Source organism: Asterias rubens, chromosome 3, assembly GCF_902459465.1.
Source record: "Asterias rubens chromosome 3, eAstRub1.3, whole genome shotgun sequence".
Taxonomy (NCBI): Eukaryota; Metazoa; Echinodermata; class Asteroidea; order Forcipulatida; family Asteriidae; genus Asterias; species Asterias rubens.
The window spans coordinates 20,141,544-20,285,050 of record NC_047064.1 but is presented as its reverse complement, the minus strand read 5'-3'; the positions used below and the strand labels follow the sequence as shown (position 1 = coordinate 20,285,050).

The window sequence follows — 143,507 nt, the reverse complement described above, 5'->3', positions numbered from 1 at the left end:
GGCAGATTATCAGTCCATAGTGTTTACTGTTAAAAAGATAGTGTTTTTCTGTTTTTATATCATATAAAAGTTAAGTGCATGTTTTAATAATGTTTTTACTAGTATTTTTAAATAATGTCGCTGTTTATCTCCTTTGCTTTATTGTAATAGTTTTACTGACCATACTTTTTATAACGTTTACTTTTTGAACCAATCATCTTTACATGTATAGTTCCTGTGATAAATTTTGTAAGATTTAGTATTTTTATAATGAATCCAACCGTATGTGGTAAAATGAACCTTACCTTACCTTAAAAAAAAAAAAAATCAAAAGTGTCTGTCGGGCGACATTTAGGGCTCGGGCTACATTTAGGGGCCGCACAGTCGCACGATGTAGGCCCTACCCACAACTCTAAAATTCAAAACAAGTGTCACAGAAAACATCACATTCTTTTTATGAAACTATTATTATTATTTTTGTTTAATTCTCAATGCACATAATTATTTCAAATGAATTAAAAGTCAATTCTGTTTTTTTAGTTATTTCCAAATGATGCATTGTTGGATCGTCGTGTTGTTCAGGAAATGTGTGCATTTTATTCGCTAGTAAGATGTTCGTAGTTTTGTAACACAGTGACCTAAAATGGGGGGGGGGGGTCTCCTTTTCTTTTTGCTACAGAAAGACCAGTCTGGTTGAGACAAACGCGAGAACTCTATTTTCGGATTCTTATGGATATCCGTGAATAATCACCTACTTTGTATAATGATTAACTTATTTGCTTTTACGAATGGAGGACTAGGCTCTTTTATACGGACTGGAAAGTTAAATTGTGACGGCGAGCTAGAGAAGAAATTAAGAAAGAATGATCAATACCGTCCAACTCGTCACATAGCAATTCACACAACTGCTATTTGCATACTTTGGAGCTCCTGGTAAATGGGGTTCATTGATCAAGAGTGGTCCACAAAGAATTTTGTTTGGCTAGAAGAAACACTGTACATTTTCCAAGGAAACATTCATTTGTTTGTATTTTGATTAATTTGTTCAAATATTGATAACATTGACGTAATTTTGCCATTAGAACTACCTATAGTTCTGACTCAGACTAGCGAACTGATAATAATCATATCATGGTCATTGAACCATGATTGAATTTGAATATAACGGCTCCAGACAAGCAATGCGGAAGTTCAAGGTCTGTTGTTGTTGAAAGCTTGGCCAATAAAACTGCCCACTTTCTAATTCGATTTCCCATTCTTTCAACGCTGGCCTTGATTTCTAAGAAATCTAGTATTGACCGCGCGCTCAGGTTGTTTTCGTCCAAGCGCACAGTTTTTGGACCAGTCCATCTAGCAAAGTAAGAGGGATGTCATTTATCTAAAACACCCAAATTACAAAATAATATACAAACAAAAAGGATACAAGTTTATATTTTACAAGATTATTTACATAATTATTATATTTTGTCTAGTTCATAATTATGCTTACTTTCAAATGAAATAAAAGAAATCTTTGTTTGTTTTATTTAATTTCATTCACTCCCCTGTGTTAACATGGACTACGCTGTGTTTTGGCACTGGCCCAGGCACGAACACGTGTGATTGTGTTTACATACAATGAACATCGCGCGGCTACTGACCTGTGTGAGTTTTCAGCTTGATTTTGCACGTAGGCACTAGATTGTTCTACACTGTAGTGTTATTAAATTATAGATCACGGCTTGATGTAGTAGTAGAATAAGGTTCTTCGTCGGTTAGGAGATTATCAGAACTGTTCGGGGACTTGGTGGAAGCAGTTGCTGTCTCACTCGCTTCCATTATTGTCGTACATTTTCTGAGATATTTCTTGCATTTGCAGAATGTGCAAGCCAAAGTTTCTCCAGCCTTCCGAGGCAACTGGGGTGATTGTTGGGCCGAACGGCCAGCCCCTCAAAAACCTGCAACAGATCCGCAGATATTCTGTGGATGGAAGCCCACTCTCGCCGCCACCTCTGGACCCGAACCAGAAGATTCCCATCAACCGTAGCAGGAGTGATTCTCAAGCGGTTCCAGTAATCTCACCCCTGGTTGCCAAACGTGCGAGGAGCGTTTCGCCGTCTGTGCGGAGGAACGTCTCCCCGAGAAATGCTTCGCCGAGCCCCACGAGAAGCCTCCCAGTCGCACCCCAACGTCCCGTGCAACCAGAAGGCGGTGATGTGACTGCAGTTCAGAGAGGCATTGCATCGTGCGCTGGAACGGTGTTCATGTCAATTTTTAGTGAGTAAAAAATCCTAACTTCATGACTGAAGCATTCATTACTTATTCAGTTTCAGATTGATTTTTGTTCTATATAATAAGATTTACCTTTTCTTGCGTAAGTTGTTTTTTACAAAGTTACTCTGTTACATTTGTTTATTGTCTGTGTCAATTTCTCCTGAGCTGAAGATCATACAATAATACTGATTGAAACGTCGTGTTGTAACGCCACCAATTATGTTCACCTACATACGCACATATGCACAGTATAGCTCATGTTGTTGGAGAGAGATTTTGAATGTTAGGCCTACTGCCATGACTGCTGCACTAGTGTAGCTAAACAATAACATAAAAAACAAGATTGTATAAAATTTGTAAAACATAACTGAACATAATTTTGAACATAATTTAATCTTTGTTCTTTCTTTTTTGGTAATTGTTCTATATATTTTCCCCGCAGTGACTCCCTTGGATGTGGTGAAAGTGAGGCTGCAGGCTCAGCAACAACCATCAACAATCATAAGTAATTATGACAACTTGTCAAAAATTTAATTTAATTACCAGAAAAACAGTTTGAAAAACTTTTCAACTCAAAATTATTAAGATTTAGAAGTGTCATAAAACAACTGGAAAATAAATGTTACAAATTTTCACTCTGAAAAATATTGTGAATCACCGCATATTTTCACCAAAAGGAACTTTTCGTCCGATTCCCGAGAGATGTCTTCCATCGACCCTCAACCTGGTACCGTACAGACAGTTTACCAGCATCCAGATGACACATTCTCATTCCGCTATGCTATGCCAGAGTCCACCCTCCTACAAACTCAACGGTACTTTGGTAAGTCATTTCAAAATTATTTTCAACAGAACCCCTAAATTTAAAACAGAAATTTTGTCCCATGCTGTTCACTCAATTAATTGCGGTCCGATGTCACGAGAGTGCTCACTGCCGTTATTATGGCCCACGGAATCATGCACATATAATCAGGCACCATAAATGCAGAATTTGTTTATAAGCAGTAAGACCTCTTTGATGTCAGTTTTTTTATTTTATCTGCTGAACAATTAAAATTGTAATTCAAAGGTTGCAATTTTGAGAATAATATCAGACTTGTCTGTGGTTAAAACGTCCAAATGATAAAGTGTACCAAAATCACATTAAAAAAATAATTTGTCATTTATAAAGTGTGTTTTGTTTTGTAATAATTTACAAAAGAATTGTAATCTTTAAATTCTTAAAAGATTGTGTAAAGTGAATCACTCTTTTCCTCTACATTATTAGGACGCCTTTGCCAAGATTGCTCGCAATGAGAGTTGGTGCAGACTGTGGAGTGGATTTGCTCCTGCACTGTAAGTCAATCAAAATCGTTCCATACAAGCAAAGTCAAACAAAACTTTTGTGTACAAATTAACTTCTTTGTCAACCATTATGAAAAACATAAAAGAAGATAGGATGAATCAATGAAAAACTTTTAACAATCTGTAAATAAATTTCAGAGGATCTGATATAAACCCTTGCAGCCAGGGCAATTTTTGCTAGCGTGGCCTCAGATTTTCCTTATACTCGTCTCCTTTCTCACTCCACATTTTTAGATTCTGTAATTTTAGACTGACTTGAATGTCTGTATGAGGCCACAAACCTGTGATTTAAAACAATCATTATTTGAGATGTGGCCCTGTTTTTTACATCAATAGTTGATAAAAGTCATCATGCAATCTATACTTGAAAGGTTTTATGTTTTCTACCTTTGGACTGAGAAATCAGGCCTACAGGAAGTTTTTGTGGCTCTCTTGTAAACATGTGATGTCACAGGTGACCAAGGCTACTTAACTCACTCAGTACTTATTTCCAATAAGCTTTCAACTTTTCTCTCTGATAATTATTATAAACTCTACATTTTTTGTTTCCCCTCCCAGGTTGATGCGCATTCCGTCAAATGTCATCTATTTCTCTGTTTACGAGAAACTGAAATCAGCAATGGGCTTCCAGCGAGGCAAAACAGACAAGAAGAACAACTTCTTGATAACTTTGTCTGCAAGTGGCACTGCTAAAGGTAAGAGTCCATAGAAGTACATATGTCATCATCCATAGAGAAAATAGAAAATGTTTCCTTGGTTTTTGCTAAAACAAAAAAGTACAGGTGTTGTAATTTGAAGTTGGAATTCAAAGATGAAACTTGAAAAATGAAAAGGTGGAGCATCTTTGAAATTAATGACTTTCAAATAACTATCTTCAATTCTTTTGTATCAAACAATTGCAATTAAACGTTAGAATGCAAAGGTGAAACAGAAAAGAAGAAAACAACTTTTGAGTTTTGGTTTGATGAATTTTATGACTTAATAATTATCTTCATTTCTTCCATATCTTACAAGCATTGCAATTCAAAATTGGAATGCAAGCATTGCAATTCAAAATTGGAATGCAAAAATGAAATTAAAAAAAAAAAAGTTGAAGAATCTTTGAGTTTATGTTTTATGAATTTTATGACTTTCAAATAATTGTCTTCAATTATTCCATATCAAACATTGCAACTCAAAGTTGGAATCAAAAGTGAAACTAAAGGAACTTTGAGTTAATTTTTGATAACTTTCCAAAAAGTATTCTAACAAAGTACCTTTCTCTTTCTCTCTGCAGCTATTTCAGTGACGAGTATCAGTCCTCTTGAGATGATACGGACCAAGATGCAGTCAGAGCCCTTGTCCTACGCCCAGCTGTCAAACTGTCTCAAGCGTGCCGTCAAGACGGATGGTCTCACCTCACTGTGGAGGGGTCTTGGCCCCATGCTCAGCCGAGATGTCATGTATGCAGGTGAGTTACAACTCATGGTCTCCCAGGAGTAGTGAATATTTCTTAGAGTAGCCCTGGATCAAACTGTGGGCCAGCTGTGGTACAATTGCCCTGGTTGGACTTCAGTGCCACTGCATGGATGGTCTGGTGTTGAGTTTTACTGGGCCCAACACTAAAACAACTTCTTGCCCTTCCTTGAAAACTGCTGTCGTAAAATATAGAAATAGCCCAAAAGCAAACTGTAGGCCAGCTGTGGTACAAACCATGGAGGTAGAAATAGAACTAGCCCTGGTAGGACTTGAGTGCCACTGCATGGATGGTCTCAGGGTCTGGTGTTGAGTTTTACTGGGCCCAACACTAAAACAACTTCTTGCCCTTCTTTGAAAACTGCTGTCGTAAAATATAGAGATAGCCCAAAAGCAAACTGTGGGCCAGCTGTGGTACAATTGCCCTGGTTGGACTTCAGTACCACTGCATGGATGGTCTGGACTCTGGTCTTGAGTTTATCTGGCCCGACACTAAAACCACTGGCCTTGAGCCTGAAGTCCAGTGTGAAGTTTGAGCCCTGTCTAGGGCATGTCACTCATTTGGGCAAACTTCAAGCCCAAATGTCTCTGCTTTTTCTTCAGTGATGAACATTTTTAATCAAGTATTTGGGCAGGGGTCACTTGGGGTCACCAATTTGCATAGAGCCCGATTTAACTGCACTACTAGCACTAAAAAGCTGCACTAAAAAGCAAGTAACCCTATATATTATATCAGAAGTTGGAAGATGGAAGATAAAAGAGTGAATCAGACCAATCATTAATATTATAATATTTTAAAACTTCTTGCCCTTCTTTGAAAACTGCTGTATAAAATCCTCTTAATCATTGCTGAATTCTTCCTTGTTATCATTTTCAGTTTTGTACTGGACTCACTATGAGCTCCTGAAGGCTGAGATGTGTAAGGCGTTTCACACTGATGACCCAACAGTTGCCATGACATTCTGGACTGGTGTCATGTCGGGAGTGGTAAGTTTTCTGTTTTCTACAAAGTTTGTCTAGAGTAGATTTCATGGCTAAATCCCAGTGAAGCAAATATTGATGTACGTTTTTGCAGTGAGATTCAAAGCAGTTGACAAGCCTCAACAGTTGTGAATTATTTCCTTGCGAGTTTGTGACATCAAAAATCATATCGCATTCGCAGGAAGTATGAACTGGGCTTTATAATTAGTTGCTTTGAAAAACTGCTGGGGAAAACAAAATGGGTAATTATTAACCTTTTATTGACAGCAGATCAGTCTTTGAATTGGAAAGGTGGCAGTTGGAAAAGGTTTTTGTTTTGTTGTTTTTGTTTGTGAGGAAAGTTGAAATTTCTTCTAGAGCTTTTTACATGGAGCAAAAACAGGGAGATTGGTTAATCTAATGCCTGACTAATAAATCAGTTGCAGAAGCAAAGCTGAAGCCTCTTTAATGAAAGCTTTTTCGTTCTTGTTTTACTCCCCAGCTTGCTGCTGTTGTTTCTACACCATTTGATGTTGTGAAAACTCATAAACAAATCTCCATTGGGAAGGCCCCCACCGGTGAGTATTATTAGCCAACAAAAAAATGTGTCTGCAAAAATAATTTATTTAAATCTATCATGAGAAAAAAACCTAAATTGCTTTCAAATTTGATTGAAATTAGCCCATATCAAGTGATACATATCAAGGGAAACTGATAACTTAGTAATTTGGTTGAACAAAGACAAACTGATTGGAGTGGGACTTGGACCTTCGACCTCCAGTTTAACGTGCAGGCACAACCATTCAACCAGTGAGAAAAAACTATAGTTGTTTTGCTGATGAGCTAAACAACTAAATAATTTTCTGTATACTGTTTTTAAATTTGTTTTGATTCATTGTAAAAATATTAACTCAATAGTTACAAAACCCATTTTATAATGAGTTTCATTTTTTATTTGTTTTTTTCCTGGTAGGTGGTGATGGACCACGCAGTAGAGCAAGTAGTCTTTCCATCATGAAGGGAATCTTTGCTCAATCTGGTGTCAAGGGTCTCTTTGCTGGTAAGTTAAAAAAAAAAAAAAAATCCGCCTGAAATCCAGAGCTTCAACTAATGTTGATGACGTGTGACATCACATGTTTACAAAAGAGCCACAGAGCCTGGACTTCCTGCAGGCACGATTTGTACACAGCCTAATGGAAGAAAACAAAATCCTATATTTTCTGGAGGTTGCACTGTCCAATTTTTATAAACTTTTGATATGATGGAAGGGGGCACATCTCAAAACTTGTCCAGCTTTTACTTTCATGATTCTTGGATTTATGCGGAAATTAGGACACAAAATGTAAACCTTTCCATATGACCTGTGCAGTATCTTGCCTGCCAGACTGGCTAAAGAATGTACAAGGTCACACTGATTGTAAACATGGTTCACAAAGTTCACATGGTCTATACTCAAGAGGAGGTTTCTGCACAGTATAGGAAGATGATGATGGCTCCATCAGTTTACTTGACTACGTATACATTCAATACAGCCATATAACCAGGTGGGCAGAGCCTGAGTCAAGAGTCAAAGCCAAAATTGCGGTAACCATTTAGAAAACTTTATTTTCAAATCAACCCAACTCTTTCGATCTGACAATTTTTTTATAATTTTTTTTTTCAATTCATCAAAAGTTTCACACAAAGATTTGTTTCATGTGGCGTTTGCAACTTTAAAGTTTATACTATACTCATCGACTAGTAGTAAAATGGGTACCTATGAAGGTAGAACTTGTTCATGGGAATTATTGGCAACCTGCATGTTAGTCAATTAATTTGACTGCTGCTGTTGCATACTCCCAAGGGAGTAAGGACGATTTCACAAATGCTTATAGTGCCCATGAACAGCGGTATTAATGGTGTAAGACGCTTTGATACAATGTTTAAAGTTGCCAAGTAAATGCCCCATTTTATTATTGTTTCTAGGTACCGTGCCACGCATTTTCAAAGGGGCTCCCTCCAGTGCCATCCTCATCACAACCTACGAGGTCAGCATCTCTCTCTTTAAGAAGTACAACCTGGAGCATGGGTACTAGGAACCACACGCAGACTTAACGCACGTTTAGCGATGAAACATTAAGCCTATAATGAGTAAGGACCCCTGTGTCTTAACGATGAAGTTGCTCTTCAAGTCTAAGGAGTTGAGCCTGTGGGGAGATAAAGGATATATGGGAAAAGAGCCAGAAGAGTTTGGCAGGCATAAGAAATTTGTCATTAGTTTTTCCTGGTTTCAGGATTTCTTTCTTCAAAATCTCCTCGAGCCTTAAAATGTTCTTGCAAGAAGTAAAGCAGTCAGCCAGTCACCACAGGGAGAAAGATATAGTCCACATAGTGTACCAATCATACTTTGTATTTCTGGTGATGCACTTAGTATGTAAACCTCAGGACGTCTTGGAGGATTTGGGTCTAGAATAAGAAGGAACCCAGAAATTTCAGATTTGGCAAATCTCAACTCTGGTTAGTATTTAAGAGTTGGTGCCAGATTGTTATTCTTTGCAATCACGCATGATGGTACTCACTGTGATCGGATAGACCTCTTGAAACTGTTCTGTGGGCGAATGCACCTCAACCTATTAGTTGATCTTATTACAAGGTTTGTGCTTCTTTTTAAAGTAAACTTTTGAGCCAGTTTAGTCTCGATTTGATCTGACCATACTTTTAGATGTTCCATTTTACTTGGAGCATATTGGGCTCTGTGTGGCTGATGAAGCACAAGCAGATGTTGGGGTTCAAGGCTTTGCCAAAAAAAAAAAGTTTTTCTCACTTTTGACAATCTTATAGCTTTTTAGTCGGTCTTTCTACTGGGCAATCTCGGTAGTCTAGTTGGTAAGACACTGCTCTAGAATTGCAAGGGTCGTTGGTTCAAATCCCACTCAAGTAATATGTATGTGATACTTGTTCACAGGTCTCGGGAAAGTACTGAGTATGCAGTGCTAACACACATCGGTGTTTGGGTAAAAAAAAACAGAAATTAATAGTCGGATCTTTTAATAACTTGATGAATTTATTTAGAAATAAATAACAAATCTTGTTTAATAGAGGAGAAATGTTGTAACTCTTGAAAACAACTTGAGAACGCTATGATTCAATTGTACTTTTTTTCCAATCAATTAATTGATAGATGTTTTGTTGGTGTTCAAGAAAGGTTTGATGTATGTTCATGATTTGTCTTGGCTGATTTTGTTCAGTGTAAATATCGGCTGACTTTTGGCAGGCTGAAAATTTGTGTAATATTTCTTGAGTCTAAACAAATTTGTTTTAGTAAGTATTGGATCTAGTGTCTTGACTGAGAATTAAAGTAAAAACTTGTGTGTTTTCGACAAGCAGGAAGTGTGAAATCTCATTGAGTTCGTTAAACAAGAAATGGCATTATGTTTAGTGTAAAGTAAAATCAAGTCAACTTGTTTTATTTTATTGATTTCTACAGGGCATTATATTTTATTACAATTTTTTATTATTTACAATAATATGGCTATGATTGAGATGGTGTAATCAATTGCTGGCATTGGTAAAGTCATGTTTATTGGGATTTTCTTTCTTTTTTAGAAACAAGATGGAACCATGTTTTCTGTTCGTAAAACATATTTCATCATTATTTTGGTTGAGTTGGTGTAATCCATTTCTGGCATTGGTAAAGTCATGTTATTTTTATTTTATTTTTCTAACAGGTGGACAGTTTTTGTTTTTGGTAAAACATATTTCATATTTTGGTTTAGAACTTTTGTCAGTTTTAAGTGTAGTGTAGTTGCATTTAGAAGGTATCGAACTTAAACGGTTTTGTATGTGGTTTATGTGATTTTTCACCCTTTTCTTACATTTATAAAGTAATATTCAAACAAACTTTGAATTATTTGTAACTTGTTGAACTTTCATGAATAAATGTATTACATCCGGAGAAAATGACATGTTCATCAAAATATTTTTCGGTTCCAAATTGGTTCGTTCTTTAAATGTTGTGTCAACAAAATCTGGATATAACAATTGTTGGGAGAAAACCGAAACTGTATGGAATATAAGGCGGTTTAGAGACAATGAATTAGGGATGAAAAGTTTCAGACTTTTATCTGAACAAATTCTGTTATTTTTTCTTCAGACACAATCATAGCTCTTTGGTTATTTTTCTAGCACTAAGGATCCACTGCTCACAAAAGCTCCTGTGAAAAGTGTAAAATGCCATTTTCCAACTTCGGTCCTACTTCCTAAAATTTATATCCTAGTTTTTGACTTTATTTTGGTCGCCAACTTTTATAATGACTCTCTCGCCCCTGGAAAAGAGGCCGCTATTATTATTATTATTAAAAGAAAGTGGCGAGGCTAGCCTGGACATCTGACGTCACACTTCGCGGCTCGTGAATTACGCCAGAGATCTGCCATTGAGCCCGCCTTCATAATCACCTTTGACCCCGCATCATTTCACATGGACTTCATGGTTCTGGAGATTCGCAGTTTAATCCGACGTACATGATTGTGTGTATACATATATACCAATGATATCCTTGCTTGCGGAAAAGGACAGGATCCTTGCGGAAATACAGACATGCTATTCATGGCTACCATACCAAATTGGGTGCGTTCGTTTAGCTTCCCTTGGTCTACCCCGCGGTGCTCACTCGATCGGGTGAGACCCTGACAAGACCTAAACGAACGACCACTCACCGCTCTCGTAGTGACGTCGTTTACCTGGGGCCAGCCCCCAAGTGACCCACTCCACAAGCAGTGGGTGAGCCCCTGGAATGACGTCAAAAGCTATTCGAACGAACCGGGGCAGACCGGGGATGGTCCAGGGAAGCTAAACGAACGCACCCATTGTTATCCATCCAACGATGGCACATTTTACCGACAGTTTCTCGTTGACTAAAATTAATTGTTTGTGGAATTGTGGTATAATTACAATCCTATTGTCATTCATCCAATGGACAATATCCACATTAAGATGACCTGTATATCGTCAACTTGAGCGACTTGCATGGTGCGAGTCAAACCAACATTAATTTGTATTTGAAATAAGCCTAAACACCACGTGCTGCTGATTTAAAACCGTCATAACAATTTCATGGAGCGATGAAACTTTCATGGAGTTATGAAAATCTCAGTAGGCCTATAGCCTATTCATGCTTTCAGGACAAACGTTTTACAAACGGGGGAAATAATACTCCCACCAGATTACTGTCACAAGCATCTGCAGAATTGGTTCAAACTAAAGACGTGTACTTTGTACCTGACTAACTCCTCCGTTGACCCAAGTATCTTAATTAATTGGTTCGTCCTGATTGCCAAAAATATTGAACAAGATTTTGCAGAGTTATTAGTAACTGTTTTGACAAGCCCACCTAAAAAACCTTGACAGTTCAAAAAAAAGTGTGACATCGTGCCTGCGCCTACAAACAATGCACATTATCTTGCCCAGGCATCAAACAATTCACACTATTTGCCGAGTTCAATGAGTTTCGTTGAGGAAACCAGGTCTATTTTATTTGCTTTGCAATGGTTTACCTGACTTCAAAGTTCATGCAAGGTTCACGATTATAACTCGACCAGGTCGCGAGCAGGTTGAAGGGAACAAAGCTGAGTGTCCCTGGCCCGGGACTCCATCCTGACTGAGCCCCGGTGTGAGACTAAGTTCGATCTGGTTGCGTGCAGGTTGTTTTGGGGACATAGTACACGACATTATGGTATCTTAAACCCAATGGTGGTAATCTGTAAAATAACACCACCGCAACCCCCCCCCCCCCCAAAAAAAAAAAAAAAAACAACAACAACAACAACAACAATCTAACAAAAAGGTTGGTGTGGAAATTAATTTGAAGGCGTTCAGGAGCTCCCATTGCCATATATTCAAACTGTTCTTTTTCCCAAGATGTGTTTCTTTGATTTTGTTAAAGAAGGTTTCTTCAAGGCTTCTTCTAGACGGTCAATATACCATGTTTCATTCACAGCTATAGTAGACAAACTTCTTTGCACACTTGCTCCATCAGACGGCATCTCAGAAGGTGTGCCATAGTTCAAGAGGCTCAGTTCCACAGATACACATAAGGGTTGAATACATGCAAATAAAGACAACAAGTTATCCCCAGAAATATACGATTTGAGACAATCAATCAGTCGCAATTATTCAATCGGTGACGATATTTTTTCATAATTCATTTTACATGTGTGTTTAATTTTTTTTTTTTAATAGGTTGGGGTCAGATTTAGTTTAGAAAGTCTCACATTAAAGTACACCGACGTCTGTATGGCTGACCCGACCTTCGGCCACCCGGGGTAGCCGATCTGATCGGCTGGTCGGCTTCTTTTATTTTTCTTACTTTAAAGGTTGGTCTGGCCTGTTGGACTACATATCTCATGGTCGACTCCACTTGGGGTTTATTTCCGGTGGATATAAGTGAAAGGTCAGTCCAGCATCCTCGATTTATTTGCCACTCATTAAAATCTTCTACTTTGTCAAAGACCAGTATTCTCTGTATCCAAATATATGCATAAATAACACCTGTGATATCGTGGACTCTCAATTGGTTATCGAAGTTGCAAGAGAATAAAAAAAAAAACTATTTGCACAAAATAATTTGTGTGATTTCAGATGCCTAATAATGTAATAAAAGGCTTCAGGCCTAAAGTATTTCAATACTCACTTTTGTGAGAAATTACCTCTTTCTCAAAAACTACGTTTACTTCAGATGGAGCAGTTCCTCCAAGTGTTTTATTCTATTAACAGCTCGCCACTGCTCGTTACCAAGTAAGTTTTTATGTTAACAACTATTTTGAGTAATTACCAACAGTATACCAACATTTTGTACTTAACAATTATTTTAACTACCAACAATAGTGTCCAGTGCCTTTAAAACGCATTGTCTGTATAGCTAATTACAGTCACAACAGTAGGCCTACCATGCGGTTTGCAAGTCAACTGTTTGAGGTTGAAACAGGATGTGTTGTGAGATACGTGGGTTGACAATACGATTGTTTTATTGTTACAATGCAGAATAACTTTTGATCAGTTGGTATCTATGACCCATCTTGCACAGTACAAGTCATGGCCATTTCTTTCTAGTTTATGGATGGTGAAACCGAGCCGACTGGATTGTTCTAATCGGGCTTCGTCATTCAGACAATACTTGCTTGGTTTCGTTCTGCTGTCGACTGCTCTTTGATTTGGTGAACTGTATGAGTGAAAAGTAAAGTTTTTATACATTCTGGTGCATGACAATAACAGGTGAATCTCCACCCGATTCAGCTTTTACAGTGGGCCTGAATTATCACAAATGCAAGAATTGAAAAGTTTTTTGCTACGGACGAAACATTGTTTCATCTGCTCACCAGCCATCAATTTCGTCACAGTGCCGGCACAAGTTCTCTTCAGTGAGCCAGTCGATTGTATCTCAAAGCAACACAAACTCCTCGCACATTGCTTGAATTCAATGGTATACCTTCAATGTGATACGGATGAAACTTCGCTTTATTTGCTCACAGCCGCCAATTTCGTCACAGTGCCGGCACAGGTTTTATCTTCAGCCAGCTATAGTTATCTCGGAGAAACACAAACTCCTCGCTTATTTTTTCAAGTCAATGGTATACCTAGAGGCCTAGTAGCATTGTAATTTGTGTGGCCAATGCACCAAGCTTGAAGCTTATTGAAATATCACAAACCGAACGTCATCTCGAGTCGTAGAGGAGTGTCGTACACTTTGTTGCAGTTCTTGCCTACGGCCTGCTGACTCGTCTGCATCTTCAATTTGCTTGCCTCATCACAAGAAAACAAAGGATGGCAACGGTTCGTCAACTGACTTTGAACATTCACAGCATTGTTTTGTTAAGTTTTATGGTCTGCACAACTGCGATCGGCTCAATGATCTTCACTGAGCATCCGAGAGATGCCAGCGTGGTAGCAGGCAGCGATGCAACATTCCGCTGTGGTACTGACCTCACATGTAGCTACTTCTACTGGGGTCGCTACAAGGCGTCAACAGGCGCCTTTTCTTACATCTCCAAGTGTTTAACAAGCTATGAATCTCAGTATGATATCCAAGTGGATGAAAATGTGTACACTTTGCTGGTTCAGGATGTGAGCTTAGAGGACACGGGGACTGTGTTTGAATGCTGGCAGTACAACCAGAATATGGGAAAGTGGTTGAAGTCAATGAATGCTACGCTGACGGTCCTACCTGAACCGCCTAGCTGTCGGACGAGTCCATCTGGACCTCACGCCGTGGGAGATCGGATTTCACTGGAGTGTAGTGAGCCAACTGGCCAGAATTCGGCAGGTTTTTCTTGGAAGTCTGCGAGGGATGGAATTAAGTTGGATAACATGACGGAATTATCACCAGGCCTGCCGAGAGCAGTAGAGTTGACGCTAACGGAGCATGACAACTTCGAAGCATTTATCTGTACTGCTGGTGAAGATACAAACGGCACTAGTTGCTCTGTTACTCCCCTGGCGATGGAGACAAACGTCACCATCTCCCCGTCTGGAACACTGCTCCTGGCAGATGGTCAAGATGCGGAATTTTATTGCGAGGCCCAAGCCGTTCCTAGTGCAACATCGTTCAAGTGGTTAATAACAATGGGCGGTGAAACACACGCCGTAGATCATCTTCACAACAACACTGATCAAGCAGAACAGTTCGTCATTGATGATTCAGGAAGAACCCTTCGCGTACTTAATGCATCAACAGTGGGTGACGGTCTACAAGTCGCCTGCGAAGCTACAAACATATTGAATATAACTGGAATCAGTCTACCAACTACTCTACGTGTTGGGCAAGTTGGAGTCGAGGACCCTCGCACAACAAAATCGTCATTTTCTACATCAAACAAGGGGACAAATAATGATAGAGGAAAAGACACTCTGAGCGATTGGTCGCAGATGACGCTCGTGATTGGCATCATGCTTTGCGTTGTCGTCGTTTTCATAGCAGCGGGCTTGGGGCTGCTGTACGCCCGCTGGCAGCGACGAATGACGGGTGCAACTCAACCGTCGAGTCCCACCTCGCGCACCCACAACGATAACACACCGTTCTCGCTACACGACCCTGAAGCCGACTTCAGGCGTGGTTCAGTGGGGTGTGTGAAAGCTTGTGCCGTGATGGAGTGCTCCCAGTTACAGCAGTTTGGTAACGGGAATGATAATGAGTACATGGAGGTGTTGGGGACCCAGGCTAACACCCCTGCCCCCGCCCATGAGAAGGCAGTAGCCACGGAACCAATTTACGAAAGACATTTTTGATGGACACTAATTTGAAAGGTGAAATGCATTTCTAAAGGGTGTGGTTGATGAGGCTATGGTGAATGAACCACAATAGTGATTTTACGATCCGTACGGGAAACTAAGCCCGGTTTTTATTTCCTCCACATGGGAATCGAATTTGGTGACGCAATAATCGGTACGCTCCCTGATCAATGACGCAAGAAAATTCGCTTCGCATGAAGCATTCGCAGAAATTATGAACCGGGCTTTACTCTATACCTACCTCCCTTCGATGAGTCTTTTTGCGATAGAAGAAAAAACCCAAGAAAACAATCGGAAACATCCCAAGAGTGTAACGTCTGTACACGGTGTACTTTTGGGAAAGTTGCATTCCCACAAACAGTAACATATACGAGTTGTGTTGCAGTTCTCCATCTCGACAAATTAACAGCAATTATGCACCGTGAAACCGCTCAACCTAAAAGACATGATCTGCATCCACCCAAAACTGCTGTAAATCAAATGGCGTAATGGGAAGGGGGCACGTGCCCTAAATTGAAATCTGGATATTTCATATTAAAAGAGCCTAATGTGATAATTTCAATTTGTTTAGAACCATCTTTCCATAAGTTACACATACATACAATGATTACGTAATATCTTTAAAAATGGTAAATGGCATAAACAAGAGCGCCGAAGGGGGCTTTTTAAAGGAGAACTGCAAACAATGAAAACAACAGCGATTAGTCAGAAGTGCCCCTAGAAATTAAAAGAGTGCTGAAACTGTTTTTTTTTTTTTTGAGAAATGCAAAATCAAGCAAACAACGCTGTGTATACGTGCTGCCTGCAGATGTAAATAATACTATGACTTTATAAAGATGTGAATTATGCATGTTGCGGGTGCCTCTATTATGTCTATTTATCGGGTGAAAGTTTATAACAATTGCTGAAAAGGTAATTCAAACAAAAAAAGGCTCAAAATGATTAATCTCTTTTGCTCCATTATACACTGTATTAAAAATGTACATTCGCCGCATTCAAATTTGAAGCTTGTCTTCCACCGATTACAACTCTGTTCTCTCACAAACGTAGAATGTAATGATTGTACATTTTCAATTAAATTTCCACAAAACTATAGTTCTACGTTTGTGTTATACATGTTTATAACAAAAAACGTAAATCTGGCGTTGTGAAGTAGATTGATCGAATCTATTCTTAAAATTAACTGAAACCGCCAATATAGGGCTAGATTGCTAGATTGGTTCAGTTGGTAGAGCGCCGGCACGTCAATCTGGAGGTCATTGGTTCGTATCCCACTCTAGAAAATTTGTCTCTGTTCATTTAAAAATTTACCCAGTCAGTTTCCCTTGTGGTTTATAATGAATACACTTTGTACATACATAAGGCTACTGTTATTGTAGTCAGCATTTCCGGCACTTTTATCAGTGGTATGCCATCCGATATGCGCAGGCCTATCGGAAAAAACATGAACAGGAACTCGCGTGTTCGTGTTATCTATAAATTATTCGTATTGTAAAGAAAACATGTTTGTTTTTGTCTCAGAGCCTTCCTCAATAAAATAAGCATTAAATCAATTTTCTGTCCATTTATATTTTGGAGCTTATCGTGAATCGTGATCAAAGGAGACCCTAGTCTTGGTGCAAGACGTTTCTCGTTTCCTTTTCACGTACGCAATTCACCGACAGCGCGCGCGCCGACTCACCTGACTTAAGTTCACTCACTGACCCAGGACAGCCATATTTTGCCAATCATCTTCTCTATACTCCGGGCCAATTTAAACCGTGGGGTGGGGTGTAATTTCCAACAATGCAGTAACAGGGCCCACATTCACAAAGTCTGTAAGCTCAAAGACCTGCTAAGCACAGGAAATTCTTGCTTAGCAAAAAACGGGTTCGCCGGCAACATTCCATAAAGTTTACATTGTTGCAACTGGTGCCCCAATCATTTTTTTTTGCTTAGCTGTATTTTCTGCTAAACAGCTTTATGAAATTGGGCACAGGAGGCAATTCGGCCAAATGTTTAAAACTAATGGTTTAAAGGAACACGTTGCCTTGGATCGTTCGAGTTGGTCTTTGAAAAGCGTCTGTAACCGTTTGTTATAAAATGCATTGGTTAGAAAGTTGGTTTAAGAGTAGAATACAATGATCCACACACGTTTGCCTCGAAATTGCGTGGTTTTCATTTTACTTTGCGAACTAACACGGTCGGCCGTTTAATAATGCGAGTCAAACATTTGACTCGCATAAATGGCCGACCGTGTTTGTCGACGAGGTAAAAGAAAATTTCGAGTGATACTTGTGTGGATTATTATATTCTACTTTTAGAATATCTTTCTAATCATATGCATTTTATAACAAACGGTTACAAACGCTTTTCAAAGACCAACTCGACCGATCCAAGGCAACGTGTTCCTTTAAGGATGGAGTCTGCCATTGATAAACAAAATAATAATATTTGTGATGGTTTGCTTCTGTACGTAAGTGAAGTAAGGTTCCCGCTGAGCTGGAAAACTCCAGTGTTTATGTCACTTCAGCTGTACAGTACTTTCGATTCAAGCAGTCGTGTCCGTTAAAGCCATTGGACACTTTCGGTAAACAGTATTGTCCAAGGCCCACACTTCGTGTATCACAACTTATATAACAAATAACAAACCTGTGAAAATTTAGGCTGAATCGGTCATCGGAGTCGGGAGAAAGTAACGGGAAAACCCACCCTTGTTTCCGCACGTTTCGCCGTGTCATGACATGTGTTTAAAATAAATCCGTAATTCTCGAAATCAAGAATTGATATTGTTTTAATGTTTTCTCAAAAACCAAAGCATTTCATGGAATAATATTTCAAGAGAAGTCTTTCACCATTACCTTCTGTAAACCCTGTAAGTTATTTGTAAATCTGTGAACTTTTAATTTCTTTTCTGTACCGAAAGTGTATAATGGCTTTAAATCTCATAACTCAGTGGTGGCGCTCACTCAGTATATTTGTTGACGGTGTATCTTATGATGAAGGCAACATAACATCGGGTAGATTCAATGAAATATATTTTATTTCACGGCTGTTTCGGTTAATAAATAGCATTGAATAGGAAATATTATTACATTTAAAAATAAAACAGTACCCATGTTAGCGTCCCTTTTTAACTATATAGTATGAATAGTATTAAAAACTTCAGAATCAATATGAGCACCAGAAAATTAGTTTATACTTCATCTACGCTCTCTAAATTGTTTTGTTCCATTCAAAAACACCTTTACTTGTAAAACGGTTTTACAAATATTTGATTAATGACGTCTTATTCAGATTTAGTCTACCACAGTTGTTTAAAATTTCTTAATTACAAAAATAACAAGTACATTCATACTGATCAGATGTTGAATCAATTTGCAGCATTTTTTTTATTACTTTTTATAATTCCCATTACCAAGATTTCTCTCTTTTTTCAAGAACCCCAATCAAACCAAAGAACAAGTACATTGTATGGTTAAATGCACTGGACACCTTGTCAAAGATAATTGTCAAAGACCAGTATTCTCACTTGGTCTATCCCAACAATCATATGCATATGCATAAAATAACTAAACTGTGAAAAATTTGACTCAATTGGTCGTCAAAAAACACCCTTGTGGCACAATTTTGTGTGCTTTCTTATGCTTAAAAAAGCTTCAGGCCTGATGTCTTTTAATATCTTGAGTGAGAAATTACCTCTCTCTAAAATCTATGTTACATCAGAGGGAGCAGTTTCACACATTGTTGTGTACTATTGATAGTGCTTGTTTTTATGTTAACAATTAGTTTGAGTAATTACAATATTTGTTTTTATGTTAACAATTAGTTTGAGTAATTACCAATATATTAGTTTTGTCGTCAATCTAGCTATTACTCATGCATACCCCAAAACCAGAACCAACCTACTATAGATTACAATCCCCTCTTTCTTGTCAAAGCTTAATCTTTTGAAATTCATTGGCTATGTCAATGGCAGTTCTATACAGATTCACATTTTCAAGATTGACAATTATTGCAACGACCACTCCCTGAGGCAAAGTCATAACATCATTTTGTGACAGCTTATTGGATTCGTTTTGATCATCTGGTTGCCCATCCTCTTGAACACCGCCCTCTTGTGACCCATCATTCAGTTGAGTCTTGTCCAACGGATCTGATTTCCTGGGTACAAGGAGCAGTACGGAACTTGCCCCAACAGCGGCCCCAGTGTGAGACACAAGTTGGTGTTTGTCGGGGCAGAAGCCTTTCTGTTCCCCTTTGTCACGTACCCCCCAACCCATGGCGTAGAAACCGTCACGCTCCCAGCTGCACTTGGTGATGGGCACTGCGGCCCAGATTGCCCTCACAGTCTCTGGTTTGAGGTAGCCTGGTAGATGTCCAGCTTCTGAAAATAATAATATACATGTATTTTTAATTTTAGCCTTCAAGAAAAACTATAGTGCTAGGGTCGAAACGTCAGGTCATTACCTATTAAATTTTTTGCATTTATACCATAGGTCATTTGTTTGTTGATAAGCAGTTCGCAACAGCTAAATTTTTTTTCTTTCTCGTTTTTAAATATACTTAGTATTTCCAAACACTTTTAATGTACTGGGATATAATCTCTCATTCCTATAATTTGATTAAGTCTTCTAATAATGAATGCACCAGCTCCATTTCTTAGTAAACAAACAACGCCCTTCCACACCCTGAAATTGAAGCAGTGAGAACAAAATGAAAACAGAATTACACTTTCTTGGGTCTGCAGAGGTGGGGAAGTAAGGAAGTTGCAGAAGAAAAAGTTCAATACAACAGAGCTACCAATATTTGCATCTTTCAATCAGAGAGATCTTTGTACAACAATCAATGAGATATTTAGAATTACATTTAACATAACAGAATTTTTTTTTTTCATAATCAGGGAGTTTTTTTAACAAGGAAATATTGGTTGATTTTCAGGAAACTTCAACAGAATAAGAGTTGAAAGCTCTGTACATCGGTGGCCCCGCCACCCCTCTGCCTGTCCCTTCCCCCTCCCCACAAGAAAACAACTGAATATTTACCTCTATGCTTCTCTGTGTACTGATAACTATACACCATGGCGTTTCCAAACTGAACCAAGTCCCCAACATCAGATAAAAATCCGCCTCCCGCCCACTTATGCGATAAATTGACGGGTGGCGAGTTGAGCAATTTGCCTCTCTTATTGTATGAGTAACCCCTGGCCCTGTTGTAGATGAGAGGTTTGGCTTTGTCTGGGACGGTGTGGTACATTCCGAGATCCTTGAAGATCGTCTCCATGTAGGTGAGGTAGTCTTGGTCAGCGACGGCATCGACTATGGCACTAACTAAAGTCCAGCCGTGAGTGGTGTAGTAAAACTTACTTCCTAAAGCAGGGAAAGAGATTGTTCATGCAAGTTAACCTAAGGATTTAAAGGTAATGGTTTGAAGTTTGATAGTACTAACCTGGTATGTTAAACCAACAAACTGTCAATGTTTATCCAAACCTGTTCAAACTGATTTGGTTTATGTGTCAATGGCACTCAAACTTAACTTGGTTTAAGAGTCGAAGTTAATGACCATTTCAATTTCATCACTGTTCACCTGATTTAACTGGTTTATTAAAGCCAATCTGAGCTTAAATCTAGTTTATCAATGTCAGTTTTAGCTAATCTGGTTTCTGCATCACTCTTCACCCGACTTACAAATTTTATGAATGTTAATCTGAGCTAACCTGGATTATCAATGTCAATTTGATTTAACTTGGTTTATGCACCATAGTTCATCTGATTTAACTGGTTCATGAATGACATACTGAGTTAATCTGTTTTTTCAATGTAAATTTGAGTTACCCTGGTTTATACATCATTGCTCATCAGATTTAACTGGTTTATGAAAGTTCATCTCAGCTAACCTGGTTTATGCATCAACGGGTCCTCCTTAAACATCTCCAGAGCGTCTACAACTGAGGAGTAATCCTTCGTGACGTAAAACTCTTTCAGTTCAGAATCTTTCTCTTTCTTGTTGCATTTTTCCTTTCCATTGTCAGTCAGTTCTTTCATCTGATCATCTTTGGAAGAGTTTTTCCCATCATGCTCGTGGTCAGTGAATTTATTCTCAGTTCTATTGTCTTTCTTCGAGTCTTTCAGCTTCTTGATGTAGTCTTTACTGTAGTGTCGGATACCGGCTAGGTGGGACACCAGTTGTCTCATTGTGATGTCAACCTGTGAGTTCAAATGAAGGCATTTAAGGTTTTTAAAATGAAGTTTCTCTGACTGAATCACTACAAGCTGTGATGTTTTTGAAATGGCCAACACAGTGAAATTACAATAGTCAACGCAAGTCCAAAAAATGATCAGGGCACACAGGACTCTGGGTGAAATCAGAGTCTGCGCAACAACATTGACAACCAGTCAATCAATCAATCAATAAAAGCATTTCTAAGATACCAAAAGCAACAACAATTGTTCAAAGGTGCTCATAAAGTTAATTAAAATACGCTTGTTGAAAAAGATAACATTTGAGCAGTTTCTTGAAAATATGAATAGTCTGAGAATCCTTGATGTGATTTGGAAGAGTGTTCCATTCTTTAAGTCCATAGCAGGAGAGTGAGTGATCAACCATCATGGCGTGCTGATTTTGGAGCACAACTAGAAGTCCTGACACAAGCAGCATGGTTTAACTCTTGGCAGCTCGATTGAATTTTTAACTGTGCTCGATTCCCTTAAAATGGCCCGTGTGCGTATGGGCTATCATCATTCTCTCATTCGGATCCCCTTAAAAGCCATCCTGGCCCCATCCATGGCCCCGCCCCTAACAAGAAAGTGTACCTGCTCTCCATCAACCTCTTTCTCAGGGAACTCAGGTAAATAAAACTGAACAGGTTTGTCAATATCTAGCTTTCCTTCTTCCCAGAGTTTAGCTACAGCTGCCATCGTGAAAGATTTGCTGATGCTTGCAATGCGATGAACACTGTTGCTTGTACACGGGAGCCGGTTCTCTACATCTGCATATCCTAGCCCTGTTAACATTGAATTGGTAATAAACAAAAATCGTGAAGATCACAGATTTACATAAAACTTACACGGTCTAAAGATGATGATAGTAGAAAACATCCCTCGAAATATTTCTGTCTGAAATTTCATATTTGATGAGAAATAAATAATCTAATTTCGCGTTTTGAGTTTATCGCTCAGTGAGCGTTTTATTCATTTTTGTTTTGGCATCAATGGCATGCTAAATTTGTAATCCGTTGTTCACTATTTTCTCGTGACCCAGATGGCTGAACGATCTCAAACTTCTACAGGTGCGTCGGTTTATGTTTATGGTGGATTTCATAAAGTGCTTACACTGCCAGCAACTTGTTTACTAGCAAAACCAATTCTGTAATGTTCCTTTAAATATAGCAATCATTAATAATTTTTGGGGTTTCGGATTTTGGAGATGGTGACACATGCCTTGAACTTTGTTCTTAAAGGGGCACTTCTATGAGGAAAATGTAATTCTGTATCTTGGAACTTTGCAAAGGGCACCACAGCAAAAGTGTAGGCAGACCTGATACATAGGCGATTGCCTCCATGCCCCCTGGTCATAGCCTTGGTGCCCTTGAAATGCTCCAGTAGAAATTAACAATTTCCTCATAGGGTGCCCTTTACCATGGAGAAAATGCCTTGGCCTGAAAACATACAGGCCTGCACAGGATAGGGGGGCAATAGACCGAATCCATTAACCTCCGCCCCATTGCGTATTGACCAATCACAATGCAACGAAGGTCCGACAAATAAGGTCCGACATATGCGTGCGCGTATCTTGGCGCGCGGGGCAGAGTTGTGCAGAAAGGCATCGGAGAGCCCCCACGTGTTCTTGCTCACACGTGCAGTGTGGGCCGAGCCTACTGGATTGGTCTATTGTTGTGGGTGCCGTAGGTTAATTCAAGGCCTGTGCTGGGCTACATAGATGAGACGTTCTCTCCTCACCTTTCGTCCATAAAATTCTCCCGTCAACACTTACAGCAGCAACAATACCAGGTGACCCAACCTCATCCTTAGCTCTCTGGAGCAAATCTCTTGCTTTCCTCTTTGCCTCCTCCAGACCAGAAGTCCCGCCTCTCTTCCTTTTATCTTTCTTGTCTTTCTTTTTGCATTGTGCCTCTTCGACTCCAAGGATGCTGAGTTCCTTAATAGGTTTATGCTTCAAAAATAGACTTGCAACTAGTCCAGTGGCAACCGCTACCCCACCTCCTAGCGTCCATAAAACAGAGAGTCGTAGCCTATTCCTTCCTGAGTGAGAACCAGTTTTTTGGCTGTGATACCATTTTTTGGCTGTGAGACACACTTTTGATTTCCACTGATGGCTTTGGAGGTTGAGTAAGGCACCTTTAACTTTGAACATTTCAACAAATTTATTTTGACTTCAGTAGAGAATTTGTCTTCAGTTCAGCGAGTGGAATGCACTTGTTCACAGAGGATCCCTTTCACTATTCTCAATGACGATTCTGAGGTCTGTGATGCTTATAAAATTGACCTATACAGAGGGATAAATAAAAAGAAAATTAAGAATATTTTGAATAATGGATACAATCAGTGATTTATCATTGTCTTTGTTTATTTTTTGTATTTGAAGGCCTTTATAGTCTTTATCCCAGATGCAAATTTAACATGTTTATTATTATTGTATTGTTTTCCATGATGGGATGGTGAGATGTTTTTCTCTTCCATTGTTTAAAAACTTGCTTAGAACTCATTTATTTAAATCCTCTTACACTTAGCTCGTTACATGTCTTGACAGTAGATTATTCATTGTATAATTTTGTATTATGTTCTACATTTCTTTTTTGTTGTATGTATTGTTTTTTTTTGTTCTGCGCCTCGGAATAGGGTCTTGTACACTAGATAGATGGCGCATTATAAATGCATAATAATATACTTATATATATATGTTTTTGAAAATTACTATGTGGAGTTTAATTAATGCTTGTTTTTGTGCTAAAGTGTTAGACCCACCCAGTGACTGGGGCACTGATTAATTTTTTCGAAATTTTGACATTATCGTTCATGACCGATAATGTCAAAATTTCAAAAAAAGGAATCTAGCGCCCCAGTCACTAGGTCTAGGTCTAACACATTATTTAATTAATAATTGCCATGCACAGGAGAAAACAAGTTCCAATTTGAATTGAAAATAAAACCTAAAAGAAAAAAGTAACAGTCCCAACAAACAAAAACAAACAAATGCAATTGAATTCAATGTATTGAGTTATCAACAAAAAAACAATCAAAAGAGCTTAGTTTTTTTAGTAGTGTGCAAAAATACCAGAGTAAATGCAAACATAATTCAGTTCCCATTCTGGACAAAAACAACATCTGGCAAACCCATTTAGTAAAAGTAGTAAGCATGGCAAGTACTAAAACTAAAAGGGCATCTATCCATATGGTGTAGTGTATCAGCTCACCATGTGGAACAATGGTCCCATGATATCTGATCATCGACAGGAGTGAACAGTGAAAAAGGTCAGGCTTGTGCGAGTCAGCACTTCGATTACAAAACCATGATGACAAACCTTACTCTATGGACAAACTAACTAAGTTGTGACGAAACGACCGACAACATTAACTTATTTAGTTTCACCATGGAGCAAATTGCTCCATGGTTTCACTTACTACGCCCTTTGAATTTTGCTGCATCCGGGTTACTTACTTGAATTTTTTTTGAAAAATCGCTTGTTATCTACTGGACCATCCTTTTGAAAGATGGAATTATTTTATGATGATTGATTTATTATTTCAATAATGTTTTGTTTGTGTAAAAAAATAGTTGAGCACTTGACGCCCTCAACGGCAAAATGCTATCATTGAGGTATGGATCCCGCATTCTTAATAAATTAATCTAACGGTTGTAAATGCCAGGAACCAGTCCATTGACCATTTAAGACTGGTTCTCTATTCTGTTTCACTACGTTTCATACACAAACAGTTCTGGAATCCAGACAACAATTACGCGACTTTCGGGTTGTGTGAAATAAAATAGTCGAAGTTGTGGTAATTTTCACCGCTTTGGTCTCGCACCATGCATTGGTTTGAGGGTTCCATCACTGCTGCTATTACAGCAGCAAAACAGAAAAGAGTGTTGTTTGTTGTTTATGTTCGAGGTGGGTCAATTTAGTGAGAAGTTTGAGATGTTTGTATTTTGATTGTGCAACGTCACTGTTTTCTTCAGATAGTGAACGATAATTAATACGGTTATTTCCGACACCGTTTTGTTATGGCCGAGTGAGGGCGTATTATTACTATTTGTTTTATTAGTGCATTTTGATTCAGCAAAACAAGTCAACAATTTCCTTGTTATAAAACTTATATCTTTGAGGGCTTATTAATATTATTGAAGATTATAAATCCTGTTTCATTTGATAATCAGGGTTGACATTAAAATGAGCATTATTTTTGTTGATCGATAAAGACTTTTGTGATGTCACATTGTCATTTATGATTTACAGGTGAAGATGACGTTTCAAAACAGATGGATACTACATGGGCAGACGAGGGCGTTTCTCAAATATGTACTGAGTCTGGTATGATTGTGATTCGATTCAATTCAGACAGGTAAGTAGAAGTGTTGCATAACATTGGCATGTTTTATATTACAAATCAACACATTGACTACATTTACATGAGGTGGTGTTTCACCCATTTTTGAAAAGAGTAAGGGGTAGTTCAAGTTGTCAACTATTTTTCAAGAAACGCTTAACAAAGATGTTGATAAAATGTTCAAGGAAGAGCCATTGAGACCTTCAACCAGCTTTGGATTATTAAAAATGAATGAATAAAAGACATGTTTTGCAATTTGTATGTTTTTGTAATTAACTTCTTTGTTTTTCTCCACAGTGATGAATGTAAGCAGTTCTCGCAGTATTGTATCCTTACACTTACCGTCATTATATAAGAATATGTATTTAGATAAAAATATTGTTTTTGTAGTGTTTATTTATATTTTGTCGATCCCCTAATGGTTGTACGGCTTTTGACTGGCAACCACGAACAAAGATATTGACTTGTAGGGAGACCGCCAACATTGGGGTAGATAGCTCAGTTGGTATAGCGCTGGCACGTTAATCCGGAGGTTGTTGGTTCAACGCCTGCTCTAGTCAATTTCTCTTTGTTCTATCCCAAATCGTTTGATCTTCAGATGGTTAAATAATTCAGATGTTTGATGATAAAGAATGAAATGTGTTTTGAAACACCATGAAATATTTGCACACATTATTTTTATTTTATTTGCCAGCCTGACCATTACTTAGTACTAAATCAATAATAATTACAAATAGTAAATATTTGTAAAGTGCTCAGGGGTTTCTAAGACTAACCAAACCAAACTTGCTTTAGTGATCCTTAACTGTGAGCCACAGACCCAGTCATATGTGTACCTTGTGTATCATTCATCTCTGGAGAGACGGGGATTCCTCTTGAAGGAGCGGCTGGCTACGTGAACGCCTCAGACTTCAAACAAAAGATTCAGGCAGTCCTTCAGGTCAGATTGAGCTTTCTTTATTCTTGATGTTCTGAATGAATTCAATATTAATCAAACCACTCGACTATAACTGATTAATTCCAACCTAGAGCAAGTTCGAGTGGGCATATTTAGTCGACCCGTGGTTGACTACTGACCAGCAACGTACAAGCGCAGTGATGCACTCACTCAAACGACTCATTTGGAAGTCTAGTCAACCTTCTGTCTTTTCGCTATAGTGTCACTGGTACCCCTCTGCGCTTTACACATGTTAGAATGGAACATGCTGCTGGGTCCAGTGAAGAAACCATGGGCTCGAGGCTGGTTCCAAATGGTCGACCACAGTAGTCAACCAATGGTCGACCAGCCTGGGTTCGAGTGCAAATGGTCAACCTTTAGTTAACCATTGTGCACATTCGAACTTGCTCCAATCGTTTGGATATCCAGAGCCCATGGTTCCATTTAATGTGCATGTAAGGACGGAGGAAATATGTAAGGGCAGAAGAACGGTGTGGGTGTGGAGGAAGAGTGTAAGGGCGTAGGAATGGTTATTCCCTCATCAGCCAGGTTAGTCCTGAGAGGGGTGGCACCTTATTAGCCTCAAAAGGCCCTTTTCGAAACGACGGCTTCGGCTTTGGATTCGGCGGGTTGTTTTGACAATTGCGTGTGCTTTGCCTATACACGCTCAGGGATTCAGACGAGAGAACTGAGCCTCAAGCCGAATCCAAAGTCGAAGTCGTGGTTTGGAAAAGGGCCATAATAATAATGTGAATGCTGACAGTGTATTGTGTTCTGTTTTAAATTTGTAGATGGCAAGCACCCAGTCCACATCAAGTCCAGTAGCTGGAACTAGCGGCCAGTCTCCGGCTGCCTCTAGCACCTCATCCAAGCGTCCCTCATCGACTCCATCCCAGCCCATGGACACCGTAGCTGCTACCGACACTCAGAAGAAAGAACTGTCTAAGCTTGAAAAGGCAGCGAAGCTCAGACAGAAGATGGAGGAGATTCATCAGCAGAAAGAAAAACAGAAAGCAGACGTGAGTCAGCGTCGTTTTATAATAATATAAATCAGTAATGAGATTCAGGACTTCAGGATGTACTCTTTAGACGCAAACCTCTTTATAACAGTACTCTTTATAATGAGGGTTGAGTTTAGTTGAGGTTAACCTCCTCCTCCCCCCCCCCCAAAAAAAAAGGAAGAAGTTTGTTTTGTATCAATCTTTTAGATAATTGATTATGTCTTCACAATGTTATGTTAATTTCATGTGTTCCTAGGAAGCAAAAATGAAAGAAATCGAACGCAGAAAGGTCGGTCAAGCTGTCCAGCAATCGTCGCAGGAACGAGCCGAGAAAGAGGCCAGACGTCTTGCCGGGGAGATCCGAAAGGAGAAAGAGGAGGACAGACTCGCCAAGGAGCGTATCCGCGAGCAGATAGCGAGAGACCGAGCCGAAAAGCAATCAAAATATGATGTAGAGAAGAAGGAGAGATTGAAGACGAAGGAGGCTGCGTCTGAAGCTGCTAAGATTGCCGCTAGTGAAGCTCCGAAAAGAAAGATCAATATGTGAGTAGGGTTAAAATAATTCATAGTTTACCCTTTGAGAAGGGACTCCCGACTTTTACATGTATGCACAGCTTACTGTTAAGATGGGTTGTTCTAAAGCGTTAATTGGTTTGAGTTATAAATTAGAGATTAACTGGTCTGGGTGACTGTTTAGCGTGAATTTGTCTGAGTTACAAGGCATGCTACCCCAGTTGATTGATGAGTGGTTTGCAAAAAGTTCCAAATGTTTTTATTTCATTGTATGAAACTTCACCTTCATTTTATACAATCATTTAGCATTTAGCAACTGCTTGTCAATACAAAAACACCACTTTTGGCCCCAATCTCTGTTCTATTATCTTTCTTTGGCTGTTTCACCTGTATGGCAGACAAAGGGCCTCTAGATTTGGTTGCATGTTAACTAAAGAAGTGTAGCATGCATCGGAAAGGACTTTGAGTTGATTGATACGGATGATCACCGGAGAGAATTAAAAGGAGAGACTAGTGAATAGGTGGCATTATCAGCTACATGTACTTCAGCAATCTGTTAAACCAAGATTAATCCCAATCAACTGACAACACTCGGCAAACTGACCTCCGAAAGCTGTTGCTAATGTCATGTCCTTCCATCTGCTTCCTTGTGCAGGTCAAAGGGCAAAGGTCAGAGAAGGGAAGGACTTGAACCGGTTACAGTTGGGAAGTACAAAGTATGGAACTGTCTAAAATGTGATAATGAGTATCACCAGCCCGGAAGTCTGTACCGTCACATGAGGATTGAGCATGGGCCCAAGTTGTTTGGATTCTGTCGACAGTGTTCCTTCAAGACTAATCGGAGAGACAACTTAAGACGGCATTACAGGATGGAACATCCTCTCCAAATAGATGAACTAGAATCCATACGATTTGAAAGCATTGAGGCAAGAAATGAGCGAGTTCAAAGTGAAAAATCAGAGACGGCTCCAGCGACCTCTAAGAGACGTGCAAGTAGAAAGAAGAAGGTCAGAAAAGACACGACTGTGGCCAGTAGTGTGCCTTTACCGACCCATCCGTCTGAAGATGTTTCTGGGATTAGCAATACAGCAATAACATCAGTGGAAGGACACTTACAAGACGCACAGGAAAGTGAACACAATCTTCTCTCTGTCCCTATAAAAGTTGAGCCAGACAAGCAATCGTTGGATTCACAACCTATGTCCGAGTTAAGTTTGGCCGCTTTTGGTTCTCAGAACGATGAGAACAGCTCTGATTTATATGAAAGGATAGCAGGAGGTAGCACAGACATGCACCAGTGTCCAAAATGTACAAAGCAATATACTCAGTACACGAGTCTGTGTCGTCACATTAAACTGGATCATGGACGTCGAACTTTCTCCTGGTGTAGACGCTGCTCCTTTTACAGCAACAGAAGAGACAACCTCCGCCGCCACTACAAAAAGATGCACTTGCGATACTTCTCAGATTTTAAAAAGATCACTCCTGAAACCAAGAAACAGAAAAAGAGACGGGAGCAACAGGAGGAACAAGGAAGTAACCAAATTGATGTTCAGGCTAGGGAAGAGCTCATGCAAGAGATGATGGGGAGAAATGAGTATGTAGGGGCTGTAAATGAGTCTACCTTTTCTGATGATGAATCGCAGATTTATCACAGCGACTGGGATCTGTTTGATGACAATGATCTAGGGGAAGAAAACAATCCAGAAATGATGTCCGATTCAGAGACACCAGAATTCGATCATGAAACATCCCCATCAGATTATGAGCCTTTCCATCAACATCTTGGAATGTCTGACCTCGTTGGAGATGCTTCTGCTTCAGAGATACCTTCAAGTAGTCGACAAAGTCTAGACGTCTGTAACAGCTTGCTTCCTTTTATGACATGCTCTTCTGATCAAGATGGTCCCTTCAGAGACTTGGGGCCGGACAATGACATCAGCCAGGTACAAGGAATAGGTGGAGATGCTTATTCCTTCAAGTGCCCGAAATGTAAAAATGTGTATCAAAACAGGAGCAGTCTCTATCGACATCTACGTAGCGACCATGGCCCTCCGTTTTTCCTTTGGTGTAGACATTGCGTCTTCCACACTAAGCGGAAGTACAACCTAAAGAGGCACTACTGCCATCTTCATCAGCAGTTTGTAGGCGAAGTGGATATCATTGAGTTTGAGACGAGGGAGGAAGTGGAACATCGTACGGGACAAGAACTAGTGTTGAGAAACAGGGCTAAGTTAAGCAAGAAGTCCCCCTGGACAATTAAGAAGAAATACAGAAACATGAAGGCTCTCCCTCAAGGATCCGACACCTTAAGATTCACTGAGGAGGACAAAGAGATCAGAGATACATCGATAAACGCTTCATGTCTAGCCAGACCAAACATAGGAAGTTCATTTGTATCTGATGCGATCGCTTATCCCCAGAGTATTAGAAAGACGTCTGCTTCTTCAGCGACAATACCGACTGAGGGTAACTTTCCCCTACAAAGAGGTCAGCTAGTTAACGCACCGCCAATGTCTAATAAGTCATTGCAGCCTGCAATGTATGGAGGTTCTGGAATGTCCAACACTAACAGTGTTTTGAATTATCCACAGAGCACTTCAACTCCACGAATGGTTCATGGACAGGCCCCAAACTTTGTTGCATCCAACTCGATGAACTTCCCTCCCAGATCTTCTGCTTATATTCCTTCTTCTAAACAGTCCCCTGTAGTATTCAAAAGACCTTACGTACCACCTGCTAACAAACATGTACCAAACCCTGCACAAAGCAATACTTCTCATCATTTGGTCCAAGAACCAAGTTCTGTAACTGCTGTTCGTGGTCGGGGTCAAGAACCAAGTTCTTTGACTGCTGTTCATGGCCGGGGTCAAGAACCAAGTTCTGTAACTGCTGTTTGTGGTCGGGGTCAAGAACCGGGTTGTTTGACTGCTGTTCGTGGCCGGGGTCAAGAACCAAGTTCTTTGACTGCTGTTCCGGCCCAAGAATCAAGTCTTGAGACCTCATCACAAGGCCTAGTCAAAACACCAAGTTCTATAACGGCTGCTTGCAGTCTGGTCCAGGAACCAAGTTCCATGACTGCTTTGCATGGCTCGAGTCAAGAACAAAGTTCTGTGACGTCAACGTGTGAGAACCCAAATACAAGTGTACCCCTCACCAAATTGGAAAGAGTTTTACGAGGGAAAGTGACAGAAGTGGTGGAGGAATCTCACACTGTGACATACTCTGGTGGGGAAAAAGTCAAGGAAGAGACTATAAAAAGGACTTATAAAGTTATGTTCGATGCAGAGTTTGGAGACGGAAAAGTCAAACCTTTTTAAATTATACATGTACTGTATAGTGTGGTCTTCTCTGCCTTACTCTCGTTCTCTCTCATACTGTGATGTTTGTAATGGACTAGAACCACAAGGCTTGAATTTGACACTAGTTTAATTTTAAAATGAGAAAATATAATTAGCTGTTGCAAACATGCAATCTTGTAATGCAGTTTATTACTAAGATTCATAATAAATGAGGAAGACCTGGTTTTTTTTTTTTTTTTTTAAAGGTGTAAAAGGAACTGTCAAGAAAAAAATTAAACCAACACATGGAAACTTTATCAGATCAATCATTTCAATAGGTGTTTGTGAATCAATTAACTGGAAAACTTAGAGGAATTTGGCCCCATGTGTTGCAAAAAGTTAACAACTATGTTGATTGTTGATTGTGGTGACTTATTGAAAAGTGAGTATAACTGATATCAATGTCTAATGTAAAAAATTTAAAAAAAATCTTTAAAGGAACACGTTGCCTTGGATCGGTCGGGTTGGTCTTTGAAGAAGTGCCCTCTAACCGTTTGTTAATAAAATCGATATGGTTAAAAAGATGTTGTAAAAGTAGATTACAATGATCTACACAAATATGCCTCGAAATTGCACGGTTTTCTATTTACATAAACCGCAAGGGAAACTGACTGGGTAAATTTTGTCACGTTAATCTGGATGTCGTTGGTTCGAATCCCACTCTAGTCAATTCTTTGTTCAACCCCAAAAATCATTTTCTATTTACTTCGTCGACAAACACAGTCGGCCATTTATGGGAGTCATGGGCGACCGTGTTAGTTCGCGACGTAAAATGACAACCGTGCAATTTTGAGTGCTAATTGTGTGGGTCATTGTATTCTACTTTTAAAAAATCTTTCTAACCATATGCATTTCATAATAAATGGTTTCAAACGCTTTTCATAGACCAACTCGTCCGATCCAAGGCAACGTGTTCCTTTAACCTCTACCTCCTAATGCATTCCTTTATGGAATGGCCTCAAATTTAAATCTTCTTGTTTCTAATCAGCGCCCACCTCAAAATATTTCTGACCACAGGTTAGTCTCTGTGTAGAGCTTTATCCTCCAAATTTAAGCAAAACTTGTGAGTAAAATGTATTCCTTTGAGGATTTGTGATGGCTGTAGTTTAACTCTTTCATCAGTGCCTGCTTGTTTTTTTACGCAGTTTATTAAGGTTTTTCAAAACTATGTATACATTTTTTTTTTAAAGTCTCTCTCACCAAACGAAATTGACCTGGATGATGTGTGTTGCCTTGCTACATACCAAAGTCAGTAGTATTTCTTGAGGAATGCCCTCTCGTGATAATGTGTATACTATTAGCAAACTAATTTTCTACAAAACACAGCCAACACTTACGTAAATTTCGTTTACGTTTTGACTAGTATCACTAGTCATCCTCAGAACGAGACACCACCAGTCGGTTGGTGGCGCTGCTTCCTGCTACGGCCACTGGATGGTGGTTTGGCTGATTGTGTCGTCCCCCGGGGTGAAACTTGGTGTATTTTATTGGTCGTACATGTACGATGACACTTTTTGAATACATGTACGACTTTGGCAATGAAAGGGTGAGGGACAAAATGTGAGTCATTGTGTCTTTGAATTCATGTTTGTATTTTTGTTGTTTCAGGGACGTTGCTCGTATCCAGTTCAGATTACCAGATGGATCAACACTCATGAAGCAATTCGATGCTAAGGCCCCGCTACAAGAGGCTCAAGACTTCTTAATGCAGGTGGGATGGAATTTCTGTTTATGTGGGTTTAAATTAAATGTTGGGAGAAGAAAGTAAGGACCTTATTAACCTGAGAAAGGTTGGTGGGACTAAATACATAAACTGTCTTTAGAAAACTCTCAGTTTTTTGTGTTGTGTGTTTTTCTGTCATTTTAAGCCTTTCCCAAAAACTTTGATAGGGTCAGTTTCTTGACGCAAATACAACTTTGACAATTTTAAGAATTACGTGTAGATATTTATATTATTTTTTGAGCTTGGAGCAGTCTTTTTCCAATACTTCATTCGCCTCCTTTGATTGTTTCTTGGAAACTGTATGATAAAGATTGTAATGTGTCCGGAGGGCTGGATTTCACAAACCACTAAGTATCATCTGAAGATGAGTTTCAAGTATTGGAATAGTGATTTGTGTTTGGACATTACACTGCTTCGCAATTGAGGTTGATACACAGTTAAGATCAATCTTAAATCTTCATCTTTTGCGCAATGTTACCCTTGGCTACTAATTTACTTTATCTTACAACCACAAAACTTATTTTACCAACAGAATATTGGCTCAGCAATGAGAGAGTTTACGATGTCGACCACATTTCCCCGACGCCGATTTTCATCTACGAACATGAACTCAACCTTTGTGGATCTTGACCTGGTTCCAACAGCAGCAATTATCGTGGTTCCGGTAAGTTATTTAAAAACAGATGGGGAGTGTAAGAACGATATGAAGCTCTACATGAATGCACAATAAAGCCTGGTTCATACTTTCTGTGAATGCGAATGCGAAGCAAAAGTTGCCTACCAAATTTGCAACAAACCATTTGCATCAGTTGAAATGTGCTCAACTCCTGTGGAACGTTCGCTGCGAAAACAGCCATGTGACTTCAAAATTCACTTCGCATTTGCATTCGGACTAAAGCCCGGTTCATACTTCCTGCGAATGCGAATGTGAAGCGAATCTTGACGTCACAAATTCGCAACGAACAATTCGCAGCAGTTGAACTCTGCTCCACTCCCTTGCGAATAATCGCTGCGAAAGGAGGGTGTGACGTCAAATTCACGTCAAATTCGCTTCGCATTCGTTTGCAGGAAGTATGAACCGGGCTTTAAGGACATAGTTTTGCAACTGTTTAGGTGCAATAGGTAAGGTGCGGTGCCATCTCTCTTGTGAAATTAGGTGGTTCTGAGGAGGACTGGAATTGAGAAAAGTTTTTTTTGTTAAAACGTTTTTTTTTTTGCTCATCTTAAGGAGAATTCTTGACTGCTTGTGTCATTGGTTCGAATCCCATCCGAGTAATATGCCTGTGAGTTTTTTTCATAGAACTTGTGGGAAAGTATATGCCTGTAGTGTGTACACATTGATGCAAAGTTAACATGTATTAAACCGTTGCTCTAGCTACCGGGCAAATCACTGGTCTTGTTTCTAAGACATCTGCTCTAGAATTGAAAAGTTTGTGGTGTCATTGTAATAAAGGGTAAAAACCAAACAATATTCTTTATCTCTGTTGCAACCGAAGCTATCGGCAACCTCTGTGATCTAGTTAGTAAGTTAGAAACTGCTCTGGTGTAAGAGTAAAACCAAATCATTTTCTTAATGTTGATGTGTTAGGGTCGCTTGAAGGACATCCCAGCAGCTGGTAGTCCCTCATCAGCAGCATCCAAGTCTGGTAGCTCGCTTGGCTTCTTTACCATGCTCCTAGCACCACTCATCTTTCTCTGGAACGTCATTTATAACTTCCTGTTTGGCCGACCGAGCCAACCAGAGGTTCAAGCTGCACAGAGTCGGGTGCCTGTGGAGCAGACTGCACCATCTGGTAATGAATATGCACAGAGTTCAACAGGTGCAAGACCTAAAAGGTAATGTGATATTGGACAAACCTAAGGCTGTGTAAAAATTAGCGGATACGGCTTTGGAACAACTACGGCTACAGTTACCTCACTGTGTAATCATGTATTGAACTATAGGTCATCCTTAGCATCACCTTTAGAAACAGTCCCAGCCGTGTCTTCCAGTTATAACGAAAGTTCAGCAAAACAAAATACATTGATCTAATTAGTTTTTTTTTGTTTTTTTTTGATGAAATTTAGTTAAAAGAAGGGTAAAGATTTGATGATAATCAAAAATTTGGTGCAATGAATTTTGCCTGACTTGTTTTTGTGGATTCTCAGACAGAAGCATGTGCTACTTTAGTATTGACACGCTGGCAACTTTTCAATCTGTTCAACTGATTTTCTCCTTTTTGCTTTAAAATAAGCGCCATAATAAAAATAAAAAAACACTGTACACAATAAAGTGTGGTTGGCCATTTCCTCTTGTGAAGTAACAACCTTGCATATGTCAGTGTGTTAATAGTTGAAAGATCACAGACAAGATTAAATCGATTGGACAATGTTTTTACTATTTTTTATGGTCCCAGGTTAGGAGAAGGGCACCAGGTTTAGAGAAATGTGCTATTTAGTAATTTAGGGACATGCAGCTGATTTCACAAAACTTTGCGCAACTGCGAAAGTCCACTTGCGCAACGCATAAGTTACGCCATAAACATTGCGCAAGTGGACTTACGCAGTTGCGTAATGTATCGTGAAAACGGCTGCAGGGGTGGACTAGTCTTATCTCGAGTTAGGATGAGTTACTCGTCCTTACTAAAGCCTTAAGTTTTTAATATCTCCTAGGACTAGTCATAACTTTCCTAACTCTTTGTGAAATCAACTCCAGAAAATACAAAAACAATTCACTGAGTTTAGTCAAAGTGTGGCCTGGAACCACTGATTTGGGTCATTCTGGCTGGTCTGTTTTTTTGGAGTGGGCATCTCTAATTTTAAATTTGGAGGTTTGAAACAAATATGCCATGCCTTTCCACCATGAATGTGCTGTTTTTTTAAACTAGGTTTTTACCTTGTTTTGGTGTGGTGTTTTTAATGTTGTATTGTTTTGGTGTGCTTTTTTTTAATGTTTGTTCTTTGCAATTTTATCCACCTTTTTGTTGCCTTCTTGTAATGTTTAAAAAACACATTTTTTAACTTAATTTGATTGCAGATTTAATTTATTGTACTTTTTAGGGATGGCCCATTGAAAATAATCTTATAAGGCGATATGGTTGCCGTCAATAAATGAACATGGTATTATTATTAATATTATTAATATTATTACATAGGATTCGAACTGCCTCTAGCTACCGGGCAACCTCGGTAGTCTAGTTGGTAAGACACTGCTCTAGAATTGCAAGGGTCGTGGGTTCGAATCCCACCCGAGTAATATGCCTATGATATTTGTTCACATGACTCGGGGAAAGTACTGAGTATACAGTGCTAACACACATCGGTGTATGGGTAAAAAACAAAATTAATAGTATTATTTTTATTTTAATTTTACAAATAGTATTTTCTATTTGTTGTCCTTAGTTCCCAGGTCAGGAGAAGGAATCCAGGGGCTGGTGGTTCATCTTCCAGACAGGAAGGAAACATCCACCGTTTGGCAACGGTTCAAAACGATGACGATGACGACAATAACACATGGAACGGAAACTCAACACAGCAAATGTAAAAAACAATGTTGGCAATGTATTTTATTGGTCTTTATGTAGTCTGGTCCCCTGCCCAAAGATTCCTTGACGTCTCTTGTTAAAAATCTCAGGTCAGGTATCACCCACGGTTAAAAATAGATCATGACGCAACTTGTCAAGGTCGGGGGTCATCTCCAGGGAAACCATGTCTGCACGTACTATCTACTAGCGTTAACGTAACCCTCCTCCCAACGGCCGCCAGCAGGGAGGCCGGAGGGTTACGAGATTATTTTGATCTTCAATTAATGACAATCTGGTTCAACACGTATAATTTCGACAGCTAGTCACCAGATTTTTCCCCAATTTTACCACTTTTAAAAATCATGAAACTTAATCCTCAATCAATGTCTAATGAACACTCAAGTCAAAACACCTTTGAAAAAATATTTTTGACGAAAAAGGACAAAAACTTACCAGATCCCGGAGCGATTTCCCAGGTTTATATTTTGAACAACGCTTTATTTAGGCACAACGCCTGCATTGGCAATAACTGGCATAAAAACTCCTGGATCTATGGCCGACAGGACTGACATTACGAGTCCGTACCGAACATGAACGATACTGTCCGAATGTTGACGACAACACGTTCGGAACATTTCGAATAACTTCGAAGGAGGAGGAATTCCTCCTTTTTGGTCTCGTGATTTTGGGTGATACCGGACCCTAAATTCGACAGAGCCTAGTCAGAGATTTTTGGGTCTGGGAACCAGACTAGTCTTTATGTTGTAAGGGTTAGTTTGTTTGTCACAAGAGGGCGACAGTCATCTTAAGTAGTGTTAGAAGAACTGATGGTCAACCACCTGTTCTTCTCTGAACCAACACTACACAAAAGAGATTTACACATGGTGCCACCGCAAACCTCAACTGAATAATGACATGGATTTTTTTGTCACACTGTTAATAATGAAGGAGGCTTTATTCAAAGCAAATGTAAAATCTATTTCCAGTTATAGTTGGGGTGGAGGGTCTATCTGATTTTTTATTTAAAGTGGTTTATGATGTTACCATAGAAACAAGATTGAGAATGCTGAGCTCATTGTAATGGTTATGCTGTGATTACCCTCTATGTCAGTTTAGGAGTGTTAATACAATGTGACATGCCTGTATGGTATAATTAACCATGTCAACCAGTGGGAACGGAAGGCTGTTATTTGGCGCACATCTAAAATGGAAGCCTGCATGACCTTAAAGCAGATATGCATAGATACCACACAGCATTCTCAAAGTTCTACAAGTTTATTATTTGTAGATGTTCAGACCTGTATGCTTGGTTTTTGAAAGGGCAAGGGCACCAAGGCATATTCTCATTGGCAAAGGGCACTCTGTGAGGAAATTCTTAATGTTCTACTGGAGCATTTCAAGGGCACCAAGGGGGCATGGAGGCAATCGCCTTCGTTGCCTCCATGAGGTATCTGGCCTGGATGCTACTAAGCTGTAATGTTAGCATTTACATCTAAGGATTGCTTGGTCTTTTGGATTTATTATTTTTGCCATGTCTGTTTTTGTTAACAAAATTTCTGTAAGTTATTGCCCCCATATCATATAACATAAATTAAGATGGAACTTGTTATGTAAAAACTAGTGATGAATTATTGGAACTGTGTCTATATTACGTAACAGTAAATTTTTTATTGAACATTTTGGCTGATAGGTAAATCAATGTTTTGTTTTTATTAAAAAGGATAATGATATTAAGGTTTTTAATATCAAGGGAAATACATACATGTTGCTGGGGATTCTATAGTAGTTTTAATTTGGATAACCATCAGCTGTCACATTGTTTTTAACACACTAAAGACACTGGACACTATTGGTAATTGTCAAAGACCAGTCTTCTCACTCGGTGTATCTCAACATATGCACAAAATAACACACCTGTGAAAATTTGAGCTCAATTGGTCATCGAAGTTGCGAGATAATAGTGAAAGAAAAATACCCTTGTCACATGAAGTTGTGTGCTTTCAGATGCTTGATTTCGAGACCTCAAATTCTAAATCCGAGGTCTCGAAATTAAATTTGTGGAAAGTTACTTCTTACTTGAAAACTACGTTACTTCAGAGAGAGCCGTTTCTCACAATGTTTTAAACTATCAACCTCTCCCATTACTCGTTTGCCAAGTAAGGTTTAAAGGCAGTGGACACTATTGGTAATTACTCAAAATAATTATCATCATAAAACCTTTCTTGATTACGAGTAACGGGAAGAGGTTGATAGTATAAAACATTGTGAGAAACAGCTCCCTCTGAAGTGACGTAGTTTTCGAGAAAGAAGTAATTTTTCACGAATTTGATTTCGAGACCTCAAGTTTAGAATTTGAGGTCTCGAAATCAAGCATCAGAAAGCACACAATTTTGTGGTTTTTGCTTTCATTGTTATCTCGCAACTTCGACGACCGATTGAGCTAAAATTTTCACAGGTTTGTTATTTTATGCATATGTTGAGATACACCAAGTGAGAAGACTAGTCTTTGACAATTATCAATAGTGTCCACTGGCTTTAATGATAACAATTATTTTGAGTAATTACCAGTAGTGTCCAGTGTCTTTAAGTCAGTATATTCATATCGAGGCAGAGAGGTAAACTTAGCCTGTTTCTTGTCTGGAATGAATTTTTATTTCATTATTATCACACTCGATAAATACAATGATTCAAAGATGGTTGAGATGTTGGAGGGGGAGGGGCAAGTGGGGGGTCGCAGCAATTTTGTTATAACTTTGATATTAAACAAAATGATTGTGGTATGAGAGAAAACTTTAATAAAAAATTAATGACCTGTTTGAAATTAGCAATACGTTCTTATTTCATGTTGTTCGAGTGTGAATAATTATTATTATTATTATTATTATTATTATTATTATTATTATTATTATTATTATTATTATTATTATTATTATTATTATTATTATTATTATTATTATTATTATTATTATTATTATTTTTTTTTTTTTATTTATTTTATATGAATAATCTGCCGCGAGTAAACAAAAACATTGTCTGCGTATAAAATGTATATTTAAATACATCGAAATAATCACATTAAAATGAAGGTATACGTTTGGTAATCACATTGTCAATAAAAACTGACTTCAAATAGTAAACCACAAGGGAAACTGACTGGGTACATTTTTAAGTGATTTTGGGTTGAACAAAGAAAAACCGACTTGGTACAACCAGCACAGCTTTCGATTGTGTAGATCAATTTGAGAATCATTTCACTCATAGAAATGTGGTTATTGAAAAAATATATCCATATTTATCCCCCCCCCCCCCTCAAAAAAAAAAAAAAAAAAAACACTGTCGGATACGTTTCACGGATTGTGTATTCCAATTCCGAGTTATCCTTCCTGCGTAGAATCTCTACAAACCACTACCACCTTTTGATTAATTAATTTTGACGGGGTTAGTTTTATTGTACAATTATCTTATCAATTATGTTATCTTTTTATATAGAGTTAAAACAACTGGACACTATTGGTAAATGTCAAAAACTAGTCTTCTCACTTGGTGTATCTCAACATATGCATAAAATAACAAACCTGTGAAAATTTAAGCTCAATCGGTCGTCGAAGTTGCGAGATAATAAAGTAGGAAAAAAAACCCTTGTCACACGAAGTTGTGTGCTTTCAGATGCTTGATTTCGAGACCTCAAATTCTAAATCTGAGGTTTCGAAATCAAATTCGTGGAAAATAACTTCTTTCTCGAAAACTACTGCACTTCTGAGGGAGCCGTTTCTCACATAGTTTTATACTATCAACCTCTTCCCATTACTCGTTACCAAGAAAGTTGTTATGCTTATAATTATTTTGAGTAATTACCACTGCCTTCAAGACAATTGAACGGAACACAATGTACACTTTCCTTAACTTTGAACCTCAAAAGTCCAGATAAACAAACAAAACAATAATTAATTAGGGGATACTAATTATTTATTTTTTGTTTGTTAACGATAGCTTAACTTGGGAATGAGTATAATCCTGCTCCCATTAATTTCCCGCCACAGTTTAACACAATGTCTATTAAAAAAAAAAAACTCTTTACCATGGAACCCAGCTAGTGACATTAACATCAGTAGGTAAGAAAGCACCACCACCTTTCCTCATGTTACGACAAGAGTTAAACCAAGGTGTATCCGACAACGGTCTTTTTTTCATCTGCATCTTAGATGCTTTATCTATACTTGGTACAAGGCCACAAAAATGAGAGAGTTTCAAATCTGGGTAATTCTGAACTACGGTGCCTCGGTAGCGCCACTTAAAATACATAGCGTACTGTTGGGGGTTTCTGTCCAGGCGAGTCAGAAAGGTCGCTAGTTCTTTGGGTGTCTTGAAATCACCTGCATAGATGAAGGAATTTGGAGGTGCGTTTTGCGTGTAGAACTCTTTCGGTGCCCCGTAGACTACCGGTACCGCTCCGTGCATCAAGGCAGTCTCCCAAAACTTCTCAGTGACGTAGTCGTCACATTCGGCATTTTCGAGCGAGAGGTAAAACTTGTATTGCCCCATGAGATTCTTGCACTCGTCGGAGAGTCTCGGAAGACACGTCAGGTTACCACATCTCCCGTAAATGTCTACCTGTATATAAGACTGTAACTTCAAAACGAAATCCATGCGAGGCCAAAACACCTCCTTGACGCAGTTACTACCCATCCACGCAATCAGCTTCTGCTTACCATGGATCCTATCAGATGCTTTTTTGTGCTTAGAGTCCAGCGGGGTACCAGTTTTATAGACACCATACGGTATGTGGATATCGGCTGTTTTCGAATAAGACCACACCACGTGGTTTGGAGTTAAACCTACGTCAGGTATCCACTTACGCATGCGCAGGGGTGTCTCAGCGCCGTAGAAAACTAATAGCTGGCGAGGATCAAACGCAAAGGTTCGAAACAGCGACATTTTGACCTTCAGCGAAAACGGCGACATACCGAACACCACTGCGTCTTTACCTTTAATACTACCTGGTCTGTTACTGAGAATTAATTGGACAGTGCAGGAGTCACATGATGCTACCGTTGACCAATCACCATCGTCTAGAGGTTTGAGGGCGCTAACAAGCTGGTTAAGTTCTCTCCATTGCCGAATCACTTTAATTCCACCGTAGACGAGTATAGTTCTGTTCTGGCACTTTGCCGGCTTTAAAACTCTGCTTTGGAAGGCAGTATCATTTTTGTTTTGGAGTGGTTTCTTCAAGCTACGTTTCCTTTTTGTTGGAGAGGGCTTTTTGACTACATTACTGTCCTTGCTAATGTCGCTACTGTTTGCCATTTGGTTGGTCATGCGTTTTATTCCTGAGTCACTTGACTTAGACTTTAGTGTTTCTATCGGTTGTACATTTTTCGCCGAAATAAGATTTATATCTCCAGGATTTTGTTTTAACTGAATGTTCTCATGTGTGGGGGCGGGATGATCTGTTTGATCGTGTGAGCTTTCATATTGCCGAATGTCGAATGCCTTTGTGCATTCTGGCTCTAGTATGAACGTAATTTGTATCAAGCCAATGACTACAGTAAACAGCAGTAGGCACTCATACAGCTTGAACTGGCTCAGACGCATCTGTTGAGAAAACGAAAACAGACAATACATGATATTTCAATTCACACCGAGCAAGAATAACTTACATGTGAGAATCATTTGTTGGTTTTGGTTGAATATTAATATGTTTAGTTAACTAATTGATTAACAATCAGCTTACTGCAAAACATACTTACAGGCATCATGGTTGCCCAGATGGTTTGTCAAATACTTGTAAAGCGCTTGGGTTGCTGAAGGCAATGACGATTGTTGACGTTAAATGATTAATTAATAGGTGCATGTGTCTGTTGACTAAGAAGGTGCTGGAAAAGCTAAGTTGACAATTGAAGTCATTACACCTGGGGAGTAAAAATAATATTGCAAGTTTTTATACATTGACTTGAAATGATTCGAAGTTCACTAAAACCTTTGAAGGTCTGAAACTGAAGTTAAGAAATGATTTTGGGTCTCTTATACTTTCAACATTTCTTTTCGTTATAATTAATTTATAGGGGATAGGATGAGTGGGCGAAGTTTACAGGTAGATTTGTTTAGTTCCCCCCCCCCCCCCCGATCCATTTACTTTCCAGAATATTTTTCTTTCAACTTGTATGTGTCACACTTTAAACACACTGGACACTATTGGTAATTGTCAAAGACTAATTGTCAAAGATAATAATGAAAGAAAAACCCTTGTCACGCGAAGTTGTGTGCTTTCAGATGCTTGATTTCGGTACCTCAAGTTCTAAATCCGAGGTCTCGAAATCAAATTCGTGGAAAACCACTTCTTTCTCGAAAACTACATTACTTCAGATGGAGCTGTTTCTCACAATGTTTGATACTATTAACAGCTCGACACTACTCGTTATCAAGTAAGTTTGTATGTTAACAAATATATCGAGTGATTACCAATAGTGTCCACTGCCTTTAATGCAGATCGCTCAACCTCAACAACTGTATAGGTATAGTTAACAGTTGGCAACAAAGTGTGGGTGTACGAAATATATGCCGAATTCCTTCATGTCTCACTCCTTGCGTCCACGGTCGAGTGCCTTTGCCTTCCTTTCTGCCTTCATGATTGAATTATTTAACAGATATTAGGTATTTAAAAACAGGTAGTGTTGATGTCTGAAATATACTATATCAGTGCCACAAAGTGATACAGACAGAGTGAAATACCAGCCATGTGTTCATGAGTTAAGATTAATTCCTGGTTGGGCGTGTCGACGAGTGGTCGAGTCGTCTCCGCCATTCCTGAATTTGTGAGGACCATAGAGCAATTAAGGACCGTGGTCGAGTCGTCGGGGCTAGAGGTTGCTCTCTTAATCACAGACCATTTTAAATTAGTCACAATGGATAACTTTCCGTATGGCGCCACCACTTTTTCACTCATTTTTACAAAAAGGGATATCTCATTGAGGTAAATAAGATACTATATTCTTTCATATCGAATGAAAAAGTGGTGGCGCCATACGGAAACTTTTCCGTGACAATTAATATGCATGGGGATCATCATTATTACCTTTTGTTATCCCAGGTTGAAACCACAATGAATGCTGCCTATAACTCATAACTATTTGAAGAATGTCAGTCTGGCCGATTTACTGATGCTTAACCATACAGATCGATCACCTTCAAACTCCAACCCTAAACATGAACCGATGGCGTTGACCCAACTCGAACACACACCTGTATACGTTCTTCATTAAGTATTCCCTGTCATTGCTCTACACATATTGATCATTGAATCGTAAATGACACTGTTGCGTAACAACGTTGTCTGACCTTTTATTATTCAAAACGTTAGCTCTTCATGTCTTCAACACGTACACTCTTTACGCGAATTCTAAGACTGTTTGCCGTCAAGATAACTGAGAAGTAAACCATAGGCCCCATGGAATAGGCCTATGACCTAAGTATAAGAGTTTGTAAAAGCGGTCTAAACAAACCAGCTCAATTGAACCTACATTGCTTCAGGTTGCGGTAGGTACAGATCAGTTTTTATCGAGCTAAAATTTAACTAATCAAACTCAATCCAATGTAAGGATGTTATTTGTGCAAACGATTACCACTGTTTGTTCTCGGCTTGGTCACGAACTTATGTCAGTTTCCGTGCAACGTGCAAGAGTACCAGTCTGGTTTATGGTTTGCTTTTCTCCTGTCTGATCTTAACTTTAACACGTAGGCGTTGTGTTGGCATTTGGAGTCATTGTGAAAAAAATGTATTAACTTCACATGTGAGTTTGAACATTGAAATACCCATTTGAAATGCACATACAAGGTAAGGTGTCGTACGTTATTTAATAAATCAATTTATTATCGAAAGAAACAGGACTAGGGTCGATTTGCCAAAAGTTCCTTGTCAACTGTCCCACTCTCTTTGTGGGGAACGATTGTCATTAATATCGGCATAGGGCATTCGTTAAATAGATAGGCCTAATATAACAAAACATATCTAGTATTGATACAGTGTTATATTACCCAATGTGATGTGGTGTTCCAAAGGTTGACGTAATACAACACTTAAATGCTTTCGTTTGGGGGAATTTGGTCCCATATCTCTTAAGATTGACTTCCTCTATTATGGACCTGCTTAAAAAAAACTTTAAAAAAACTCGATGCTGCCTGATTTGCAGCAACAATTATTACTGTTATGTTCTAGCATGGAGCAATGGTTCTAGGTTGCTATGCTTTTGTGTTTTTGTTTTGCCAACTGTTCGCTGTGTTGTTTTTGTTTTTACATTGATCAATGAACGATTTCCCTTGTATAGCAGAGCAAAATGCTATGCAAAATGTGTCGGTTGCTACCGAAAAACATCATCAAAATTTGCAACTCAATAATTACCATTCAGTGTGAGCATTTTCTTTTTTTCAGTCCAAATATAACGTGCTTTGCAAAAATGCTGGACGAAATCATTCCCTGATCATGATTTTGTTTCTGTTTTTCTGCAGGACCCACATCCGTGCAAGGAAACATGAATCTACGGAGGATGTATATCGGATTGACAGTATGTTCACAATAACTAACAGCCCAGTATACTTTTTAAGGCATCGTATTATACACTTTAATTTTATTGATTTTTGGAGTTGAACAACTTTTGACTAGAGTGGGATTCGGGGAACCAACGACCTCCGGATTAACGTGCCGGCGCTCTACCAACTGAGCTATCTAGCCCTATATTGGCGGTGTCCCTATTTTGTCAATATCTTTGTTCAGGTTTTATTTGATTTCTTAGACGAATTAACGAGAATTAATCATAAAGATCATTGACATGTTTAAAATACAACTAGATATTAGGTGTTTGTGAACAAACACAAAGCTGTTCCGTGTTCTTTTGCTTTGATTATGTGTTAACATTACCAAGGAGTCTATAACTGAAAAAAAGTTTGAAAAATACTGTACAGTGTCTTGAGTTACGGTGCCACTTCATGGGGTCACGGTAACCTAAGGCTAATCTCTAACGCCCAAGGAGACTGTAACTGAAAAAAGTAAGAAAATCGGTTGTGTAGTTCTTGAGATGTGGTGCCACTTCTGGTTGACCCGGAAGTAGAGGTCAACTTGGGGTCATGGTTTTTCAAAGTTTATTTTTAATGCCTTAGGAAGATAAAACTGAACAAACAGGATTGAAAATCGGTTGTATAGTACTTGGCGTATGGTCCCACTTCCGCTTCACCCGGACGTAGAGGCCAACATGGGGTCACGAGTTTTCACAGTCAATATTAATGTCAAGGAGTCTGTGAAAACATATTGAAAATCGGTTGAGTAGTTCTTGAGATATGGTCCCACTTCCGGTTGACCCAGAAGTAGAGGTCAAATTGAGGTCACGGTTTTTCCAAATTTTTCTCCTATCCCCAAGGAGTCTTATAACTACAAACAGTCCACATTCTTAAAGAAGAATGTCGTCTTCCTGTGATAATTTATCTCGGAATGTCGACATCCTAAAAGTAGGATGTCGTCTTCCTGTGATAATTTATCTCGGAATGTCGACATCCTAAAAGTAGGATGTCGTCTTCCTGTGATAATTTATCTCGGGATGTCGACATCCTAAAAGTAGGATGTCGTCTTGCTGTGATAATTTATCTCGGTATGTCGACATCCTAAACGTCAGTTGTCATCTTCCTGTGAAAATTTATCTCGGGAAGTCGACATTCTAAAAGCAGAATGTCGTCTTCCTGTGATAATTTATGTCGGGAAGTCGACATCCCGAAAGTAGGATTTCTTTTGTTGAAAGGATTTTACTTGTATACGTTTTGTTAACTAGTATTACATTTCCAACAATATTTCTAATATTCATGGTCATAAACTACGTTAAACTAATGGACGAAACAAAATGTCCAACGTAAAACTCCATAGACCTTTTCGCAAATACTGGGGCGCGCGCGTAAAGCCATGTAATTAGGTGCATTGTGGTCTAGCTTGTATCCAAATTTGATCCATATCTATCCCACAATGCACCTCATTCAACAGTCTGCGCTTGCGCAATGGTATTTGCGAAAAGGTCTATAAGGTTTGGAACATAAAGGTCCCGCAATTTCAAATACGCGCGAGACTTGCTTAGTCTACACAGAAGGTAATCAATAATTTATTACAAGCAAATGCAATCGTACAATAATAGAAAACAAAAACTAAAACTCAATGCAAAACACATGTAGGGGATGGAGGGGCCCATAAAAAGCAAACCTTAACGAGTACGGACCCCCCTTGCAATGTAAGCAATTCTATTTAGTGGGTGTAATCTTATGTAGCGGCAAAACAATTCAAAATTACAGGAAGAACAAACACAAAAACAGTTTGCGTAAAATAAAACTTAACCATATATTTAAATGAAACAGATAAACAAAATACCCAAAATAAATACTAGAGATATTGGGCCCCACAACTCTTGCTGGGAAAAAAAAAAAACCATGTCGAAATATACCATTGTTATCCATTATTAGAGACGTTTTGTAGTCACTTTTGTTGGGGAGCGAGGAATCTAGCAAAAACACACGATAATCCCATGGCTGGGACATCAGTTTATACACCAGACAAATCTATTACATGTACATGTATATGGATATTCTTTTGAATATTGTATTGTGTGCATATGGTCCGTGATTCATGGTCCGTTGAATATAAGTGGGCGGTCTAATTCTACCTCCATGGTTGTATCGACAGCAGACTTTTATCCTTTTGATCACCATCAGCCCCATGTATAATAAACTTCAAGGGCTGACGATTGCACTTTTGGTATTGTCATTGTTAAACTCCGGTTCCATTGTGTGCTGTCTGTTATTGCTCCATGCTGTTACCCTCCACGCATAGATTTTCTTGTGAATGGTAGCTGTGTATGATTCGTGGTTCGCTGAATAATGTGGCAATAACAAACTTTTATCATTTTGAACTGAATGCTTGATTTATTATCTAGAGGTAAATGCTTGAGGCCAGTAAGAGTATTGTGCACGTACACCATGTAGTTTTTGTTGGGAACCGTTCGCTAACAGCCATTTATGTTACCCTTTGAAATAAAATCAGAAAATTTATAAGTTTGCTTGTTGCATAAAATTAAATTGAAGATGATGCCTGAATTGAATTTTACGATCAGAGTTGGACTCTAGACTGACGAGTTGGACTCCTTGAACACTCCAAGTGGTTCAATAGGTAGTGCAATTCCAATACTTATGCTGATGTTCTCATGATGTCAGCATCAACAGGAAGTTCCAACAACTTTGTCCCCTTGTACAATTAAATATGCAAATATGGGTCACGTGGTTAATTAATTACGATTTTTAATTTTTTTGGGGGTCGGTGGTTTGATGTTTGATCTAGTACAAGTTGATTTCACAGAACTCTTAACCACCAAACTCTGCGCTTATGATCACCATTTTTCGCTTACTGTGTTTTTAAACATCATCGTGTCATGCATGCACACAGGTTATGTTGGGCTAACATTTGAGAAAAAGAAAAGGCAACACTATCAATATAAAGATAAGAATCAAACTTAAATATTACAAAAAGAAATATATTTTTAGTTTTGGGGGATACAAAAATATTGATTTCGGACGGTTTTTACATGTGTGCATCAACAGAGGGGATTATGATCCGGCGAAATAATTCTCGTTTCATGATTTTGCGACCATTGTCACTAAATATGAACTGCTAACGCCTATAACTATTAAGTAGGGTTGAAATGTAGTATTAGATGCCTTAAGGGGGTTTTTGACGACGACGTCGATGTCGTCAAAAACCCCTATCTTATTACGCACGTTCGTTTTAACGAAAACCCATGCACAGAGTAATTGGTCCAGAATGCGGTTAGAAAAACAAGGACAAATTTAACGCACGTTCTAACGAAAATCCCAAACCTCCGTACTTTGTGTGTGTACAGAGTAATGTGTCCAGAACGCGGGTAGGAAACAAAGAAGTATAGACTCCTCTCAAGAAGTCAACAACTCATTGAGGTACATACTGTGTTGTATTACCAAAGAGAATGTTTCACAATAACATGAAAGTGACTGCATCAAGTTTACAAATTAAAAATTCAAATGAAGACCACGTGGTTAATTAATTAAGAATTTTAACACTTTTTTGTTAGAGTAAAGCTTATGTTCTAAGCTTCAATTTGATATATGATTTAACTCTTTTATCCTCATACTTTAAGAGACGGGGCCTGAACACAAACGCTGTACAAACGCTATGGGGTTTTAGGCGGAAACAAAGAATAATAATAATAATAAAAAATAATAAAAATCTCGACGAAAACAACACCTGTTCCGACGGTAAGTCGGAACAACTAATTACAGGAAGAACAAACACAAAAACAGTTTGCGTAAAATAAAACTTAACCATATATTTAAATGAAACGGATAAACAAAATACCCAAAATAAATACTAGAGATATTGGGCCCCACAACTCTTGCTGGGAAAAAAACCATGTCGAAATATACCATTGTTATCCGTTAGAGACGTTTTGTAGTCACTTTGGTTGGGGAGCGAGGAATCTAGCAAAAACACACGAAAATCCCATGGCTGGGACATCTGTTTATACACCAGACAAATCTGAGATTGCCGATCAAAGGCGAACCAAATCTCACAATTTTAAAATAACTCTTTTGTAACATAAAGCACGATGTCCACAATTTTACATTAAACTTAAACCGTTTGAAGAAAATGATAGTAAAAAACTTACCATAAAATATTACTTGCTGAGGTGCTGTAGTTTTTTGTGTATTGAGTAAATCAATGTCTCTAAAATACGCTCAACATGCTAAAGTAATTTTTGTCTCCTGAGACGAAAATTATTTTCATGCGTTTTTCACTCATTTCTCAAAAACTACTGCACCTCAGCAAGTCATTTTTTTAAGGGAGCTTTTTTACTATTATCTTCAAATTGTGTAAGTTTAATGTAAATCTGTGTCCTACAAAAAGTAGTAGACCCTCCTCAACAATGTGACAATTTAAGAATGTAGGATGGCTGTAAATTTATAAGAATATTTAACTGTATCAACACTTTTATGGTAAAACGTCTAGCAAACATTGACTACTTCTCCCAACCCTATCGTCTGATTATCGTAAAATATAAATAGTTTCATTTCAATATTCGATTTGGCTTTATCTTTCACAGACCCGACGGTTAAAATTGCAATGGTTTTGCGCCAGCATTTTTGGTACGACGATCGTCTTATTCTTCTTAGGAGGACTGTCGCTAAAGAAACCCCATTTTCGAATTCCACCATTGTTGTCACTTTCTAAATATAAACCAGCCAGGATAGACTCGATAAGACCAATGGTACATCCCGGACGCATGGGGCAGTTTTTCAAGGAGAGTAACTCCCGACGAAGAGGATCACTACCGACCAAACAGTTTGCTATTCTAGCTGAGATGGGTGTCATCTCCAAATGGAACGAACTTGAAGACATGTACCGGTGTTTCCTTAACCCAGTGGACAACTCGACCCGGCCATGCCTTGTGTACTGCCCAGAACACGACACCACTGTGGAGTTAGTGATGACGGAAAATCCAAACGGTTTCCAAGGCAAAGACGCAGCTGTATTTGGGATGTCTCCCTTCACTCTACTGAAGAGCGCCCCCAGGTTAATGAGATATTTGTCGAAACCAACCATTCCTGCATCACAGGCTCTGGTACTGTATAGTATGGAATCTCCGTTGAGGGTACACAAATGGATTGAGAGAATTAGCCGCGCAAAGTATCACATCGACTTCACTTACTTGCCGAAATCAGACATCAGTGTGCCGTATGCTTACTATAAACCTGGTGCACTTGTAAATGGATTTGAGGATACGAAAAATCACGCTCAGGGAAAGACGGGTCTCATTGCTTGGATGGGAAGTAACTGTGCGAAGGAAGTCTTCTGGCCCCGTATGGAATTCATACAAGACCTAGGGCGCCACCTACCGTTGGATACCTACGGGAAATGTGGTAACCTAACATGTCTGCCGAGACTTTCGACAAAATGTGTAAACCTAATCAGTACGTACAAGTTTTATTTAGCAGTGGAGAACTCTGAGTGTCGTGAGTACATTACGGAAAAGTTTTGGGAGTCGTGCTTATTGAATGGCGTCGTGCCTATAGTATATGGATCCCCTAAGGCCGACTTCGAAAAACTAGCTCCTCCAAATTCATACATTCATGTTAGTGACTTTGAGAGTGTTAAAGAACTTGCAGATTACATCATCAAAGTTGACCAATCAGATGAGCTGTACAATAGTTTCTTCGAGTGGCGGAAGCTCGGGTCAGTTATTGTGACCTATCCCAAGATGCAACCAAACTATTTCTGTAACATATTACCTCTTTTGAAGAAGACTGCGGAAGCCAAGTTCGTCCATGAGTCGAGTTGGTACAATTCATGTAGAGGAAACATTACTAGGAGATTTAACATATCGCAGGTACCATCTTTGAAAGACTGGGAGCCATGGAAACTAGGTATCAATGACTACACGAATGGCTATTGAACATCCTATTAAGCAACAATGCATTTCCTTTTGAGATATTTAATTTATTATTTTAGCCAGACGCGCGCGATAAAGAACAATAATGTTTTATTTATTTCCTTTCAAGTATACTCCCACCATGACAATCTTTATATCATTAAAGTCATGTCCAAATTAATGTAAACATAATTATTTTCAATATAACCAATGTTGCACACACCCTTTAAGATTAGTCGATCTTTCTAAAAGGTGAATTAGTGTTTTGAATTAATTGACAGTGTTGTGTGTCACAACACATTTTTTTTCCCTTTTTTTTTGGGGGGGGGGGGCTATTGTAATACGAACAAAACGAGTCTAAAAAGGTAAACAGTCTGGCATCGGTTTGGTTTGGATCGACAAGAAGTATAACCAGGTAGCGTCAAATGGACATTGCGGAAAAAAACATGAAATATTTATTATGACTTATCATAAAATATCATTATGTATGAGTTTAAAGTAGTATTATTTTGTAACTTTAGTTCTATTAAAGTCATACTAAGTCGTTATTTGCAATACAAGTCTATATGGCTGATGATACAGATTGATCTTCTTCCCAATAATTATGGCCGATTCTGAGTTTGTTTGTGTAAATGTTGAAATAGGTTATTCAACAAAGCTGGATGTATTAAAATAATGTAGCCACGTGAATGGTGTACATGTAATAATATAGCAATTAACTATTTACTTGTTTCATCTGTGATCAAATACTTTAAACTGAATTTATGTATGTCTTTGGCTGTCGTAGTGAGTGTTTCGTCATCTATGTCTGTCAGTGATTGTTGGGTTGCTATTTTGGGGTATTACAACTCGTTGGGTCATGGATTAAAATCCTTAGTTTTCGTTTTTTTTATGCAAGTTCGCCACAAACAAGGCTAAAAAGCCACTCTTGGTATGCGGCTACAATAAGAAAAACTATTGAATGGGAAAAAAACTTGGAGAAGCTGACGGTATGAAATTAGAAAGTTCTCAAGAGGAAATAATGTTGTGATAATACATACGAAGGACTTGTACAAGTCCTTCGTAAGTATTATCACAACAAGACATTCCTCTAATGAAACAGTCTAGATTGTAAGATGGAGGAAAACATGCACTACAGGCAAGGAGTTCCAAAGAGATGCAGTACGTGAAAAAAAAACCCAGTTAGACTGGCTCTATGTTCTACATCTCACCAAATCAATAGTGTACGGGTGAGAAGAAGACGCTAAAACATTCTGATATGGGAAGAGGCTAAGTCGGACACACTGGTGGCCGATTTACCAATGGAAATCGTACAGACCTACGATGGGAAAGAGGTTGTATCGTTGATCCCAACACTTCACCAACATGATTACAAATGCGCTTCTGCACCCTATCTAATAAAGATAAGTGATATGCAGAAGCTCCGGCCCAAATGTGGCAACAGTACTCCATTAGAGGAGGTATATACACGTCTTGTGCAGGTATAGAGAATAGCATCAGGAGGTAAGAATTTCTGGGCTCGATATAGACAACCTACTCGCATGGAAGCACTCTTAGCAATGCCTGAGATATACCTCTCCCAACGTGAATTGATGGAGATGTCAAGTCCCAAATGGCAAAAATCTGCTACCAGTCTAAGTTTTATGGACCCTCATGAATAGACGGAAACGTGCCATCTCTAGTGCGAGAAGAGACAGTTTATTTGAAGTTTATTTGTTTTGGCCTTTGGTACTAGCCAATCATTCCCCCACATCAGCACATTCTCTACGTCATTATTTAGTTTAAGTTTTAGTTTTATTAAACTTTACACTGGAACAAAATATAAATATACAAGACGATACATATAGAAAGAATGAACCAAAAAAGCTTAAAAATACCAAGCCAGTGAGTGGCGAGGAGGAACAGGTGACCAGCACCTCTACAAAGCCGTCCTGCCACAAAGGATGTCCCCTGAAACCCACCCCATAGTTAAAAACCACCCATCCCACTACATAAACAAAAGGGGGGCGCTTGAAGGCGGGATTTACAGACGACAACAAGAGCAATGCCAATGTGACACACAAGTGCAAACATCATCCGCTGAAAAGTCAGATACAAACTTGTCCCTGTAAAATTGGAGCAGAAGACTCTTAAATGCTGACAAGGACACATTAGATCTGACTGACAGCGGAAGCTGGTTCCACATGGGGACAATCCGCTGAAAATAAAACGACTTATGGGACTCTGTTTTGCAACGAGGAACTGATAACCTGAAGGGATCAGAAGATAGTTTAGTGGCAGGACGGCCCTGTGTGACATTAAAACTTACATATCTATCAACATTTATGTCAATTTGACCGTATTTACATTTAAAAAACAGAATAAGATCACAAATTTCCCTTCTAAAAGACAGGGGTAAAATGAAAAGACGTTCTAGCCGTGTCTTATAATCTTCTTGAGGACGGTGTAAAATGAACTTAGTGGCACACCCACCTCACAGCGAGAAGTGTTGGTGGAGTTTGGGGAAACTCCCGTGCATGACTTAATGATGAGGTCTTGTCATTTTGGGAGTCAAATTGCATACCAACACGTCTAAGGGCGCGGCCGTGTCACAAGAGGCAACTTACAGACAACCAATTCCTGGTAGTCTACGAACTAAAAAAACAAACAATTTTTTGAAAAGTACTCATGTGTTAATACCAAAGTGGTCCTGTAGCATGGACTGCTGTTGGTTGCCTCCAAGTTGCCTGAGAAAGTTGCTTCGCATTTGACAATGCCCCTTATATACCATCGTTTGCTTAGCCTGAAACGCACACGCACAACACAGGGAATCTGACTAAAACAAAAAGGCGTCACCAAGATTGATCACGTGATTGCATCGGGGCCTGGTTTCTTAACGCTGGTAAGCCAAAAATTCTGCTGAGCAAGGTTCTTTGCTAAGCAAGAAATGAGTGGGGTATACTGACTTTTTTTTAAATATTTTTATTTATTTATTTACTTATTTTTTTTAATTTTTTTTTTTTTATATTATTATTATTATTATTTTTATTTTTATTTTTTTTTTTTTTTGGGGGGCAAGATTTGCGTTTGCTAAGCACGTTTTTTTTGCTTACAGGCTTTTTGAATCTGGGCTAAGATGATTTGGGTCATGAATCTGCTGTAGAATTTTCCAACGCTCTTTATAACGTCTTTTTATAACGTATTCCAATAGAATTTTTATAACGTCTTTTATTCCAATTATTATATTTATTTATTTGTTTATTTTATTCTGAAGTTTGTTCTAAATGATGGGACTTGGTACTACGTGTATCACCTAAAAACCAAAATGAAAACTTGAATTTTCATTTTAAAACCAGAATTTGAAAAGAAAAAAAGAACGCACTAAACAATGCCCATCAGGAGATCACTTTACATGTTGACGGACACAGTGAAAGTTGATTCATCCGGTTTTCACGTAAGAATCCTTTGACGAATTCGTTATTTCCTTGTTTGTATCAACGAGCTTCCGGTTATGAAATACAGGGGCAATTTTATGGTATAACTTACTACAAGTATATCCTTTTGAACCTCTATCTGGTTATCAAGCGAGACACGCACATGACATTGTCGGTAGGATACTATAACGTAGAAGGATAAAATGAAACCATTTTGGATGAAGTTTCGAATGATTATGATAGGGTTATATTTTGACAAAATAAATTGTAATGTCTTAGCGACCACTACCACTCGCTGAGAAACGTTGCTTCCGGTGATAAAGGCACGACACTATTGGTAATTATTATAGAGCTGTAGAAAGTACATGATGAGAAACGGCTCCCTCTGAAGTAACGTAGTTTTTGAGAAAGAGGTAACTTCTTGGCCAAAGACTTCAGGCATGCAGCCCCGGCCTTTTTGCGAACTAACACAGTCGGCCATTTATGGGTGTCAACAATTTGACACCCATAAATGGCCGACCGTGTTAGTCGACGAGGTAAAAGGAAAACCGTGCAATTTCGAGTGATACTTGTATGGATCATTTTACTCTACTTTTAAAATATCTTTCTAATCATATGCATTATTTTTTATAACCAACGGTTACAAATGCTTTACAAAGACCAACTCGGCCGATCCATGGCAACATGTTCCTTTAAGCCATCTGAAAGTACAAATTTGTACAGCAAGGGTGTTTTTTTTTCATTATTCTCTTGCAAATTCGATGATCAATTGGGTCCGAATGTTCACAGATTTGTTATTTTATGCATACGTTGAGATCAACCAAGTGAGAATACTGGTCATTTGCGTGTAAGAATTGAATATTGTCTGGTACACTGACGTACACTGACGTGTTAACACTTAAATTTAAATTCCTCAGACTAAAGTGACAGTTAATATGGGTGCGTTCGTTTAGCTTCCCTGGGTCATCCCCGGTGTGTGGCGGGTTTTTATTTCCAGGACGAACGTTGGTAATTATCTGCATACGTTCGTCCTAAAAAAAAAAAACCTGTCACACACCGGGGTCGACCCAGGGAAGCTAAACGAACGCACCCATAGTCACACGATTAGGGGCAAGCTTTTGCTTAGTTACGTATAAGAGACGGTGGACACCATTGATCTCTACTATCAATGGTGGACACCCATACATAATACTGAATGGGTTTGTAGTTCACAATGGTACCTGGGTCTGCTCATCTGGAGGTTGCTATACAAAGGCTTGCTCTGTGCCATTTGACATAGCAACTGTCTGAGGAATTCAAATCTCTGAAAATTTGGACGCAATTGGTCATTGATGGCGAAGATGCAAGAAAAAACATCCTTGTAGCACAACTTTGTGTGCGCTTCCAGGTGCCTGAATAAAGGGCTTCAGGCCTGAAGTAAAATTTCATACTCAAATAACATTGGAAAAAAATTACCTCTTTCTCAAAAACTACGTTACTTCAGAGGAAGCCGTTTCTCACAATGTTTTATACTACCAACAGCCCTCATTTCTCGTTACGATGTTCGGTGCCTACCAATTATGTCAGTTGCGTGTCATTTACCACGTTTCATTAAATAGTTTAATTTTATGACGGACCTTTTGTTGAAAATGAGCGGAATTGTTGTTTTGATTTACAGTATTATTGACCAAACTTACTCACAAACAAAGGATACAGAATGATGACAAACATGTAAATCAATATATATCGGATGTATATATCTTATTACCATATCCTATGTTTGTCACACCAAAAACAATTTGTAAGCTATTCTCTTCATATTCATGTTGGATCTCTCTTCCCATTACCTGCTGTACAGGTAGGATTAGTGTTCATTCATTTGACTTTAAGATGTTTCGTTTGATCGTCTTATCTTGTGTCTTATTCTTCACGTTATTTCATGGGAGTTATTCACTTACTCTGGATCAGGACCATGTGTGCAATCGGACCAGTTTGTAAGTATCTTAAAAGTTAATGAAGAACAGTAATGTCGGGTCTCACAAAATATTAATATCCATAATATAACACAAAAGACCAGTTCTCAATATTGCCAAGGTGATTTGTGTTGTGAAATAACACTTTGCTTATAGTTAATAGTGACGATGTCTTATCTAAGCTTTTTGCGAAATCTGGCTCGTCCTAATTGAGGAAAGGTGCATTTGGTCACCAAAAATGAAAACAAAACGAATGTAAAAAAATGTACTTTTGTAATGCTCTGGGAAGTACTTGTTTCGGCAGATGTAGTTGCCTCATGACGTCATCTAGTGTTAAAGACTACCGCTTACATGACAATGTAAAAAAACACAATAAACAAATGTATAAACGCAATTTTGTGTTTTTCGAAAAAAGGTAGGCCTGTTTTGCGCAATACCGTGGCACGCGGAAGTCTATTAAATTTTCTTGTACGATGGTCAGTGAACTGTGTACAACCACTTATTGGAAACCATTCATGGCAAGAAGACATTTCTGGCAGTGGAACGAAAGAGTAGTTTATTTCTTGTTTGTAAATACACATTAACCACCGATTCCATGTACCTGAGTACATTCTCTATAAAAGCATGTATCTGGACAAGTAGTTACAATGTTGTTGTTGTTGTTGTTGTTGTTGTTGTTGTTGTTGTTGGTGTTGTTGTTGTTGTTGTTGTTGTTGTTGTTGTTGTTGTTGTTGTTGTTGTTGTTGTTGTTGTTGTTGTTGTTGTTGTTGTTGTTGTTGTTGTTGTTGTTGTTGTTGTTGTTGTTGTTGTTGTTGTTGTTGTGTTGTTGTTGTTGTTGTTGTTGTTGTTGTTGTTGTTGTTGTTGTTGTTGTTGTTGTTGTTGTTGTTGTTGTTGTTGTTGTTGTTGTTGTTGTTGTTGTTGTTGTTGTTGTTGTTGTTGTTGTTGTTGTTGTTGTTGTTGTTGTTGTTGTTGTTGTTGTTGTTGTTGTTGTTGTTGTTGTTGCTGTTGTTCTTTTTATAATTTTCTTTTTGTAATAACTAGTTATGTCCCTGCGAGCAGTTTTAATTGTCGTATCGCCTTTAAATAGCAATTATTATTTTGGCAATGGACACTATTGGTAATTACTCAAAATTATTATTAGCATAAAACCTTACTTGGTAACGAGTAATGGGGAGAGGTTGATGGTATAAAACATTGTGAGAAACAGCTCCCTCTGAAGTGACGTAGTTTTCGAGAAAGAAGTAATTTTCCACGAATTTGATTTTGAGACCACAGAATAAGATTTTGAGGTCTCGAAATCAAGCATCTGAAAGCACACAACTTCGTGTGACAAGGGTGTTTTTTCGCAACATCGACGACCAATTGAGCTCAATTTTTCACAGGTGGAAAAGACTGGTCTTTGACAATTACCAATAGTGTCCAAAGTCTTTAGTGCTATAACATTTACACCACATTTATTTGAGTTATACTTGCTTCTAAATATATTCAGATGATGTTTTCGAACAAGACTTTTCCCGTAATTAACTTACGTTGGGGTTAGAGTTTCTCATTCATTATTTACTTTGCTCTCGAGATTTGGGGATAACTACGATGTCATGAGGAAAATTGTCGAACAATAGGCCTATAGAATTATTTTTTATTCACACAGTCTTTGATTATAAAATAAAAAAGAAAGACAAAACGAGTTAATTTGTTCTTATGATCCGGGTTGAAATTCTAGTAATCGTTATCAACACTTCGGAAATGATGCCTGTCAATTCTTGAAACTTGATCGGGATGCACCGACTGTCGATTTGCAAGAAGGTCAAACAAGGTCAAACACTGTCAACATGGAGCGTCAGTTCTTACAGGCAAAACTTTGTTTAAAGTAAAAGTTTTGTACAATGAGTTAAAGGCACTGGACACCTTTGGTAATTGTCAAAGACAATTGTATTCTCATCTTGGTGTATCCCAGCATAGCCCATATGCATAAAACAGTGGGTGCGTTCGATTAGCTTCCCTGGGTCGACCCCGCGGTGCTCACTCGGGTGAGCCCCTGACAAGAGCTAAACGAACGATCACTCACCCTCTCGTGGTGACGTTATGCACCCGGGGCCAGCCCCAAGTGACCCACTGGGGCTGACCCGGGTGAGCCCCTGGAATGACGTCAAAGCTATTCGAACGCACCGGGGACAAACCGGGGTCGACCCAGGGAAGCTAAACGAACGCACCCTATGTGAACATTCTGACTCAATTGGTTATCGTAGTTGCAAGAGAATAATGAAAGAAAAACACCCTTGTTGCACATTATTGTGTTTGCTTCATATGTCAATTATTATAGGCTTCAAGCCTGAACTTCCAAACTTTCTCAAAAACTACGTTACTACTTCAGTGGGAGCCATTTCCCACAATTTTTACTAACAGCTCTCAATTGCACGTTACCGAGTTAGAAGTGTTTATCTAAAAATTATTTTAAGTGATTAATAACAGTATCCAGTGCCTTCAAATCAGCTTTAAAACTTGTGATTTCTAATTTGCAGATATAACGAATCGTACGTGGAGGGATATCAGGTAGCTCAATATGAGACGCATATGACGACGTGTTATTGGTGGCAATGTCAACAGATCAGGTAAGAGGAAACATTCTCAATATTTATAACAAATCAACGTTAATGGCAGTCGACACTATTGGTAACTACTCAAAATAATTATCAGCATAAAACCTTTCTTGGTGACGAGTAATGGGGAGAGGTTGATGGTATAACACATTGTGATGAACGGCTCAGTCTGAAGTGCCATTGTTTTCGAGAAACAAGTAATTTTCCACGAATTTGATTTCGAGACCTCAGTTTTAGAATTTGAGGTCTCAAAATCAACCATCTAAACGTACACAACTTCGTGTGACAAGGGTGTTTTTTCTTTCAATATTATCTCGCAACTATGATTGAGCGATTGAGCTCAAAATTTCACAGGTTTGTTATTTTATGCATTTGTTTAGATACACCAATTGTGAAAGCTAGTCTTTGACAACTGCCAATAGTGTCCAGTGTCTTTAAAGGAACATTTCCGAATTGTTGTTTTGCCAATAAAACAGTTGCTGGTAGTGTAAGCACTTTATGTAATCCACCATGTACATACAACTGACAAACCGTATCCGTGTACGTTGGATGCGTGTCAGATTGTGACATTGGCTTCCAATTACCACCTCCCCATGTCCACAATGACTCTACCCTTTTAAAAAAAGAGAGTTGATCCCAAAACCGATTTCGACACTTGAATGAGCCCCTCTTTATACAATGATGAAATAGACTAAATAACAAAATGATATGAACACCGAGGACACTAAAACACAAAACACAGAGTTATCCTTCACAACTGCTGACCCTAAAATGTGGAACAATGATCTCTCATCGGATCACTGGATAATGTTTCGTCATTCAAAAACAACTTTAAAACTCACCTGTTTTCACTTGCGCTTTGTTTTTCATTGCTTGTTGTTGCCAAGGGTCATGCATGATCTAGATGGAATGGCGCTACTACAGAAATCCTGCTGTTATTATTATTATTATTATTATTATTATTATTATTATTATTATTATTATTATTATTATTATTATTATTATTATTATTATTATTATTATTATTATTATTATTATTATTATTATTATTGTTATTATTATTATTATTATTATTATTATTATTATTATTATTATTATTATTATTATTATTATTATTATTATTATTATTATTATTATTATTATTATTTATTTAAAAATACATTATAACAAGTAAACGGTAATTGTTGCTATTATTTGATTACATTTCTGATGTGTCGTTCCACATGTAGGCCCTAGATGATGACCTCAACTAAGGAAAAAAAAAACATTCATTTAAATTTAAAATCAAACCCCTAAGAAGACTTCAAAACCACATCTATTTTTGTCCCCCTGTTCAACAATTGTCAATACAATTCTAAATTAAGTATCTCTATATTGACAGGGTTGTTTACCGAATGCAGAACACAACCAGGTACAGATTAGCTCGATTTAGTAGTCTGGTTTGCTGTGACGGTTGGATGTACAACGAGTCAAACGATAGTTGCATACGTAAGTACAACTATTCAATATTCATTATTCATTATTCATTGTTTATAATTCATTATTCATTATTCAATATTCATTATTCATTATTCATTTTTCATTGTGTCACGAACCAGTCATACAGCCATGTTAACATTAACAGAGCACATTCACAGAGAACAGGAACTTAAAGTGGAGTTTTAACCCCCACGTCCGTTTCACCAGTATGGACCCAATTTCATGGCTCTGCTTTAGTGCTATATACTCTGCTTATAAACCGTAAGCAAAGAATCGGCGCTTACGGAAGAAGTGAATTCATAAAGTAATTAATGCGAGCAGTCATCCGTTTGGGTCAACCACTCTTTGTATAGCGCCCTCATTGGTATTCAACTAATATTAATTACAGGCAGGCCAATGATTTAGGGGGAAAAAACAAAACTTAGGGAAGGGGAAATTTGTAACGAAGGAGTGCAATGCCTGTAAAGAAAGAGAGGGGTTGTCATATACTAATAAAAAACCTCACTATTTATCAATCTACGCTTCATGAACTCATTTCGGTTTCTTATAAAGTTTTTGCTTTAAGTAAGCTCTTCGTTTTCAATGAAAAAAATATCCCTTCCGTTGATGGCTGCCTCGGGATATCGTTTCGTTGTCTACTCCCGAGAGGGACTCCCGGAGGACATTTTGTAATCTCGCGAATAACAGATGAAATTAATACGGAAGCGTATTTTCGCCACATGAATACAAAAATTACTTCTGTCTTATCATGCATAGTAAACGATAACTTACCGTGCACGTACACGGGTACGTACACGGGTACGTACACAAGAAATAATTGCAACTTATCATATTCGTACACTGTATCCAATTTTGGATACCGCGTCTGGTATAAAAGAAGATCCCACCTCTGCCCCAAGAGTTTACGGCCGAGTTATAGCAACAACAAGCAATGATCAACTCACGGCTCATCAAACTCGCCAAGGCGGCTGCCGTTGTTTTGAGCTTTCTACCCGTAGTTCTTTGTCTATCCACCGGTGACGACAATGTCTGTACGAACATCATCACGTAAGTAAAAAAAGTTCTAAAAAGTATAAATTATAATGTTTTAAGTCAAGCCTAAGTTTGATTTTTTTTTATTATTCTAATATATTACTTGTAAAAGTAATAATTGCCGTGTCATATATGCAGTTTGTACCCATTGCCACCTTGTTAAAAGACTTTAGGCATAAACCCTTTTTAGGCATCTAAAAGCCTAAACATTTGTGCAACAGGGTAATTATATCGCAACTTCGATATCCAATTGAATTCAAATTTTCACAGATTTGTTATTGATTACATAAATATGTTGGGGTACACCAAATAAGAATACTGGTCTTAGACAATTTATACCAATGCAAAGGTGTCCAGTGCCTTTAAAGAATGGATTTGTTAAATGTTGTAATGAAGTGTTAATTAGGTCTAGCCGCCTAGTTGAGTAAATGGGGGGGGGGGGGGGGGGTTAGGCCTATATGTTAATACTCGAGTGTATCATTTCCATAAAAGTAATAATTCAACATTCAACCAATCACTTTATTTCCACATCAAAGCATACAAAGGTGAAAAGGAAAAAAAGTCAATTAGAATTCGTAACTCAATTGATTTACTGAAGTCACTTTACTATAACAATTTCCAATTATGTGTACATTATCTCTGAAACTTTCCAGGTTCACTGAAAGTTACGTAACTTTCCAACGAGTGTCGTACTCAAGCAGTAGGTTGGAATTTATTTGCCCGCCTTTGACGGAATGTGAGACACAGACAGCGCTTTTCACATAGTAAGTATCGGTAGGGCATCACAACATCAAATCAAGGACACCCCCCCCCCCGGGAATGATATTTTATTTTCCCCCAGTAAAACATACATTATCGTACAAAAAGTATTAAATAAAACAGCGCATCTCATGGCAAATTAATGTAAGGGTATCATTTATGCAAACAAAGACCATGCAGTTAATGATTGTTTTGCGAGCGAAACCCATGAACACACATTTTGCGTGATATAGTTATCCTAACGCTTATAGGCTCATCAAACATTCAATGTCTTGTTTTGTTCTGATTGGGATGGACAAGGTATCGCTTGACATCTGAATTTTAAAATGGACAAAATAAAATATCCTACAAATTTCTTGATATTAATTGATTCTCTAATAACTTCACTCAGCACTGCATACAGGGCAAGGTACTTGACAAGCATCCGTGTTGCATCGAGGTCCGTTGGAGTGTGCTGCAGCGGATGGGACTATAATTCCAGAACAGACGACTGTTTAATGCGTAAGTCAGTTCGAATATTCATATAGCAAGGACCTGGGTTGGTTTTCACCGAGTTGCTCGTCCTTGCTTAGGACTAACCTTAAAGACATTGGACACTATTGGTAATTGTCAAAGAGCAGTCTGCTCACTTGGTGTATCTCAACATATGCACAAAGAATTAAACCTGTAAAAATTTGAGCTCGATTGGTCGTCGGAGTTGCGAGGTATCTATGAAAGAGAAAACACTCTTGTCACACGAAGTTGTGTGCTTTCAGATGCTCGATTTCGAGACCTCAAATTCTAAACTTGAGGTCTCGAAATCAAATTTGTGGAAAATTACTTCTTTCTCGAAAACTACGTCACTTCGGAGGGACCTGTTTCTCACAATATTTAATACTATCACCCTCTCCCCATTACTCATAACCAAGTGAGGGGTTATGCTATTAATTATTTTGAGTTATTACCATTAATGTCCACTGCCCTTAATGTAATAACTTATAAAGAGTCACGGACTAGTCCTAAGTTAGTGTGGGGAAACGGCATTTTAATCAGCCGCGCAGCTCACCTTTAGTATTTAATCGTGCGTGAGAGTATGCCGACAGTTTTTATTTACAGTTGTGCGTCCATATTAGGGACTTTTCATTTTCGACGACGGATGGTTCTGCGACGGGTAAGATGACATTTGGCGTCATCTGCGCATGCGTCGGCTTTGAGGACGGTCGTCCCTCAATTTCTACGACAGTACTTTGGATGAATCTTCGTTGTGCTGAAAACGACAACGTTTAGCTGAACAACCGTCGCAGAACCATCCGTCGTCGAAAACGAAAAGTCCCTAGTTGGCTCCCCTGATTGGTTTAGAAAACTTGCGTGCCTATACTAACTTGTATTTTCATGTATTCTTCGGCAAAGAATATCTGCACGTACACCATGTTTCTAGATTTATTTTCGATTGTGTCGTCGTCTGACATCTTGGTAAAACAAAGGGAGGTAAACCCTCCAAACCAGCTATATAGGCTAGTTGTTGTTGTTGCAGGCTACCAGCGAGTAGGCATTTTGATATCTGTTGGGTGTATAAAAGGTGTTTGCCAAACTACAACTATTTGGTTGGGACAGTTACGATTTTTTTAGAGGCCTTTATTTTCTGAGTACTTTCTCGAGCTCCGTGTGCAAAGTTACGGAGTTAATTAAAAACGCCCTGATATTAAAATAGGCCGACATTTTTACCTTGTCTGGAGAACACTAAATCAATGGGGAGTGTTTTTATAACATGGGGTCAGACCTTGCGCATTGGAGGGGTGGCAGGGGGGGGGGGGCATATCCTGCGGTAGAATGCAGAAATTTCATCCACTGGAATCACTCCAGTGCCGATGGACAAGGGCGGGTCATTATTATGACCAACGGAGGTCCAGCAGTGACTGACCATGCAATGCATTTCCGGTACCGAAATACACCAAGAATTGGTTCATAATATAGCATTAATTATGAAATGAAAGTAGGTGAAACAAAGAAAGGGATACCGCGATTGAACGTCATGGTCATTTGTTTTCTTCTGGAAATCTCTTGCCTGTATTGTTTGTCCTGGTCATGTTAAATGAGGCCAAGTGTTTGACACCTGATACCCCTGCAATATTGAGTGGGCTTGCAGCAGGTGTAATTATAGCCATTGCTACTTGAAGTTAGCGTGACGGTACCGAACAACGGCCGGAACCCGTAAGATATCAGTGGCATGGAACAATGCAAATCCTGAATATCACAATGACTTGACTGATGAGCAGTTAATCAGTTGAATATTAAGTTGTCTTGTGGAGCGGTTATTAGTTGTCAACATGTCTTCACGGTGTTTCAAAATGACGAATGGATTTTATAGGATGCGGTTTTTAACGATTGTGTTGATCTTGCTCCACGTGTCGTCAAGTTGGTGCCTTTCGTTGGAAGATGAAAACGCGTGCACGTTCGAACAACTGTAAGTGAATATCTCAATATTTATCCTATAATAACAACATTTGTGACTCGATTCCAGTTTCTATTCTTCTAAGAAACAAAATTTGTGAAACGATTCCAGTTTCTTTTATTCAAAGGTTTGCTATATTTCCCTTTTTCTTTTAAGTAAGTAAAAGCGTGGAATTATTCAAAAGAGGTTGAAAGTAGACTTTCAGTCAGTCTGCTTCTATGTTAAAATACACAAAGTATGAATACTGGTCTTTGACCAATACTGGTCTTTGACCAAACGTGTCAAGTGCCCTAAATGTAATTGTTTATCCCTGTGAGATGAAATTCAAAGCGAAGTATGAAGTTTAATTAATCTATTTGTTTTATAATTACAGAGTCACAAGGACAATAGCCAGGAGTTTACCAGTTAGTAACACACAGTTTTACCAAACAAAATGTGGATTATTCGGTTGGAAGAGTTGTACAGCTCAAAGGTAAGTAACAAACAATTTAATTATTGTATACGCCGAATGAATAAACCCGGAGGATAGTATTGAGCCTATGGATACAATCTAAGAACGTAAAGTTTTTTGTTTTTTTTTGGGGGGGGGATTATTATCCCTAAATTATATTTATTAATGATATCTAATAATATCTACCTACCAACAAGGTACTCAAGGCACTTAGCAAATACATTATTACGGAAAGATAGATTATTGAAGTTATGAATTCTGAGATCTATGTAGCACCTTATAAGGGTTCACAAGGTGCTACGGCGCATGAAGCAGCCACAACCAGGAACACCGGGGCGAACCCCTACTAATTTCGATAAGAGTGTACTGGGTTCTTTTACGTGCATTACTCAACACACGTGCGTGTATAAGTGTTTTAAAAATGGTTCGCTGTTTATGGGCTAATTCTTCCAGCTTTCTATAACCTTTAATGTATTGTTGATCTGACGACATTGATTCGCAAAATTATTGTTTGTGTGATTGACTAGTTTGTACAAAAATTGTAATAAAATTGTAAATTTTGAAGAGCCCAGTTGTTTCTTGGTTGATTGTGATAGAGGAAAACATGTTCTATCAAGAGATTTTTATTTTGTTGATTTTTTGAATGATGCATTGTTTCACAAATAATTGGGTCAAAGGTCACGATAACATATTAAAGATCACGGTACTTGTACAAAAATAGTCATAAAGTTGTAAATTTTGAAGAGCCCAACTGTTTCTTAGTGGATTCTGATAGAGGAAGACATGCTCTATCAAGAGATTTTTATTTCATTGATTTTTGGAATGATACATTATTTCAAAAACTGGGTCAAAGGTCACGATAACATATTAAAGATTACAGTGACCTACATTTCAGAAAATTTATTTTTGATGAAAGAATTGATTTGAACATGCAATTCTTATCATTTTGATACCAAATTTGCATATATGTGATGAGAATTGACATGGTTATGACATATTTTTACCAAAAAGGTGGTATTTTACCCTAAAAATGTCAGATTTTAATGGTGTATGCCCTGACCACATGGTAAGTCCGATGGGGCTAAAAATTGCTATGCATTCATTGCTCATTAGGACCTACAAGCACAGCAATTTTTATCAAAATCGGAAGACATGAGGTAAAAAAGTGCGTTGGTCTGACATGGAATGACCCTTATACCTCCACACCAGATTATAAAGCGGCACATTAGTAAGAGTATGTTGAAAATGATCTTGTTTAGGAGAAGCCACTTCTTTAAAGGAACTGGACACTATTGGTAATTGCTCAAAATAATTGTTATCAGAAAAACGTATTACTTGGTATTAATGAGCAATGAAGAGCTGCTGATAGTATAAAACATTGCGAGGCCTCTGAAGCAACATAGTTTTTTAGAAAGAAGTAATTTCTCGCTGAAATATTATTTGAATTTAATTCGAGACCTCAGCTGAGGTCTCGAATTCAAGGCATTTGAAAGCACTAGTACGACAAGGGTGTTTTTTTTCCTTTCATTATTCTCTCGCAACTTCGACGACAAATTGAGTTCAAATTTTCACAGGTTTATTATTTTAAGCATAATGTTGAGATACACCAAGTGAGAAGACCAAGTGGTCTTTGACAATTACCAAAGTTGTCCAGTGCCTTTAAGTGGCCATCAGCGATATGAGTTCCCAATCAACAGATAGTTGTCTTATTATGACTGTGCCCCCTCAATGTTGCCCTAGTTTCGCTTTGATGTTTATGAAATGAAATTAAAATCCTTGTTGACGAGATATCTGAGCCTTTATAATAACATCCTGTCGTGATGTAACACACAATGCCTGCACTATCCACAACTAAAACCAGGGACACCTTTCTCCATTGTGAGACGGAAACCAAGATGTTTCCTGATGAAAGGTGACAAACTTTCATAAATAATTTGAAGAAGAAAAAATACATCTTTATACAAGCAAACAAGTTTAACGTCTTTCTTTAAAATGCGAAACGTGTTTCATGCAAGCTGTTGCCATTATGTTGATGCTTTTGGAAACCCGAAACAGACGATAAAGCTACAAGTATTTGTCTAAAGGCATGGAATAAAAACACCTAAAAGCATTTATGTTACACTGGACACTAAAGTAGTTGTACTCATTAGCATAAATGAAACGTACTTGGTAACGAGCAATAGAGAGTTGTTGATAGTGTAAAACATTGTGAGAAACGGTTCCCTCTGAAGTTACGTATATATTTTATTTAAGAAAGCGGTAATTCCTCACTCAAGTATTAAAGGATTTGGGTACTTTTTCAAAATGTCCATAGATTTACATTAAACTTACAGGGTTTGAAGATAATGAACGTGGCAAGCTTCCTTTCAAATGTTACTTACTGAGGTGCTGTAGTTTTTCAGAAATGAGTAAAACAATGTCATGAAAATACGTTTGTAAATGATTAAAATAATGTTCGTCTCATGAGATGAAAATTATTTTCATGACATTGTTTTACTGATTTCCCAAAAACTACAGCACCTCAGCACGTAATATTTTAGTGTAAATCTGTAGACATTGTGTTTTTTGTTCTACAAAAAAGTACATACACCCTTTAAAAGACTTCCGGTCTGAGTCTATTTTCGGCATCTGAAAGCGCACGTGCACAAGGGTGTTTTTCCCCCTTCATTATTCTCTAGCAACTTCGATGACCAATTGAGTCAAAGATTTCACAGATTTGTTATTTTACGCATTATGTTGGGATAGCCCATTACCAAAGGTCTTCTGTGGCCTTTAAATACACTGGACACTATTGGTAATTGTCATAGACTAGTCTTCACAGTTGGTGTATCTCAACATTGCATAAAATAACAAACCTGTGAAAATTTGAGCTCAATCGGTCGTCGAAGTTGGGAGATATTAATGAAAGAAAAAACACCCTTGTCGCACCATCGTCACACCAAGTTGTGTGCTTTCAGATGCTTGATTTCGAGACCTCAAATTTTAAATCTGAGGTCTCGAAATCAAATTCGTGGAAAAAAATTTTTTCTCGAAAACTATGTCACTTCAGAGGGAGCTGTTTCTCACAATGTTTTATGCTATCCACCTCTCACCGTTACTCGTATTCAAGAAAGGTTTTATGCTAATAATTATTTTGAGTAATTACCAATAGCGTCCACTGCCTTCAAATGTTTGTGTTGCTTTGAATGACCACTAGTTACCTTAAATCAAGGACATAATGGGCAATAACTGATAAGTATGTTCTTTCCTTTTCTATTACAGAACAGTTTACCGCATTGGATACAGACAGAGTTTCCAAACAGTTACTCAGGAAGTAATTGATTGTTGCGCTGGATGGTCACTTCGACCGGAAACTGACGATTGTTTGAGCCGTAAGTGAGTCAAGAAAACCAGGGGTGTCCATAGAGTAGAAAGAACGGTCATAAAATAAAATTGTCAGAATTTGTTTGCACGCCATTTTGTTTTTTCATTTCTATTGGAAATGGAAGGGCATGTGTTGCCTTTAAAACACGTGGTTTAAAACACTTGGTTTTAAAACCTATACAGACACATTATAATAGGTCTACCGTAGCACTTTATACCGATCTGTACTCCACCAACAATCAAGCACTCTTGGCAGGAATCCTGCCGAGTTATCAACGTAAACGTAAACGTAAACGTAAATGTAAACGTAAATGTAAACGTAAGCGGTCAGTTATTATTGGCGCAAAACTGACCATCTATAGTGTTTATAGCGTTAGGCAAGAAAGCGAAAACGAAAGCGAAAACGCGAGTGTCAATTATTGCTCGACAGACATCAAGTTGCCAAGTTTCCCTCATAAAGGGAAGATCCGTTTTTAGTTTAAACATACGGAGAACAAATTATGACTTCTATAATGTTTCCGCATCTCCGTGTATAGGAAATAATAAGTAGTGCAGGTTTCCGTCGTTTATGTGTTATATATTTTTAAATCATCGAACATAAGTACACATTTACAGTTGACATTGTTCGGGCCATAAAGGTTAACCATGGTCATTAAGTGCAAGATGGTCATGGCGAATGTAAGATTACAACGGCAGTCTCTAACGGTTTTGCAGAACGATTTTTTAGGACTCTTTCAAATCATTGCTCCAATGGGGGATTTTTGTGATGCTATGTGGCAGCAGACTTGGCCTACCCGGGGTGCGATTTGGCAGTCGTTGCCAACTGTTTCGGTCACTGGTTCCAGTGGTAAACCAATAGCAAGTTCAATAGAAACAGTTATTGGTTACGACCGCCAAAACACATCCCCAGGTAAACACATTGACCTCCAATGCTCAGAACTACGTAGACAATTCGGAAAATTTACCTTTGCTGCCACCTAGCGTTGTAAAGTTGCACTTTTTTCCGACTGGTGGATCATAAGGTTGTGGGTTCGAACCCCACCCGAGTAATATAACTCTGGGAAGGAGGCTTTTGAGTTTACAGTGCTAAAACATCGATAAGGGTCAAACCAAATTAATATAGACTTGCAGATTCATAATATTGCCATCTTACGTACTTATAAGTTCCATGGCTGCTCGTGGATGTTGTCGCCTTCGTTTGGCATAGAAATCTCAGAAAGAGAGTATACTAGATGGGACAGTCAGCCAAGTGGAGTTTTTTTTTGTGGTGGGCAGTGCCCTGGTGTGGTTACCTAGCCTACGTGAAATTGTATACGGTTAGGGAGGTAACTCATAAAATGGTATACGGATGGAGCGAGGACACTTTGGTGCTGTAGAGGTAACTCTCCTTAAAATGCACCCAAATGGAGGGTTTTTGAGGGGTACCCGAAGGGCCCAGTTTTTTTTTAACGAAGGGGTGTATATTGTTAATAGAATATTGTCTAACATTACCGGACGGCTGCTGTTGTGCCATCGACCCAAATCAAAATTATGCCCTAAGAGGCATCTGCCACTACGCCTGGGGCTGAAACAAGGTAACCCCTTGGACACAGTAGCTTGGGCATTGGTATCATCCACTAGAAGCCTAATTGGTAGTGCAGGAAACACTGTACTTTCCCACTTTTCACGAAGCAGTTAGGGCTAAGTGCCTTGCGCAATATGCCTACATCCTCCAAACCCAGACACATAATTTCAAAAACGGAGGTAAAGTTGAATACCTCATGTTTGGGTTTTTACAAGTCAGGAGAAATGTTGGAAAATACACCGGAAGCACTTGTCGGAAGTTGGCTTTTTATAGAGACCCTTGGTTTTTTTTGCTAAGCATGCAATTCAACCTTTTAACTGTTTATCTCTAAACCCATGATCTCTACGTGTCTTGTGATTCGTTGAAAATTATCTGTTTGTTTCCTGTGACAAGGGTTCTTGTTAAAATTGAGCATATAAAAGGCACGGTAATTGTGTGTTTGGGTATCTGGTTACTTTTTGGGGGAGTGCGTAAAATTACTAAAAGGAGGAACAACCAGACCCATAATCAAACCTTACTGGAATGCACTGTTTGCAATTTCATCTAGTATCTACATTGCGTTAAGTACACATTATACAGGTAGAACCTTTTGGGCTTTAAGTGGCGTAGCTCTATGGTGTTTTTTTTTTGCCTTAGCTGATGAAAGCACCGTATAAAGCATTGCTTGATCGCAAGTATGTTGTACCAGACTGTAGTGACCGTTTGTTGCTGTCTCATTGCCGTCAACCTTCAAAGCTGTGATGCCCGCACATGTTCCAGGAGAGTAAGGTAAGATCTGGGTTATTTCACAAATAAATGTTTCATAATTCTTGCAAATAATATCGTTAGTTATTATTATTCTTTTTACAAACTTTTTTTCGTTTAAGTCATTTGATTGCGTAACTTCTGGGTTGTCTACATCGCGCCAGAGTACCAGTACATTTAAACCATGTGACCCTTTCGGTAAACAGTATTGTCCAAGGCCCACACTTCGTGTGTCACAACTTCTATATCAAATAACAACCCTGTGAAAATTTAAGGCTCAATCGGTCATCGGAGTCGGGAGAAAATAACGGGAAAACCCACCCTTGTATCCGCACGTTTCGCCGTGTCATGACATGTGTTTAAAATAAATCCGTATTCTCGATATCGAGAATTGATATTGTTTTAATGTTTTCTCAAAAAGTAAAGCATTTCATGGAATAATATTTCAAGAGAAGTCTTTCACATCTAACTTTTGTAAACCCTGTAAGTTATTTGTAAATCTGTGAACTTTTTTTTCTGTACCGTAAGGGTCCAATGGCTTTAAAATTTAAACCTAAGAAAAAAAGTGTGAATTGTTTTCGCCAATTAAGATGACCGTGCATTCAATATTTGATTGTTCCGTCGAAACCTTTTGCTTGTAAAAAAAAACTTGTAACATTCCGATGTTTAAAACCTTATCTTTGAAGCTTTAATAGGCCTAACTGTCAGTAAATGTATTTTTTTGTTTTTATAAAAGTAAACATAGCATAACGATGAAATGAAACGAATGTCAGTGGTCAAGTTGGCGTAGTTGTTTCTTTCCCCCACCTTCCACCTCAAGGACGACGGTTCGAACCCCACCGGGGATACTATGTAGATTGGGTTTTCAGTCGTACACCTGACTGTGTGTGTTTCCCCGGAATATTTCCTCCCACGTAATAAGAAGGAGACTTCCTTCCTTGTAATAATAATAGTCATCTCTCCATTGGGTTCTGTCTAGTTTAGTCGTTAGGTTTACTTTTTAGAAAGTCCTTCGCTTCACAACCAGAAAAAAAAAATTTAAATGCTTTTTTTCGTTGTTTCGTTTTTGTATTATAGATACAGAGTTTCATCTCGGATAACAGTAAGAAGGAGCAGCCAGCAAAAGTACACAGTAGGCTGTCAATTCCTAGGTTGGGGAAGATGCAACAAATATCGGTATGATGAAAAACATACAATATTCTTTCACAATAAAAAAAAAAAAATAATAAAAATAATAATAATAATAATAATAGCAACTTTAAGGCACTGGACACTACTGGTAGTTTACTCTAGGTAATTTGTTAGCATATAAATAATAATTGTTTCTCACTCAAATAATACAATACTTTGATTGTTCGACTGGTACACAAATTCCTCTTGGAAATTTACAGATTCCACCCTTTTGATGATCTGTGGCGTCAACGAAAGAATATCATCACTGTAACATGGCATTTGACACAAGTTTAACGTAAAATCTGAAACTATATTTTAGCCCGTGCCTTTTACCACAAGGTCGGTCTATTGGAAAACGTGTGCATGCATCACAAAACTGAATTTGATCTTGGACCCCCCCCCCCCCCCCGTTAATACATTTATTTAAAAATTAATTTTTATTTCCTTTCTAAGGACGACGTATTATACTGGATATGACACTGAGTACAGTTATTCTAGCTACCCAGATTACTACTGCTGCACTGGATGGCGAGGTAGCGGCTGTTCTCAACGTAAGTATCACTTGCCAGTGCAACATTTCATAGAGCTCTTTAGTTTTTGAAGAAAATTTTACTTAAAGGCACTGGACACTATTGGTAATTACTCAAACTTACTTGGTAACGAGCAATGGAGAGTTGTTGATAGTATAAAACATTGTGAGAAACGGCTCCCTCTGAAGTAGCCTATAGTTTTATGCATAACAATGTTGGGATACACCACGTGGGAATATGCCTATCTGGTCTTTGACACATACCAAACGTGTCCAGTGCCTTTAAAAAAATCACTGCTTAGCAGTAATGAGTAGGATGCCAGTCAACAAATTGTACATGTGACATGGTATCTTTGGCTGGTAACCTTATTCTGGTAACATAATTTCGTTTTGCTTATTAATAGCTTTTGTTAGATTACGTAGCTCTATGAAATTGGGCCCATGTCTGGGGGTGTCACAACTTGATACGGGCCTACCAAGGACAAGGGGTAAAATAGACTTGATTCAAGTCCCATTCTCGTATGAGAGGTCATACCCCAACTTACTATTGAAACAACACGTAGCATACACACACAGAGCGCGCTTGCCGTCAAAATGTGGTCCCGAGAATGCGGAACAGGTTTTGGAATGCAGAGCATCACAAAACAGTATTTTCCTGGGGATGGTACGGGATTGGGACTTGAGTCAAGTCTCGGGGTAAAAGTACTCGAGCTCTCAAATGGAGGTATTTATCTTACGATATCCTCCTTTCTATTCAGAAGGTTTTGAAATTATATAGGATTTGAGGCATTGCATGGTGAGGTATCAATGTATATTTGGTTTGCGGTAACACCATGTGTGTATCTACTTGCCAGGTAGAGTTGTTCTTGCTTTATTCTACTGCCGTGGAGTAGATAATCGGAGGTTCGGGAGACTTCTCAGTTCTGAAAAGAACTGTCCTGCTTTTTAACTGAAATTAGTTTGTTTTGTTAGTCCTTTCTCTGCTCCGTCTCATTGGTCTTGCCAGACTGCTTACTTAACTAAAATTTAGAGCTGGCGGCGATATTTAATGTGCATTTCATTACAAAAGTTTCTTCCTGGATGTGCTCATGAGTATATACGCCCTCTGTTATCAACCGATCAAGAATGAAAAGGCGACCATTGGTGTATTTATCAAAATGTTAGAATGGGTGCGTGGGTTTATTGATGACATGCCAAGGAGAGTAAATTCATTGCTAAAAAGGGGAATTTAGAACTGCAAGTATTTGCTAAAAAAATCCTAATCGCGGATGTCCCTTATCTACACCCTGATTATTGATTTAACTTTATCTGGATCAAAACATGGTGCAAAAGTCTGTTTCGTCGATTAAATAAATAGACCAAGGAGGATTTTATGCAACAATCAGGATGTTGCCCGCTCTTAGTACGTGCTGTTCCTGTGTATATTATTTGACTACAATAAATTATGTTGTAATATTACCATTATTTCTGAATATATTTTCTATTCTTTTCTGTCTGTATGAGCCCTTTTAGCTTGAATTGTCAAATTGTTTTGATTTATAATTTGTCTTTTTCCAATCTATGTATTGTGCATGTTTAGGTGTTTGCTAAAAAATAAATAATCAATCGATTTCATTTGTTGAAAATATACACTGGTGATATTAGGCCTGACCTCTCCGAAAGCTGGTCTGCTTATTTAAGTTTTTTTTACCATCCCTAACAAAACAAGAAACATAACAACGCAAAATATAACTGTGAATCGCAACCACCCTCTGTATACACTGAGCCATACAGAACATAATTCTGAAAGCCAAATTATTTTTGTTAATCTACTCGATGATGATTATTATTTTTGACTTTTCATCATCATGGCCGTATTAATAACGCGCCTTATCCCAAAGGATTCAAAGTGCCAAGAAATTAATGCAAGGCGAGTTGGTCGAAGTTTGAATTATGAGACCTAATATAGCACCTTGTAATGGTTTACAATCACTGTGGTGCTGGCAACTTAGCCATGAACTCCGGGCGAACCCCTTCTCTTTCCGATAGGTGCATTGTGTTCTTTAGCGTGCGTTACACAACACACGGGACCAGCGGTCTTACGTGCCACCCGAATGACCAAATAACGGTTCAGTGTCACGACTGGGGCTCGAACCCATGAATCTGACGATCAGCAACACCAGAGTTTGAATCGGTGCTCTTAACTTTGAATTCGGTACTCTTATGCTACTCTTACACTAGGGAAGAAATGCTAGCGAATGGACTTACGGATGGAATTATTATGAAGGTATGATAATTTTTCTACGGGAAGTTATTGTGGGAGGGACGAGTTGTAAGCCCGACCCCTCCAAACATCCTCCAAATCAGAACCGACGTCATTTAAAGATAGGAAGCAAATTCGATAAAAGAATCTCATGTTTGGGAATTTGCCAGTCAAGGAAAATTTTGGAAAATACCCCGGAAACACTTGTCCTAGGTTTGCCTTTATAGAGACAGCTTTTTTGTAAACGTGCAATTCAACCTTTTTATCTCTAAACCAAGGATGCTTATTTGTCTTGTGATTCGTTGCAATGTTTCTGATTATTTCCGTAACAAGGTCCTGGTATATATTTTAGCAGCATAATATTTTATAAAAGGGCATTAAAAATTCTCGGTTCCTTAAGGCTTTGGTATCTGACTGTTTTGGGAGTGCATAATTGTAAGAGGGAGGAACGATCCGATCTAGATTAAAACCTTGCTGGAATGCATTGTTTGCTTTTTCAGTTTTCTACATTGCGTTAAGTACACACTATACAATTAGAACCTTTTGGGCTCTAAGTGGCGTAGCTCTATGGTTTTTGTGCCTTAGCTGATGAAAGCGCCGTATAAAGCATTGCTTGATCGTGAGTATGTTGTACCAGACTGTAGTGACCGTTTGTTGCTGTCTAATTGCCGTCAACCTTCAAAGCTGTGATGCCCGCACATGTTCCAGAAGAGTAAGGTAAGATCTGGGTAATACCATAATGATTATAATTGTTTCAGAACTCTTGCATTATTTGTTAATTATAATAATAAAAACAATTAAAACTTGTAAGTATAGTTGAGGATAATAATTATGCGGGAGAAGGTCATTTTCATTAATGAGGCATATATTCATTATTGCGTGAAGTTGCGGGGTGTCTACAACGCCCAAGATTACTTTCAAAATAATATTTTATTTTGTTTAATAGTCAATCTGTCTTAACACTTTTCTTTGTAAAAAAAAACAACCTAAATAATGTACGTTCCATTTTCAACTTTTCCTGATAATTTCTGCAAAGCCTTTGAATAACTTTCAGTAAACACATTTTGTTTATAAAAGTAAATGAACATTACAATGACGAATGAATGAATGCGTATCTTGTTTGATCTTGAATTATAGATACAGAATATACGAAAGGGTATCAGTAAGAAGGAGCAGACAGCAAAGATACACAACAAGATGTGAATTATTTGGTTGGAAAAGATGCAGCAGATATCGGTATGTTGAAAAACCTTCGTTATGTTTGTATTAAAAAATTCATATATATAGATATATAATAATAATAATAATAATAACAATGCTTAAAGGCACTGGACACGGTGTGTAAATGCCAAATACCAGTATTCTCACTTGGTGTATCCCAACATGCATAACATAACAAACCTGTGAACATTTTGCGCAATTTATCATCGAGTTTGCGAGAGAATAATGAAAGAAAAAACACCCTTGCAAGGGTGCAATTGGAAGCACACAAAGTATTGCATCACCCTTGGAAAAACATAATGGACGTTTTGGCAATCGAATTAAGAATTCGGGGTCAACATCAACTATTTTTCTCGACCCACAGTTTTATCTGAAAGATCAATTTTAGCGTGCAATAAACATTTCATCCAGTCTCTGGTCCAAGGTCAAAATAAAAAGAGCATCTTGAGGGAAAATTCAAAGTCTTCATCCTCACGATAAAAAGGTGTCAAATCACTGTGTTTGGACGGTACCATTCAAACACTTTGTCATTATCTAAAACTGTTCGATAACGTCACACTTGGTACCACATCTTTGCACAGGATTTTTCAGATCAATCCTGAATTTTGAATCGAAACGGCATTAGTAGGTTTGATTGTTAGACTGGCGCACAGATCCCTCGTGGGAATTCTACAGATTCCTTGGTTTGATGTTCTGTTACGTCATGTTTATACGTCATGTTTTAAGTTTCGCTCTGAAAGAGTATCGCTGCTGGCATTTTACAGCATTTTAGCGTGAGCTTGGAGAATGCATTGGCCCTGTGAGCACTCGAGAGCGGTCCATTGAAAAAATAGTGCATTATTATAACAAAACTGAATTTGACCTTTGATCCCCTCGTTAATACATTTATTTAAAAATGTCATGTTTATTTCCTTTCTAAGGGCAACGTATTCAACTGGATATGAAACTGATTACAGTTATACTAGCTACACAAGTTACTACTGCTGCAACGGATGGCGAGGTGGCGGCTGTTCTCAACGTAAGTGTCAACCAGGGCTGGGGTGTCACTCACTTCATGTATGGACAATTAAAGGAACACGTTACCTTGGATCGGTCGAGTTGGTCTTTGAAAAGCGTTTGCAACCGTTTGTTATATATAAAATGCATATGATTAAAGATTATTTAAAAGTAGAATACAATGATCCACACAAATTTGCCTTGAAATTGCGTGGCTTTCCTTTTACTTTGCGAACAAACACGGTCGGCCAGTTATGGGAGTCAAAAATTTGACTCACATATATTGCCGACCGTGTTAGTCGACGAGGTAAAAGGAAAACCACGCAACATCGAGTGATACTTGTGTGGATCATTATATTCTACTTTTAAAATATCTTTCTAATCATATGCATTTTACAACAAACGGTTGCAAACGCTTTTCAAAGACCAACTCGACCGATCCAAGGCAACGTGTTCCTTTAACTTCCTTGATGTTTATTAGGTTGTTTGTTATCAACCAATCTAGAATTTAAGAGGCGACAATTGGTGTATTTTATCAGAATATTAGAATGGGTGCGTGGGTTTATTGATCACATGCCAAGAAAAAGCCTTCTTGTTGTATTGCTAAAAAGGGGAACCAAGATTTTAGAATACTTGCTAAAAAATCCTAACCGCGGATGTCTCTTATTTACAACCTGATCAGTAAATAGACTATCTTGATCAAAACACGGTTCGAAAGTCTGTTACATCGATTAACAGAAATAAACCAAGGGGGAATTTGATGCAATAGTCAGGATGTTGCCTGCTCTTATTACGTGCTTTTCCTGTGTATCGTTTGACTACAATAAATAATGTTGTGTTATTGTTAACTTTTTTAGTTTGTATGAGCACTCCTTATTTGGATTGTCAAAATTGTTGTGAGTAACTATGTCTTTTTTCCCCAAATCTATATACTTTGCATGTTGAGGTGTTAAAAATAAAAATCGATTGTATCCACGGATGTGAGTAGGCCTGTATGGGTCTGACCTCGCAGAAAGCTGATCGCCCAATTCCAGGGGATTTTACCTTCCCGGACAAACTGACTTAAAGGCAGTGGACACTATTGGTAATTACTCAAAATAATTATTAGCATTAAACCTCACTTGGTAAAGAGTAATTGGGATAGGTTGACAGTATAAAACATTGTGAGAAACGGCTCCCTCTGAAAAGGAGTAGTTTTCGAGAAAGAAGTAATTTTCCACGAATTTGATTTCGAGACCTCAGATTTAGAACTTGAGGTCTCGAAATCAACCATCTAAACACACACAACTTCGTGTGACTAGGGTGTTTTCTTCTTTCATTATTATCTCGCAACTTTGATGACCGATTGAGCTCAAATTTTCACAGGTTAGTTATTTTATGCATATGGTGAGATACATCAACTGTAAAGGCTAGTCTTTGACAATTACCAATAGTGTCCACTGCCTTTAAAAACATAACTGTGAATCGCAACCTGCCTAGCCCATGCAGCTTCTGACTGACCGAATCATGTGAAATTTCCAAACAGAATCGGTTAAAAGTTATGGGAAAAATTTCTGACAACCAATAAATCCACTTTTAATCTTTTTCAAAATAATTATTAGATGACTCATGAAGAGGCAATGATCTTTTTAGTGGGGAGGGTTGAGCTGGGGGTCCAATCCCTTCTGATCACGCCATCTATACTGTTCTTCAAAGAATATAATGTTTGAAGCTTTGCAATAATACGAATAAACTACAAACAAATAGTAAACTTGCGGGTACGTTCACGTATATAATTATTGAAAAGGTCATCAGAACTCAAAGAATTAGGTTAACATCATCATTTCCTCATTCTTTTGCAGCAATTTGAACCAGAAACACACAAGCAGTCACATTCAAGGACGAATAGGCCATGTCAACATGTGACACTGTGAACTTCCGCTGACAGAGGAAAAAATACCACATCGAACTTTTCTTCTATGTATGGATAACACTACATAAAAAAAAATATATATACAAAAGTAATGTTTTTTCATTGTTTTTCAAGATGTGTCTTTTCTTCATCATTAAAAGTGCAAAAAAAGTGCAAGAAAGCAAAAAATCATCATTTCCTCATTCTTTTGCAGCAATTTGAACCAGAAACACACAAGCAGTCACATTCAAGGACGAATAGGCCATGTCAACATGTGACACTGTGAACTTCCGCTGACAGAGGAAAAAAATACCAAATCGAACTTTTCTTCTATGTATGGATAACACTAAATAAAATAAAAAAATATATATATACAAGAGTAATGTTTTTTCATTGTTTTTCAAGATGTGTCTTTTCTTCATCATTAAAAGTGCAAAAAAAGTGCAAGAAAGCAAAAAATATATTATTTATACAAACTGTGCATGCAAGAAGTCGACATCATGCACAGACGTTTTTATGAACGTGGTAGGAAATTAATTGTCGAGCAATAGCGCGTCATAACATTCGCTGCTAGTAGTGTCCCGGGTGTTTGCCACATGTGAACAAAAATTTAGTATTACAACAACAAAGGGCCTACATAATGGGGGAACGTGTTCCCATAGACCCAAATTTTGATGTTTATAACTGCATGGATATAAACAGATACAAGGGTCGAGCTTAACCTTTGGCTACTAAAGGTTAATCTTATGATTTGCCAGAACCTGTTTAAATTTAGCACTATTTTAACCTCGCAAAATGTATAGTTTCCAGAGGCAATGTTGTTTTCTCTGTTCAAGATGTAATCCCATGATTATGTCACCAATGTTGACTGGTTTGGGGAATACCCCCCTTTGCGCCCTCAAGGTTGAAAAGTGAACAGGAATAGTATCCCGTCGTCTCGATACACACAGCAGGCTGTAATCATCTCACATTGAGCAGCACCCGCGTGTAAGCGCGCTAAATGTAAACTTGTAAACTTGTCATTGCTTGAGCAGAGAAGTGGGTGTCCAGCAGAGTAAAGCTTCTAAAAGAATGTCAAGAAAACAAAACGTGAGCTAGAGAGATGATGTGTGTTCTTCCCCTTTCGTCGACATCCTAGGCATAGCCTGATGGGGTCGGGGGGGGGGGGGCGGCTGAGGCTCATAAAATGGAGGTACAATTGCATCTCTTGATTTGTGTTTGTTCATGTTCATCATGCTGTATACATAGGTTAGTTGCGATAAACGTAACTAGTTCATCATGTATTGTTGATCTCATGATCATGTACGCCTGGCCGGGCAAATGCACTCAGTATGGTTTATTCATTTTATAAATCTGAGTGTCCGGGTAGTCAGGTAGTCGTGGTTACCTTCTAGAAACTATATAAGGCTGTATGGATAGTTTCTAGAACTTAGATTTAGAAGTATTTGTGGCTAATTGAAAGTGATATTAAAACTGTTAGTTAGTATTCTGTCTACTCTTTGGGTTGGAAATTATTACAAAGTTCTTTATTTGTAGTTTTAATTTACTAATCTGTCTCAAAACCTGAATTTGAGTTTTTCAAATTCAGGTTTTTTCCCTTTTTTTTTATATTAAGGACTTAGTAATGTTTGAAATGTGACAGTGCCTCGTATAGCCTTCCGGCTTTAATTTAGATTAGCATTAGACTCTAACTGGGGTGCTGTATTCCATTTTTAAAATTTTGACATTTTCGGGCCATAGTTGAGAAAATTCACACTCAAAATTCATTTGATTTTTACTCAAAACCTGTGATACCTACTCCTAGAACTATTTCAGTTTCGTCCGGCTATCATCCCGGTAAAAACCGAAATAGTTCTAGGAGTATGTGATTTTGAACAATTCCAAGTGTAGGTCTATTCGCAACTTCTGAAGCATTAGATCGGTAAGTTTAATGATGCAGATCGTTGCAGATGGTTTTTCAAGGAAGCGAAAGATTTTGATATCAGACGTGCTGGGGCCAAGGATAAGGAGTGGATTGGACCGATTTATGGGGCTAGGGCGCTAGGTATGACAGATAATGTAAAAATTCGAAAAAAGGAGTACAGCGCCCCAGTTACTGGGTCTAGATCAGCGTAGTAATTTTTTAGTAGAGTATTTTGATACTAACTACATTCATCATCATCATGTCACTACAAACTAAATAAATAACTAAGTTACTAAAACTATAACACTACAGGCCAGAGTAGGCCTACTCCTAGAACTTCTATGAGGTTCGTTCCGCTATCGTCTCCACCCACAGGGAGACGATAGCAGAACGAACCTCATAGTTCTAGGAGTAGGGCCAGAGCTACAGAGTAGTTTAGCTCTGCTGAGTGAGAATACCTGTGGCCCCATAAATAGCCATTCTGTTCCTCGTTGTCTTTGAACCGTTCTGGTTGGAGAATGCTGGGATCCTGGTTTGAATTGGGTGTATTGATAACTAGGCCCTAAATGTCTTTTATAAAGTCCACACCTGAATCAAACAACAGTAATCCTCCCTCGATTGACCCAAAGGTTGAACTCGTTGATTCGAGAGGGTCAGTGAAATTCTGGGAATGACCCCCCCCCCCAGGAAAAAAACAAACAGGGCATCAATTGGCATCATTTATGGCGCTAGGCGAACCACGGATGAACCAATTTTTGTAAGTCCTAGTATTGCAACAGGGGCACTGCAGTGCACTGTACTCTTTTAAACTCCTGTTCAAATTATATATAAAAAAGACGTACACAGCCCCAGGTACCGCCTGTCACTCCAGTGTTGCTGCCTTGAGTTGCTTTACTTTTTATGGGCCTACTTTATCAGAAAGTAAGACTATGGGTTGCTTTAAAGCTATAGGACATCAACAGCTTAGTCATTTGTGCTTCATCACCAATGCTTTCATTTTCAGTGGATTGATAAAAGACCATTTTGTTACTCTTGTTTTTCTTTCCTACTATGCAGCTATCTGCGATCCATCTTGTGTGTCCGGTCAAGGAAGATGTTCCGCCCCTAACTCCTGCAGCTGTTATCCAGGGTATGTAGGATCTCGCTGCCAGCAGTCTTGCCCAACCGGAAGCTACGGACAAAACTGCGCTTCAAGGTGTAGATGTCAGAACAGCGGAGTGTGTAACGCTGTAACGGGGTCATGTGCCTGTACTGCTGGTTGGAGTGGGGATACTTGCGATCAACCGTGCTCCGAGGGTCGCTACGGGGCAGGGTGTAGATTTCAATGCCAGTGCAGGGAGGACACCAGTAGTTGTAGTCGTCATACAGGGTCGTGTTCGTGTCATCCGGGTTGGACGGGGACTCTGTGCGACAACACTTGTCCTGCTGGACACTACGGTGCAGGTATGTAAAGGGAACTGTTCGGTCAAGCAATATTGTTTAGACTGAACAAGTTTTGTGCTCATTGAATCCTACTAGTGAGTAGCAAATGACGATTTTTGAGTAGCAGTTGATAAATTTTTTGTAGCAATGTGCTATGCTATACAAGGGAAATCATTCACTGATGTATTGTTTGGAACTCAATTTAAGTACATGTAATTGCCTTTAAAGCCATTGGACCCTTTCGGTAAACAGTATTGTTCAAGGCCCACACTTCGTTCGTATCACAACTTCTATATCAAATAACAAACCTGTGAAAATTTAGGCTCAATCCGTCATCGGAGTCGGGAGAAAATAACGGGAAAACCCACTCTTGTATCCGGGCGTTTCGCCGTGTCATGACATGTGTTTAAAATAAATCCATAATTCTCGTTGTCGAGAATTGATAGTGTTTTACTGTTTTCTCAAAAAATAAAGCATTTCATGGAATAATATTTCAAGAGAAGTCTTTCACCAACCTTCTGTAAACCCTGTAAGTTATTTGTAAATCTGTGATCTTTTATTTTTTTTCTGTACCAAAAGGGTCTTAAGTCTTAAAAATAATAATAAAGAGTAAGCATTTTGTTTGTCGGCGAGGGTGGTTTTATTTTTATAGCACGGTGTTTTTACAAAATAAAAATACCCACTGTCACAACCGGTTTTAAGTCCTCACAGGTGACTGGTGACCCAGGACGTGTTGCGCAGCACGCCATAAATTGTGAAAGCGAGCATCTTTGTGCACGCTTGTAGCGGATGTCGTTGTGTTGGGTCACGTTGCTGTGTGACCTCTTAACATTGAATATAGACCATTGGGTTTAAAGGCAGTGGACACTATTGGTAATTACTCGAAATAATTATTAGCATAAAACCTTTCTTGGTGCTGAGTAATGGGGAGAGGTTGATGGTATAAAACATTGTGAGAAACGGCTCCCTCTGATGTGCCATAGTTTTCGAGAAAGAAGTAATTTTCCGTGAATTTGATTTCGAGACCTCAGATTTAGAACTTGAGGTTTATGCATATGTTGAGATACACCAAGTGAGAAGACTGTTCTTTGACAATTACCAATAGTGTCCACTGCCTTTAACCATAGAGCAAGGACAACGAGCTGTCTGAAATGCAAGGTAGCTCTTTTTTTACGACTGCCCCGTGTTACTCGTAAAGTTAAAACGGTTATTGGGTCTAACTTTAGTTTGGTGTCTAAACATGGCCATAGGGTTGTAACCCTCTTAATTTAAAACTGTTTGTACTTGTTTGATTTAACCAGGTTGCAGTAGTAACTGTACATGCCAGAATGGTGCTTCGTGTCATCATGTGAATGGATCCTGTAGCTGCTTACCAGGATGGGAAGGTCCACTCTGTGCTGCTGCATGTACAGAGGGCTTCTACGGTGATCAGTGCTCTAATACATGCCAGTGTGAAAATGACGCAACTTGTGACAAGGCAAATGGTATGGAATCTATGATCATTGTTAAACTGTGTTTTCTTTTTTTGTGCGGTGATGATGCAAGATGGTGGTTCAGATTGGCAGTGGGGGCGTGTCTTCAGTGTAGGCTCGTGGGGGGACAGAGCTCTGCTGGCCCCCACGGCCAGTCCCCTATGAAGGGGGGTCGGATGTAACCATATCCCCTTACTGCTGATCTTAACTGGCTCAGAGTAAAAGATTATAGAGCGCCGTAGGCGCAAGATACGGGACTCAGGCTGAAATGTGAAATCCCACTGGCCGCCATTTCGGCAAGTAACTCTTTTTGATAAAACAAAAGATCAGTGCAGATCAGTGCAGACAATGACCATTCCTATCATTAGGAAACAAAACATTTACTTGCTGAAATGGCGCCCATGCGTATTTCACGTTTCAACAATAGATAAAGCTTCAGTTCGGCATCTTGCGCCTTCGGCGCTTTATATTGCTCCGAATCCCTCAAAGGATACAGTGCAAAGTCCTGACACTTAGTTTTAAGTCCCTTTACCACGAGGCTCCGCAATACCTCCTGGACCTCCATATCCACCAGATGTTACTCATCCAGATGCTACAATCTGCACTCATCATGCCCGACTGCCCTGAGTTTTCCAAAGTCTAATAAGAAGGCTGTCTTTCTCATTCACTGCTCCTACAAATGTACACTCTGGAACTCAATACCTCATTCATTAGCCAATGTGACTTACATTTCCCATCTTAAAAAGCATCTTAAAACTCACTTGATTGTTTAATATGTTCCTATGCGGTTTTCATCTTGGCCCAAGTTCATGGCTCTGCTTACCGCCGAATTTCGTGCTTACGATCAGGATTCGCCGCTTACGTGCAAGCGCCGAATTTCTGCGCTAGCCTTGTAAGTGTAGAATGCCTAGTAGCGTTGAGTATGCACGCGCAGAAGCCCAAATTTGCAACTTACCCGTGAAATACACAATTCCCTGCTTCCGTAAGCGCAGATTCTGTGCTAACGGTAAGCAGAGCCATGAAATTGGGCCCTGTTTTGTTGTAGCGCCTTGCAATCGCTGGAAAAGCCCCTTTACTAAATGCTGTTATTATTATTGTTAATCTTAAGTTTTCTTATGGACTTCGCTGATGAGAGTTTGAAGTAAATGAATGTTTGATTTGATTGACAGGACACTGCAGGTGTACAGCGGGTTGGCAGGGAGCATCATGTAGTCAACCTTGTTCTCAGGGGACCTATGGTATTGACTGTCGTCATCAATGTCAATGTCAGAATAACGCTTCTTGCAGTCATGTCAATGGTGAGCTATAGAACATGTGACTTTAAAGGGATACAGTGCCTAGGAACAGGCGAGTTGGTCTATGAAAAGCGTTTGAAACCGTTTGTTATCAAATGCATATGGTTAGAAAGATATTTTAAAAGTAGAATATAATGACCCACATAAATATGCCTGAAAATTGCATGGTTTTCCTTGTACTTTGTGAACTAACACGGTCGTCCATTTTATGAAGTCAAAATTTTGACTCTACAAAATGGTCCTCATTGGGATTTTAGGCTTAGAACCCTGACACTCCGGGCAGATGCTCTACCAACTAAGCTATGAGGCACAGCGGTTTTCCCTAGGAACAATATTTGTTTCTCTCTGTGTTGCATGGATGCGCAACTGGGCAAAGTATCAAACACACTGATTTGGTAAGGTGCCTAATTACCATAGAAGTGAAATAATCAAATATGGGATGAGAGAAGAATCAAATGATCCTCATTGGGATTAGAGCCCAAGACCCCTGACACTCCAGGCGAGATGCTCTACGCACTGAGCTATGAGACACAGCGGTGTACTCCCTCAGGTTTTTCCTAAGAACCACTTTTTCTCTCACTGTGTTGCATGGATGCAACTAACCAGTTTTTGTATGAATTCTCTTTGACTGTTGTTCTGTTATTCAGGGACTTGTTCCTGTACTCCTGGTTGGATTGGTGAGCATTGTGGCAATGCCTGTGAAGTAAACTTCTATGGAGACGATTGTCAGTCCGAGTGTGAGTGTTTGAACGGCGCAGCTTGCCACCATGTTACTGGAGAATGTCGCTGTACGGCAGGTAAATTTAACAACTTGGGCAACTTACGCTGCTCCATTTCTATAGAGTAGTCTTCTCAGCCTTTACATAGTCGTCAGGCTAGTTCTTAAAAATGTATTAAAAAGTCTCTGTTCAAAACTCATTTGTTTGAAGGCTTCTTTCTCCTGATTATTTTTCTAAAAATGTGGATGTTTTATTTCAGGATTTACTGGGAGGTATTGCGGTGATGCGTGCCAAGAAGGACAGTACGGTTTGGACTGTGCTAGTGAATGCTCATGCCTGAATGATGCACACTGTCATCACATTACAGGAAACTGTGAATGTACACCAGGATATGCAGGTGTTCGGTGTGCTCAACACTGCCCAAGTAAGCAGAAGTTTTGCAATATTGAGAAACTACATTGAAAAGTGTCTTTGAGCATTGCATTTAAAGACACTGCCGTCGATTTCACAAAACTCTTCCTAACTTAAGACTAATCTTAGGACTTTAGGACGAGTCCCAACCCTGCACTGTAGCATGCAGACCTTAAGATTAATCCTAAGTTAGGAAGAGTTACTCGTCCTAACTCGAGATAAGACGAGTCCTAACTCTTTGTGAAATTGACGGCTGGACACTATTGGTAATCGTCAAAGACTAGTCTTCAGAGTTGGTGTATCTCATGCATAAAATAACAAAGCTGTGAAAATTTGAGCTCAATTGGTAGTTGTAAGTTCTGAGATATTAATGAAAGAAAAAAACACCCTTGTCGCACCATGGTCACACCAAGTATGGTCACACGAAGTTGTTTGCTTTCAGATGCTTGATTTCGAGACCTCAAATTCTAAATCTGAGGTCTCGAAATCAAATTCGTGGAAATATACTTCTTTCTCACAAACTACACTACTTCAGAGGGAGCTGTTTCTCACAATGTTTTATACCATCAACCTTCCCCATTAAGTACTCGTAATCAAGTAAGGTTTTATGCTAATAATTGTTTTGAGTAATTACCAATAGTGTCCACTGCCTTTAAGAGGGATGTTTTAAATAATCTTAAAAAGCACTGGACACCTTTGCTAATTGTCAAAAAGCAGTATAGTCACTTGGTGTATCCCAGCATGCATAAAATAATAAATATGTGAAAGTTTGAACTCAATTGATCGTTGCGGTTGCAAGAAAATAACGAAAGAAAAAATGCACAATTTGTGTGTGCCTTCAGATGTCTGGAAAAAGGCTTCAGGCCTGAAGTCTTTTTCATATTCAAATATTTAAGTGAGAAATTACTTCTTTCTCAAAAATTACATTACTTCAGAGGGAGCTGTTTCTCACAATGCTTTCGATTACCAACAGCCTGTTGTTCATCACCATGTACTTTATATGCTTATATCTTTTTTGAGTAATTATAGAACATTACAAATTAAAAGAACTTGCGATATTACTAAAAATGTACGATTTCAATTGTCCTTATTCAATAGCTGGGTTTTACGGAGATAACTGTACAGAAAGTTGTGAATGCAATAACGGCAATTGTCACCACATCACCGGCCAGTGTACATGTCACTCTGGGTGGCAGGGACAGACATGTGACAGTGTTTGTGATTCTGGTTACTATGGCGACCAGTGTAACGGAGAGTGCCGTTGCATGAACGGGGCATCATGTCACCATGTCACTGGATCGTGTACTTGCACTGCTGGCTGGTCGTCGGAGCTCTGTGACCAGGAGTGTGATAGCAGTTTCTTTGGCCTAGCCTGTGCCTCCCACTGTAGATGTGAGAATGGTGCAACTTGCCATCATGTTACTGGTGCATGTAGCTGTTCACCAGGCTATACTGGGGAGTTTTGTCAAGAGATCTGTAATGGTAAGGCAATACTCTTATAAAGTTAAATACTTAAATATTTCATTGACTTAAATCATACTCATTTCATTGATATGTACCTGTTTATACGGATAACAGTAAAAGCAAACAGCTGCAAGATTTCACCTACTTCCACTTGGCCAAAAGAAGCCAAAGAGATCAAACCCCAGTAACACGTCATCAAAATTTCTGGGAAAATAAAAAACAAATTTATGTTTTGGATTATTTTCTCTAGATTGTTACTGTAAACAAAATTATGTTGGGTTGTTACTAGAGCGGGACTCAAACCAACGACCTCCGGATTAATGTGTGAGCGCTCTTCCAACTGAGCTATCTTGCCCTATCTCCCTATTTTGTCAATATCTTTGTCCGGGGTGCCAGTCAGAAGCCCAAGTCAGTTTAATATTTGATATTTAAAACAAATAACGGAATCATCCCTCCCAAAGCAAAAAATGCGCAAAAACCAAAAACAATGAGCAAAAATATACATTGATAGACATGTCTGGGCTTATACTTATAATTGGCTTTTGAAAGGTTTATGATCTCCAATTATTGTTTCTGGGGATGATCACCAAAACTATTAATTGAATAAAATTCAATAAATGTTTTCCCTGTTATTCAAGGTGTCTATGGTCAAGATTGCAGCTTTCCTTGTCTGTGTCAAAACGGAGCATCTTGCCATCATGTGACTGGGGATTGTACTTGCTCTTATGGCTGGATTGGTATCATATGTAACCGTCCATGTACAGATGGTTTCTATGGTAACCAGTGCCTAGACGAATGCTTATGTGAGAACGATGCTGCTTGTGATCATGTGACTGGGAGATGTAATTGTACCAGTGGGTGGCAAGGTAAGTGTTGATATTAAAGATCTATAGACGATGTGACCTGTGACAGCACATGTTTACAAAAGAGCCACCAAGCCAGGGGTGGATTTCACAAAGAGTAAAGACTAGCCCTAACTTAGGACTAGTCCTAACTTAGGACTAGTCCTAAGTAGAAGGATAAATTAAAAACTTAAGGCTAGTCCTAAGTTAGGACGAGTAACTCACCCTAACTCGAGATAAGACTAGTCTTAACTCTTTGCGAAATCCACCCCTGGACTTCCTGCAGGCACGATTTGTACACAGCGACAGATTTGGGAAGCGACAGTTCTTTTTCTCAGATTGTTTATTGCAGTTGTAGATTATTCTTTCTACACACGTGGACATAACCGCTTCAGATTTTAGAGGCAATAACTCAAAAACACCTTTTGAAATGAAGTTTTTCCCAGGTTAGTTTAATATATAGTAATAATATCCTCGCCACTTCATTCCTATTGGTTCATAGCCACCAATATTGTTTCTGAAATAGAAACTTTGATTGGCTGTTATTTTCCCGCTTCTTTCTGGATCCTTTCCTTAATCCCTTTCCTCCTCTCTTTTTCTATAAATGGTTATGTATTTGTTTGTACTTGTTTTATGCCTCTGAAGAAGGTCCGGATTGGATCGAAAGCTAAGGCCATCTACCCTATTCATTATGTAATAATATATCAACTTTACAGGATTTAAACAAACAGTGGGTTTCAATTACCAATAGGAGACTTTCCAACGCTAGGCGGCAGCAGACATACCGGGTAAATTTCCATTGTTTACGTAGTTCTGAACATGCGCATAATTCTGAGAACAATGGATTTACCAGGTAAGTCTGCTGCCCTCTATCGTCCCAGAAAGTCTCCCATTATATGCCATTCCTTTATTTTATAGTTTGTGGTTTTCTGTTAACCAAACTTTTTTTCACGTGTATGATACAGGAACATACTGTGACTCTACATGCAATGAAGGACATTATGGACTAGACTGCGCTCAACAATGCTACTGTCTGAACGGTGCAAGCTGCCACCATGTGACTGGAGAGTGTCAATGTGCACCGGGATACACCGGTGACTTGTGTGAAAACTCCTGTACTGCTGGAGGTAAAGACTAATCATGGAAACTGATTCCATGATTTCACTGATTGTACTCAAATCACCTGAACTAGTAGTAGCTTATAGACACCTGGACACCTTTGGTAATTGTCCAAGACCAGTATTCTCACTTGGTGTATCCCAACATATGTATAAAATAACAACTGTGCATTTGGCCTGAGCTTGGGCGATATCGATTTATTTTATTCACGATATCGCCGACAATATATCTCACTATTCGATATAATCGCGATTAATTAAATTTGACATCATCAGTCTTCTAACTCCCATTGAAAGTTGTAGAAGAGACAGTCATAAGAGAGGCGTTCTAATTACCTATTCTTCTGGTTTTACTCCAAACCTATGGGGTGCAAGATGTCTCAGCCAGGAAATACATCGCAATTTTGCGATATTTAATCGATATCGCGATATATCGCGATATATCGCGATATATCGCGATACATCAATATTTCGATTAAAACCAAATCGATCCGATATCGAAATCGTTTCCAAATTAGTATCACAATATTTGATAATATCGTGATATTGCCCAAGCTTAATTTGGCCTCAATTGGTCATCAAAGTTGCAAGAGAATAATTTAAAAGACAATAAAACACTCTTGCTGCTCAAAATTGTATGCTTTCAGATGCCTAGAAAAAAAAAGCTTCTTAGGCCTTAAGTCTTTTATCAGATTCAAATTATTTGAGTGAAAAATTACCTCTATCTCAAAAAGTACATTACTTCAGAGGGAGCTGTTTCTCACAATGTTCTATACTATCAACAGCTCTCCATTGCTTGTTACCAAGTAAGTTTTTCTGCTAACAATTATTTAGAGTAAATTACCAATAGTGTCCAGTGCCTTTAACACTTATTTTGGATAATTTATAATATTTTTTTTATTTAACTGTTTTTTTTTAGAATATGCCTTTAACACTTATTTTGGATAATTTATAATATTTTTTTTATTTAACTGTTTTTTTTAGAATATGGTCCAGATTGTCTTCTGGAATGTCAATGTCAAAATGGAGCCTTATGCGATCATCGTAACGGTAGCTGCCTGTGTACGCCTGGTTGGATTGGCTTATACTGTGACGAAACCTGCCGAGCTGGTACCTATGGAGAACAGTGTCGTCATCAATGTATCTGTCAGAATGATGCAGTCTGTGATCATGTGTCTGGCTCCTGCCTCTGTCAGCCTGGATGGATAGGAGATGCATGTGAGACTCTTTGTAGGCAAGGTTTGTAAATTGTTATTGGTTTACCCACTTTTTTAAATACTTCTGTTTAGAAATAATACAAATCGGTATTAACTTAATATGAAAATAAAATTTAGAAGTGGACTTCAGATTTTTTAGTAAGATGTAATTGTTATTAAATCGTTTGATATGCATACAAACACAGGCCTCTGCACTTTGTAGTAGTTCTAATATATAGGGCATTTGACACAATCGTCTCAATGCGCTTTAAAAAAGTGCCCTATTGGCAACAATAACATTCCTTTAAAATTTCTCAGCTACCTGGGGAGTACAGACCTACCAAGTCTCACGCATTAGGCGTGAGACTCACGCATTTGGGCTTTGTCTCACGCTCACACGCACAGCAACTATTTTCTCACGCATTGGGGCCAGACCAGGTTGGTGAGCTTTGAAAAACTCATAGCTGGCCTCTGGACTTGGCATCTCTGGGAGTACAAGTATACAGCCCCGAGCTGCCGTGGCGCTCCAGTACCTTTTTCAAACACAATATCAACCTCTGCCCTTTCAGGTACCCATTTATGATTGTTTGTTTGTTTGTTTGTTTGTTTGTTTGTTTGTTTCATGTTTTTTTCTGTTTGAAATGAGTTATTTTTGTGATATTTATTTCTAGGTCACTTTGGTCAAGATTGTAGTTTCCTGTGCACGTGTCAAAATGGTGCTGTATGCGACGCTGTGTCTGGGACCTGTACTTGTGCCCCAGGTTATCAAGGTGTGAATTGTGACGCAGCATGTCATCAGGGGAACTTCGGCCAAGACTGTCTTGAAATCTGCGATTGTTTGAATGCGGCATCGTGCGACCATGTCAATGGTTCCTGTGCATGTTTACCAGGCTGGGAGGGTACTGTCTGCGGCAGTGCGTGCCAGGGCGGTATGTACGGAGACGGATGCGCTCAGAGTTGTTTGTGTCTGAATGACGCACTTTGTCATCACATAGACGGGACTTGTAACTGTACGGCAGGATGGATGGGGGCGCTGTGCGGAGACAGTTGCGAAGATGGTCACTATGGATACAGATGTAGAGAGCAGTGTATGTGTCAACATGGTGGAGTGTGCAATCACATCAATGGTAATTTAACATAATGTATGTTCCTGCGAGTTTGAATGCGATACACATGTTGACGTCACAAATTCGCAACAAATAATTCGCAGCAGTTAAGTTGTACTCAACTCTCTTGCGAATATCGCAGCGAAAACAGAGTTTTGACATCAAATTCATTGGGAGGGAAGTTTGAACCGGGCTTAATCATTAAGCCCTCAGCTTGTATAACGTGATATTATTACAACATGGGTAGTTGTTGAATTGAAATCATTGTTTGATCCATGTCACTTTATCGGCATCACGTCTTGATGTACTCAACACATCAACTCTTACAGCAGCCATGTCGTACATAATAACCAACCTTGGGAAAAATGACCTCAAATTAACTCAAAATAACTTTGTCATTAATTAATTTCTTTCACATTCAATTTTGGTTGCCAGGGTGGTGCTCATGTCAACCGGGTTGGCAAGGAGAAATCTGTGAGAGACCATGTGACCCTGGTTACTATGGTGATAACTGTCAATCTGAGTCGGAGTGTCAGAACGGAGCGAGGACCCATCATGTTACAGGAGAGTGTTTTTGTACACCAGGCTGGGCTGGGCTGCTTTGTGAAAATCCTTGCCCAATAGGTAAAGTTTTTAAACTTGATTTTATTTTTATGTTAATGAAAAATACACAATGGAAGTTGTGAGTATTTTGAGTTGAATTAAAAATAAATTGTAAAAAAGGTAATGTCTTGTGAAGAATTTTTGTCTGTAAAGGTTTAAAATCTTCAAATTGAGCTCATAATAAACAATCTTCACAGCTAAGAAAACATGTAATAACATGTTATTATAATATGTTTCTGGTAATGAAACGAAGGATGCCGCATAAGTGAACTAAATCAATGTAAGGCCAAATTTAAAAAAATACCAGTTGGTCGTCCGGATTTTTCAGCAAAGAGGAGGATGAGGGCCTTACTATTTGCTATTTCCTATTTTTTTTTCAAGATGGCCGCTTAGTATTTCAAATCAAACAGCCCACCAATTCTTCAGTTTGAACCCATTGCAAACTTATTTTACACCTATTTGTTGCAGGAGCACCTTCGTTAACACTATTAATGTATTAGTATTAACAGGGTCAGATTTGTAAAAAGATTTGCTGGTAGGCATTCACTATTATTGTTTTATGAAACAGACGGTAACACATGTTCGAGAGCATCACGTTAGATTCAGGAAAAGCTCCTTGGCCAGTCCTTTTGAAAAGATGGAGTAAAAAAAATTGTTTGTTTTCCCACAAAAACAAAAAAAATAACAAATAGTAAAAAGAAGGATGCCGCCCCACGGGGGCGATCAACTAGTATTTTTTTTTATTTGGCCTAACTCATCACAAGCTCGGAAATCTGTAAAAAAGAGTGCTTGCTACTGAATGTCACCCAGAAACAATGGGGTTACCCCTGCTCTTCCTCGATGAGTGTTCTTGGGTTCTTTTACATGCACTACCAATTATACAAGACCTACAGCTTAATGTAAAGTATCTCGCTCAAGGACACAAGTGCTGCGACCGGGACTCAACCCCACACTCTGCTGATCAGAAACGCCAGAACTTGAGTTCGGTATTCTTTTCTGCTCGGCCATGACACACCACAATTAAATGGTGTTTGAAGCTTTGCATGGTGTGGAGAATAAGAGCAACTATAAATAGAAATATGAATAGTAAACTTGCGGGTACAACCATGGGTAAAAACTCTTTTGAAGGAGTGGTGGCTCTGAAAAGAGTCGGTTTTAAGAGCCACCACTCCCTCAACAGAGTTTTTACCCATGGTTGTACCCGCAAGTTTACTATTATAGAGAAGTTTTCAAAGCGCAGCACCAAAGCTTTGGAACTCCCTCCCGGACACTGTAAAACTGTCCAAATCACTCAACACATTCAAGAACAGTTTAAAAACTTATTTTCATAGAGAAGCTTTTTGTTAAGTTTATTTTTCTTATTTTGTTGTTTGCTACTTTCATTGCTTGTTGTTCCTTTGTAGAGTAGCGCCATGAGCGCCGCTTGCGGCGGACACCGGCGCTTTATTAAGTGTCCATTATTATTATTATTATTATTAATATTTATATGTATAGTTGCTCTTACACCCCAATTACTCTGAGCTATGAGGGTGGTATTCTTATCTTGTACGTTATATTTTACTGTAGGTTCCTATGGAAGTCAGTGCAACCAGACATGCCTTTGTAAAAACGGAGCAACATGTGACCATGTGAACGGGACTTGTTACTGCAGCTCTGGTTACATTGGAATCTTCTGCAACGAGCCATGCGATGAAGGTATCTTTCACATCGATCAATTTCCATGGCAACGAAGGCAAAATAATGGAATAAACAAAAAATGTTATTGCTGTAATGAAATTCATGATGGCAGGATGAGAATTTCACTTGAAATTATTTTGTTTTTAAAATTGTGCTTACTTTATAAATGTTGGTAAGTCTCCCCATTTCAGATGCCTGAAAAAGGCTTCAGGCCAAATGAGAAATTACCTCTTTCTCAAAAACTATCTTACTTCAGAGGGAGTCGTTTCTCACCAAAAATTTCAATATCCAAAGCTTTCTGTTGCTCGTTACCAAGTAAGTTTTTATGCTTTACCATACGTGTACAGTGCCTTTTAAGAGATATTCAGTAATTTTGTTTTGATGTCTTTCTGTATTTAGGTACCCATGGTCTAGACTGTCAAGCCAATTGCACCTGTCTCAATAATGCAACCTGCGATCATGTGACTGGTAACTGTGCATGTACCGATGGTTGGATCGGCCCTTCATGCGCCTTGCCGTGTGGCGATGGGTTCTTCGGTTCTCAATGCCAACAGGAATGTCGATGTGAGAACGAGGGACGATGCGATCATGTGACTGGGGAGTGCTCGTGTTTGCCGGGGTACATCGGAGAATACTGTGAAGAACAGTGTCAACGACCAGGTGATTGTCTCATATAGTATTGCTGGGGTTGATTTTACAAAGATAGTCCTAACTTAGGACTTGTCCTAGGACTCATTAGGAGTTTAGTTAAAACTTAAAGCTAGTCCTACGTCAGGACAAGTAACTCGTCCTAACTCGAGATTAAGACCCAGGGGTCGATTTCACAAAGAGTTAGTACTCATCTTATCTCAAGTTAAGATGAGGATTAATCATAAGGATTAGGATTAACTAAGGAACTTAGGATTAATCGTAAGGTCCGCATGCTACAGTGCAGGGTTGGGACTCGTCCTAAGATTAGTCTTAAGTTATGAAGAGTTGTGAAATCAAAGGCAGGTGTGTCATCTGAAATCTTATTGATTAGTGATTGTGGTCATGAAGAACATCCAACCCCCTTCCCCCGCCCCCATCCACCCCCAAAAAAACTAAAATGGGTGTTCTCAATTTGAGAAGTCTTTTTGAAGCACACTGCTTTTCAATAAGTGGTGAAGTATATTGATTTTTGAAGATTCAAATCAGTTTCAACTCCCAAGTTTTCACGGTCCAATTAAAGCCATTGGACCCTTTCGGTACAGAAAAAACAAAAAAAGTTCACAGATTTACAAATAATTTACAGGGTTTACAGAAGGTAAGGGTGATAGACTTCTCTTGAAATATTAGTCCAAGAAATGCTTTATTTTTTGAGAAAACGGTAAAACAATATAAATTCTCGTTAGCGAGAATTACGGATTTATTTTAAACACATGTCGTGACACGGCGAAACGCGCGGAAACAAGGGTGGGTTTTCCCGTTATTTTCTCCCGACTCCAATGACCAATTGAGCCTAAATTTTCACAGGTTTGTTATTTTATATATAAGTTGTGATACAGGAAGTGTGGGACTTGGACAATACTGTTTACCAAAAGTGTATAATGACTTTAAGACAGTCAATTACCATTTTAAGTTCAGTTGCCAAGGACTTAACAGTGAGCTTCCATATTAAATAAATCATTTTTTTTTGTATAATTACCATGATGATCATTCCTGTGATTCCAATATTAAAGGCAGTGGACACTATTGGTACAATTACCCACAATAATTGTTAGCATAAAACTTACCTGATAACAAGCAATGGAGAGCTGTTGATAGTATTAAACATTGTGAGAAGCGGCTCCCTCTGAAGTAACGTAGTTTTCGAGAAAGAAGTAATTTTCCGCAAAGTTGATTTTGAGACCTCAGAATTAGATTTTGAGGTCCCGAACTCAAGCGTCTGAAAGCACACAACCTCGTGTGACAAGGGTGTTTTTTTTTCCATTATTATCTTGCAACTTCGATGACCAAATGAGTTCAAATGTTCATAATGTTGAGATACACCAAGTGAGAAGACTGGTCTTTGACAATTACCGAAGGTGTCTAGTATCTTTAACTCCCTCTGAAGTAACGTAGTTTTCGAGAAAGAAGTAATTTTCCGCAAAGTTGATTTCGAGACCTCAGAATTAGATTTTGAGGTCCCGAACTCAAGCGTCTGAAAGCACACAACCTCGTGTGACAAGGGTGTTTTTTCTTCCATTATTATCTTGCAACTTCGATGACCAAATGAGTTCAAATGTTCATAATGTTGAGATACACCAAGTGAGAAGACTGGTCTTTGACAATTACCGAAGGTGTCTAGTATCTTTAACTGAATGTATCTTTTACTCTTTGTAGGACTTGGTTACGGCCTGGGTTGTCTGGAGCTATGTGAATGTCTGAACGATGCTTACTGTAACCCTATCAATGGATCATGCTCATGTACCCCTGGATGGTTGGGAACCCACTGTGATACGCCTTGCCTAGAGGGCTACTTTGGCAACGGCTGTACCCACATCTGTACTTGTCAGAATGGAGCTACGTGTGATCATGTGACAGGAGATTGTCTTTGTGCACCAGGTATGGGTCTTTTACTTCTTTACATTTCAAATCACACCTGTGGCCGATTTGACAAAGTAATAAAATTCATCGCAAGACAAATTTTCACTATCACCATAGTGATTTGTATTGTGACATCACACTTGATTTCCAGTTAAGATCAATCTTAGCTCTTTGGAAAATCAGCCCCTGGGCCCAATTTCATAAAGCATGTAAGCCCAAAGCTTTCTAAGCACAGAAAACTCTCGCTAAGCAAAAATGGGTTACCAGTTTACCTTTGCTGTGACTGGTACAAATTATTGCTTAGCTACGGAATTTGCTAGCAGAATTTTCTTCTTTCTTTCGGTCTTGGTGTGTTGTGGGGAAGTGGTCAAGTAATTTTTGTCTCACGAAGAGGAAAAGTTATTTTTGCAAAATTGTTTAATTGATGTCTCAGAAACTAAAACACCTCACAACAAGTAGTTTTTTAAGGGAAGCTTTCTACCATCAGTAAGTTAATTGTAAATCTGTGGGCGTTTGTGTTCTGTGTCGTACAGAAAGTACTCAAAACAAACTGTTTCTTGATTCTTGCTCTCGTTCTTAAGGTTGGAGGGGTCGCAACTGCTCTGAACCCTGTGGCACAGGAACGTATGGTGTGCTCTGTAGACAGACCTGCACATGCCAAAACGGCGCAAGCTGTAACCATATAGATGGTGACTGTACCTGCACAGCGGGATGGCATGGTGTTCACTGTGAGATGATGTGTGAGGCTGGCACCTATGGGTTACTCTGTGATCAACGCTGTCTGTGTCAGAACGAAGCACGTTGTGATCATGTGACAGGGGTTTGTTCTTGTACCCCTGGGTGGGAGGGTGATCATTGTGAGGCGTCATGTCAATCTGGTAAGCCTAATAATAGTTATATCAATAATAATATTTTTAAAGACTTGTACTGCGTATCATTTTTGTATTTGCTTGTTGTAATTTTAATGTTTGTTGTGCTTTTTAGAACTTTTGTGCGCAATGCAATGTCTTGTTTTTGGAGATCATGACGATTACTTAATGACGATGACTAGAGCAAGCTAGTCGACACATTGAGACGAATTCAGATCTGACTACGCGGCAGTACAGTCAATTACAATCCTATAAGCTAAAGTAGTAGTCCAGTCTATTGTCTATACCATCCGCCCTGGTAATAGTTAAAAAGCAGGACAGTTCTTTTCAGAACTGAGAAGTCTCCCGAACCTCCGATTATCTACTCCGCAGCAGTAGAATAAAGCAAAACAGTTCTCTAAGAACAAACTCTACCTGGCAAGTAGATACATTCAGATCATTATCGTTTTCGTATGTCTTATTTTATAACCACCATGCTGGGTGTTAAACGCACAGTAAAAGCAAAACCAAAATAAAAGAAAAAGACACAACAAAATAAGTCCTTGAAAACTTGCGACTTTGGAAAAATTTGGAGAAGAGCTTTGAATGTTGTGGTTCAAATCAAGATTTTAGAGTAAGTGTGAGAGAGTGTCAGTTGTGTGGCGCATCCTATGGGTTTTTTTCCACTTCATGGGGGTGTCATTTATTTGCTCATATGGATTTTCCTGCCTTGCTTTATAACCCTCCTATCTAGCCTGACCATTCAATATTAGCGACTGTGGATTAGAGATATGTTTTGGGGGTCAAAGGTTATAACCAAAAACTGTTTGTGTGTCTGTTTAGAAGGTCCATCCGGTAATCATGAAACAGTCATTGGTTATGTCCACCAAAACGCACCCTTAAATGATAGTGAACTGCAGGCAACAAAATATACAGTTTCGCTCTTTACAGACTTTTTTAACCAGAAAAAAACCAATCGGAGTAAAATGGTTCTTGTGATTTTTTGGTCAACTTGTTTCTGGGAACAGTTGTAAAAATGGAAGAGTTCAAAATTCAATAGCAACAGTATATCTAACTTTTTTGGGAAGAATTTGATATTATTATTTGAATATTTCAACTGAAATGTCTCTTTGAATAACAGGTTGGTATGGTGAGTCATGTCATCAAGTCTGTCGCTGCGAGAATGATGCAGAGTGTAACCACATCAATGGATCCTGTGCATGCACTGCTGGATGGATGGGAGTATGGTGCCAGACTCCATGCCAAGGTAACTTTTATATTCCCGAACCACCAGAAAATCAGGAGACAGAGTTATTTTCAAATGCAGGCCCTAGGATTAAGAATTCCACCCCACACTCCATCAAAAGTTCTAGCTCTTTGATCAAGTTCAAAAGGTCGCTAAAACCTACTTGTTTAATCTGTAACATTTGTCCGGCTTGGTCTGTATGTGCTATTTGATGTGCTATTTTCCAAATTTGTATGATGTTTTTGTCTTTATACCCTTTTGTGCCTTTGTTATTTTTATTGTCTGGATCGCCTTTAGATAGTGATTATTTTCGCTTTATGGTTATCCGCAGGCTTGTTCTCTGTGTAGTCATATTTTTATTGCCTTTTCTTTGTATGTACTGTTTGCCTGGAAACAAATAAATAAAATAAATGTATGTACACGTCATAGAGAGGCCGGCTTTAGATTGACTCTCTACATGTCTGCTCAACCTGATTTCTGCAGGTTGGGCCTGTCAGTGGTTTCCCACTTGATTTCTGGTCAAGAGTTTATTATAGCAAACTATAATTCCTTATCAGAACTGAGAAGTCGTCGGAATTCCGAAAAAAATCTACTTGGTACAGTAGCAGAATAAAAATCTACCTAGCAAGTGGATACACACCCGTCATGTGGTTACAGCAAACCAAATATAAATTCCTATGTTGTGCAACTCTGGTTTTTTGTAAACATTGAATTAGTTGAATTAGTTTTACTTTTACTTTATTTCTTGTCTTTTTCAGAGGGTTATTTTGGGATGCGCTGTCTTGATGTGTGTCCCTGTCAGAACGACGCATCCTGTAACCCAGTGACTGGTCATTGTTCCTGTACCCCGGGCTGGCAAGGTGACTCCTGCCAATACAGGTGTCCGGTTGGCTCCTACGGGCAGAATTGTCACTCTGCGTGTCAGTGTCAACATGACGGGGTGTGTCACCATGTCACCGGTGAATGTGACTGTCAACCCGGTTGGATTGGTCAGATATGTAATGTGACATGTCCTGAGGGATATTACGGCTGGCAGTGTTCGTCACTCTGTGAATGCCATAATGATGCCGTCTGTGTCGCAACCACCGGTCAGTGTTTGTGTCCGCCCGGGTTTTATTCTTCCCTGTGTGAGTTGCCGTGTCCAGTGGGGTTATACGGTCACCTGTGTCTTGACACGTGTGCGTGTCAGAACGGGGCTTACTGTGACAACGTGAACGGTCAATGCACATGTACGGCAGGTTGGCAAGGAGTAAATTGCAGCCAGTCTTGTCAGGATGGTTCGTATGGACTCAATTGTACGTCTACCTGTGAATGTATGAACGGAGCTCGGTGTGATCACGTCAATGGAGACTGCCAATGTCTACCAGGTTGGATAGGTACGAGGTGTGATGAGGTGTGTCCGAGAGGGTCCTATGGGCAGTACTGTGGCTCTTTGTGCTTGTGTATGAACGGGGCGGAGTGTGATCCGGTTGATGGTAACTGTACATGCCAACCAGGGTACAAGGGGGACTTGTGCATGAATCTGTGTCATGGTAAGTGAAAATCGAATATTTCAAAATTTTGTAAAATGTGAAACAGTATCATTAAACTAAAGCAACATTAAATCATCAAGTTAAAGTTAAGGTGTATTGTTTCCAAAGTAACATTGTAAAACAGGCAATAATATGTTCAAAAGCTACAGTACCTACCCTTTAAGTAGAAGCTAATACATGTACATCAAATACTATTCATTATAACAAAAAATATTATTAATTTTGGTTTAACCCTTACACCGATGTGTGTAAGGATTAAACCAAAATTTATATTCTTTACCCCGATGCAAATTTAACATCTTTCAAATAATGATTTTGTTCACAGAAGGAACATATGGTCAGGATTGCCTCAACAGTTGCTGGTGTGAGAATGCTGTCCATTGTTCACCACATACCGGGGAATGCCTCTGTAGCAACGGCTGGATTGGTGAGCACTGCGACACGGCATGTGACGAGAATTGGTACGGTGAAAACTGCACACTACAGTGTCGCTGTCAGAATGATGCGTTGTGTGATCATGTGACAGGGTCATGTGACTGTACACCTGGCTGGAAGGGACCATCATGTGATCGACACTGCTGGGAAGGTATGAAGTTGTAGATTGATTGCACATGACGTCGCTGACCACCATCTTTGATGAAACGTGCGCGTGTGAAAGGCTATCATTGGCTGAGAGTTATGCGCAGCGCGTGTGCATTTTTTGCGTTGTTTAAATTCAAATACGGCGGTCGATGACGCTATGTGCAATCCATCTATTCTTATTCTTGATTATTGGTTAGAAAAGCACAGACAAAATTACAGAAGCTGGATTTGAACCTGTGTCCTTTGGAGTAATGTACAAGTGCTCTTCCAACTGAGGAATTGCAATCCGGGCTATATCTCTTTAGGCCACACCTTAGCAGCCGTTCAATGTTGGCTCTCATTATGCGGTCTGCGCTCCAGCTACGGTTAATGTAGTTTTTGAGAAAAAGGTAATTTCTAACTCGAATGATAAAAGACTTCAGGCCTGAATTTTTTTAGGCATCTGAAATCACACAAATGTGTGCAACAAAGGTTTTTCTTCTTTGACATTATTCTCTTGCAACTTCGATGTTGAGTACAACATTTTCAAAGATTTGTTAACTTATGCATATGTTGGGATACATCAAGTGGGAACACTGGTCTTTGACAATTACCAAAGGTGTCCGTACCTTTAAACTGTGGATCTTTGATCAATTCAAATGTAATTTTCACCCTATTAGGAATGTTCGGACACCACTGTGATGAGATTTGCCTCTGCGAGAACGGCGCACACTGCAACCATATTAGCGGCTCATGCATCTGTCGGCCTGGATGGATCGGCCAATATTGCAACATTACTTGCCCTAGTGGAACGTACGGTGACGCCTGCAGCCAGAACTGCAGCTGCATGAATGAGGGCGTTTGCGACGCCAGGACTGGGTCTTGCTGGTGTAAACCTGGATGGACTGATGATGATTGTTCTTTGCTTTGTAGTGAAAACACGTACGGACACGGGTGTAACTACATATGTCAATGTGAGAATGAGAGTCCATGCCACCATGTGACAGGTACTGATATTAATACTTTGATCATTATAACTATTTTGTATGCTTAAATCACGGATAGTTTTCAAACTCCTAACACTCACATACAAATGCAAAAACGGATTAGCAGGAATTAATTCAACACTATCACCCTGCGCGAAAAACTTTGTTCCAGTTCGAAAGGTCTTCTCACAGCAGTTCCAGTTCACACAAAGTTCTACAGTCAACGTTCATTCACATAATATGCTTCACTATGACTATGGAACTCTCTCCCCAACAATCTCGAAGACTGTTCCACGCTACAGTCAACGTTCATTCACATATGCTTCACCTAGACTATGGAACTCTCTCCCCAACAATCTCGAAGACTGTTCCACGCTACAACAACTTCAATCTAAACTTAAAACCCATTTTGTGTAATATGCGCTACATAAGAACTGCTTGTTATTATTATTATTATTATTATTATTATTATTATTAAAAAATCTGAAAACAAAGCATTTGTAGGCTTGATCTGCCATCAAAGTTGATATCTATGGTTTCAATGACACACCGTAAGGCTGAGTCACACTGCAGCGATAACGAAAACGATAAACATCACGACGCAAAGAGAACGCATTCTATAGGTTGAATTGCTCCACGCAGATTACGCACACGCTCAGTCAACCAATAGAATGTGTTCTCTTTGCATCGTGATCGGTATCGTTTTCATTATCGCTGCAGTGTGACTCGGCCTTTATTGGACAATCCAGTCTAGAACACACTGCCTGGCAACAAGATTCAACTGTAAGATCATTGGACATCTCCATGTGTTTCCTCTCTATTTGAAAACAAAACAGCCACACAAATTAAACTATATTTGTGACAGGCTCTACAAAAATGAGTCGCTTGTCGCACAACCCACTTTCCAGCACAGGGCTGTGGAGTGATGGGAGGGTGAAAAAAAAATTCAACATTTATTTTATGTGGTTTTATGCTTCTTTAGGGTCTATATTTTTACATTTTCTGAAAAAAAACATTCGCTTTTGATCGATAAAGGAAATAAAACAAATAAAACTTTTTGTTCACCCCCTAGACAACAATAATTAATGTTTTTATTAAAGGGCTGTTTCCCAAGTATGGGTTATTTTCAGATTAAGACGATCAATTTTTCAAAAGGGTATAACTTTTGAACCAAACATGACACAAGTGTGTAAGATGTGTCAAAATGAAGCTTGCTGTATTCTCTTTTCAGCCACGTATAAAACCCAATAAGGCAATTGTCCCCCTTGTGACTCATTTTTGCAGAGCCCATCACATTTATTGTAAATGTAAACAAGCTGTAAGGGCAGTGAAAATGTACCAAATATCTGATAATATTTGTCTTGCTTTGAATTTGTTGTATAGGTCATTGCAACTGTACAGATGGGTGGACTGGACAGCATTGCAACCGACCATGCCAAGAGGGTTTCTACGGTCACCGATGCAGCTACGCCTGTGATTGCGTCCATGGTGTATGCGATCATATCGCAGGTCATTGTGCCTGTTTGCCGGGTTGGCAAGGTGCCAACTGCTCCGCTCCGTGTAATGAAAGCTACTACGGCAACGAATGTCTGCAGGAGTGTCAATGTAACAACGAGGGATCATGCAACCCTGTGAACGGTAACTGTGACTGTCTGGATGGATGGAAAGGTGTATACTGCGAGAGCAACTGCAATTGGGGATACTACGGCCGAGGGTGCGCCCTCAAGTGTGCGTGCCCAGGTGATGTCTGTGACCAACGGAATGGCAGCTGCCCGGAGAGAAAGGAGTGCGAGAAAGGGAAATGGGGCTGGAGCTGTGAGCATAGCTGTGTGTGTTACAACCAAGCGACATGCAACCAGACGGATGGTGTATGTATCTGCAGGAAGGGATTTGGGGGAACCGAGTGTGAAATAGGTAAAAATTGGGATACCAAAGGGTTTAGATTGTGGTGTGTGGGGGGGGGGGGTTAAGGGAAATGTGGGTACTGCACTATACTGATGAGATGCTGTGATCCTGTAACGCAAACAGATGTGTTGTAATGGACGTTTACATGTAACTAGAACTACACAGGGGCAATGGTGTCTGCTGTGGTCTTGGCCTTGGTGCCCCTTTAAAAGGTTCACATAGACTGTCAGATTTTTCAATTGAATTGCCCTTTACAAAAGGGAAATGGCCTTTCCCTCTCAAAGATGAAATTCCAGGCCTAAGATGAGATGATGTGATCAAATGCATATATGATTGGTTTTAACAGATATTTACATGCAAGATTTGGTAACCTTTCTTGAGTCATTTTCAAGCTTTGTAAGATTGTACTTTTAATCCACAATATATTCTATTTTTGTCAGTCTTGTCTCTGAAGGCACAAAATACTTCCAATGGATTTGGAGCGAGACCTAAAAGTGAAGAAGAAAAGAAAAACAACAGTAAGTAAATATTCTTTATTATTGCGTATTTTTTTTTGTTAACAATCTTTGACTATGCCATGGCCTTCTTTCCATTGTCCTCTGTATTGATTTTCAAGATTGTAGCTAAGCTGATCTTTTTGTTTGTGATTGCAGAATCTGGAGAAACTGCTGTGATCGTAGTATTGTGCTTTCTTGCAGCAGTTGCCAGTACAATCATCATAGTCTGTCTGGTAAAAAGGAAACGCAAACAAAAGAGACTAGGTGAGAATCCTTGTTATCCTTTAACCCTCCTACTATTGGTTACATTAACCAGTGAGGTGACCAACCATTTGAAACCATTCCATGGGCTTTGCAGTGTGGCATAACTGTGCAAGGAACTAACTTTGTAAAGTCTACCTAAGTGTACTTTGTAGATCAATTCATCACATGGATTCTGCAGGTCAATCAAAGCCAAAAATGAAGATATTGATTGGTCAGACAGAAGGAGGGTTGACTGTGTACCATGAAGATGCATTCGCCACATGATATCATATCGCAGGCTGACATAGTTTATCTATCATTCAAAGCCACACAAATAGATATTGATTGGTCAGACAGTAGGAGGGTTGACTGTGTACCATGAAGAAGCATTCGCCACGTGATATCATATCGCAGGCTGACATAGTTTATCTATCATTCAAAGCCACACAAATAGATATTGATTGGCCAGACAGTAGGAGGGTTGACTGTGTACTGTGTACTATGTTGATCATTCAACGCATGATTTCATGTTGTAGGCTGGCATATTTTACAATGCAAAACCACAGAGAATGATTTTAAGGGATCAAACAGTGGGAGGGTTACACAATTTAGATTCTTTAGACTTGCTCCTGAGGGTTTGATCACTTTAGCTTGTGGGTTCGAATCCCAACCGACGAATATGCCTGGGTTTTTTTCACAGAACTTGGGTAAGTACTGAGTATACAGTGCTAACACACATTGGTGTAAGGGTGAAACCAAAATTAATACACTTTAGCATCAGGGGTACATCCAAAGGCAGTTTCTTAAAAGAAAATTGTCACAAAAATGAGAGTGAACCTAAGTTGGAGGTTTTGATCTTGTGTCTTAATTTTCACCTTAGATGTTCAGAGACTCTCCGAGGCTGATGGTTTAGCATCTTGCAGAGGTTCATCCATGACTAGTAATAGTATCACTGATGATAAGGCTCTTGTGGATACTGGCAAGGACACGGCAAACACGAGGTAAGTTTGTCACTTTGTTGGTCTTCCCTTTAATAATGATAATAATAATACAGTCTCCTGACGATGATGAGAGCAAGCTAGTCGAAACATTGAGACCAATTCAAGAAGTGACCCTGCGATAGTGCAGTTACAATTACAATCCTAAAAGCTAAAGTAGTAGTCCCAGTTATGTTTATAACTTCCGCCAGGGTAAAAGTTAAAAAGCAGGATAGTATTTTTCAGAACTGAGAAGTCTCCCGAACGTCAGATAAATCTAGTAGAATAAAGAAAGACAGTTCTCTAAGAACAAACTCTACCTGGCAAGTAGATACACACATGGTGTTACTGCAAACCAAATGTATTTTAATAATAATACAGAGCGGTAATAATGTGCACAAATAAAAAAATTTAAAAAAAAAACACTGATTGGGACTACAGAGCAAGCATTAATACAAAAACAAAAGCAACATACATGTACTTAGAAAACAATAGAAAACAAGATGCAATCATGATGCAATCAAATGATTTACCAATGGGAAAAACAAAATCAGCAAATATCACAGAACCAAGACTTTTTAAAACTATAGTGACCCAGTCAAATTCATTAAAAGGCAATGGACACTATTGGTAACTACTCAAAATAATTATTAGCATAAAACCTTACTTGGTAACAAGTAATGGGGGAGAGGTTGGTAGTATAAAACATTGTGAGAAACGGCTCCCTCTGAAGTGGAGTAGTTCTCGAGAACGAAGTAATTTTCCACGAATTTGATTTTGAGACCTCAGATTTAGAATTTGAGGTCTCGAAATCAAGCATCTGAAAGCACACAACTTTGTGTAACAAGGGTGTTTTTTTTTCTCCATTATTATCTTGCAACTCCGACGACCAATCGAGCTCAAATTTTCACAGGTTTGTTATTTTATGCATATGTTGAGGTACACCAAGTGAGAAGACTGGTCTGTGACAATTACCAATAGTGTCCAGTGTCTTTAAATGCAGTTTTGTTATCACAGTTTACAATATAAAATTAGGTTTGTTTTCATGATGTACACTAAAATTTGATGTCATACCAAGTAATAGACAATTAGGGTTTGGGAAGGGTGTGGTTAATATAAAAGCAATTTTTGCACAATATTTCGTTTAGGTAGGTAAATTTTGCCTTACGCTGCAACCTAACATCTTATTATACTCGGCCTGTGATTTATGTGTAACAATCTTGAAGATGGTAGCGCAACTCAAGCCCTGTAGATCAGTGCAGTTTACCCGGGCCTTTAACTTGAAATGAATCTTAAAATTGTTTCTATCTTGCAGCATTGGTGTTGACAATATTTAATTTTATTTTTTTTAGACCCCAGCAGAAGGCAAACGGCCAAGGTCCTGATTTGGTCATCGAGAATCCAGTGTTTGGAGTAGACTTTGAGTGATTACATAGCACCATGACTAGTACTTATATAATTTCCCTGGCTGTGGTGTTCAGCTGACGTTGGGCTGTTATTGGCCGAGCCCAATTTCATGGCACTGCTGACCACAGAATTCTACGCTTACTGAGTCCAACCTGGCAAGTGGATACCAACATGGTGTTGCCGTAAGCCAAATATAGATTGATACCTAACCATGCAATGCCTCAATGCCAGCTTTCTCCAGAAGACGATCAGAGCATACTGAATGAAACGTCGAGTTGAAACCAACGGTTCTTTTCAGAACCACCCCAACTCAGTAGAGATAGTCATTACATGGTGTTACCGCAAACCTTTCCATAGCAACAAAGGGGTTAAAACCAAAAATAAAAAAAATAAAAAATTAATATAAAATAGTGAACAATTCCACACATCAAATGCTGGAAAACTAATGCCCAAAATGTATACAACCTTTTCACATGTTTTCTTTATGTGTGGGAATTTTGTAGGATTTGGGGTGCGTATAGTGTGATACTGTTTATAGTCAATACATTATGGGATTTGACTTCTAAGGTATTAATCTAAACCAAGTCCGTTCTGGTAGTATTTTAAATGAGGCACATAGAGTCCTGTATGTCCATTCCTCTTGATTTTTCCCATTTAGAGTTTTCTTAGTTTACTCAGATATGTTTTGATGTCATAGTTGTCATTAAAGACACTCGACACTATTGGTAATTGTCAACGACCAGTGTTCTCACTTGGTGTATCTCAACATAATGCATAAAATAACAAACCTGTAAAAATTTGAGCTCATATGGTCGTCAAAGTTGCGAGATAATAATGAAAGAAAAAACACCCTTGTCACACGAAGTTGTGTGTGCGTTTAGATGGTTGATTTCAAGACCTCAAGCTCTAAATCTGAGGTCTCAAAATCAAATTCGTGGAAAATCACTTCTTTCTCGAATACTATGTCACTTCAGAGGGTGCCGTTTCTCACAATGTTTTATACCATCAACCTCTCCCCATTACTCGTCACCAAGTAAGGTTTTATGCTAATAATTATTTTGAGTAATTACCAATAGTGTCCACTGCCTTCGAAGATGCTGTTTTTGCTACTTCAAATACAAATATTAAATAGAATGTTTTAATTAATGAGTTGATTGTACATATTAAGAGGGACTTTTGTTTGTCATGATTATTAAACTCTAATTGTATTATTATTATTTTGTTGGTTTTCCAATTAATCTGTTGAATCATTTGAAAGATGTCAATGAGTTCATTCTGTAAACGTCATAGTAATAGAAAACAGCATTTGGTTTAGCTTCCGTTTTGCACTATCTGTAAATGAATTTGCTAAAAGAATTGTTTTATTGCTACATGTATATTATACACAAGTATACATAACAAATTGTACTCGATCTCATGCTAAAAATACAAATATTGGCTCCAAAAATTACTCACTGACATGGTTAATTTCTAAAATGCCTTTTCTTTTTAAATAAAATGCAGGTTATTAATTTTGCACATACTTTAAATTTAGGAATTTGTTGGGTGAAGTTAAAAGATATGGAAAATAAAATCGTGAGTCATTTGAGTAAAAAATTTAGTATTTTGTTGCTTGTCAATAATTAAGAAAAAAGGCTGATAACCCACCAGAAAAAAAACGATTACACTGTCATCGTCTTGAGTAGAGAGACATTATTGCTTCACGAGGAGAAATTGGGGGTAACTTGGAGTGAGAGAAATTGCGTGGTAGTCTGCGGGCTCCGGCCCTTCAGCCCCCCCCCCCCCCCCCCCCCACCATTGTTGCTCCTTCGTATTTTATATGATAAGGAAATCGAATTTTCAGGTGCCTTGCAATCATCTCCACTATCTGACAACATCCTGAAATCATTTGAAAGATGCCATCCTCACCAGTTCCGGATTGAAAACACTATGTCCGCACCTACTTGGCAACGTGACTAATTTAAATAAAACCATCTAATACGATCAACACATTGTGCATTAGCATTATATTATTAACAAAAGAAGTGACAATGGTAAATTACCACATTCCACACTACATCCTAAGTATAAAACGCGTGATACGCTGTAGTCTGCCTTTCACGGACAACATTGTACCGATCACTGAATTGGAGTCCTGCCGCCCAGTGAAAATAGTTCGCCATTTGTTGGGTTTAATAAGAGGGAAAACTATACTCCAGTTTACACTTGTTGCACGGCACGTGATTGGTTCTCGACCAATCAAACTTCACATTGTTACCGAGAAAAAAACAACATTATTTTAGTTACTTCAAAAATACCTTCCCAAAAGTTTATCCATCTAGGCTTAGGCCTACTTCTAAAAGATAACAATTTGTGACGGTCGCGTAGTAATACCAGTCTCAATGTGTTGCCCACCGGAATGCAAATCATTGTCAAACTTCTTCTGAAGCTATTCGCGCCTAAATAACAATTATACGCTTGTTGTGTGTGTACATGATAATGCGTGTACAATGTGTACATACGTCTGCAAATTATGGACGACAGCAGCATAGACGCGTCAAGAAAACTCGTTCTAATTCACTGCCTTCTAGGAGCACATTGACTCTATTATGTCATTTACCGTTGACTGGAGGTGGTCCTTTTAATGTTATAGACCAAATTGCAGTCGCTCTGTGGTTGGAAAAGGAGACATACAACTCTGAATTTTTGAGATGTGCCATCCTTGGACATGTTGGAGAAGGCCTGCTACCACAACTCGCCCTTTTCACAGCGTACGAAGAAAAATGTTCAACACGTGTTTCGAGGTAGGGGGCGATACCCCGCCGTCCTGCCTGCAACCTGCGCACTAGAAGTGTGCAACTGTGTGGTACATTATGAGCTCATGAACATTTAAAGCGGGTTTTTGGTCAACTTTACCTACCGTTTTGAAAACTTGGTTTGCCCCAAGTGTGTCTACAGACTCTAGTACCAAGGTACTTCTTTCTACGCCCGGATGGTACTGAAAACCAGCGCCGATGGAGTGATGAAGTTTCAAGATTCGAGCTGATTGACTCGACTATTGTCAGTGTTGGATATAATGTTGAATTATTGTGCTGGCTGTCATCAAAATGATCGAATTTTGAGAGAATGTATCAAAGCTTGGTCAATCTTCGCCTGAGGTGGTAAGTTGAAACATTGTTAACAATTTTAGGTCTCATATCATTAGTTTGTTGAAATTGTTGACTATTTCATTTTAATGCGTTAGGCTTTATTTGCCGATTCCCCATTAAGAAAGCCCCCTCAATATTTGGGGAAAGTTAATGATAGTGCCCTGCCAGCTTGCCCGCCAGCTTATACCCTATTTAAATAATATTATTAATAGGTTTTAAAACAAAATAAAAATCATCAAAGAAAAAAGTGCCTCCTGCTAGCTGTGAGCAGTTTTAAGAATTTCCAGAATCCAGCTATTGTCTATAGGCACCTGTTCACCACTAGGTCGTGTAGCTGGAGAAGGTATGGGTGACATTGTTGTCTGCACTTCCTTTTCTTAGGTTTGTTTTGTTGTTGTTCGATACTACTCACTCACTTGTGTAATTGGAGCTTCAAATTGTGTATTAGTTGTTTTTCAGTAATGATCAGGGCTCTCGAAACTTTAGCTGCAGACTGTTGTAGGCCATTCGGCCCGATATCGTGATTTTAGCGTCAGCAGGCCAGTTCAAACTCGGCCAGTTTAATACGTCACTGTGTTATAAACCCGGCTCTAGCTGTGTATAAAAAATTGTTCAATCTATTGTCTTTGAGTGTAATAATGGCAGGAATAATGTATTTCAATTCTGTTAAGTATCAAAGATCAGAGAGAGCATAATTATCTCACCATAATATGAGACAAGTCTTCTCTTGATGAGTGTAGTTCAAACAAAAGTATGTTTTGTATTCAATTTGCTTCTTGTCTTGTGTACAAAATTATCTGGTCCAGTCAAAGTGTTTAGCTATGAGGCCCGCGGGGTCTTGTGGGTTTTTGTGGGTTTTCTGATGACTGATTTGAGCTGAGCAACATGTCTTTAATCAAATACGGTCTGTCTCTTTTTTGGCTCCTAATTAAGCAATCTGATATTCCTTGAGCTTAATAAATAAAGTCTTGTGTTTATATCACATGTGCATCTATGATACACTGAATTAATTTTATCCCTTTGGAAATGTTTGCTTATAAGGCCTACCCCAGAAAGACACTCCTCCACTTTTTCAAAGCAAAACTTCTGGATCTGGATATAATTATTATACTCCGGTAAAAACGGATAATTTTAAGCTAATTAATTTTAATTTTATCCTCAAAAGTCGAAACACAGAACGCCAAGGTTGTAATAGACGCTGATTAATAATTATAAAATCTATTAACTGCATTAATTTCAAAATTAATGGTAACTTTTAAAAATTAACTGTGGGCTTTAAAAAAAGGAGAATTAATTTTGCTTGGCGCATGGATTTTGGACTAATGCGTGGTGTTTTACGGAGAAGCTCAGAAATTGCTGTACCGCCCTCTTTAGTCGACTTGCATAACAAAACGGGTTCCTAGACGACTGTTGATGAAAAAGGAGCGTGACGGTGGTTCACAACCTGGAACCATGTGGACCGAGTGTTGTTGTTGTGTAACGTAACATTACGTGCACTACGGAGATGAGGGGAAGGCGAAATTTGTAGATGGTAAGGTTATACTGCTTTCTCAGTTCTTAGAAAAAACATAGTTAATTAATTATTGTTCTATATACAATTATATACCATTATCACCAAAACCATATTCGGTGGAAAATCTCCGAAAATCGTCATGCTGCTTAACTTTTGTGCATGAACTTCATGTTGAATCCTTCTCTCATCTCAGTCTCAACAGCTAGCAGAGCACTGAGAAGTGAGATTGAGACAAAATAATGATCCTTCTCCACGACCACAGACACACGGAGCACTAGCACGGCAATGTTGATGAGGATAACTTTCCGTATGGCGGCACCACCTTTTCACGCATTTTTACAAAAAGGGGTTAGGCCCTATCTCTTTGAAGTAAATTACATTTATATTTTATAATAGATAGGCCTACTTACTATATATTATTATTTCATATCGAATGAAGAAGTGGTGGTGCCATGTAGAAACTTTTCCAAGTAGAGTAGACTACTAGACTACTATTTATAAGTAACTATATATTACTACTACTACTACGTACTACTTACGGTTGGGTATTTTACAAGGGAGGGAAACTTCCTTGGCTGTCTACACTGGACTTAAAATGGTCAACGGCACATTAGATCTGTTAGTTTACCCCCAAAAAGTCCAAACAAAACACCGCTCTGTGTCGAATAAAAGTCTGAAAGTGTTATTCGTGTGTAAGTAAATCACTCATTTCATCACTGGGCAGTGCACACATTGTAGGTGACAGGCAGGCATGCAGTTAAAGGAACATGTTGCCTTGGATCGGTCGAGTTGGACTTTGAAAAGCGTTCGTAACCGTTTTTATAAAATGCACATGGGTAGAAAGATGTTGTAAAAGTAGAATACAATGATCCACACAAACATGCCTCGAAATTGCACGGTTTTCCTTTTACCTCGTCGACTATCACGGTCGGCCATTTATGGGAGTCAAAACCACACAATTTTGAGGCAAATTTGTGTGGATCATTGTATTCTACGTTTAAAACATCTATCCAACCATATGCATTTTATAAAAAAAACGGTTACAAACGCTTTTTATAGACCAACTCGTCCGATCCAAGGCAACATGTTCCTTTAAATGTGCACTTTGCAACTTGACTAATTTAAGATTACAGACCATGGACAAAAAGTAGCCGCGTTTGGCATTTATATCTAGATAATGATGAAGTAAATTGTTTTTGTGTCCCTGATTAGAATAAGAAGCACCAGATAGAATAAAGTTCGTTTTGAGGGATTTTGGGGACATTAATGCCTACAAAAAAGGTGTGCTCTTCAAGGCATCCCACTATTGTTTATTGAAATTGTTCAAACTGGGTTTTATTGTTTGTACACAGGTTGTACTTGTGAAGTGTTTGCCTGAATGACTTATTATTGTCTAATATTAATTAATTTTTTTTCCAGAGGTGATATGACTTGAAGGTTTAGCACAGGCCCACATCTTACATAACGTCTTTTGGATCCAGTTAATACTGCCTATCCAGTTTGTTACAATGGCAAGTAGACAAGCTTTATCAGTCCTCTCGCTGTACAAGAACATTCTTCTTCTTCATCGATTGCTGCCGCTAGAGCTGAAGGCAGTGGGTGATGAGTACGTCAAGGCAGAGTTCCGTAGACATAAGAAAGTCAAACCTGAAGAGGGCAAGAAGTTCATGGAGGAATGGCAGGTCAGTAGACTGTAATTATGTGTTTTACCTTTACCTATACAGCAGTGGGACATCGTTGTGTGCTGTACTTTCTTAGAGTTTTGTGACAAACATACTTATAAATACGATGCAGGCATATTACTTGGGTGGGAGTTGAACCCTCATTCTAAAATTATTCGTTGTTTAATTGGTAGTACAGATTTGTTAGATTTATTAAGTTGTCTATCTCAGTTAAAGGAACGTTACAGAATTGGTAAGAAACAAAAATCGTGAAGATCACAGATTTACATAAAACTTACACAGTCTAATTATGATGATAGTTGAAAATATCCCTTGAAATATTTTTGTCTGAAATGTCATATTTGATGAGAAATAAATAATCTGACTTCGCGTTTGGAGTTTATCGCTCAGTGAGCGGTTTATTCATTTTTATTTTAGCACCGATGCAATGCAAAATTTGTAATCGGTGTTTCACTATTCTGACTCAGATGGCCGATCGATCTCAAACTTCTTGACAGATTTGTCAGTTTATGTATATGGTGGATTACATAAAGTGCTTACACTGCCAGCAACTGTTTTGTTAGCAAAAACCAATTCTGTAATGTTCCTTTAAGTTTATATCCGTACAAAATATATACAGAATAAAAAGATGTAAATTGAATTTTTAAGCAAAATGGTGGAGGCCACAGCTGCACTTACCTGGCCATGGCCTCCCTTGCCCCTCGTGTTGGCCTTGGTGCCCCTTCAAAAGTGTCCCATAGACTTTCAGATTTAATAATGGAAGTGGAAATGAAAATGGCCTTGCTCTCTCAAAGATGAAATTCCAGGCCTGAGCCCACAAAATGCTAAGTAGTTTCATTTAGCATTTAAGTTTATAAGGCGATTCAATAATGGATTGCACAAAACATTTAAGTGCATTGCCCTAATCTGTGCCTCTTTTTTAACAAGAAGCTATACAAGTATCAGCAAAACAAAATTAAAAACAATTAACAACATTTTTATGCCACCAAATTTTAAAGTGATGTAATACTTATACAATTTATTTTAAAAAATTAATTTATAAAGTGTCAAATTTTTAAAACTTTACAGAACTACGCAGCTGTTCTACAAGATCAGCTCCAGCAAAGCCAATCCACCTTACAAGATGTTGGTGTCGATCTTTCGGAGACAAATCTTGATGAACTGAGTCCGGATCAGCTTGGACAGCTTCTTGAGCTGAGAAAAGAAACATCTAAACCTTCTCCTTTTGTGCCACCAGTTGAAGGACCTTCATGATGATACACACTGGTGTAATTTCTCATGTTGGTACATATGAGTTTGAAAGAGACAATAGCATCATTGAATAAGATAACCTAACCCAGTGATTGGACTTTATCATCTTTGCGAAAGTGAAGGACTCAGAAGGACTAGGCACTAAAGCATTGGTAATTACTCAAAATAGTTATTAGCACAAAACCTTTCCTGGTAATGAGTAATGGGGAAAGGTTGATATTATAAAACATTGTGACAAACGGCTCCGTCGAAGTGGAGTAGTTTTCAAGGAAGAAGTAATTTTCCACGAATTTAATTTGGCGACCTCAGATTTAGAACTTGAGGTCTCGAAATCAGCATCTGAAAGCACACAACTCCGTGTGACAAGGGTGTTTAATTCTTTCATTATTATTGTGCAACGTCGTCGACTGATTTAGCTCAAATTTTCACAGGTTTGTTTTTTTTATGCATATGTTGAGATACACCAACTGAGAAGACTACTCTTTGAAAATAACCAATAGTGTCCACTGTCTTTAAAGTCATTGAATCAGAGTAGTATCCAGAAGGAACAGCCGTCGATTTCACCAAACTCTTCCTATACTTAAGATTAATCTTAGGACCTAGGACGGGTCCCAACCCTGCACTGTAGCATGCAGACCTTAAGATTAATCCTAAGTTAGGACGAGTTACTCGTCCTAACTCGAGATAGGATCAATCCTAGCGTTTCGTGAAATCGGCTGCAGGACATCCAAACATCAAAATTAGACTAGACTTGTGGACAAGTCGTTAATGGTCCCAGACGGTGAGATAGTCTAGTTGTGGCGGTGCTCTCGTGAGATTACTGCTCTCGCGCAAACTGCTGGTTGCCCGACTTCTACGACCGTAGTCAGTCGTGAGGCCAGTACTAGTCTCACGGGGCCAGCAGTCTCGCGAGAAAACCGCGGGAATCGCGAGGAGAGTCGGAATACTATCACTGAGACAGACATTTTTAGACTTGTCCACAAGTCTAAAATTAGACAGGCAAAATGTGATTTAAATATTTGTAGTTTTTGAGAAGAGTATTTTGAATTGTCAACTTCTGAAAACCTGATGATGCAATTACGGTAAGGTTGCATGGCATTTTGTTCATAAAGACACTTTAAGAATGTGTTAAAGGAACACGTTGCCTTGGATCGGACGAGTTGGTCTATAAAAAGCGTTTGTAACCGTTTTTTATAAAATGCATATGGTTGGAAAGATGTTTTAAAAGTAGACTACAATGATCCACACAAGTTTGCCTCGAAATAGCGTGGTTTTCCTTTTACCTCATCGACTAACACGGTCGGCCATTTATGGGAGTCAACAATTTGACTCCCATAAATGGCCGACTTGACTCCCATAAAAGGTCGACCGTGTTAGTAGACGAGGTAAAAGAAAAACCGTGCAATTTCGAGGCATGTTTGTGTGGATCATTGTATTCTACTTTTACAACATCTTTCTACCCATATGCATTTGATAAAAAACGGTTACAAACGCTTTTCAAAGACCAACTCGACCGATCCAAGGCAACGTGTTCCTTTAAGTTTCAACATTTTTTGAAATTGTAATGGGTTTCATCAAATAAAATACCACATTTAGGAGTTGTAAAGAAGGCTCTTATACAGATACTGTTGTCGAAACTAATGCTTTTATGGTAATGGTAAATCTGTATTCCAATAAAGAGAGACCAACTAGTTTCAATATCATTGTTCACAGACCTCAAACAGGTTTTTTCATCATTATTATAAAACGTATGTTTCTGTGACAGTCAGTTTGTCTGCGCTGGTATTTTTGTTAACATGGACATGTGGTATTTTGGCAATATTTCTATGAAGTATGTAATAAATATGTCGAAATTACTATCAGTAATTTAGTAATTTGAAGCTAGTCAAATTTACAGACTCTTCTGAGGCCACACCCTGCTGGTTATAAACACTTATTGCATTATAGATGAATGAGTCAGAGGAGGTATCTGAGAAACATTGCTTGGAATTAGTGAAATAAAAGAAAGATTTGTAACATTCTGAAGAAAGGAACTAACGTATAGAACGTGACTGCTTTAATGTTACAGAAAAGACCACTTTAAAGTTAATGGCACACCACTGACTGTGTGACCTTGCAGGAGTTTTGTAGGGCTTTTTGGTGAATTATACAAAATTATAAATACGTTTCCGTTTGATTTTCGTTAAGTGTTTCTAAAAGGCACGTCATGGTCCCTGGAGAAATAAAAAACCTTCAACAAATCCAGGGCAACCGTCCTCCTTGGAAAAGGAAGTCCGTCTTTTTATAGACTTTGATTGATACGAGATGTAAGTTGAATCTTCTTCGAGACGAAACGCCCCTGCATGGGATTAAGAGCTGATTGTTTAAAGGCCGGTTTAAAGTCGGTCGCGATGGAAATCTTGCGCGCGATCTTAAGACTGAGGCCTAAAAGCTGTGTCTTTTTATGATCGCGCGTCAAGATTTCCACCGCAAGACGGACTACAAGGCCGTGTCCGAAACGGCGACTTCGGCTACAGCTACGGCTAGATCGCGCGCGTCTGCTATTCTTCAACACTGGTAGACGCGCTGATCTAGACGTAGCTGTAGCCGAAGTCGTTTCGGACACGGCCTAACTCGGTCTTAAAAGGGCTTGGATCGCAAAGTCAGGCATCATTTATCGGCTTGAGACTTCGAATGTTTGCGTCCGTCAGGTTGAGTTCAGTTTAATACTATAGGAGTAAGTTTGAAACAACTCATGGCTAGAGTGTGGTTGCTTTGCTTGGCACTAACATGCTGTTGTAGTGCTGCTACTGATGTTGATGTGGTGGTAGTCCTGTTTACACGTAAAAAACACATTTACGGTTTGGAACGGTTATTACCAGCCTTTGAGATTGCCCGTGAAACCATCTCACACCGCGTGGAGAGAGGAGAGTATGCCAACTTTACTCTACGGTGGGTTTTTACACCAGATAACTGCACCCTCAATGGACCAGTAAATAATGCAATAAGAGAAGCTGCTAAACTATACTTTGAAGGAAAAGCATTGGCTTATTTCGGTCCGTCTTGTAGCCATACTTTATCGAGTGTAGCAGATTTTGCTGCCTCGGTAAATGTACCAATATTTTCTGGCAGTGCAGGAACTGTAGAGCTCTACAACAAGGACAGGTACCCGACAGCAACTCAAACTATTTATGACTCCAACACTATGGTGTCTTTCTTGAGGGAATTGTTCCTTCTCAATGGCTGGGATTCATATGTCTTGCTGAGAAAAGGCTACATCGCTAGGCTTATAAAAGATGCCATTGAGAATGGCTTGCGGGAGGCAGATGTTACTGGATTCACAATTTTCGTGGAAGACAATGATGAGAGTTACAGAGAGTCACTTGAAAGAGCTTCCGTTATCAGCAGGAGTGAGTATGAACTTTGGTGCCGTGTTTGATCTTGTGTTCATTTGCTATTATGTTCATGACATGATGCTGTCTCGGAATTTTCATTTTCTTTGTCGCTAATAGTTCTCTTGAAAAACTGTTTTTTTTGTTTTCTCCTTCCTATGAAACGCATTCGACACCTTCATACGTACCACGCGATAGGTAATACTTTTAGAGTGACGACTGGTCAGGCTCACAGACTATGAACAGCCAACTGGTCCCTTTGGCTTGTCCATGAAACTAAACGGCTAGAAGATGATTTTCTTTAAACGGATTAAAAAACTGAATAGTAATGTTTTACTCTCATTCTTACATTTTTATTTTATCGCGTATCGACTGTTACAGCCAAATAGAAGGCTTTTCTTAAATGAAACTGTACAGATGTTCTTTTCCTTGAGTTTTTTTATATTTTTTTACAATCGTATTATCTTCATATAAGACAGAAAAATACCAGGAGTCACGAAGCTGGTTTGAAGGTAGTCAAATTTACAGACTCTTCTGTTATTGCATTATAGATGAATGAGTCATGAAGTGTTTGAAAACTTAGCTAGGAATGAGTGAAATACTAGAAAGATTTGCAACATTCTGAAGAATGGAACTATATATGAACGTGACTGCCTTAATGTTGCAGAAAATACCACTTTAAAGTAATGGAACACCACTGACTGAAACCTCGGTAGACCTTTTTGGCGGGCTTTGTGGGGTATATTATAGAAACGAATACGTTTCCGCTTGATTTTCGTAAATGGATGTTATACAAAGGCAAGGGGGTCCTTGAAGACATGCTGCTTGGAAGGAGGATGGCCATAAAGACTGAGAACGATAACTATCACGACGCAAAGAGAACTTATTCTATTGGATGAACAGTTCAACGCAGAATGTGCACACGCTCATTCAACCAATAGAATGCGTTCTCTTTGCGCCGTGATCGTTATCGTTTTCGTTATCGCTGCAGTGTGATTTGGCCTTAATGCTGAATACTTGGATGAATGTGATATGTAAGTTAATTCTGTTTCGAGACGAGACGGCCACTTGTAAGTATTAAAAAGAAATCTGTCTTGGGTTAAAATCTAGTCGTTTAAAAGGCACTGGAGCGCCGAAGTCTGGCATCATTCGTCGGCTATGAGGCTCAACATTGGATGCTTGAGTCTAGTCCGTTCTGTAGTTTCAGTTTAATACTAGGAGTAAGTCTGACACAAGTCATGTCTATAATGTGGTTTATTTGCTTTGCACTAACATGCTGTTGCAGTGCTTCAACTGATATAGATGTGGCTGTGTTCCTGTATGTAAGTGAATCAAACTCGGTTTTCGATTTCCGACGGTTATTACCAGCCCTTGAGATTGCCCGTGAAACTATCTCACACATCGTAGAGATAGGCGAGTATGCCAATTTTACCCTACGGTGGGTTGTCACTCCCGAACGCTGCGCTTTCTCTACAGTAAATGACGCAATACGAGTAGCAGCAAAACTGTTCTTTGAAGGAAAAGCATTGGCTTATTTCGGACCGTCTTGTAGCGGCTCTTTAGTGAGTGTAGCGGATTTTGCTGCTTCGGTGAATGTACCAATATTTTCTGGCAGTGCAGGAACTGTAGAGCTCTACAATAAGATCAGGTATCCAACAGCAACTCAAACTATTTATGACTCCAACACTATGGTGTCTTTCTTGAGGGAATTGTTCTTTCTCTTTGGCTGGGATTCCTATGTCTTGCTGAGAAAAGGCTACATCGCTTTGCTTATAAAAGACTCAATTGAAAATAGTTTGCGTGAGGCAGATATTTCTGGATTCACAATTTTCGTTGAAGACTGCGTTGAGAGTTACAAAGAGTCACTTGAGAGAGCAGCTGTCATCAGCAAGAGTGAGTATGAACTTTTGTATTTTGTTGGAGTTTTGTATTCAGTGTTCTTGATATTCATGACGTGATGCTGTCTGTAAAACTTCCTGAGATTGAATGTTGTCTCCCGTTTAATTAAACTCTTTCGACAACTACCTCTATAATAAGCAGCACTTGTTCGTTCTTGAAAATTCTTGTCTTTTATTCTTTTTGGCTTTGGTTGTTTTAGAGTGACGACTGGACAAGCTCACCAACTAAAAAAAAATACGACCAGCCAACTGGTCCCGTTGGCTATAGTCAGTGGAAATATATGGGCGTGTTTCTTTTAATCGTTTGATCAATAAAGATATGCCGACACGTCTTAACTGTTTCTGCTTAGCAAAACGACTCATGTTATGATCCACATTTTCGGACTCGCACTACTTTGTGACAACTGGCTGTGGAGAACTTGAATTGCACGCGATACTCACTAAGTAAGACTATACAGGAGTATTCTTCCTCATAAAATGTTAAGGCAGATAAAGACACAAGAGTCACGAAGCTGGTTTGAAGCTAGTCAAATTTACAGACTCTTCTGAGGCCACACCCTGCTGGTTATAAACACTTATTGCATTATAGATGAATGAGTCAGAGGAGGTAGCTGAGAAACATTGCTTGGAATTAGTGAAATAAAAGAAAGATTTGTAACCCTCTGAAGAAAGGAACTAACATAATAGAACGTGACTGCTTTAAAGTAACAGAAAAGACCACTTTAAATTTAATGGCACACCACTGACTGTGTGACCTTGCAGGAGTTTTGAAGGGCTTTTTGGTGGATTATACAAAATTATAAATACGTTTCCGTTTGATTTTCGTTATGTGTTTCTAAAAGGCACGTCATGGTCCCTGGAGAAATAAAAAACCTTCAACAAATCCAGGGTAACCATCCTCCTCGTCAAGATTTCCACCGCAAGACGGACTATAACTCGGTCTTAAAAGGGCTTGGATCGCAAAATCAAGCATCATTTATCGGCTTGAGACTTCGAATGTTTGCGTCCGTCCGGTTGAGTTCAGTTTAATACTATAGGAGTAAGTTTGAAACAACTCATGGCTAGAGTGTGGTTGCTTTGCTTGGCACTAACATGCTGTTGTAGTGCTGCTACTGATGTTGATGTGGTGGTAGTCCTGTTTACACGTAACAAACACATTTACGGTTTGGAACGGTTATTACCAGCCTTTGAGATTGCCCGTGAAACCATCTCACACCGCGTGGAGAGAGGAGAGTATGCTAACTTTACTCTACGGTGGGTTTTTACACCAGATAACTGCACCCTCAATGGACCAGTAAATAATGCAATAAGAGAAGCTGCTAAACTATACTTTGAAGGAAAATCATTGGCTTATTTCGGTCCGTCTTCTAGCCATACTTTATCGAGTGTAGCAGATTTTGCTGCCTCGGTAAATGTACCAATATTTTCTGGCAGTGCAGGAACTGTAGAGCTCTACAACAAGGACAGGTACCCGACAGCAACTCAAACTATTTATGACTCCAACACTATGGTGTCTTTCTTGAGGGAATTGTTCCTTCTCAATGACTGGGATTCCTATGTCTTGCTGAGAAAAGGCTACATCGCTAGGCTTATAAAAGATGCCATTGAGAATGGCTTGCGGGAGGCAGATGTTACTGGATTCACAATTTTCGTGGAAGACAATGATGGGAGTTACAGAGAGTCACTTGAAAGAGCTTCTGTCATCAGCTGGAGTGAGTATGGACTTGAGCTTGCGATTGATGACTACAGGATGTGTTCCTTTTAACGATAAGTTATTTGTTTTGGTTTTTTTTTTTGCTTTTAGTATTGTGAATGTACTCAGTCAAATATTTGTTACTTCAAAATTCGTCATTTATGGCGATATTCAACTATCAACCAGGGATTGCTTTATTGGATGCTGTCATAAATATGGTGACAATCAGTTGTTTTCAGCCATTTGAAACTGTTTATGAAACCATTCCACTGACTGGGCCAAATAGACTGTGCAAATGGTGCTCATATTTGATCATCGAAAGACAATAAAGTGCGTGAGTTTGTTTCATTCAAGCTTTTAAGCAACGTACGTTGGAACATAGTGTCCCCAATATGTTCAAAAACGCGTAAGGCTTCAATGATCTATTGAAAATGTGTGTGTGTGTTTTAACGAATTTTGAAACAAGTCGTGGTGAAAATTTAAAGTATGCACCTTTATCATCTGTCATTGCACCTTCATTTATGTAGAATGTACAGCCCTGGGCCAAAAAATTTATAGCGCTGCTTAACGGCTCGCAAATTTGCGTGCTTAACTGTAGCAGAAACATTTGCTTAAGCCTTAGCGTATTTCACAGGTTAGCAGAACAATTGGGCGGCCATGCCTTTTCGTGTGCTTACGGTTAGCAGTGCTATGAAACAGAAATTGCACAGTAAGCACAAAATCGGCCGCTGAGCAGCGCTATGAAATTGGGCCCAGGAGCCAATTTCATAGAGCTGCTTAAGCAAAAAAATCGCTTAAGCACAAAAATACCTCGCTTATTTTACACATGCTACTGGCAAAAATGTCATGCCATATACATTGCTTGTGACTGGTATTTAGCTGTTGTTTACTTAGCATAACAATTGGGTGGAGTCTTGGCCGGTTATGGGGCCAATTTCATAGAGCTGCTTAAGCAAACAATTTGCTTAAGCACGAAAATAGCTGGCTTATTTTACACATGTTACTGGCCAAAATTTCATGCCATGTACATTGCTTTAGACTGGTATTTAGCTGTTGTTTACTTAGCATAACAATTGAGTGTGGTCTTGGCCGATAATCTGGTTTTACTAAGCAAGGAATTTTTTGCTTAAGCAGAATTTTGTGCTTAAGCAGCTCTATGAAATTCGGGCGGTTTACGAGCCCCAACTTTCCATTGTCCAAGTGTAGCTATTTTATTTGAATTATCGACGTGCCATCAGACAAAGTTTGTTTTTTCAGTCAGTCCAGCTCTTGTGTCAACAGGCACTAGCCCTGCTTGTTATTACAATATCTATTTTCTCTCATATCAACCATGTCTGTACCTGTTGGTCCAGTCTTCTTGTTTTTACTTTGTCTGTCTAAGATGTCTTTTCAGCCTTGGCTTAATCTGACAGCCTCATACTCTCTTTATTTTTGGTTTACACATATTAACCATTTTCCCTGTGAGCTCCACAGCACTAGCCGGTCAAGCGTGCCTGACGGACGGCGAGGCTCGAGGCCAGATGATGCTTTGTACCGGTACTGCTCGTACAATGATCACAACGGCAATCTTTGGCCAACAATTTTGGTCAACAAAAGGGAGGAAATTAAAAAGGAACGTAATTTGTATTAAAATATGTCCGATGACGTTGAACGAAAATTTGGTAGCTGTAGATGTATGCCTGACATTTCCAATATCACACGGTCGTTAGAATCAACCCCTGTCATCTCCAGCTCAATCTCCAGCTCCATCTCCAGCTCCATCTCCAGAATGTTTTTGGTTTTTTTAACAATCGAAAATATAATAAGCTGTTGCAAATTGCTTATCAGCCAAGAGGCCTCTCTTCTGTGCATTGAAGTTTTATGTAAGTTAAGTTGTATTTGTTGTACTTGATAATGGTCGAATGAAAATTATAACGATGATTATTGTCTGCACGAGTAATTTGCACCCCCACCCGTGAGTAATAGTTGACTCCGAAACATCGGACAATAAATACAAATGTGCCTCAAATAAATATTGCACATACCATTTTACGCGATCAGAGCATGCGTGTGCACTCGGACAAGCATGAATAAAGATGAGTACCAAGAAGTTAAGGTGAATATGCATGAGGAGTTACCGAAGCGCGACGTTTGCTACATAACAATGGCAGTTCTTACAACGCCTGCCAACGCATCTAGGAATCGGGGTAAGAATTACCAACGCACAACAACGCCCCACAACGCCAACAACGCTTGGAAATGCCTACAACGCGTTGCAACGCCTCACAACGCGTTGGCCTATTTTGATACGGCGCCTAACCGTTTGTTAAAAAATGCAAAAATAGAATACAATTATCCACACAAATGTGCCTTTTACCATGGGAACTAACACGGTCGGCCATTTATGGGAGTTAAACATTTGACTCCCATTAATGGCCGACCGCTCAGTCGACGAGGTAAAAGGAAAACAACGCAAATTCGAGTGCTACTTGTGTGGATCGTTATATTCTACCTTGAACATATCGTTCTAATCATATTATGCATATGCATGTTCCTTTAAAGTGTGCTGCAGCTGATTTCAAGACACGCTAGGATTAATCATATCTCGAGTTAGGACGAGTAACCCGTCCTAACTTAGGATGGGTTCAATGCGTCCTAATAATGTCTATGGATACGGAACTTAACTCATCCCAAGTCCTAAGATTAGTCCTAAGTTATGAAGAGTTTGGTGAAATCGACGGCAGCAAATACAAAATGGGTCGGCAAATGTTGTTTTCGAGTAAAAACAAATGTTTTCCCCCAAATTATTGTTTTAAAAGGATATACAAGATCGGAGACTTTCCTCTCGCATGACTTTCCCTTAAGCTTCCCAATAGCTCGAGGGTTTATCCACATGTCTGTTCCTCGTGTTTGAGATTGAAAAAATGTAACAGCCAGACCGGTGGTGAACTACCTTTAACTGTCTTTAATACCAGTGAGCTTTGTGAGCTTTACCCGTGGTTCTACAAATAAGAGAACAATAAAAGATACAATAAGTCTACGATATGATTTACAGGCAGAGATTATTATAAGAAGAGAAAATGACATAATCAACTCTATAACAGGCACAGGGTCAACTCTTTACACCCAAATAATCCACTAATCAGAAAAGGCTAAATCACTGGAGCAGTAACTTTACTGGCATGTAAACTATGAGAGCAACTGGATTATTCATAGGCCCGATATAGAACAAATACAGCACTGGCAACCTTTAAAATAGCCAACAACTTCTGTAAAGTACCTGGAAAACGTCTGTAACTACGGTAAAACACTATCATATCGTAACTGGTAAATAACAAATAATTAACTTTCCCCGAGCAGGCCATGAGACCTATAAACAAGCCCAAAACTTCTCCCAATATCCCATCTTTAGAGATAACAAAATAAGAAAGGTTCTACTCACTTTATACTGCACGCACGGGGCTGGAATTAACTGGTTGATGGATGAATATTAATCTGATTTAAGGTGATTTTCGTGGAATTATTGGAGAATTTTGATGAAGAACATGGCGATTTATAAAGTGATTGGAATCATGTGAAATTTGGCTGTCAACAGAGAGCGCTATTTACATTTCCGCTAGAGACTTTTTCACAGAGATGCTAACGATGAAGTGTCTCTCGACTTCCCTGGAAACTTCCTTTTTTTTTTTAATGTGGCACAATATCACTTAGACCACGTGAGCGATAAAATTACTCCATGTGCCATTGACATACTTTTGCACACGCAACTACCGCGCATTATTTAATTTTAAACTGCAGCGTGCAAGGTTGTTTTCTTTCAATTTCAAACGGCCGACAGACAATATTGCAAACTTGCCCATTATTGAATGCTGCGCCTTAATTGCGAAGTTAAAGAGTGACATTGAATTTCTGAGAGTAACAATAGGCATAACTCTGTCTGGTGATCATTTTGCTTATAATTACTTCCTATTGGATGCTGTATGCTCTAAAAGCAAGATGCAGGGCTCTGACGAGTTACGCACCGCAAATTTAATCACATGGTTGATGAGGAAAAACCGTCATTTAAAAAAAAACAAAAAAAAAACACAACAAAAAAACACACACAATCAACCACGACTCATCGCAAAACAATCAGCCACATGGTCGATAACGATTATCTGTGATTGTTTTTTAACCGGATTTGTCCGTCGGTCTCTTGATTATGTGAACTACGGTAGTTTGCCGAGTTCCGTGAGCAAATAATCTGCGCTTACTGAAGCAGGGAATTCTGTGCTTACGCCAAGCTAGACTGGGCCCCTGTCTTTAAAAGACAGGTACCTGCTACTCAGAATCAGTGATTCCATGGGATAAAACGGGTGCGTTCGTTTAGCTTCCCTGGGTCGACCCCGGTGTGTGTGGGGGGGGTTTTTTCAGGACGAACGTGTGAAGATAATTACCCACGTTTGTCCTGAGAAAAAAAACCGCCACACACCGGGGTCGACCCAGGGAAGCTAAACGAACGCACCCAATGAAAATCATCGGATAAACGTGCAGTGGCATGAGCTTTATGTTGGTCAAAGAAAGGTACATGTACACGCCGGCTGGAGGCCTGTCTCTGGCGTTATTCACGAGCCTCGAAGTGTGACGTCAGATGTTCAGGCTACGCTTACGGCAGCAGGGAATTTTGTGCTTACGCCAATCATATTATTTCACGGGTTAGCGGGGAATTTTGGCCACTGCGCTTGCGTACTCCACGTATCTAGGTATTCTACGCTTAGGGGGCCTACACAGCCAGCGTAGAAATTCGGCACTTGCACGTAAGCAGAGAATGGTGATCGTAAGCGCAGATTTCGGCGGTAAGCAGAGCCATAAAATTGGGCCCTGGTGGCTGCGGTTCGCCAGTATGTCATTGGTTTGACTGACAGGTTGGTTTACTTTATGGAATGATTATATGAATATGCTTTATGCTGTAGTAAAGCAAGTTCAAGTAGGTTAAGTCTCTTGGGACGAGTACGACGAGTAACTCGTAGGACGATTACTCGTCCTAACTTGGGATGGGTTCAATGCGTCTGCGTCTTTGTATGTGGAAGTTAACTCGTCCTAAAGTCCTAATTAGTCCTTGGACGAGTAAGGACGAGTTAGGACGAGTAACTCGTCCTAACTTGGAATGGGTTCATTGCGTCTTTATGTCCAAGGACATGGAACTTAACTCGTCCTAAGTCCTAAGATAAGTCCTAAGTAAGGAAGAGTTTGGTGAAATCGACGGCTGCAATCGGGGACTGTTTTTGGTTCTGTTTGTACTTGTAACCCAAAGTTTATTCTTGAGTGGTACACACTTTACAACTAGGGACCTTACACAACCTGCAACCGTGGTGGTGTATTCGTGGTGTATTCGTTTAATAGTTCCGGTGTGGCGGTTTCAGTCTTCCGCCTTGTTCAATTTTCCGGGTGACGTAGTCGGACATATCAGCACGTTGTTCAAACGGTTTTAGCTTTCCGGCGTGTTCAGTTTTCCGGGTGACCTGTCAGATACCGCCGCGAGTACCCTGGCGAGTACTGTTGTTCTTTCAGCAGTGACCCCCATTGTTTATATTACGATTCTTTTCTGTGTAGTCACATAATGTATTCATGGGTACAACTTTAGGCAGGTTACACTCTGCTTGCATAAAAAACATCTCATACGATCCACGCGTTTGCCGCTAGTTGTACTCGACTCGTGGACGCCGCCATGACAGCTACCGGAGGGTAACGGATGACTCAATACGGCACTAAAAATGGATTACTTTCGCTTGCTGTGCGCAGGCATCGCATGACGTAATGCTACCGTATTTGGTCATTCGGAAAACTGAACACAGCGGAAAGTTGAAACCGCCACACCGGTATTACACGCAGTACACCGATTCCACGCTTGGAGTACGTATATACACATTCAAACCGGGGACCTATAAGAAAAGAGGACAATAGGGTCCACGGTTCGGGAAAGGTTCCACAGTTGGGAAACGTGTACAACAACAATTGGAGCTGTTGCAAAAAAAAATATTATATAAATAAAACAGGCGTATACACTTATGTGCGTGTATACCGGAAAATTCGTTGATGGCTCAATTGATGACACTTCATTTTGAATCGTTTTTAATGCAACTGGCATTTTGATTTGATTTGCTGAAAAAAACCTTACGGGTTCCGTACTTCAGTACAACACTAAAGAAGGGACCCCAAAGTGAAAATCAATTGAGTGACTCCTCATTTTTTAACTAATTTATATAGTGCTTATGTCAGTGGGTGGAAACATTACAATGCCTTAACCTCACTTTTAAATGGTGTAAAAAATGACACTTCAGTTGAACCTCTTTCACAGCGTATAGTAATTTGAATCGTGATGTGATTGAGCATCACAAAAAATGGACCTGTTCAAAAAGGAGGAATTTTGTTGCGGCAGTAAAAAAAAAGTTAAACTTGTGCTTGTGGCTGTGATTGTCAATGCAGTAAGGGCGCGACTTAATTGATCGGTCCACTATGGAGTCTTGAATTTAAAATACTACACAAACTGTGCAGCCCCCCCCCCCCCCTCAAAATCTGTATAGGAGATTGTGTTTGTTGACGGTTGTTGACGGTTGTGATCGGTCAATGCAGCTTTCTCTTGTTACTACAGTAATATTTCGATTAAGTTATATTTTGTATCCGTCTGATATGAGCCCGGCTCAAACTTCCCGTGCTCAAACAGCTCCTGCTAATTTGCTGCGAAAAGAGCCATTTGACGTCAAAATTCGCTTCGCATTCGTATTAACAGGAAGTGTAGACCGGGCCTAATGGCACACGTCTGGATCAGATTGCCTGATATGTGGTTTTTTCTTAAGTGAAGTTCAAGGATTTGTTTTTCCCCATTGAAAAAAAATGTCAATAATACACCAAAGATTGTTGATAGATAAGACCGAATGTGACCTTCGAAAACACTTCCGATTGATGGAAGCTTTTCTTACGTGCATGGTCATAACAATTGTGCGCCTATAAAAACATATTTTGTTAGGGCTCTCGTTTAATTGACTCTAAAGTAAATCGACAGTATGGACAGCTGCGTCGGTCGGCAGTTACGAAAAGTGTTACTTTTGATCGTGATTTTGGCAACGTGTTCTGGTAATGAAACACTAACTGTAGATGTTGTTGTGATTCTATTCAGAGGTAACTCTATATACGGAGATACCCGTATCCTACCAGCCCTTGAGATTGCCCGTGAAACAATCTCACACCGTGTGGAGAGAGGCGAGTACGCCAACTTTACTCTACGGTGGGTTTACTCGGAACAGGGCTGTAGTCGTGGACGAGTTGCTTACGCCTCGGGGATTGCTGCGCAACTTTACTTTGAACGGAACGTAGTTGCGTATTTCGGACCGCCGTGCAGTGGCGACATGCAAAGTGTGGCTGACTTTGCTGCCTCGATGAATATACCAATCTTCTCAGGAAGTGCTGGGTCTCATGCATTGGAGAGTAAACTAAGATATCCTACTCTAACTAGTACCGTTAACAAAGTGGGTACGATGGTGACTTTCATGAAGGAACTGTTGAAGTTCTATGGTTGGGATTCCATTGTTTTGATCGTTAAAGGTATCCTATTCGGTAATCCTGGTAACGCAATCGAAGATGGTTTACGAGAAAGTGGAATACGAGCACAATCTTTCTACTTCAGTTGGAATGATGATACCAAGTTTGAGTCTACCCTACGACAAGCCAAATCAATAAGCCGAAGTAAGTAAATCATTATTTATAAATACCCCAGACAGTTTCGCTATTCCTATTGGCGGAGAGCGCGTCACGTGGGTGTGTATAAACCTTTGTTTATGACCGTTAAAAAGTGTTAATTCATTGGCGTGACACGCAACCTTGCATCTGTTCTTATAAGACAGTTTCTTCATTCCTATTGGTCTAGAGCAACGGCTGAAACAGTTGTGCCACATCACGATACGCGCGACGCACACAGCATTCCCTTATAAAGAGTTGTTTACCCGAGGGCGGCGGAGGGCTTTACCACTTCATAGCTGGAGGGGTGTTGTGTTGAAAGAAATCATTTTACAATTATAATGTTTGCATTTATTTTACTTTGTGACAAAAAAGTTATGATGTTTTTGACCGGAAAGGTATTTATGAATGGAAATCAAAGCGTGTTGAATCGGTTTTCAACCAGTGGTTTAAACCCGCCGAGGTCTGGTTCTTTATAATTTACCTCGACTTCGTCTCGGTAAAAATTATCAAGAACCAGGCCTCGTTGGGATTAAACTACTAGTTGAAAACCTCTTCACCACACATTGATTCCCTTACTTAAAACTGTAGCTTAGTTAAGCTTGAATTCTTATTTCTTGCTGAGTAAATGTTTTGGGTTCACTCCATAACGAGATCCTCTAATGAGGATGACTTCGTTGTACAGGAATTCGAGGCTTTGTTCTTGAGGCTCTTCGAAGAGACATTAGATGGAGAGAATTTCACTGTAGATGTTATGGTCGGTGTTTAGTGTCTAGTTTTGTCATAATATTGACTTTCAAACAGGCTTCTTTGCGGAGCCTGCCTGACCATCTCTCTATAATAATGGGTATCTTTCATTGTAGTTGTCTTCTACACTTTTAATTAACATTTTTCATTCATTCGTTGAGGAAGTCGAGGTTTTTGTAAATTCGATTCGCACCTATACCTCCCTACCCTTGTCATAGGAACATTTCTCGCAAGAGGACGGGGGGGGGGGCTTCTACGAAAACGTACCGTCTTAAAGGGAAGGTACACGTTTGGTAATTGTCAAAGACCATTCTTCTCACTTGGTGTATCCCAACATAATCATAAAATAACAAGCCTGTGAAAATTTTGGCTCAATCGGTCTTCGAAGTTGCGAGAAAATGATGAAACAGAAAACACCCTTGTTAGACGAATTTGTGTGCTTTCATATACGAAAATAAAGACTTCTAGCTAGAAGTCTTTTATTATTTTAGTGACAAAATACCTCTTTCTCAAAAACTACGTTACTTCAGAGGGTGTCGTTTTCCCACAATGTTTTATACTACCAACTGCTCCCCAATGCTCGTTACCGAGTCGGTTTTAAAGTTAGTAGTTGTTTTGAGTAATTACCAAACGTGTACCTTTCCTTTAAGTTCACCAGCGATATTTAAAATTTCATGTGTTTTTTATACCTGATTAATAAAACAATTTAATTCAAGACTGTTCTTCTTCTGGCATTAAGTCTTTGTGTAAATAACGAAGACTAAACACAGTTAAAGTTTAAACAATTTAACCTGAACGGTTTAACAACAGGTTTTACGTCATTGTGGACGCCTAAGTTCCTTAGAAAGCATCATGTTCCTTTCACTTACATATTATTTAATACTTGAAACATATTTATTCTTGAGAGGTTTCAAGGCTGGTTCACACTCACTGTGTTTTCACTGCGAATACAGCACGCAGACTCAATTTTTCACGGTGCGCAGTGTCTAGAAGACAGTAGAGTGCGTATAGTCATGTTGCATTTACGAGGCCGACTTTAAGAAAAACTAAAATAGTTTGTGCTCGCTAAATGGATGCGTAGTCATACAATTTGAAATACAATTTTCACAATTATTGTCGGATGCGTATGCGCAATCAGTAAGTTGATAACAATAACCTGATAAGGGGAAGATGAAAACCGTGCGCATAATTATTTCAAAATCTGTGTAACACAAGTTTGAATGCAATCAATTAATCAAAAAAGCCTAGCCCCCTGCACTAATAATATATGAACAAAATTGACGCGTGCGAAATCTGCACACGAACGCAAATGTCATGCGTGTCTATTCATTTTTTTTTTTTTTTTTTTTTTTTTTTAAATAAATTATAGAGTTTATTATTCTGCTTTATTCCCCATTGAGAAATATTTCAATGGAAACACCTATACATTTCTACAAGTATTGTAGAATTAATAAGAATTGTCCATGAAACACTTCCAATGAACGGATGCTTTTCTTGCATATTATTATAATAAATACCCGTGCGTGACCGAATCAGTTTAGACCTATAAAAAGAGACCCGCTCAGCAGCCTGTGGTTTAGTTTAGTAAGGCAGGCAGGCAGTATGGACAGCGGAAGTCGGCAGTTGCGAAAAGTGCTACTTTTGATTGTGATTTTGGCAACGTGTTCTGGGAATGAAACAATAACTGTAGATGTTGTAGTGATTCTATTCCGAGGTAACTCTATATACGGAGATACCCGTATCCTACCAGCCCTTGAGATTGCCCGTGAAACAATCTCACACCGTGTGGAGAGAGGCGAGTACGCCAACTTTACTCTACGGTGGGTTTACTCGGAACAGGGCTGTAGTCGTGGACGAGTTGCTTACGCCTCGGGGATTGCTGCGCAACTTTACTTTGAACGGAACGTAGTTGCGTATTTCGGGCCACCGTGCAGTATTGACATGCAAAGTGTAGCTGACTTTGCTGCCTCGATGAATATACCAATCTTCTCAGGAAGTGCTGGGTCTCATGCATTGGAGAGTAAACTAAGATATCCTACTCTAACTAGTACCGTTAACAAAGTGGGTACAATGGTGTCTTTCATGGAGGAACTGTTGCAGTTCTATGGTTGGGATTCCATTGTTTTGATCGTTAAAGGTATCCTATTCGGTAATCCTGGTAACGCAATCGAAGATGGTTTACGAGAAAGTGGAATACGAGCACAATCTTTTTACTTCAGTTGGAATGATGATACCAAGTTTGAGTCTACCCTTCGACAAGCCAAATCAATAAGCCGAAGTAAGTGAATATTTGTTAAGTTAAAATTGTAGCTTTAATTGGCTGGAATTCTTATTTCTTGCTTAGTAAATGTTTTTGGTTTCACTATAACGAGATCCTCCTATATTGAAGATGATCTTCGTGATGTTTGAGTACGAGGCTTTATTCTTGAGACACTTCGAAGAGACATTAGATGGAGAGAAAATCAACATGGATGTTATAGTCGGTTTTAAGTGTCTAGTTTTGTCATAGTATTTACTTTCAAGCAGGCTCCTTTCCAAAGCCTGCCTGACCATCTCTCTATAATAATGGGTATCTTTCATTGTAGCTGTCTACTACACTTTTATTGCTAATTTTTCATTCATTCTTTGCAGGAAGTCGAGGTTTTTTATAAATTCGATTCGCACCTATACCTCCCTTGTCATAGGTTCATTTCTCGCAATGGGGGGGGGGGGGCTTTTAGGAAAACTTACCGTCTTAAGTTCACCGGCGATATTTAAAATTTCATGTGTTTTTTATACCTGATTAATAAAACAATTTAATTCAAGACTGTTCTTCTTTTGGCAATAAGTCTTTGTGTAAATAACGAAGACTAAACACAGTTAAAGTTTAAACAATTTAACCTGAACGGTTTAACAACAGGTTTTACGTCATTGTGGACGCCTAAGTTCCTTAGAAAGCATCATGTTCCTTTCACTTGCATATTATTTAATACTTGAAACATATTTATTCTTGAGAGGTTTCAAGGCTGGTTCACACTCACTGTGTTTTCACTGCGAATACAGCACGCAGACTCATTTATTCACAGTGCGCAGTGTCTAGAAGACAGCAGAGTGCGTATAGTCATGTTGCATTTACGAGGCCGACTTTAATAAAAACTAAAATAGTTGTGCTCGCTAAATGGATGCGTAGTCATACAATTTGAAATACAATTTTCACAATTATTTTCGGATGCGTATGCGCAATCAGTAAGTTGATAACAGTAACCTGATAACGAAAGATGAAAACCGTGCGCATATTTCAAAATCTGTGTAACACAAGTTTGAATGCAAATTAATTAATCAATCAAAAAGCCTAACCCCCTGCGCTAATTTATTAAAAAAGATTGAGGCGTGCGTATCCGCACACGAACGTAGATGTCATGCGTGTCTATTCAGGTTTTTTTTTTATATAAAGTATAGAGTTTAACTTTCTGCTTTTCGGCTACACAATAAAAGCCGATTACTCTCTGATTTTAATATTGGCGGCCGAAAATTGACCATCAGCCTTTTGTGCTATCAGAATAGAATACAAATTACGTATCAGAGATTACCCACTTCACCTTTTCCTTTATTGTAGCTTCAAGGATGTGTATTCCCCATTGAGAAATATTTCAATGGAAACACCTATAAATTTCTACAAGTATTGTAGAATTAATAAGAATTGTCCTTGAAACACTTCCGATGAACGGATGCTTTTCTTGCATATTATAATAAATACCCGTGCGTGGCCAAAACAGTTTAGACCTATAAAAAGAGACCCGCTCAGCAGCCTGTGGTTTAGTTTAGTAAGACAGGCAGGCAGTATGGACAGCGGAAGTCGGCAGTTGCGAAAAGTGCTACTTTTGATTGTGATTTTGGCAACGTGTTCTGGGAATGAAACAATAACTGTAGATGTTGTAGTGATTCTATCCAGATTTAGCTTCATATACGGCGATACCCGTATATTACCAGCCCTTGAGATTGCCCGTGAAACAATCTCACACCGTGTAGAGAGAGGCGAGTACGCCAAATTTACTCTACGGTGGGTTTACTCGGAACAGGGCTGTAGTCATGGACGAGTTGTCTACGCCTCCGGGGTCGCTGCCCAACTTTATTTTGAACGGAATATAATGGCGTATTTCGGGCCACCTTGCAGTGGCGACTTGCAAAGTGTGGCCGACTTTGCTGCTTCGATGAATATACCGATCTTCTCAGGAAGTGCTACGCTAAAAGCATTGGAAAACAAAAAAAGATTTCATACACTAACTAATACTGTTTACCAAGTGGGTACGATGGTGTCTTTCTTGAAGGAACTGTTGAAGTTCTATGGTTGGGATTCCATTGTTTTGATCGTTAAAGGTATCCTGTTCCGGAACCCCGGTAACGCAATCGAAGATGGTTTACGAGAAAGTGGAATACAGGCACAGTCGTTCTTCTTTACTTACAATGACAATACCAAGTTTGAGTCAACTCTTCGACAAGCCACATCAATTAGCCAAAGTAAGTGAAACAGTAGGTACAATGTACGTTGCTGATAGACCTAGGCTCGACTTTACAACGTACCAATATAAATTATAAGGCAGTGGACACTGTTGGTAATTACTCAAAATAATTATTGGCATAAAACCTTTCTTGGTAACGAGTAATGGGGAGAGGTTGATAGTATAAAACATTGTGAGAAACGGCTCCCTCTGTGGTAATGTAGTTTTCGAGAAAGAAGTAATTTTGCACGGATTTGATTTCGCTACCTAAGATTTAGAATTTGAGGTCTAAAAATCAAGCATCTGATCACTTCGTGTGACAAGGGTGTTTTTTTCTTTCATTATTTTCTCGCAACTTCAACAACCGATTGAGCTCAAACTTTCACAGGTTTGTTATTTTATGCATATTTTGAGATACACCAACTGTGAAGACTAGTCTTTGACAATTACCAATAGTGTCCAGTGTTTTTAAGACAAGTTATCGGTTTTTATGTAACGAAGTGCTTTGTATATAATGTCTCGTTCAATCTCTAACATATGCGACCCCTTATAATTCAAGTTCTATTGTGACATCGTAGTATTAGTACCGGCTCTTGGTAAAATGTGTGTCCATTAATTTCTTTTTGATCAACATTTGTTACTGTCATGATGAGTTGTTTACGACAACACTAAACTTTCTTATTTGTCTTGGAAAATATATTTGTTTTGGAAAATATTTCCAGAGAAAATATAATATTATTTTAAAAAAAACGACGCTTCGCGCATCCTTACTTTTTGTAAATATACAGAAATGTAATGGCTGTTTTCTTTTTTGGTCATGGGTTTGTTTGTTTATCGATATCTTTGTGTTTCGAGAGGTTGGACTGAAGTATTGTCTGATTTTTTTGTTTTTTTATTTATTTTTTTTTTTTTTGGGGGGGGTTACTGTTACTTCTCTTCGTTTGATTGTTTAGTTAAAGGATTTGTCAGATAGTAGTTGGTGTTCGAGCAGAAACGTAATGTGTGTGAATCTTCCCCCTGATTTTCTTTTTTAACTTTTTCAAATCCTTAAATAATTGTGATAACTTTGTATTCAGGTTTTTAAAAAGAATGCTTAACTTGACTTGCCGTGTATGTACGTAGCATTAGCAAGGAAACGAACAAGGAACCCGTTAACTGTATGTATGTAAGACCAATTTAAAATTCAATGAAGGCAACAAAGCAAACAAAATGAGTGAGTTATTACATGGCAGAAATATAATGGTTCAACATTAAATGCATGCAGGTGTATAACAATCTTATACAGACACAAGACACTATTGGTAATATTGTCAAAGACTAGTCTTCTCACTTGGTGTATCTCAACATGCATAACATAACAAACTTGTAATATAAGAATTTGAGCTCAATTGGTCGTCGAAGTTGCGAGATAATCATAAATGAAAAGAAAAAACTCCCTTGTCACACGAAGTTGTGTGCTTTCAGATGCTTGATTTCGAGACCTCAAAATCTAATTCTGAGGTCTCGAAATCAAATTCGTGGAAAACAACTTCTTTCTCGAAAACTACGTCACGTCAGAGGGAGCCGTTACTCAAAATGTTTTATACTATCAACCTCTCCATTACTCGTTACCAAGTAAGGTTTTATGTTAATAACTATTTTGAGTAATTACCAATTGTGTCCACTGCTGTTAAAGGAGAATGCATGCTTCTATATAAGCCAATTACTTTTAATTCATAATATTTCCCGGTAATTTAAAACAAGTTTGCTCAAGTTATTGTCAGAACAAATATTATGTTAGTACCGGTGGTTGTTGCCGTTTTTTATGCGTTAGGGTTTTTTTTTTGTGCCCCACCCCTTAGAAAGTATACTTTTCGTTCCGTGTTCAATGAGTTTGACTTTCTGCAATATGCTTCCTCTAAACTTAATCACTTCTAGAGCGTTATTTGCATTCATTTTGATTTCTTCATGACAAAGGTTTGCCCTACAAGTTTCGTTTCTGACCTCTTTACCTTTTCTGTAATGTATCCTCTCACTATTTATATCTCTATTCTTGTAGGATGTTAACGGACTCTAGATTGTAAGATTTGTTGTGTGTGATAGATTCGGCTCCTTTAAACTCAGAGGGTTTCTGGCGCAACTTAATTTATGATGTTTTTTACAGTGCTTGCCCCAGATTTATGACATATGGATGTGGGGCAGGAAATATATATGGGATGCAAGACGAATGCGTAGGTTATCTATTAATTTATTCATCAAAGGTGAAATGTTACTAACTTTAACAACAGGCTAGTTTACACTAGAATACAAATAATGTACTTCAGTACTACACAACAATTCCATTATCTTCAAAATCATATGTTGAGTGCAGGATGAAATGGGACTTTGCAGTAGCTACAGGCTGGTTATGAAAATCTGGATAAACAGAGAAATTAATAACTAAGGTACCGATGGACTTGACCTTAAAACATATATTAGTTTTGGTTTTTACCCATACTAATTAATATTCTTTATCCCCGATGCAAATTTAACACATATATTAAGGGAATCAATGTGTGGTGAAGAGGTTTTCAACGAGTGGTTTAATCCCAACGAGGACTGGTTCTTGATAATTTTACCGAGACGAAGTCGAGGTAATATCAAGAGCCAGGCCTCAGCGGGTTTAAACCACTAGTTGAAAACCGATTAAACACACTTTGATTCCCATTCATAAATACCTTTTCGGTAAAAAAACATCAACACTTACGGTCAAAAAGTAAAATAAATGCAAAAATTATAATAAATTGTTCAATGATTTCTTTCAACACAACACCCCCCCCCCCCCAGCTATGAAATGGTAAGGCCCAGTCAAGGCCCTCGGGTAAACAACTCCTTATAAGGAAATACTGTGCGCGTCGCGCGTATCGCGTGATGTGGCACAACTGTCTTGGCCGTTGCTCTCGACCAATAGGAATGAAGAAATGTTCAACACTTTTTACTGGTCATAAACAAAGGTTTATACACACCCACGTGACGCGCTCTCCACCAATAGGAATAGCGAAACTGTCTGAGGTATTTATGAATATACCTTAAAACATGTTTCAATAATCGAATCTCTGCGAAAACCTAATAATTTCATATTGTGACGTGCCGTGATTTGACCCAATAAATCGTCTAGTAGGTCCTTATATGTTTGTTATGAGATCGCAGACAGGAGCAAGAAACCATAAAAAGCAGGAATATTATAGATTTGTTTCAGTTGCATTTTGAGCTACGGTACTGCACTGATGATGGTCTTAAACCAAGCAGTACTCAATCTATCCCTGAAGACTTGTTAGTGTGGTGTTGATCTGCATGACCGCGTTTGCTTGCTGTCGTACTGAGACAGCCATCTTAACGTTGGAATGGGAGGCAGTGTAGCATTCTCATTGATGGTTCTATTGATGGGGTTACACACACCAACCTGTTCTGGGTACGTTCCAAACAGCTTGAGTATATTTGTATTCACGTTCAAAAGTGCCAAACATTCGATTTATTCAGAAAGCCGTATCTTACCAGCCCTTGAGATTGCCCGTGAAACCATCTCACACCGTGTGCAGAGAAGGGAGTACGCCAACTTTACTCTACGGTGGGTTTACTCATTCCACGGTTGCAGTCACGGCATACAGCATGCCGTAGGAGAAGCAGCTCAACTGTATTTTGAAGAAGACGTAGTTTCTTATATTGGGCCTCCTTGCAGTTACCCCCTCTCAAGTGTAGCTGATTTTGCTGCTGCAAAGGGTATACCAATTTTCTCCGGCAGTGCTGGTTCGAGTGAATTGGATAATAAAGTCAGGTATCCAACGTTGACTCAAACGGTGTTTAAACCAAGCACAATGGCATCTTTCTTGAGGGGGTTGTTTTACAAGTACGATTGGAATTCCTGTGTTGTGATAAACTCTGGACATCTCTACCTGCGACCTGCTCTTGAAATTGAAGCTGTGTTGTTTGAAGCCGGAGTTAGAATCTTTTATCGTCGTCTTCAGACTGACAGTGACTTGGATATTATTTTAGAAGAAGCATCTTTGAACAGTCGAGGTGAGTCGTCAACAATATTTGTTTTACCACCAGGGTAACGTCTAACTTTGCGAGGCGAAACCTATACCCGTCGTAGGCAGGACCGTCTCCTGATACGAAAATCTACTCCGCGGTAAAAGAATATAAAGCAAGACAAATTCTTAAAAGAAGATAATCGACCAAGCAAGTAGATACAGTGCTGCAGAAAACCAAATTGTTTATTGATACCTCACCATGCAATGCCTCATATCATATTAGACAGGTTCCGTCCTGCGAAAGATCAAGCTCGTTCAGCATTTTTTTCAAAGACAATTTACAAAATTATTTATATATGAGAACAGTAAAATCATCTTTATAATAAAGCTGTCGTAAATGTACTTCTCACCTGTGTTTTGTTGCTGTCATTCAACCACTGGAACATTGAAGGAATTAGCGAATGGTTAAACACAAGTCTTTAAAATCAGTGACAGTAAAGTATGTCTCATATTTGATATTTGAGCGTCACGTGATTGAACAGCAAATATTGATTTTGCCTGTTGGTAAAGAATATTGGACCATATAGAATTAGGTTTATAGGTTTATACAGTGATTGTCTGTCTTGCACATCGATATTGGACATTCCCGTGGGTTTGTAAAGTGAATGTCTACCTTGCACATCGATATTGGATATTGAACATTCCCGTGGGTTTGTACAGTGAATGTTTACCCTGTACATCAATATTGGATATTGGTCCTTCACGTACGTTTCTACAGTAAATGTTCGCCTTGTAGATCTACTTCGGGTGCAATTCCTTTGTTTTCCACTTCCGTATATCTGGTTTGATGTATTTGTACCAGTAGGTCTTTGTTTGAGGTTGGTGTCGGTACTGCATTTAGAACAACGCTGTTGTTGAGATTTAACATTGAGCTAAAATAGCCAAGGTTGTTTAGTCCCAACTGTAGAAGCAAAGTGTTGCAACCAAAGATTATAGAGCGCCGGAAGGCGCGGCGCTCTATAGTCTTTGGTTGCAACCACTCAGAAGTACCTTAAATAATCTTTTATTGTGAGAGAAAGCATCACGAGCGGTAAAGAAAGACTTTTATGCAATTCAATCAATGCAAAATTCACAACCAAAGAATTTCTGTTTTAAGGTGTCAGCGGAGAAAGTCTTTGATTCAATGTCGGCCTTCAGTCAATAGAAGTATATTAGATTTCCATGGAAAAAAAGAGGCTCAGGAAAAACTTGATTGCTCTTCACCGGCCAAAAACACAACTTGACAATTGTACACAATGGATTACTTTCACTATCTGGGGAAAAGGACAAATAAAGTCTTTTTGATTTCTTTCCACAAAGAAAATAACTCCCTGTGTCGACTTAAGTCGATCTGCTCATCATGAAGGGTATAAAAAGCTCGACGTTCCGGAGTTACTTCAAAGCATGCTGCCCGGTCCATTGTAGGAGGATGTGGTGTATATATCATAGGGCTATTTGAAGTAAAAGAAAAACGGACGGGGTATAAACAAAAATTGTTTTTGTTTCCAAACTGATTTGAAACTTCGCCTTACCGTTAATTTTTACAACAGCTTTTAGTGTGGTGTTGATCTGCATCACACACTGCTTTGCTTGCTGTCGTACTGAGGAGACAGCCATCTTAACGTTGGAATGGGAGGCAGTGTAGCATTCTCATTGATGGTTCTATTGATGGGGTTACACACACCAACCTGTTCTGGGTACGTTACAAACAGCTTGAGTATATTTGTATTCACGTTCAAAAGTGCCAAACATTCGATTTATTCAGAAAGCCGTATCTTACCAGCCCTTGAGATTGCCCGTGAAACCATCTCACACCGTGTGCAGAGAAGGGAGTACGCCAACTTTACTCTACGGTGGGTTTACTCATTCCACGGTTGCAGTCACGGCATACAGCATGCCGTAGGAGAAGCAGCTCAACTGTATTTTGAAGAAGACGTAGTCGCTTATATTGGGCCTCCCTGCAGTAACCCCATCTCAAGTGTAGCTGATTTTGCTGCTGCAAAGGGTATACCAATTTTCTCCGGCAGTGCTGGTTCGATTGAATTGGATAATAAAGTCAGGTATCCAACGTTGACTCAAACGGTGTTTAAACTAAGTACAATGGCATCTTTCTTGAGGGGGTTGTTTTACAAGTACGATTGGAATTCCTGTGTTGTGATTAACTCTGGACATCTCTACCTGCGACCTGCTCTTGAAATTGAAGCTGTGTTGTTTGAAGCCGGAGTTAGAATCTTTTATCGTCGTTTTCAGACTGACAGTGACTTGGATATTATTTTAGAAGAAGCATCTTTGAATAGTCGAGGTTAGTAAGCCATTAAAATAATATGACGTTTGGTTTGAAGTGAAAGCAAAATGCTATTTAAGAGCTAAAACAACGAATCTCTTGGTCGGACTGAACTCTATTTTTATTTTTAAAATGTTGTCCCTTCCTCTTATTGCTACGGTGTTTTGTTGCGGGTACAGTTTGTTTTTTCTTCAATAGTCTGGTTTTGCTTGTGTTTTAATGTTTTCTTTTGTGTGATTTTTAAATGTTTCAGTGCAATCACCTTTTTATATTGTATAATTATATTTTTATCGTTGGCAGGAGTCTGGTTTTACACATCTTTCGATGACAGTTTTATACTTTTGTTTTAACCTTGACAGCCCCTGTACAACTTGTAACTATTGTGTATGTCTAAAAATTGTAAATAAATAAACAATAAATAAAAGCAGAGGCCGGGCTAGACTGCGTAAAAAACGGTTCCCTTTTTATGATAGAAATATCCCGAAAACAAAAATGGTGACGAAAACAAAAATGGTGAGGTTTAGCTGCACGCTGCGCGAGCTGAACGTGAACGTAAAACATTGTGCAATTTCTAGGCGACGTCACCCCTTTGGGATTATTTCATTCTCACGTCTGACGTCTGCACATACGTACTTGACGTGAGAAATTATAATTTCACGTATGCTTAACACGTGATATTTTTACAACAAAAGTTTTTGACGTTCACGTTCACGTTTTTGCTCAGGTATCAACGTGCAGCTAAACCTCCTTTATATTGGTTGAGAGTCGTGCGTGCGCGCACACACGTGCACTTTTCACATTGATTTAACATTTAAAAATGGTGGTAAATGACGTCACGTGCAATCCGTCTTTGTCAAATGAAGAACCCTTTTCTTAAATTAAATGAAGAAATGTGAACAATAAAAATATTCATTACATCCAGAACTGTTTAAATTAAATACACAGTTAGTTTGTTGCATTGGACACATAGCAGACATTATAAATTATTTGTCCTTGATAAAAGCAATTTTTCTTGTAAAGTAAAAAAGAAAAAGAAGAAAAAAAGGAACTTGCGAAACAGCGCGCCGACTAAATTATTTTAAATACTGTGTACCCGATTGCAACGTCGTATCACGAAATGACTTTCCTGCGATAGACTCATTTCCTTGATTAAATTACTTTCAGACGGAACCAGACGAAGATGTAATTGCATCGTCTGACAATGCAGTGTAAAAAAAAATTGACCACGAGTTTGACGCTACATTACTTCTGTATCGGTCATGTTGATGTACAAGTAAAAAGGTTTGGGTACTTTTTGTACGACACAAAACACAACGTTCACAGATTTAGAACCTTACACTATTTCAAGATAATGATGGAATAAATATGCCTCGAAATTGGACGGTTTTCCCGATACGTTGGATCTAAACACGGCGCGCCAATTTTGTTGAGTCAAAATTTTTACTACACAAAATGGCCGACCGTGTTAGTTCGCAGAGTAAAGGGAAGACAGTGCAATTCAAATCATACATGGGTTGACCATTGTATTATACTTTTAAAACATCTTTCTTACCATATGCATTTCATAACAAACGGTTACAAGCGCTTTTTGTCATAGACCAACTCGCCCTGTCCAAGGTAGACTTGAGTCATGTCCCAATCCCGTGACATCGCCAAAGAACTATCGTTTCGCGCCCAACCTGTCCCGTATTCTCAGGACCCTATTTTTACGGCGAGCGCGCACTGTATTATACGGCCTGGGCCCAATTTCATAAAGCCTGTAAGCTCAATTATTTGCTTAGCATGAAATTTCTTCCTTGATAAAAATAGGATTACCAGCCAAATTTCCATTTGGTGTTCATTGCGTGTTACTGGTGCTCAGCTGTTGCTTGCTTATCCTGAAAATCACAAGGAAATTTGGTTGGTAATCCAGTTTTTATCCAGGAAGAAATTTCATGCTAAGCAAATTGTTGTGCTTACAGTCCTTGTTAAATTAGGCCCTGTTTGCTATAGATGGCGCGATGTGCTTGAGACCTCTCTCACGAGAACGGGAAATGAATCAAGTCTATATGTGTCCATGGCAACGTGTCATTTTAAAGGCAGTATACACTATTGGGAATTACTCAAAATCATTATTAGCATAAATCTTTTCTTGGTGACGAGTAATGGGGAGAGGTTGATAGAAAAACAAACATTGTGAGAAACGGCTCCATCTGAAGTGCCACAGTTTCTGGGAAAAAAAGGTAATTATTCACGAATTTGATTTCGGCACCTCAGATTTAGAACTTGAGGTCTCGAAATCAACCATCTAAACGCACACAACTTCGTGTGACAAGGGTTATTTTTTGTCCATTATTATCTCGCAACTTCGATGACCGATGAGCTCAAATTTTCACATGTTTGTTATTTTATGCATATGTTGAGATACACCAACTGTGAAGGCTAGTCTTTGACAATTACCAATAGTGTCCAGTGTCAAGGTAGATTGAATCACAATCCTTCTGGGAATATGTTTGATATCACGTGTGACTACAATTAAAATAAAAATCCGTGATTTTGAACGGCCTTTAACGAATGGGAATGCTTTAACTATACAATGGAATGGTGCATGCGCATAACTCGTGTGACGGTTACCGCCCAACTTTATGTGTTT

The 143,507-nt window shown here is 38.9% G+C and overlaps 8 protein-coding genes across 14 annotated transcripts; 6 read left to right on the top strand and 2 right to left on the bottom strand.

Annotated features, from left to right (window-relative positions):
* The first annotated feature begins 1,649 nt into the window (after positions 1 to 1,649).
* LOC117288302 (solute carrier family 25 member 40-like) lies at positions 1,650 to 9,949 on the top strand. The gene is made up of 10 exons (XM_033769108.1): positions 1,650 to 2,235; positions 2,675 to 2,737; positions 2,910 to 3,055; positions 3,500 to 3,567; positions 4,135 to 4,271; positions 4,853 to 5,026; positions 5,909 to 6,018; positions 6,494 to 6,569; positions 6,965 to 7,051; positions 7,957 to 9,949. Exons 1-10 carry the CDS (start codon positions 1,839 to 1,841, stop codon positions 8,064 to 8,066), a joined length of 1,368 nt encoding a protein of 455 aa, XP_033624999.1. The 5' UTR covers positions 1,650 to 1,838; the 3' UTR covers positions 8,067 to 9,949.
* A 9,134-nt stretch (positions 9,950 to 19,083) lies between these two features.
* Positions 19,084 to 24,915, bottom strand: LOC117288588 (serine beta-lactamase-like protein LACTB, mitochondrial). 3 transcript variants are annotated; one of them, XM_033769504.1, is made up of 7 exons: positions 24,870 to 24,915; positions 23,191 to 23,737; positions 22,045 to 22,235; positions 21,361 to 21,438; positions 21,129 to 21,327; positions 20,278 to 20,601; positions 19,084 to 19,619 (listed from the first exon to the last, which is right to left on the bottom strand). In XM_033769504.1, the coding sequence occupies exons 2-7, from the start codon at positions 23,603 to 23,605 to the stop codon at positions 19,168 to 19,170; spliced, it is 1,659 nt and encodes a 552-aa protein (XP_033625395.1). In that variant the 5' UTR covers positions 23,606 to 23,737; positions 24,870 to 24,915; the 3' UTR covers positions 19,084 to 19,167. The 3 variants fall into 3 exon arrangements, with proteins under 3 accessions (XP_033625395.1, XP_033625393.1, XP_033625394.1); XM_033769502.1 differs by having other exon boundaries at positions 21,129 to 21,438; XM_033769503.1 differs by lacking the exon at positions 24,870 to 24,915 and adding an exon at positions 24,666 to 24,752 and having other exon boundaries at positions 21,129 to 21,438.
* Positions 24,916 to 25,199: 284 nt separating this feature from the next.
* LOC117288205 (UBX domain-containing protein 4-like) lies at positions 25,200 to 36,948 on the top strand. Of its 2 annotated transcripts, XM_033768956.1 has the most exons (10): positions 25,200 to 25,361; positions 25,707 to 25,812; positions 26,095 to 26,123; positions 26,616 to 26,737; positions 27,526 to 27,753; positions 27,992 to 28,278; positions 33,198 to 33,300; positions 33,845 to 33,976; positions 34,901 to 35,148; positions 36,694 to 36,948. In XM_033768956.1, the coding sequence occupies exons 1-10, from the start codon at positions 25,280 to 25,282 to the stop codon at positions 36,833 to 36,835; spliced, it is 1,479 nt and encodes a 492-aa protein (XP_033624847.1). In that variant the 5' UTR covers positions 25,200 to 25,279; the 3' UTR covers positions 36,836 to 36,948. The 2 variants fall into 2 exon arrangements, with proteins under 2 accessions (XP_033624847.1, XP_033624846.1); XM_033768955.1 differs by lacking the exons at positions 33,198 to 33,300; positions 33,845 to 33,976; positions 34,901 to 35,148; positions 36,694 to 36,948 and adding an exon at positions 28,904 to 32,067.
* A 3,673-nt stretch (positions 36,949 to 40,621) lies between these two features.
* Positions 40,622 to 43,997, bottom strand: LOC117288536. Of its 2 annotated transcripts, none has more exons than XM_033769432.1 (3): positions 43,888 to 43,997; positions 42,563 to 42,724; positions 40,622 to 42,407 (listed from the first exon to the last, which is right to left on the bottom strand). In XM_033769432.1, the coding sequence occupies exons 2-3, from the start codon at positions 42,569 to 42,571 to the stop codon at positions 40,890 to 40,892; spliced, it is 1,527 nt and encodes a 508-aa protein (XP_033625323.1). In that variant the 5' UTR covers positions 42,572 to 42,724; positions 43,888 to 43,997; the 3' UTR covers positions 40,622 to 40,889. The 2 variants fall into 2 exon arrangements, with proteins under 2 accessions (XP_033625323.1, XP_033625324.1); XM_033769433.1 differs by lacking the exon at positions 43,888 to 43,997 and adding an exon at positions 43,545 to 43,657.
* Positions 43,998 to 44,107: 110 nt separating this feature from the next.
* On the top strand, positions 44,108 to 51,716 carry LOC117288537 (alpha-(1,3)-fucosyltransferase fut-6-like). Of its 2 annotated transcripts, none has more exons than XM_033769435.1 (3): positions 44,108 to 44,348; positions 45,318 to 45,373; positions 49,970 to 51,716. In XM_033769435.1, the coding sequence occupies exons 2-3, from the start codon at positions 45,341 to 45,343 to the stop codon at positions 51,317 to 51,319; spliced, it is 1,383 nt and encodes a 460-aa protein (XP_033625326.1). In that variant the 5' UTR covers positions 44,108 to 44,348; positions 45,318 to 45,340; the 3' UTR covers positions 51,320 to 51,716. The 2 variants fall into 2 exon arrangements, with proteins under 2 accessions (XP_033625326.1, XP_033625325.1); XM_033769434.1 differs by lacking the exon at positions 44,108 to 44,348 and adding an exon at positions 44,507 to 44,646.
* Positions 51,717 to 64,820: 13,104 nt separating this feature from the next.
* On the top strand, positions 64,821 to 107,392 carry LOC117287845 (multiple epidermal growth factor-like domains protein 6). The gene is made up of 27 exons (XM_033768395.1): positions 64,821 to 64,971; positions 65,333 to 65,431; positions 68,672 to 68,781; positions 82,093 to 82,479; positions 83,760 to 83,942; positions 85,100 to 85,228; positions 85,873 to 86,022; positions 86,204 to 86,368; positions 87,454 to 87,837; positions 88,458 to 88,685; positions 89,627 to 89,788; positions 90,764 to 91,018; positions 91,647 to 92,102; positions 92,517 to 92,705; positions 94,251 to 94,379; positions 94,761 to 95,021; positions 96,705 to 96,926; positions 97,490 to 97,786; positions 98,898 to 99,023; positions 99,761 to 100,534; positions 100,860 to 101,120; positions 101,776 to 102,102; positions 103,465 to 103,995; positions 104,427 to 104,504; positions 104,640 to 104,747; positions 105,607 to 105,727; positions 107,056 to 107,392. Exons 1-27 carry the CDS (start codon positions 64,835 to 64,837, stop codon positions 107,129 to 107,131), a joined length of 6,345 nt encoding a protein of 2,114 aa, XP_033624286.1. The 5' UTR covers positions 64,821 to 64,834; the 3' UTR covers positions 107,132 to 107,392.
* LOC117287844 (multiple epidermal growth factor-like domains protein 10) lies at positions 75,478 to 79,171 on the top strand. The gene is made up of 4 exons (XM_033768394.1): positions 75,478 to 75,742; positions 76,163 to 76,261; positions 77,167 to 77,264; positions 79,084 to 79,171. Exons 1-4 carry the CDS (start codon positions 75,651 to 75,653, stop codon positions 79,089 to 79,091), a joined length of 297 nt encoding a protein of 98 aa, XP_033624285.1. The 5' UTR covers positions 75,478 to 75,650; the 3' UTR covers positions 79,092 to 79,171.
* A 2,207-nt stretch (positions 107,393 to 109,599) lies between the features above and the next one.
* LOC117288349 (succinate dehydrogenase assembly factor 3, mitochondrial-like) lies at positions 109,600 to 114,906 on the top strand. 2 transcript variants are annotated; one of them, XM_033769176.1, is made up of 3 exons: positions 109,600 to 110,250; positions 113,171 to 113,433; positions 114,502 to 114,906. In XM_033769176.1, the coding sequence occupies exons 2-3, from the start codon at positions 113,260 to 113,262 to the stop codon at positions 114,685 to 114,687; spliced, it is 360 nt and encodes a 119-aa protein (XP_033625067.1). In that variant the 5' UTR covers positions 109,600 to 110,250; positions 113,171 to 113,259; the 3' UTR covers positions 114,688 to 114,906. The 2 variants fall into 2 exon arrangements, with proteins under 2 accessions (XP_033625067.1, XP_033625066.1); XM_033769175.1 differs by lacking the exon at positions 109,600 to 110,250 and adding an exon at positions 111,628 to 111,769.
* The last annotated feature ends 28,601 nt before the right edge of the window (positions 114,907 to 143,507 follow it).

What these genes read in the sequence shown, in the direction of transcription:
- LOC117287844 (XM_033768394.1), top strand. Translation starts at nt 75,651, where the DNA reads ATGTTGTACCAGACTGTAGTGACCGTTTGTTGCTGTCTAATTGCCGTC. An exon ending in ACATGTTCCAGAAGAGTAAG is followed by an intron (nt 75,743 to 76,162) that starts GTAAGATCTGGG and finishes CTTGAATTATAG; the next exon opens with ATACAGAATATACGAAAGGG. An exon ending in AAAAGATGCAGCAGATATCG is followed by an intron (nt 76,262 to 77,166) that starts GTATGTTGAAAA and finishes TTCCTTTCTAAG; the next exon opens with GGCAACGTATTCAACTGGAT.
- LOC117287845 (XM_033768395.1), top strand. Translation starts at nt 64,835, where the DNA reads ATGTCTTCACGGTGTTTCAAAATGACGAATGGATTTTATAGGATGCGG. An exon ending in CAACGAGCCATGCGATGAAG is followed by an intron (nt 94,380 to 94,760) that starts GTATCTTTCACA and finishes TTCTGTATTTAG; the next exon opens with GTACCCATGGTCTAGACTGT. An exon ending in TGATCGACACTGCTGGGAAG is followed by an intron (nt 101,121 to 101,775) that starts GTATGAAGTTGT and finishes TCACCCTATTAG; the next exon opens with GAATGTTCGGACACCACTGT.
- LOC117288302 (XM_033769108.1), top strand. Translation starts at nt 1,839, where the DNA reads ATGTGCAAGCCAAAGTTTCTCCAGCCTTCCGAGGCAACTGGGGTGATT. An exon ending in TGCAAGTGGCACTGCTAAAG is followed by an intron (nt 4,272 to 4,852) that starts GTAAGAGTCCAT and finishes TTCTCTCTGCAG; the next exon opens with CTATTTCAGTGACGAGTATC. An exon ending in CCGAGATGTCATGTATGCAG is followed by an intron (nt 5,027 to 5,908) that starts GTGAGTTACAAC and finishes TATCATTTTCAG; the next exon opens with TTTTGTACTGGACTCACTAT.
- LOC117288349 (XM_033769176.1), top strand. Translation starts at nt 113,260, where the DNA reads ATGGCAAGTAGACAAGCTTTATCAGTCCTCTCGCTGTACAAGAACATT. An exon ending in AGTTCATGGAGGAATGGCAG is followed by an intron (nt 113,434 to 114,501) that starts GTCAGTAGACTG and finishes AAAACTTTACAG; the next exon opens with AACTACGCAGCTGTTCTACA.
- LOC117288537 (XM_033769434.1), top strand. An exon ending in GGATGTATATCGGATTGACA is followed by an intron (nt 45,374 to 49,969) that starts GTATGTTCACAA and finishes TATCTTTCACAG; the next exon opens with ACCCGACGGTTAAAATTGCA.
- LOC117288205 (XM_033768955.1), top strand. Translation starts at nt 25,280, where the DNA reads ATGCATTGGTTTGAGGGTTCCATCACTGCTGCTATTACAGCAGCAAAA. An exon ending in GTTTGTTGTTTATGTTCGAG is followed by an intron (nt 25,362 to 25,706) that starts GTGGGTCAATTT and finishes TATGATTTACAG; the next exon opens with GTGAAGATGACGTTTCAAAA. An exon ending in ATTCGATTCAATTCAGACAG is followed by an intron (nt 25,813 to 26,094) that starts GTAAGTAGAAGT and finishes TTTTCTCCACAG; the next exon opens with TGATGAATGTAAGCAGTTCT.
- LOC117288588 (XM_033769502.1), bottom strand. Translation starts at nt 23,605, where the DNA reads ATGTTCAAAGTTAAAGGTGCCTTACTCAACCTCCAAAGCCATCAGTGG. An exon ending in AAGAGGTTGATGGAGAGCAG is followed by an intron (nt 21,439 to 22,044) that starts GTACACTTTCTT and finishes TTGAACTCACAG; the next exon opens with GTTGACATCACAATGAGACA. An exon ending in CCCGTTGATGCATAAACCAG is followed by an intron (nt 20,602 to 21,128) that starts GTTAGCTGAGAT and finishes TCCCTGCTTTAG; the next exon opens with GAAGTAAGTTTTACTACACC.